Source organism: Perissodus microlepis, chromosome 6, assembly GCF_051167445.1.
Source record: "Perissodus microlepis isolate ML-2025 ecotype Zambia chromosome 6, ASM5116744v1, whole genome shotgun sequence".
In the NCBI taxonomy this organism is placed as follows: Eukaryota; Metazoa; Chordata; class Actinopteri; order Cichliformes; family Cichlidae; genus Perissodus; species Perissodus microlepis.
Genome location: NC_140466.1, coordinates 39,577,717 through 39,721,895, shown reverse-complemented (window position 1 = coordinate 39,721,895; position 144,179 = coordinate 39,577,717). Strand labels below are relative to the sequence as shown.

General features: G+C 41.4%; 1 protein-coding gene and 1 long non-coding RNA gene across 2 annotated transcripts; both read right to left on the bottom strand.

Moving 5' to 3' along the window:
- Positions 1–26,743: 26,743 nt before the first annotated feature.
- Positions 26,744–29,261, bottom strand: LOC146386242 (uncharacterized). The gene is made up of 2 exons (XR_014800413.1): positions 28,192–29,261; positions 26,744–28,038 (listed from the first exon to the last, which is right to left on the bottom strand). It is a non-coding gene; the product is annotated as an uncharacterized LOC146386242 (long non-coding RNA).
- A 6,187-nt stretch (positions 29,262–35,448) lies between these two features.
- vegfc (vascular endothelial growth factor c) lies at positions 35,449–122,788 on the bottom strand. The gene is made up of 7 exons (XM_084932340.1): positions 122,400–122,788; positions 88,558–88,798; positions 88,003–88,193; positions 73,349–73,488; positions 54,015–54,157; positions 46,770–47,085; positions 35,449–35,952 (listed from the first exon to the last, which is right to left on the bottom strand). Exons 1-7 carry the CDS (start codon positions 122,514–122,516, stop codon positions 35,844–35,846), a joined length of 1,257 nt encoding a protein of 418 aa, XP_084788466.1. The 5' UTR covers positions 122,517–122,788; the 3' UTR covers positions 35,449–35,843.
- Positions 122,789–144,179: the final 21,391 nt, after the last annotated feature.

The following is a 144,179-nucleotide window of genomic DNA, read 5'->3' as shown; positions in this document are numbered from 1 at the left end:
ATACTCAACCCACCTCTGGCCTTAACGCCCACTCACATCCTGGGCCATTTGACCTCAGGAAATCACATAATAGGGTGGGGCTGGGCTTCACAATGGGTCCACCCGAAACCTTGGCTGATTGTGACCCACACAGTTTTCACACCTTGGCTGGTGATTACGTAGAGAATCAATAGAGGGTCTGTTAGAGTTGATTCTTTTAAGATTGTCATTTGTGCGAAGTCACATGACCGTTGCTTTTATGTGTGCTGATAAAATGTTTTTCCATATTAGGTTTTAGCCTTTGCAAGCAGTGAGCAGTCTCTTTGCTCTAATTTTCTGTTGCACATTTTGAAACCACAAGTTGCTGTTTAGCAGGACTGCTCACTTCTGCTTTTGTACATGTGGGTTTGTTAAAAGGTCATGCCCTATACGGCGCATGAATCTCATGATTAGCCTCTGGCTATCAGGGTTCTTGGTTGTTGGCCCAGCATTTTGAGTTTGTTTTGTATTTATGATTCCTTTTGCTGCATTTTTGGAGATGTTTAAGATAAAACTTTTACAGTTAGTATAGTGTTTCGTCCTTTCTATGCCTTATTTGTATTTCTGGTTATTGATTTCTTGTCTCGGTCTCACCCTTGTGTCTCCCATGAGAGTCTGTCATGTCCTCTTTGTATGCTTCCTCAGTCATGTCTGTGTCTCCCCTGTCTGTAATGTGCATCCATATGTGTTCTCCCCAGCCTGTTTTGTCTCTCGCCCTATCTGTGTCCCTCGCTCACTCGCTCTCGCCATCTCTATAGTCTGTTCGTCCCACAGGGCTGAATCCTCAGCCCCATCCTCTACACCCTGTTTACCCACGACTGTGTCGCCTCCAGCAAAGAGAACATTATACAGGGAGTGCAGAATTATTAGGCAAGTTGTATTTTTGAGGAATAATTTTATTATTGAACAACAACCATGTTCTCAATGAACCCAAAAAACTCATTAATATCAAAGCTGAATGTTTTTGGAAGTAGTTTTTAGTTTGTTTTTAGTTTTAGCTATTTTAGGGGGATATCTGTGTGTGCAGGTGACTATTACTGTGCATAATTATTAGGCAACTTAACAAAAAACAAATATATACCCATTTCAATGATTTATTTTTACCAGTGACACCAATATAACATCTCCACATTCACAAATATACATTTCTGACATTCAAAAACAAAACAAAAACAAATCAGCGACCAATATAGCCACCTTTCTTTGCAAGGACACTCAAAAGCCTGCCATCCATGGATTCTGTCAGTGTTTTGATCTGTTCACCATCAACATTGCGTGCAGCAGCAACCACAGCCTCCCAGACACTGTTCAGAGAGGTGTACTGTTTTCCCTCCTTGTAAATCTCACATTTGATGATGGACCACAGGTTCTCAATGGGGTTCAGATCAGGTGAACAAGGAGGCCATGTCATTAGTTTTTCTTCTTTTATACCCTTTCTTGCCAGCCACGCTGTGGAGTACTTGGACGCGTGTGATGGAGCATTGTCCTGCATGAAAATCATGTTTTTCTTGAAGGATGCAGACTTCTTCCTGTACCACTGCTTGAAGAAAGTGTCTTCCAGAAACTGGCAGTAGGACTGGGAGTTGAGCTTGACTCCATCCTCAACCCGAAAAGGCCCCACAAGCTCATCTTTGATGATACCAGCCCAAACCAGTACTCCACCTCCACCTTGCTGGCGTCTGAGTCGGACTGGAGCTCTCTGCCCTTTACCAATCCAGCCACGGGCCCATCCATCTGGCCCATCAAGACTCACTCTCATTTCATCAGTCCATAAAACCTTAGAAAAACCAGTCTTGAGATATTTCTTGGCCCAGTCTTGACGTTTCAGCTTGTGTGTCTTGTTCAGTGGTGGTCGTCTTTCAGCCTTTCTTACCTTGGCCATGTCTCTGAGTATTGCACACCTTGTGCTTTTGGGCACTCCAGTGATGTTGCAGCTCTGAAATATGGCCAAACTGGTGGCAAGTGGCATCTTGGCAGCTGCACGCTTGACTTTTCTCAGTTCATGGGCAGTTATTTTGCGCCTTGGTTTTTCCACACGCTTCTTGCGACCCTGTTGACTATTTTGAATGAAACGCTTGATTGTTCGATGATCACGCTTCAGAAGCTTTGCAATTTTGAGACTGCTGCATCCCTCTGCAAGATATCTCACTATTTTTGACTTTTCTGTGCCTGTCAAGTCCTTCTTTTGACCCATTTTGCCAAAGGAAAGGACGTTGCCTAATAATTATGCACACCTGATATAGGGTGTTGATGTCATTAGACCACACCCCTTCTCATTACAGAGATGCACATCACCTAATATGCTTAATTGGTAGTAGGCTGTCGAGCCTATACAGCTTGGAGTAAGACAACATGCATGAAGAGGATGATGTGGACAAAATACTCATTTGCCTAATAATTCTGCACTCCCTGTACTGAAGTTCACGGACAACACTGCAGCAACTGGTCGCATGACTGGAGGAGACGAAGTGGCGTACAGGAGAGAGGTGGCTGGTCTGGTGTCATGGTGTGAGGACAACAACCTCCCCCTCAACACTGAGAAAACAAAGGAGATGATAGTGGACACGAGGAAGAAGAGGAGGCCTCACCAGCCGCTGTCTATCTGGGGCCTTTAAGTGAAGAGGGTGAGCAGCACCTTAGGTGGAACTATTATTTCAAGGCAGGTGCGCCCCAGTTGCTTTAGGGGGATGGACTTCCGCCCACTATTCAGATGCAATCTGAGAGGCAAACCGAGTGCATTGTGTCTTCGTTGCTCTTGAACTTTACCTGTATTTGCAGGTTAGTACTTGGTAAAAAACATGCTACCACTGTCTGTTACATAGCAATGTATCATCTCCATGCTAAGTTGTAAAGAAGTATGACAGTATCTGTAACACTTACGAGCAGCCGCACGTGGACCCGCATCAGTCTGAGACAGTGGGGTCAGGCCGCGCATGCCGCTAGCAGAAACGTCACAGTAATGTTTTGGTATTGTGGGACTTATACCCCAGAGCACTGTCTTCCAGGAAGGTCATGCGTATATATTTAGTTTATTTTCATTATGAAGGTTGGCACTCCCGCACACTTTACTATTTTATATAAAGTTTTTGATACAAAGATGTTTTATTGCTTAAGCATAATTGAGGTTTGAAAAGTATGAAACTATTTAATATGTGAGTGTTAATGACATGTGAAATAGAAGGAAGTTGCACATGTTATACAGAAGTAAGTTTCATCTTCAATGTGTGCTCTTAATGATGTGTTTATTTTTGCTTAATTTCAGTATTCAGAACAGGTACAGTTGTCTACTTTAATTTCAACCAGAGAAGAGTGTGGTTTGCTTTAAACACAGCTGAATATTGCTGTAAATTTACTGGAGACTACAGTGGCTTTTAATTGCTTAAGGAAGAGCATTTGTGTACTTTTTTTTTGCTTGCACTGAGCGATCACATGAAGTACATCTAAAATGGTGGGAAGTGTAGAGTGTGAGTCCATTTATTTTTCTGCCTGTGACTTGGGAAATGGACAGATGTAAACTGTAAGGACTCTGGGACTGAAAGAGTAATGCACACATGGATATGGATATTGATAATGCTGTATGATGATATAATTGACACTAGACAAAATACTTTACAACTCCACAACTTTATTAGTGCAAAAAAAAAACCCATCAATGCATTTTCACTTAAACAAGCAGCTGTTTTTTATGTGCATTAAAATTATATTAAAATTTTACAGTGCAAATGCAAATTCCTTGCTGACAGTTTAACCAAAATGTCACGGCCTGTGGAGACAGGCCATGCGGTGGTGTGTGTGGTGGACTCAGGTGCGAACACAAGTGAGTAGACGGGAGTGAACTTAAACTGAAAGCGAGCCTTTATTATGGCTGATGACACAGAGTTCAAACAAAGCAGAAATACCGTGACTAAACTATAACTAAACTGGGAAACTAATACGGTGATAAATTATGGAGACTCAGAGAACTATAATGATGACTGCAAAGACTGACCGTGAAAACATGGAGGGTGGGAACACAGACGACGCGACACAGACTGAATGAAACACAGAGGCTGTGTCCCAATTCAGGGTCTGCACGCTTGAAGTACGCATTTTAAGTGTGATTACGTCACCGCCACGCGACGACGGCTGTCCCAATTCGAAGTGTACTTCAAATGCATACTCCAAATGCGCCGTCGATTCCCCCAAATATCAAGCGTGGTCCGGTGCACGCTTCGTGGTCCAAAATATCCCACAATTCATAGCGCGGCGGTGGGTGTGGATAATTTTGCCGCAAAATACGGCAGAAGGGAGCGGCCAAAGAGTGAACTGTCAAAAGTAAGTACTGAATATGATGTCAGTCATTTATGTGCGAATGTTTAATAATGAAGAACATTAAAACATTACTGTTGGCCACATGTCGGCAAAGTTATGTGACATTAGTGATGTTTGTACTTCCAGCGTTAACTTGGTTTACTTTAAAATATACGCCGTTTAATAGTTGACCTTAATCTTACAGAGAATGTGATGATTTGATGGATTTGATGGCGGTGACGTAATCACACTTAAAATGCGTACTTCAAGCGTGCAGACCCTGATTTGATGGATAATTAAAGTCAGTCATATATCCACAAACACAACAAGCTGAAAGTCAGTGATGCTGCTTGGTTTGCAGTCCTGAATATCACGGCACAAGCAGGATTCACTGCACTGTTAATGTTAGCTATGTCATATTGCTGCCTCTGTTCGGTGGTGTCGAGCCAAACGGACTTTAACGTGTGTTTGAACGAGCTGACGGTTCACTCGTTAAGCTGAAAGAAACATGCTTTAATCACAGGAGTCACACATGTGTCCACTGTACCATCTGGGAACTCTTCTTGTTTAGCACTCGTAATAACACAAACACTAAATCCTCCTTCTCTGGTGCTGTTGTGTAGCAGTGTGTACACCTGAGACTGTCACCTGTCTGTCTGTCCTGCACTCTCTCTCTGTTTCTTTCTCTCTGATTGTGGAATAAAAGTATGAACATGTGTTTATAAGTTACACTTGTGTTTGAATCCTGCAGCTTATCACACATTTGATTTCCATGTGTGACGACTGCAAGTGTCCAGAGTGAGGACAGACTGAGGGACCTACTGCTGCACATCATCTGTGAGGCTTTGCACCCCTGATGATCCACCAGGACAAACTCAGCAGTGTGTGAGGAAGAGGAGGAGGAAGAGCCAGCAGCAGCTGACAGATGGAGAGAATAGACAGACTGTTCCCTGTTTGTGAAGGACTGCTAGAAAAGTTTAACATAACTAATTGTCTGTCCTGAATCAGTCTTATTAGGTAATGTTCAAATAATTTTATCATTCCAGTGTTTTCAGTGTGGGAGAAAGTACTCAGGGCCTTAAAGTTACACACTATGAAAGGCAGCAACAAGTTTAATATTCAGAAACCTAAAGTATGTATCAGCAGCAGAATGGAGCTAAAAATAAATGTTTGTTTCAGTTCTATGAAGCTTTGAGTATTTTGGATTAGTAGCACTGCTGTGTTTGTTGTATCATATTGCTGTAATTGTTTATATGCTTTATATATTCTGAGGTAAGTTGATCTATAGTGTTACATCATATTCTATAAGGATGTTATGTGTTTGTAGACTTTCTGCCCAGTTTGACCCATTTAGCAGAAGTCAGCCTGTTTAAGGCTCTGATATCTATTCTGTATGACTTAAAGCAGTTATGACATGGTCTGATTTTCTCACCCAATAAAGAAATATTTCATATATCAGTCGACTCTTCATTCTATCAGAAACAGTTTTCACAGCTCGTACATTTTGTTTTTACACACATATGTAAGCATTGAGCCAAATGTAATAATGCCAACATATTAAACGAACAATATTTGTCTCTTATGTATAACACATCTATATATACACTGTCACAGATACTTGTCTTTGAGTGAAGATTTAAGGTGATAGGGAATATAAATAACTGCAACTTGAATCTTTGACCCAGAGTTCAAGCTCACTGCTGTAATATAGATAGATAGATAGATAGATATCATGATAATCTGACAATACTATAATATTGGCCATATTATATTTACATTACCACAGTGAGATGATTTTAGTCTCATGAACAACATTAGCTAATTGTTATTTACTAACTACTCTTGAAATGACTGTTCAGTACAGAAGTGAAGCCCAACAATCATGTTTTACAGTCCCGTGGTCTCAGCCTCAGATACTCAACTAATCAAAGTGACGTCATGACAAAACATTTTTTCTCCTTCATTTCTGTCACACACTGCTGTATGTAACGTTTCTCGCGGTTAGTATCATGGTTGCTAGGCAACCTGAACAGCGCGACGAAGGCTAGACTGTCCCATTTCACAAGCCTCTCACTTCTGCGCTTCTCGTACTTACAGTACGCACCGTACGTAGTACGCGTAGTGCGCGTACTTCAAGCGTGCAGACCCTGAATTGGGACACAGCCAATGACTAAATACACTTAAGGGATGATCAAGGGAAGTGGAAACACATGAGGGGGAACAGCTGATACACATGAACCTAATGACAGGACAGGGAAAGTGTCTCTCTCTCTGCGACTATGTGTTTCCTGGGTGAGAGAGCGCCTTTTTGTTGTTGTTGTTGTTGTTGTTGTGCTAAGCTGAATGCTACAGGCATAGCCCTAAAGAATATAGCCTCATGGGCAGTGTAGTCCGTGCTGCAGGGAGAATGGACTGCCCCGTTATGTGTCTGTGAGCGCGAGGAGGGAGAAAAATGAGAGTGGAAAAGTACGAGTTGTCACCGAGCAGAAACGGGAGCTGGAAGCATGTAAATATAATAATAACCACTGCAGCCAAGAAGAGAGCCTGACGAGCCCAGTTGTAAGTAAGCTATTAAGACTCGACTGTACACTGTGTTCGTGTTTTCCTCCGAAACAATAAGTTTTGTTGCAGCAGCCTTTCAATGCCTCTCTCTGTCTCTCGCTAGCAAAGTTGACCCAGAGAACAAAGTAAAGCTAGTTTTCGGCTACGAGCCCGACACGAACCCGACGTATTAGCCAGAGGTCCCTTTACTACGGTTCGGAGCCGCGGACCTTCAGTAATAGTAATAAATCACACAGAAATAGTACAGTCATGTAGTTGTAAAAAGCATGATAATATATTAAGTAATCCAAAGTATTCAGAATACGTTACTCTCATTGAGTAACGTAACGGAATACGTTACAAAATACATTTTGGGGCATGTAATCTGTAATCTGTAGTGGAATACATTTTAAAAGTAACCTTCCCAACACTGATGACGCATGACAGGAAGACGCACGGACCAGGGAGACTGAATACAGGAGGAGATGACATAAACAACTAAGAAACAAAGGACTAAACAGCAACCTCGAAATTAACTAGATGAACTAAACTAGGGCACAAATGAATACCAAATTATATAAGAACTCAAACACTGGGTCACAGACCCAGCCCATGACAGAAAAGGCATTTCCAGTGGAAATTGGCCGACATATCCTCAGCCTAGCCATGTATAATATCCACAAAACTTAAAAAGAGGTTATACACACACAATACGGTAATATTATGTTGAACACAGTACGTATCACTCCGCGAGGCTCCTGCCTACGACAGCCGTAATGCTCCGACAATCCATCAAGCTGTGCGGCTTCGTAGCTTAGCAAAGTTGTACTAAAACATTTGACAGATTTTCGAGCGCCGTGCACATAAAATCGTTTCAAGGTCAGTAAACACAACCAGAATTCATACATAAGGCTCACGGGATTAAAAGGGGCTCTGTCGACTTTCAGAAAAATCAAAGGATTGATTTTAAGTGTGCCGTATTTTCCAAAAAACACAGTAATAACGACGGCCCGCTAGCATGCTCTACCAAAAATAGTGCTTTGTTGTGTATCTGACGGACGAAAGCTAAACCAGTTCCACACCAGTGAAGCTGCAGCATTTTTACAAACCAGTTCTGGTTCATCGTTTCATTCAACGATCCACCTTCGCCCTTCTCATTCTCCATCGCCGGCATGCTTTTTCCGCCATGCGCGTATGAAAACAAAGGCACTGCGGATGTGCGTTTTACGCATATTCTATCGCGATATTTAATTTTCTTATCGTTGCCCAACATTATACCGGTATTACTGTGAACGGTATGATATGACCCAGCCCTACTTGTCGCCCTTACAGGGTGAAGAGAAATCTGCCAAAATCTGGAGGTTGCGTTTAGTAATGAAAACATTATGGCCCACTCCGTTTTGCAGTAATTTCCTCTGCAGTCAGGAGAATGTATCTCTCTTTCTTTACAGCTTTGTTTAAATTATTCAAATCCACACAGATGCAAATCATTTTTCCGAGGAACCGGCACCATTACAGGGAGTGCAGAATTATTAGGCAAATGAGTATTTTGTCCACATCATCCTCTTCATGCATGTTGTCTTACTCCAAGCTGTATAGGCTCGAAAGCCTACTACCAATTAAGCATATTAGGTGATGTGCATCTCTGTAATGAGAAGGGGTGTGGTCTAATGACATCAACACCCTATATCAGGTGTGCATAATTATTAGGCGACTTCCTTTCCTTTGGCAAAATGGGTCAAAAGAAGGACTTGACAGGCTCAGAAAAGTCAAAAATAGTGAGATATCTTGCAGAGGGATGCAGCAGTCTCAAAATTGCAAAGCTTCTGAAGCGTGATCATCGAACAATCAAGCGTTTCATTCAAAATAGTCAACAGGGTCGCAAGAAGCGTGTGGAAAAACCAAGGCGCAAAATAACTGCCCATGAACTGAGAAAAGTCAAGCGTGCAGCTGCCAACATGCCACTTGCCACCAGTTTGGCCATATTTCAGAGCTGCAACATCACTGGAGTGCCCAAAAGCACAAGGTGTGCAATACTCAGAGACATGGCCAAGGTAAGAAAGGCTGAAAGACGACCACCACTGAACAAGACACACAAGCTGAAACGTCAAGACTGGGCCAAGAAATATCTCAAGACTGGTTTTTCTAAGGTTTTATGGACTGATGAAATGAGAGTGAGTCTTGATGGGCCAGATGGATGGGCCCGTGGCTGGATTGGTAAAGGGCAGAGAGCTCCAGTCCGACTCAGACGCCAGCAAGGTGGAGGTGGAGTACTGGTTTGGGCTGGTATCATCAAAGATGAGCTTGTGGGGCCTTTTCGGGTTGAGGATGGAGTCAAGCTCAACTCCCAGTCCTACTGCCAGTTTCTGGAAGACACCTTCTTCAAGCAGTGGTACAGGAAGAAGCCTGCATCCTTCAAGAAAAACATGATTTTCATGCAGGACAATGCTCCATCACACGCGTCCAAGTACTCCACAGCGTGGCTGGCAAGAAAGGGTATAAAAGAAGAAAAACTAATGACATGGCCTCCTTGTTCACCTGATCTGAACCCCATTGAGAACCTGTGGTCCATCATCAAATGTGAGATTTACAAGGAGGGAAAACAGTACACCTCTCTGAACAGTGTCTGGGAGGCTGTGGTTGCTGCTGCACGCAATGTTGATGGTGAACAGATCAAAACACTGACAGAATCCATGGATGGCAGGCTTTTGAGTGTCCTTGCAAAGAAAGGTGGCTATATTGGTCGCTGATTTGTTTTTGTTTTGTTTTTGAATGTCAGAAATGTATATTTGTGAATGTGGAGATGTTATATTGGTTTCACTGGTAAAAATAAATCATTGAAATGGGTATATATTTGTTTTTTGTTGAGTTGCCTAATAATTATGCACAGTAATAGTCACCTGCACACACAGATATCCCCCTAAAATAGCTAAAACTAAAAACAAACTAAAAACTACTTCCAAAAACATTCAGCTTTGATATTAATGAGTTTTGTGGGTTCATTGAGAACATGGTTGTTGTTCAATAATAAAATTATTCCTCAAAAATACAACTTGCCTAATAATTCTGCACTCCCTGTAGTGCGCACCAGTCTGAAGGATCAATCACAAATTCAATAATATAATTCTCTTCCATTAGCTTTAATTCCTCTTTTACTTTTTGCAAAAGAGGCAAGGGGAACACATGAGCAGTGTGCACTCTGCATGGCTGAGCTTTTTTTGTTTTTTTACTAGATTTTAACAGGTTCTGTTTTAAGTGTTCGCCAGCCCTGTCTTCATTGTTGTGTTTCTTCTGAGCACATTGTTTGTATTTTGGCCACTTCTGACATATACTAGAAATAACAACTTTTCTTTATATTTTATGCTGGCCTGAAACTTACCTAAATAGACCAAATGACCACCCGGGCTGCACATTGTAACATTAGGCTTTATTTCCATCTTGGGAGTTAATTTATTAAATGTCTCTTGTCCCATTATGTTTGCATCGGCACCTGTGTCTATTTTGAATTTCACTTGTATTGCTCCAATTGTAAACTGTATTGCCCATTGTTCATCAGCCCTGTTTCTTTTTGTGGCTGCACCCAGGAAATAAGGTGTCTGTGCAGCAGTCTCCCTTGTCACTTCTGTAAATATTTTGCTGTGACGTTTCCGTTCTCAATTACCCACCTTTTAAAACTTGTTGCATTTTGAATTCTTAGTGGGGCACTTTTCTGTGCCTTTGTGCTGTATTTTGAATCTCCATGCTCTTCTCTTTCTTTCCTTTTGGGTTTCCACTTGGCCTTTCCCCTGTCTGTTCTTTTCCTTGTACCTCTTGCACTGCGGTGTATGTCTCCCCCTGCTGGCACACATTGAGCATAACTTCACAGACTGCTGAACTGTTTGAATCTTCAGAATCAGAATACATTATTAATCCCTAATTATGTGATTACAGTGGCTCCAAAACAGTAACAGACTGCACTAAATTTAAAAAAAACACATAAGAAATATAGCTTATTATAAATTATAAATATCCAGAATATTATGATGATATATAATATATATATAATTGGCTTTTTACTCTAAACTAAACTTACTCTAAACTGTAAACTGTAAAGCTTTATTTGTTATTTTCAGTCTAGAAGATGTGAAAAAGGATGTATAAATGTGGCCGAATGTGCTCCTGTTACTGGCCAGCACGTCATGGAGTGGGTGGGAGATATTGTCCAACATTGGCCTTATCTTGAACAACATCTCTCCAACACCACCTCTCCGGCACCACCTTGAGAGAGTGCAGCTCCATCCCCATAACATTACTGGCCTTGCGGATCAGTTAATTGAGTCTGTTGGCATCTGCAACCCTCAACCTGCTGCCCCAGGATGCATGGGTAGGTAGATGATGGCGTCCTCAGCTCCAAGGTGGGGCTGGTAACCTAACTGAAGGGGATCCTGATGTGGCCTTGCAATAGCTCGGAGATAGTCAAGCATGACTTTTTAAGCAGACTTGCCTGAGTGGAGTCTTCTAGTTTGTCTCTGAACCTGGTCATGAGTGAGAGTGGTAGGTGGGGGAAGGATGTTAGGACTTTCATAGGTGCAATGTGGAGACAGAGGGAGAGCAGGCTGACTACAGGTGAGAGGTGAGAATTAACTGCAGTGCCAAATCTTTTGAAAACAAAATGCAACTCATTGACTCCTCTGCTGTTGAATGGCCTGTATCCAGTCTGCCGTAAAGTGACAGCAACACAAACGTAATCTCTTAAAGGTATCCTAACCCATGTAAATGTACACATAATACACAGGCACACGTAACCCTGAATCCTCAGTAAGTCATGCTGCAATAGGTCTAGGCTGACCCTTCACTTCAATTCCATTTTATTTATACAGTGCCAAATCACAAAAACAGTCGCCTCAAGGTGCCTTATTTTGTAAGGTAGACCCTACAATAATACATTCAGAGAAAAAGCCAACAATCATATGACCCCCTATGAGCAAGCACTTTGGCGACAATGGGAGGGAAAAACTCCCTTTTAACAGGAAGAAACCTCCAGCAGGACCAGGCTCAGGGAGGGGTGGGACCCACTAGGTTTTGGATAAAGTGTACACTCGCAAACTTGTCAAACCTGCATTTGAAGCGTTGGCTACCATAGCAGTATAGTATTGCAACATGGCATTTGGGTCTTCTAACTAAAATAGGAAAATAGGAACATAAATAGTGCATCATTGCCAGACCTGGCCCACATCTGGTTGACATACACCCTTCCATAACACCGGTGAAGTCAGAAGTGCCAGCTTGATGCCGGATCCCGGCCAGACCTGTTTTCTATGGGCCTTGGCCACATAAACCAAACCACAATCGAGCCAGATGTGGCATGCCATCACATAGACAGTGCCATCTATGCCAGGCCTGGCCCATATCTGGATGACATACATCTTATCATGCCAGAAGTCAGCCAGCAGTGCCGGCTTGATACCAGATCCGGGCCAGACCTGCTTGCTATGTGGGATGTCCATGGATGCCAGCTGCCGTTAAACCCAGAAGAAGAAGAAGCAGTGTCCAGTTTCATAGCTGTGTCCAAATTTAGCGGCCGCATCCTTCGGAGGCCGCATTTGTAGGCCAATTACATTACAGTGACACAGCGAAGCCTGTCCGAATTCGAAGACTCCCTCAAATGTGTCCTTCATTTCCCCAGATTTGAAGGATGGGTCGGGTGTATCCTTCGTGGCCCAGCCAATTGCAGTTTTCAACAATGGCGGCAGCTACTTAGTTTTAATATTACTCTTATTGCTCTTTCTGGGTCACAAAATAAACTTTTAACATATTTTCAAGCGATAATGTAGCTGGGTAAACTTCAAATATCTGCTTGGTTTATCAAGACCTCATATATTTGCAAAAGTGCTCCGATGTTTTTGACGTTTACCCACTAGCTAGAGGGTTTAAGGCTCACTAGAGCCAGCGAGAGCAGTGAACTCCCGGCACATCATTTTCAAACCCCCTTTGGTCTTTTCGCTACTCAGATTAAACATGATATATAAGTCACTTAGATAATTTAAAAATGTTGTTTGTTTTTTTTCCGGTGTTTTATTTGTTCCTCAGTACATTTGTTTGGCTGAGATTAAAGTTATAGTTTTTACACAGCTTAATAAATGTCAAATAGAGAACTGATTAAAAAGAAGTGTGAAATGGTAGAGAATTTACTCCAGTGTGCTGTTATATTTTACATAGAAAGAACAGATGGCTGAGTTTATCCACCGAGACAATTTGCAAATTTCATTAAAAGTTTAATAAACTATCATCTCGTCCTTATTTTTCATTAGCACATACCTTAAACACTTCAAGCTGTAAGCTAATGATAGTTATATAAGAGCAGAAGCATGCTGGTGCAATAAGCTGTATGTTTTACGTCCAATGGACGCATGATCTGATTAGTCGACTAATCGCAAAAATAGTCGGTGACTAGTCGACTATCAAAATAATCGTCTGTGGCAGCCCTAGTCAGTAACCTTGTTCACTCACTCTGCTTATACACCTCTCTATCAGGTTTTAGTTAATGGACTCATGTGCAGACCGGAGATCCCTGCAGAGTTAACAGTCTGTTTATTTATACAAACGACACCAGGTGAAACGATTGACAATGTGCTGGGGGGAGGGGAGGGGGGTCCAGGGCTCCGGGGCATGTGAGGGGAAGGACGGGAAACAGACACACTCCAAAGGCTCTCTTCCTTCTCCACAACGGGGTAACACAAATCCACTCACTCGTCCACACGGTAACAGGCAGGCAGGGAAACGTCCGGGGTAGATCTGTACACAGAAACTAGTGTTAACGGCGAACAGACGGAAACCACTTTACAGAGGTTAACTCACTAACAGTAGAGTGACTGACGCTGATAGCTCAACGATCCAGCGACGAGTAACACCGTGCCGCCGTCTTAAATAGAGAGAGAGAGAGAGAGCAAAAAAAACAACAAAACACATGTTGCCTAATACAGGATCAGCTGGTGAGGCACAGGGACCATGACACTCTCTGCATTTATTTATTTATTATTAATCTCTGTATTTCTTCCATAGCATGTCTTTGTCCTGTCTACATCCACCCACGGCAGATGGCCAGCCTTCCATGAGCGTGGTTCTACTGGAGGTTTCTTCCTGTTAAAAAGGAGTTTTTCCTTCCCACTGTTGCCAAAGTGTTTGCTCATAGTGGGTCATATGATTGTTGGGGTTTTCTCTGTTTTCTTTGTATTATTGTAGGGTCTTTACCTTCCAATATATAGTGCTTTGAGGCAGCTGTTGTTTTGATTTGGCATAAATAAAATTGAATTGAATTGAAAAGTGTGATATAGCAGATATGAGACAAACAGAGAAAACACCGGTCTATAGAGAGCCACTGATATTATTTATCAAATGATTTGGAAAACAGTGAGAAACATCTTTTAAAAAATTGGTGGGGGTGGGATCAAGAATAGAGATGGAATGTTTTAACTGCTCTTTTTCTTCCAGATATTTAGAATTTACGTCGATACGGTGCTTATGGCAGTAATTTATTAAGAATGTGTGGCAGATAAATTACTTAGAGACGCAGGGATGTTATTATAAACTTTGTTTTACAAGAAAGAACACATTATTTATTGAAAGATATTCAGCTGGTTAGAAGGATTATGTAGTTTATTGATGAATAAAAAATGAAAAAGCAGAATTGGACTGGTCATTGTTAATCAGCTGGGAGATATAGAATTGTCAGGTTGTTGTAACAGTCAAGTACACTTATATAGATTTCAAAATAGATTTTTAGTTTTTTGGGGTTTTTTTGTATTTTCTCTCAGCTCTCTGGCAGATTGTGCCACCTTTACCTTACCATCTCTTACCATGTTTCACTGTTTGTTCAGGGTGATTTTGGTGGACCGTGTTACGTAACTGTATATTTACAGTTCTGACATGGGCACTGTGATCAATAATTTGAGAAACTCGCTTCCTCACATGATCACAGTACTGGTAACTAGTATTTTGAAACTTGAATTGTGAATTGTATCAACTGTGAGGGCAGCCATATAAAGCTAATCTATAAATCAGTTGATATTTGTTTTGACAGGTAAACAATAAACTGAAATTATGCAATAATAATCAGAGACACCAACATCTAGAGCACGGGTGACTGTGATATTGAGACCTCTGGAAAAATTCAGATCAAGTGTGGGACCTTTTGTATGGGTGGATCCATCATCATTCTAATAAATCAATAAACTAAATAGATACAATATATTTGTTGCTGTTGAATGTTGCTTCTGTAACCCATATCTAAGGGTGGCTTGGATAATGTACCAAAATGAAAAAAAGATCATTAATCTCAGCAGTTACACTCGCTTTATAGTGAATAAGCCATAGGTGCAGCAGTTAAAGAGTTAACTGCTCTGGAGTAGACGTGAGTTGCTCTAAGCCAATGAGCTGCTGAAATGTGGTGCAGCGCCCCGCCCGCCATCTCCGTCTGAGAGAGCGCAGGCTTTTCCTCCTCTCTCGCGAATCCTCCATGACCACGCTAGCAAGAAAAAAAGACACGGAGATTCATTGAAACAAGGTACGGGAAAGAAAAGTTATACAAACGGAAGAGTTAATATTCACTGCTTATGAAAGATCATTTTATTGTATGTGTACTGCTAAGACAAGTAACTAGCTGGTTCCTTTTACATTGTTTGGTCGAGGAAGGTCTTGAATTAGAGACGATGCCATTTCATCGTTCCTGCGCCATCTCGCACTCTAGCACATTCTTTTTTGAGATCTGTGAGTAGTGTTTTAATTGTTCATTGTTTATCTGCACTTTTCATGAGTCCATTGTAGGCAAAATGTTCTAGTGTTTATTGGGCAATTGTTTACAAACACTTTGTGGAAAACTTTATTCAATCTATTGGGGAAAAAAGCATTTGAAGCTGATGCACAGATTGTTGTGTGTTTTACTGTTTATTTTCAATTTGTAACATGGGTAACGTTGCAAATAATACATTTTAGGTGATAGTGAACTGTGATTATATGAGAACTTAATATGTCCTATGACACTGTCGTTGACAGGTCAGGTTTTTTTGTTTCCCTTTGTGTCTTCCTTTTGATGCATTGCAACAAATCCTGTAATAAATGGCGAGCCAACCCCGTTGACGGACCAATTGACTTTGTTCTGTGCTGCACAGCAGAGTGTGGTAGGCCAGCTGCAACAAAAAAAAAAACAAAAAACTTGCTGTTCCCCTTCTTCACACACATCCCCCTGGATTTACGGACGGTTTATTTTAAGGACTTTTTATGGACTCTATACATCCCACGAACAGGAAGGGAAGTGGGTGTAGGCGGTTGGATCTATTTTTCCAGCTCAATGGTTGTTGCAATTTGTTAACAAAGTCTATAAAGTTGCAAATGAATGTTGCCATTTGGATTTTGGTAATTGAGATTGTGGTTCATTTTGAACGTGAACTTTGTACATTTAGAAGGGTGCACCCAGGTAAGGTTTTTTTTAAAGTGATTACTGTGATTGAACCACAGAGTTGTCACTGAGGAAAATACTGGTACCAAAAAGAGATACTTTTATTTGTAAAGTTTTTGTATGTTTGTCATTTTCTTTCTTTTGTTTTCTGGGTGAGTAAAATACAAAAGCCGGCATTTTCAAAAGTCACAGTTGCCTGAGTCTCATTCAGTTTGCCTCTCCTGTACGTAGTCAAACCTACTGGTCCAAAGCAGTGAGCTCTTTCACATCAAAATTGGGTGAAGTACATTTTTTGCTCACTCAGTTTTAATTGTTGTATCAAATCACTTTCATCAGTGCTATTTGTAGATGACTACTATTACAGCTTTCTAATGGGCAGACAAAGACAGCATATTTCTTTATATTGCCTCATTTGGAAAATGACAAACATCTAGGGAGTTAGCCTTCTTTTTTTGTCTTTGCTGTGTCCCTTACACCTTTTCAGACCTTTTATTTAATCTTTCAGAATATCAGAATAAATAGGTGCACCATTCATCTCTTCATTATGATGTTTAGCATACATCTGGAAATGGTGCTGAAAGCTATATCGCTCTATTACACACACAGTACTTTAATAAAGTGAATCAAGATGTCAGATATTTGATATGAAGACCTCTTTGAACCGAGACATTCTCCTGGGCTCCAATAGACCTATCTGAAAACATTCAATGATGTGAGAGGTGATCTGCCATAAATAAAGACCAGTTTTTATTAAATATTCCATGCTCCATGTGATTGACTGTTTCATTTCCATGTTTGGAAGTCAGATTAAATGACCTTATATAGAATAGTGTGGGTTTTTTTTGTTTTTTTTTTTAAGGATTTAATATTAGCTGGGCCAAGGATCTGCCAGTGCTGGCGGTTGCTGTGTTTTTATAACCAGAAGATTGGACTAGCAGTGCTGCCTCTTTGTTTTTGTCTCTCTGTCATATACACTCACTTTAGCCAGGAGGGCTTCAAATGTGTTACATAAAAACCATTTTGGCTGATAGGCACCCCATGTGATAAAAGCATGTTCAGGGTTAGTGGAAGGCCAGGTGGTGCAGAGGTTTCAGCGGTGTAACAGATTTAGATACACTTTATACTGAATTTTTACTGAAACTCCAACTGACCAAGCACATACCATACCTCACCTCTCTTTAACTTTGTACAAAAAATTGACTTGAAACGTTCCTTTTAAATATACTGTGGTTATGACTAGATCAGGCTGGATCTTGTTGAGAGGGTGTTTTTACTCCCCACTGTCACCAAGTGCTTGGTGAAAGGGCAAATCTAGTTGTTGGGGGTTTTCTCTGTGTTATTGTAGGATCTGTTAGGCCACATCAGCTACTTGCAGTTACCGGACTAAACCTGTTCACTGTAGAAACATTACATTTCCTGCATATTTAGTGTAAGTAATGTCATGGCTTGTTGTATGGTGCAGACCATTTAAGAAGTTTTAGCTTCTGTATTTGTGAGTTAAATTCTCCGTTTCACCGATTCTCCGTCAGTAGTTTGTGCTCTACTTTTTGAAGTTCACTAACACTCAGTGGTTAGTTAACAAGTGTTTGTGGACATTTATTCCAACTATGGGCAACTGCAGCAATCTGCTAGCAACCAAAGCAATCATCAGGAGGTTTTTTTGCAAGCAAGCAAAATGTTTAAATATGACAACAATGGTATAGATGGAAACTCCACAACAGTAACTATATTTTTCTTTTCCAGCTACCTAGGTCCGGATCAGCCTGAAGAAGCTCCATGGAGCTTCGTGAATCATGAACCTATTCAGACTCACCATGGAGCCATGGGATATATATTAAAAAAAAGAAATTACTCTGCAAGCTCAGGTCCAACCAGTCTTAACATAGGCAACTGGCCAGTCACATCTTCTCCAGGACAACAACAACAAAACAAATTACTATGATGGGCCTTAAAAAAGTTCTGCGGACAACTCAGGATTTTACATCATATTTTGTGTTTGGTTTGATTGTTGTTCTAATGCTTAGTGTTTGATTATTGCTCTGCAAAGTTTCAAATTCCTGTTTTGATTTCATAATTACTGTATTGTGAGCATCAGTTCAATCTGCATTTGAGGTTTTGGTAGTGTTTAGTGTTCAGCTTGAATACCTGTTAAGATGACTGCTCACTCTGGTATGTGTTCAGTGTTGGTTTTTTGTTTTGTGTGTGTTTTTTTTTTTTCTTTCAGGTTCAAGGTTGTATTTAATTCCCCTCAGTGTTTCTCTATTTGGTCCACCTTCTGACCTAAATTAAAGTAAATAAATGATAGTAATTCACTTAGAATAGTAATTGTTCACGCTTACTTCAAATCCGCTGAGTTATAATGTGTTATTGACTGTTTAAGTTGTAAAATGTGAAGCGCTATAATATGATTGAGGGGTGTATGGTACTCATTTGGTTCAGTCGGGGAAATATAAGGGATATAAACTGAATTTATTTTATTTGGATTGTGGTATGACATTTGGTCATGCAGAAAATTGCTAAAGAATGTAGTTTGTTTCACTATTTGTGACATGTTGAATGTTAGACATGAATGTAAAGATTTTACAGAGTGACAGTACTTGTGGTAATTGTGGGTAATGCAACACTGACCGGTTGGGAAGGGGGACATAATAGCTGTGTCCCAAAACGTAGGCTGCATCCTTCGGAGGACCAGGCCTTCGTGGTCTACGTGGGCCGGGTCCTTCGAAGACCGAGAAGGCCGGAAGTGCGAGGCTGTGAAATGGGACAGTCTAGCCTTCAGATTTGCGTCACCGCTGTCTCGGTGGAGTTAATAAACTCAGCCGTCTGCTCCTTGCTATCTAAAATATAACAGGACACTGGCGTAAATTCTCGACCGTCTCACACTTCTGTTTAATCTGGGGTTTTTTTTACGTTTATTCAGCTGTGTAAAAATCCTGGAGGAACCCACCCGATGGATTAATAAAGCTTTATTTAATCTAATCTAAACTAATAACTTTGATCTCAGCCAAACTGATTTACTCCGGAACAAATAAAACACCGAAAAAAGCCAAACAATTACATTTTTAAGTTATCCGAGTGACTTGTATATCATGTTTAACCTGAGTAGTGAAAGACAGCAGGATTCTGAAAATGATGAAGCCGGGAGTCCGCTGCTCTCGGCGGGTCGAGTGACCATTGAAACCCCCAGCTAGCTATCAAGCTGGTGGGTAACAGACGTCTCCGAAAACGTCGTAGCACTTTTGCAAATATGTGATGTCTTAATAAACTAAGGAGATATTTAAAGTTTACACGGCTACTTTCTCGCCTGAAAATATGTTAAAAGTTTATTTTGTGACCCAGAAAGTTTAATAAGAGTAATGTTAAAACTTAGTAGCAGCCGCCATTGTTGGAAACTGGAATTGGCTGGGCCGCGCTATGAATTCTGGGATATGGTGGGCCATGAAGGACACACCCGACCCATCCTTCAAATTCGGGGAAATGAAGGACGCATTTGTCGGCTGCATTTGAAGGAGTCGATGAATTGGGACAGCCTTCGTCGCCTGGCTGTGACATAATTGACCTTCAAATGCGGCCTCCGGAGGATGAAGCCTACGTTTTGGGACACAGCTTATGATAGTTAATATTAAATAAGCTACCCACAGGGGGTGCTCAGGAATGAATAAGAATATGGAAGAAGACAGGAGGTCAAGAAAATAAATAGCTAGCACAAGGAGCAATTCTTGATGTTTTATTGTTTGATGAATAAGAACATTACAGTTACTCCATGCGCATCACACCAAAAACATAACAGTTTCTTACTGACGATGACTGGAAATCCTAACATCCATCAGCATGTCAGTAGGAAACAAAAAAAAAAATCTTGTGACAGTCTCCTTTACTTTACATTTGCTTTTCCTCACTTCTAACATGAAGTAATCCAGTCAGTGAGATGATGTGAGGAAAAAACAAAAAAAAAGAGCCTTCGCACACATTGACCTACTTTCCCTGCAGATGTGCTGATGGGGTTCCCGCTTGTGCTTTGGTAAGAAACATAGTTATATTTGTTGTGTGATATGCATCTAGTGGTTTGTTATGTTGTAAACTGTTTGGATTTGCTTGAGAAGAGAAAGATTATTTCATTGAATAAAATAGCACTGATTGCATCAACTCATTTCGCCGCTCAGTGCACTCGGCCAGAGGAGGAAAATCTGTTTCTGTCGGTCCGATGAACCACCTGTCACCTAGTTCAAACAGGCTCTCCTCCACACATTCCTCATTTATAAAGTGCCTTGCAAACATGAACATTTTGGCTAACGACTGGACTTTGAGTGCAGCTAGCCAAACAGTGACGAGCCACTTACTGCTAAAGAGACAGACAGTGAAAGTGGGCAGTATATCCTCGGTTTCTTAACATAAAGGTCATTGTTGCAGCACTAAAGTGATCCCATTAAACTGATTTTAAGTGTCGTTATTTTCCTCTGAGTTATCCATTATGTCACTAGTTAGCTGACATAAACTAATGTAAGTTTGTTAGCCACAACCAACCAAGCAAATGACGCCACATTCTGTACTGACAGAAGATGGCGCTAAACATGTTTTTAAAGCTTTAATTTTAAGCACTCATTTCTTAAATCCGGCCTCACAGTCAGAGTTACATCTCAAATTCAAATTTTATTTGTCACACACACAATCATACACAGTACGACATGTAGTAAAATGCTTATTGCTGTGCAATGTCCAAACATTATACTACAGTAAAGAAATTTACAGACTTTACAAATTTTAAATTTTAGAAGTTTACAATAAAAAATAAATTACAGTTTGAAAAATTAAAGAGAAAGAGGTAATAGTGGGTGGCTGTAGCTCAGGTGGCAGAGCAGGTCAGCCACTAATCAGAAGGTCGGTGGTTCGATCCCAGGTTGCCTCCTGGCTGCATGCCAAATATCCTTGGGCAAGATACTAACCCCATGTTGCCTACTGGTGGTGGTCAGAGGGCCCGGTGGCGCCAGTGTCCGGCAGCCTCGCCTCTGTCAGTGCGCCCCAGGGCAGCTGTGGCTGCAATGTAGCTTGCCATTGCCAGTGTGTGTGTGAATGGGTGAATGACTGAATGTAGTGTAAAGCGCTTTGGGGTCCTTAGGGACTGAGTAAAGCGCTATACAAATGCAGGCCATTTACCATTAGTAAGAGTTGCATAATAGAAAAAAAAAGTCTAACAGATGTAAAGAATAAATAAAGAATTTAACCTAACAAGTAAAGACTAGAGTTACAGTTAAATTATAAGATAAGAAAGTAGAATGTGCAAATAGAAAATTTAAGAAAGAAATCATGAGAAGTGTGCAAATAAACAGTGTGCATGCAGTGACGTATAAGAGTCCAGACTACCCCTGGTTCAGGGCCTGAATAGCCTGGGGGAAGAAGCTCCTCCTCATTCTCTCTGTTTTCGCCTTAAGGGAGCGGAAGCACTTCCCAGAGCTCAACAGTGAGAAGAGTCCATTGCTGGAATGGGAGAGGTCCATCATGATCTTCCTGGCTTCGGTCTTGCACTGTTTAGTGATGATTCAACAGCTGGTCAGGAAGCTCAGAGTGAATGACGCGTTCGGTGGAGCGCACCACTCTTTGAAGAGCTCGTCTGTCCTGCTTGGTGTTCCAAACCAGGTGCAGATGTCTCCCATTAGGATGCTCTTGATGGTGCAGCAGTAGAAGTTCTTAAGCACCCTCAGCGGCAGATGGAAGCCCCTAAGTCTTCTGAGGAAGAAGAGACGCTGGCGGGCTTTCTTGACCAGGGTGTTGATGTGACAAGACCATGACAGGTCCTGAGTGATGTGGACACCCAGGTACTGGAAGCTGTCCACTCTCTCCACTGGTGCATCACTGATGATTAGGGGCTTGTAATTCCTCGCCTGCTTTGTACTTAAGTCCACGACCAGCTCCTTAGTCTTGCTGACGTTTAGGAAGAGGTTGTTCTCCTGGCACCAGTTCTCCAGGGAGGCCTTTTCGATGTTGTCAGAGATTGGGCCCAGAACAACAGTGTCGTCGGCAAACTTGACAATGGAGGTGGTGTCTGATGTGGCTACACAGTCATAAGTGTACAGTGAGTACAGCAGGGGGCTTAAGTGAGATGGAGGTACTGAGTGAGATAGAGGGAGAGACACGTTTTCCCACCCTCACTGATTGTAGTCTGTCTGTGAGGAAGTTGAGGCTCCACTGGCATAGTGATGAGCTGAGTCCTAGATCCTACAACTTGGTGAAAAGCTTTGAGGGAATTTCCATGAACAGCATCCTAACATAATTGCCAGTGTCCAGGTGAACCATCGTCTGTGGAACGATTAGTCCGGTATGCAAACTGAAGTGGGTCAATGGTGGCAGGAAGTGAAGAAGCGATGTGGTCTCTCACCAGTCTCTCAAAACACTTCATCACTGTTGAAGTCAGTGCTACTGGGCGGTAATCACTGTCGCAAGTGGGTTGTTGTTTCTTAGGAACAAGAACAATGATGGACTGTTTGAAGCACGTGGGAACTGCTGCTTGGGCCAGGGAGAGGTTGAAGATCTCCGTGAACACTGGTGCTATCTGGTCAGCGCAGGCTCTCAGGACCCGACCAGGGATTGCATCTGTGTCATTTTTTGAGAGCAGGGCTCAGTGGTTTAAATTAGCCTTTGTATGTGTAGCATTTCATGGCCCCTTTAAGTCCATTCTCATGATTACCTACAGCAATCATGATTTAATTAAAGACTTGTGCACTTCAGTTGAGTTTTAGAGCTGAGGGGTCTAGGATCTAGACTACTCATGTGATACATAGCTAATAAGGAGAAAATTATCTTTGTTAATTGAATTTGTCACTAAATCACTCAATCACAACAGATGTGATCGTGTCAAAGTTAGCATTAACTGCAAGGGTCTCCTCCTACATCACCTTCTTTGAGGAAAACATGATCCCCTCTAAAACTGTCACCATCTTCCCTAATAACAAACCCTGGGTAACAAAGGAGTTAAAGGGGATCATAAATAATAATAAGAAGTATCTTCTTCTCTGACTCTGAGCTTTAAAAGGAGGTCAACAGAGATTCCAAGAGAGCCATTAAGCTTGCCAAGCTTAACTACAGAAACACCCAGTGGAACCACCAATCAGCTTGACCTCATTACATGCATCACTCCAGCATTTCTTCATCAGGTTTGAGACCAACATATTTACTTAAATAGCCAATCAAGCTTGGCTATTCTCCAATCAGATTTCAAACCAACGTCGTGGTGAGGGCCCTCAAGAGGACCAAAGCTAATAGTGCACCTGGTGCAGACAACATTAGTGGCCAGGTCCTCAGACACTGCACTGACCCAAGACCCTGAAAAAAAACTTCACCCTGTGGTCCTCACTTCCCGTGTGATGAAAGCCATAGAGAGAATCATGAAAGAACACATCTTCTCTTTTGCCAACTCACAGCTCAGCTGGCTCCAATTTGCATGTCGGGCAGGTAGAGGTATCAATTGTGTCAAAGCCTTCATCATCGACACCTTTACCCTGGATGACCAGCTCATTCTCTGGAGCCTTGACTTTCTTACAGGCATCATAAAGAGAGTCTGGGTCAAAAAATAGACTCTCAAATGTCCTCACAACCTCTACAGGCTCCCCTGAGGGTCGTGTGCTCTCACCCCTGCTCTTCATCTGCAACACCAATGAGATGCAGGTCCAGTCAATCCAGTTGTCACCTGGTGAAGTTTGCTGATGACACAGCTCTCCTGTCTGGCCCCACCCAGCACCATTGACTAGGTCTGCAGCAATTTGTTGAGTGGTGCAACTCCTCCAAGCTGGAGCTAAACAGCAAGACCAATGAGATAGTGGTGACCTTCTCCAGGAGACAGCAAGAGCTGGCTATGGCTCTCTTCAACCCTATCCATGGGTCATCAGTAGAGATTGTAAAGGAGTTCAAGTACATGGAGACCATCTTCAACACCCACCTGGGGTTCTCCTCCAACGCTGAGGTGATCCTGAGAAAGTGCACCCAGGGGTTGTACCTCCTTAGAAAACTGCTTTCTCTGTCAGTAATAAAATTCTACTGACCTTCCACTACACTTTCATTGACAGTGTCATCATATTTTCTACTGTCTACTGGTGGATAAAAAAAAAAAAAAAAAACTTACACAAGAATGTAAAGCTGTGTTCTAAGATTACTGGACTTCCTCCCCGATTCCTGGCATCTATTTAAGAGTAGCAGGTTTGCGGCCTGGCTGTCCCAATTCTCAAGGACTCCTCCCATGCTCCTTTTCCTTCATTTGAGCAGCTGCCATCTGGTTACAGAGTCCACTGTCCAGCCTCCTGGACCAAGAGGAGGAGAGCGACCTTTGTTCCTCTTTCTGAGAACAGAATGAGTTAAAGCTGTTCACAAGGGTCAATAACAATAAATGGGTGGTTTTAGTGTTGTAGCTGGACAAAGTGTGTGACTTTTTTATTACTTGCCACATCTGTCTCTACTTTATGATTTAAAGTTACTTTTGTAGTTTAATTTTGGATTAAATTTCTGTTTAAATGTGTTTGAATCTAGTTGGTATTTTGTATTTTGTAATGTCAAATATGTATTTGTTTCCATGAACTTATAAATCCATTTAAGTGAATGTTGTAAAAGATCAATAGTATAATCTTGTGGTTTTATTTTATGTTTGATCTGCTTTTTGAAATGGAACAACAACAAAGAGTCCAGGCTCCATTGAAATTTTTGGTATATATGTTATGTAAGCATAAACTATAAGAGGTCATTCCCTTTTAAATGCGCATGTATATCATGGACATACATACTTGAAGTGTTTCATTCTATTGTTTATCTAAGCAACTGACACACCCAGTACCCCCATTTCCCTCTTACATGGTTGCACTCTCTCTCCCTGTCATTAACACACACTGACAAACACACAAATGTCATAAGTCAAAGAGGATTTTCAATGGCAGGAAGGGAGTGGGATTGTTAATACTGGACTTTACAGTAATATATGGTGTGAACAACTTTCTCTTCCACCAAGTACAGAAAGTCTAACTCCCCTCTACACACACACACAATCACAAATGCGCACGCACACGCGCGCGTACACACACACACACAATCACAAATGCACGCACAGAAGCACACACACAGACATACACAATCACAAATGCTGTGTGCCAACATCTTATCGCTTCATCAGCAGACCTGGGTAGTTCCATTAGCTTCCTTCCCTATTATGCTATTATGGAGAGTCATGTTTACGTTTGTGTATGAGTTGTGTGCACTGCGGCTGTTTGCTGGAGCCTCTACAATTGTCCCACCTTTACTTCCTGGAAACTACAACAAAAGCAAATTCATAAAAAAAAATACCAGAATCTAATCCCTAAGATATCCAAAAGAAAAACATAACATATAGACCACTTTTCACGTTTTAATTTATTATTTAATTTATTCATTGCTCAGAAGGCACTTTGAGACCTGTTCATAGTTTGGTGGGACAAATGCACACACCTTTTTCACACCAAAATTAGTGGATCTGTGCAGGTGTTTTGAGCACTGGTTACTGCTTTATTTGCTGTTTGATTTGTGATCACTTTAGCTAAGGGCAGGTCATTTACTAATCGGAAGGTTGGTGGTTTAATCCCTGGATGCTCCAGTGTCCAGTCTGGATGCCTAAGTGTCTAAGTGATAGTGACTTCCAAGTTGCTCTCTGATGCTTTCATTAGAGTATAAATGCGTGTGAATGTTAGAAAAACCTTAGGTGTAGAAAAAAGTGCTTATATGAATGGATGTGGATAAGGTATGTTGTATAAAGCACTTTGGATACTCAAGTAGAAAAGTGCTATATAAGAATCAGTCCATTTACCTTTTGATTTCACAAATTATCTGAAAAACAGGGTCTATCAATGAAAAAAATAGCAGTGAGACCAGAACAATAGTAGTCATTAAGAGATATTTTCAAAATGTATTTTATTTAAATCTTTTCTAACTTGTGATGATGCAAGTAAGTATAATATACATAAACTCCTAATAATATTTGGGTTCTCTGTTTATGTCTGTTTTTTGACTAAGATTTGGCTGTAAATAGAGTTGGTTTTTTTTTAATTTATCTAATGTTTTAGTTGCATACAAACACTAACAATTTTTGTTTGTGCAAGAAATACATCATTAGTACAAATACTTCGTTATTGTACTTAAATAGAATTTTCAGGTATCTGTACTTTCCTTTAGTCTTTTTTTGTCTGACAACTTTTTACTTTTACTCCCTACATTTTTAAACAGTGTGTGCCATAGTCAGGGGTTAAAGTGGGCCGGTATTTTTGTTTTGTTTTTTTCTTTGGCACAACACCGGCACTGGACTCCAACTGAAAGTTGCAGTTGCGGTACTTCAGCCTCTAGCCAGCCATATAGAAGATGAGCAAGCATAAAGGTGTAACATGATGTGGCAGGTGTTTTCAAATTTAAGGTTTTTATCAGGTCAACAAACATCAGCAAACACACAAACTGTCTGTGTGCAGTTTGATATACATTTTATTTTAATTTTATACATTGATTAATGACCTGCAGAATCTCATCATATTAAGTGATTCATAATTGTCACTTTATGCTTTCTTAATCTCTAAAGTGATGACATCCTTGCATTACATACTTTAGGTTCATTTTCTGCAGGCAGGTTTCTGACAGAGAACAGGCAGATTTACACTATAACATGCAGCGTTCTATAGATGGACACATAAAGAAATGAAAAATTACATGTATGTGCTAACTTTCTAAACACTTTGTTACATTTATGATAAAGTAGATTAAACACATTTATGTCGGCCTTGGCTCATAGTTCTTGTCTTTAAATGAACTTTGTGTGTGTTTCAGGTACTGCACTCTCAAAGACTGAATGAACCAGCATTGCAGCCATGGGTCACTGTGAGCATCACAGGGAAGGTTGAAGCCGCCCACTGCACCTGTATGGCCGGAGTCGCGGAGACCTGCACCCATGTCACTGCTCTTCTGTTTAATGTAGAAGCAACAGTGCGGATCCGTGGCACAAGGACTGTTACAGATGAACCTGCATACTGGGTTTTGCTGGGTAATATGACCAAGATACAGTCAGAGGTTGGCCATAAGATAGACTTCTCCTCTTCAGCTGCCCAAAAACAGGCTCTTGATCAAAACATAAACAGACCATCCGTACTGACAGGTAAAAGGAGCCGTCCTCAAAAAAGAAAAATCCCACCTGCTACTGTGGAGGAGTTGTCACTGCTATAATGCCATAATGTTTTATCTAGGGGTCTAGATTTATGCCTGTAGTCCACTGCCGTGTAAATAATTTGCATTTACTGAATATGTACTGACTGAGTCCCACTGTTCAAAAGTTGAATAAAGAAACAAACAAATGTTTGCCTCTTTTTTTTTTATTAAAACCATTTTATAGAACATCACATCAGTAACAGTGTAGAATCCATGTCGTTTATAGTCTACAAATGACAAAATGTTTACACAAAATCATGACAGTGTTTACATGATATCACCCACTACTAACATTACTTTATTTACTGTATCTTTTGAAAAAAAAAATACCGCTATTTATACAGCAAAAGACTTAAGAATATTTAACAGGAGCAGGTTTAATTTTTCCCTGGTTTTATTATCACACTGTTCACCGAACCTACACCATCTTATCCTGAAGGGTCACCTCTTCACCCTGACATGGAAGTAGTAATCTGATTGGCATGGTGGTATGTTTGAAGCAGGTCCCTTGTGTAGCGCTGGAACCCAGTCATGATGTTTCATCCATTTCTTTGGCTGGTTTGCTGCAATAATGCCAAATAATTAGCAACTAAATAGAAGGTAGTTCTGCAAAATCACTCAGTAGGATGTTTGTTCTAATTTGCTATGAGCTCAGAGCGCATCGAAAATAAAACTAACAGGCTATAAAGAGTGATATGAACATATTTAGAACTTACCGGAATGAAAATGTCTGGAGCACCAACAGATATTTGGAGATGGAAGAGAACTGGATATCAGCTCGTCTCACAGCTGCTATCCAGGCTAGACGCCTTCGTTTGGTAACATCGATACACGAGCTGCCTCATGTTGCTTCCAGGTTGGGAAACAATGAAAAGACAAACCCTTTTCAAGCTTATTCTCTTGCTGGTCGTGCGATCGAACATTGCAGCCGACCACACAGCAAATACAAACCATGGCTGTTGTGTGTCTTCGCTCCTTTTTCGCTTGCGCTTTGTTTAGATCCCCAAAATGGCGGATCGGGCCAAAATCGTTTCCACGCCCACCCCCGTGAAATCACACTCCGAAGCCCTATAATGTATGCAAATAGACCCTGTGCACGAGAAAATGCTAACTTCCTTGTTTGAGACCGGAAGTACACTTCCGGTAGCTTTACTTTGCGGTCAATCGCTACTGCGAAGATATACTCCAAAATCATGTCCAAAACTCGAAAACGGAAAGATCGCATTAAGTTACAAAGAGGAGAAGGTGGGAACACTCACCACTGCTGTGTCATAAAAAAATCTAATGATCAATTTTGATATTTAAAGAGTTTAGATCGATCAGTTGTTTACATCACTCAACACAAGCAGAACTGCATCACTGCAGCAGAAGACACATCGTCCACATTCAGAAGCACATCTCTGTATAGTGACTGGTCTCATGATTTAAACAGGCAAATGTTCAGCATTCAAACTACAGGTGAAGAATAGTCAAACCAGATGTTTCCCCGTTATGTCGATATCAGCTAGTCAAGTACACACCTACACAGCATGTTAACAAACCGTGAAAAAAAGCCACACAAAAAATGAACGATTGCTGGTAACGGTTTCTATACATTAGCATTTACGAAGGGTATGTTGTGACTTACCTTAAAAATTACAGTGGTCCCTCGCTATAACGCGGTTCACCTTTCACCTCGCTGTTTCGCGGATTTTTTAGTGCAAGTTTGCATGCTTATGTTTTTTTTACATCACATTGCGTCCTGCGTCCTGCGTCCTGATCACTGCAGACGATCTCCTCTGTGATGTCTCTCCTGTACAGTACAGAATCGCTGCATTGATCGCTAGCAGTGTGACTCTGAAGTGCAGTGCTGTATGTCGACGATGTCCACGAAACATTTTGCACCGTCAAAAAATAAAATTGGCTACTTGATTTCACCTATCGCTGGTTATTTTTAGAACATAACACCCACGATAAACGAGGGACCGCTGTTTACAGATACTGAGAAATATAACATTTGAATCCCTTTTCTCTTTTGCTCTGAGGTGCGGGGGAAAAAATATAGACAAGTCGATGAACATCATTTACAGAGATATTGGATAAATGCCCAAGACATCTAGAGAAATGTAAATCACCGCTTGATTCATTCATTTGCTTAACTTGTTTTGGACCGTAAACAGGGCACGAATAGGACACCGGAAACAAAGCTCCCCACAGGAGTTTCCGCACCGGAAGTAGCATATGCTAATGTGCACATAGTCTATACATGCGGGTCGGAATTCTCCCCCCCCCAGCGTGCCCCCGGACGCCAAAACAGTGCCAGCAGATTGAAACCGAAAAATGGTTTGAAATCGAAAAATGGATTGAAACCGAAAAATGGATTGAAACTGAAAAATGGTTTGAAACCGAAAAATGGATTGAAATCGAAAAAAAATGGATTGAAACTGAAAAAAAAAAAATTGTAAGCGAAAACAAAATAATTACAGTTTCAATTAATTGTTTTTCACTGTCATTTTTTTTTTTCAGTTTCAATACAAGATTTTTCAGTACATTTATTTCAGTTACAATATTTTTTTTCGGTTTCAATATTTTTTTCGGTTTCATTTCAAGGTGGCATCTTCGTTCTGATCCCATAGTAGGGTATGGGATCTGAAGGCGGCCCAGTTTGATGGTGAGGATGTGTGATATTATGATCTTGAAATCTGAGCTGTAGTCCACAAAAAGCATCCTCACATAGTTCTTCCTGCTCTCCAGATAGCTCAGCGCTCTGTGATGAGCCATTACCATCAGATAGCTATCTGAGCTATCTGATGGTAATGGCATCCTCCACCGATTTGCTCTGTAAGCAAACTGTTGTGGGTTAGGGGAGGAGGGTAGACAGTCTCTGATGGTGCTGACACACTATCTGCTCAAGGTACTTCATGACTAAAGACATGAGGGCTATAGGTCTGTAGTCATCAAGGCTGTCTATGCCAGTCTTTTTGGGAATGATGGTGAAGGCCTTCAGAGAGGTGGAGACCGTCTTCTTCCCTGCCAGTTGGTCTGCGTAGGCTTTTATCGCAGCCCCTGAGATTCCATCATGACTGGCCACTCTCCAGGGGTTCACTGGTCTCAGTGTCCTCCTGACCTCATGTTCCTGAAGGGAGAAGGGGTGTGAGCTGGGTGAGGGGCCTCAAACCGAGCAAAGAATGTACTGTGCTCCTCTGCGAGTTTGAGGCTGCTGTTGGGGGTTGGGGGGTTCTATCCTTTGTAGTTTGTGAAAGTTTGGATACCTCTCCACACCTGGCGGGGGGTTGTTGTCAGTGAGGAGTCCCTCTGGCCTCCTTGGCCTGTTTGATACTCTTACTCAGATTGGCTTTGGCAAAATGTTGTGCAGAGAACTTTTCCTCAGCCTGAAGGCTGAGTTGCGAGTTCTGATCACTGTCTGGACTTCACTCGTCATCCAAGGTTTTCGGTTAGGAAAAACCCAGATGGTTTTTGTCAGTGTTACATTTTCTACACAACACTTAATGTAGAAAAGGACAGACTGAGTGAATGTCTGCAGGTCCTGCTGTTCACAGATGGACCATTCTGTCAGATCGAAAGAGTCCTGTAGTTGGAGGAGAGCATCATCTGGCCATCTTTAATGACCCTGGTTCTTGGAGGAGTTTGTTTCCTGAGGGAGATGTAGGCAGGTATGAGGAGCAGAGAGAGGTGGTCAGATTGTCCCAGGTTGGGGAGGAGTGTCTCTCTGTAGCAACCAACATGTCACTTAACATGTTGGTGGAATTTGGGGAGTACAGGTTTTAACCATACCTTAATATATCCCCTGGAACAATATGGATGCCCTCTGGGTGCTCTCTTTGCTGTTTGCTGATGATAAGTTGGAAGTGATTGAGTCAGGTGAGCTTAAGTCAGGTGAGCAGTGACTGTCTATATTTCTTCTATTATGGCACCAGTCCTGAAGCACATAAGCACAGAGCCTACCACCCCTTCCCTTACCGGTTTCTTTGTTGCAGTCCTGGCAGTGTAATGTCCAGCCCAGTAACTCCACTAATGGCCTGCGGATGTTTGGATGGATTTAGAATTTAGTTACAATCAGTAGACTTCAAGACAAAGCACAAAGCGGTTGTACTAAATCTCTAATTGTAGCTCCTCGTTTTGTTTGCGAGGGTTCTGGCGTCGGTGAGGAAGATGGAGGCAGGGATTTGTGCTGTTATTTTTGCAGCTGGATGCAATAGCCAGCTCTGCATCCTCACTTTTGTTTCCTCTTCCTGCACCATCTGCGCTGCTTGCTGTTCCCGACAATAAACCACAGAGCAGTAGTTAAGAGCGCTGTGCAGCTGCATACGTCCATACAGAACCAAAATATGTGTGCCAAGAGAGCTGAAATCGGGATACTGACAAGATGATGGGACAATATGAAGCATTGCCCTGGTTATTGAAAAGCAGATTGTCCTGGATGATGTCTGTGACTTTCAAACTGTATTTGCCCTTTTGTTTGGACTCATCTATGCACTTAATGTGGATAAGTGCATAGATGGACTTTTGAAGTAATTCAAAGGGTGTTCATTGGTCTTGGTACCCATTGCTCTGCCTGGGTTAAGACGTTAAAGAATCATTTGCTGAAATACTGAAAAGTGCTCATGATAACAAAGCCTGTTCTCATGCTGGATTTTTTTCTTTTCTTTTTGTTTTACTGACCAAGTGATATGATTTGACTGTGACTTGGTCAATAAAGTAATGATGAAATCTTAGTGCATACACTGCAGTTATTTATTCTATGTTCATTCTAGAATGGAAAAAAGCAATATCTGACTAATATTTCAGAAATGTCCCATTTTGATATTGTAAAGATAAAACATATTGGTAGTGGCATTTTTATTTGGTATCTTAGCAGTTCTTGCTGAGGTAATATCTTTTTAACTTTGTTGCAGAGCTTTTCATGTGCACTACACTGAAGGGTAAAATATTAAAGTTTTATTCAGGAATGGTCAGTCACGCTACCTGTGGTCTTTGAGCAACTTCTTTTTGTTGTCAGATCATCCAGGGTTAGGATACAGTTAGATGCGATACCATTTCAATGGAATGTAGTTACTAGAGAACGAGTGTGAAATAAATCAGGAAGTCAAAAATAGTTACTGGGCCTGAATTATTATGTAATAAGTTGTTCATAATTGTCTCTTTCTTCTTAAATGTAATTCCAACACAGAAAAATACAGAAAAGTAACTGTTGACTTTGAAGTTATTATTGAAGTACTTATGAAAGATCCAACAACTATGAGGAGGTTCCTAATTCATACCCCTTCTTTAGTAGATGTGTATTTGCTTATTGTAACATGCTAGCCGATATGTCTGGTTCTGCGTTCAGGATGTATTAGAATTTAATGTTGGGTTTTTTTGTTGTTGTTTTGCTTTCATGTACTATCAAATAGGTGTTCTTAGGTTGTTGGGGGTTTTTTTATTCACTTTACATGGCAGAACTTTAGGGGTGACACAGGACTTTGTATTGCTAGAAAAACTCATTTTAAGGATGTATGTAGACCTAATAGAAATGGTATTTTTGGTTTACAGAAAAGTTTGCAAATTTTGATATTTAAAAGCCCATAGTGGAAAACTTTTCACGGTCCTTTTGTTTCAGCTTTTCCACAGCAAAACTGTACAGTTTCTAACTAAAAAATAAGGGCAACACTGCAAAAGATTTTTGAATATACTTAACTATCGAGCAGTGAAGCTAAACTAACAAAATACTTTAAGTTAAAAGTAATGTTCTCTTAACTAAAAATATGCAGTGCTGTTGTCGCATGTTGTCAATTTCTATACTATATATTAGTAGATAAATATTAGACATTCAAAGATTTTTAACTTAAGTACATGAGTTGATCTGAATAGAAATCTTAAGTTTAAAAAATGTGGCATAACACTATGACTGAACTTCTTAACCTAAGTCGACACAACATTATAGCCCTAACTGGAGTGAACTCAAAAATCCTTTGTTGCTTTGCTTTTTTAAGTTTATTCAAACTTTCTTCTACAGTGTTGTACAGTGTTGCTACAAAAGAATGGATCAGTGTTTAGGTTCGAGAGGTAGGCATTAAAGGTGTGAGATTACAAGGAAATAACTGGAGGCTTTGACAGTGTTTGTAACACTCACTATATTTTGCAATGCAGGAGCACAATAAACAACTTAGAAGACTACATTTACTGGGTAAAAATGAACGGTGATTCCAAACCAAATCAAATGTAAAAAATTTTTTAAATGCCACTACAAAGTAGGTATCGGTAGGATTTATACAAATAAAAACGTAATAACACAAGTTCTTTAAGTCTGTTCTCTCAAGTTCAAATTCGCTTCTTTACACTCAACTCCGGTCCAGTCAATACTTAGTCTGGCAACTTAGAAGAGGCCAGCATTGCGTTATTATCTTCTCCAAGATGCAGAGTATTCAGTATACCCAATGGTATTCGTCGTCAACGATGTGTAGGCTTCGTTTGCATGGCCGAGGAGAGGGAGGTCTGGGCTTCTCTGCTTAGGGTGCTCCCGGAACCCAGCCCCGGATAAGGGGAAGAAGATGGATGGATGGACGGATGGATAAATAAAATTGAATTGAACTGAATTGACTTCAACATTTAATATGCTAACTGAGGTCTGCGGTTTTTTTTTAAATGTAACTCTTGGGTTTTTGGAAGTTCTTTTGCTAATAGTAAATAATTTATACTTTATTTTTAATCAAAGATAAAATAAAAGTTAAATGAAAAATGAACTGAGTAATGAAAAGTATTCTTTCTGGATTTCGTGTGCATAGACATGATCCAGCAGTATTGTTATATAACTAGATTAAAAGGAGATTATGTAGAAATTGATTTTCATGTGAGAATGAACTGAGGATAGATCTAATTGAAGATAAATTGTATGAGCTTAATGAAACATGAAGTAAAATATAATATTATGTGACTGAACGTTCATATGTAACGGAATTTTCTATGTTAAGAAAAACATAGAAAAGAAGAAAATGTGATTAAGTGATTTTAAAATGTAAACTTTGTTTTAAATTATGCATGCGGAAAAGTCAGATAGTCAGATTATAAGGTGTGGCTGGAAATCAGGTGATTAGATGTGATTGGATGTCATCATAGGTGAGGTGTCAACTCAGAGGATGTGACATCCAGTTAGAAAGCAGGGAGAAAAGATGACCAGGTATAAAACTTTGTGCAGAAGAGATAAGTGGTTCTTCCCTTCATTTTCTGTAAAATGAGCATTTCAGACGATTGGATCTAATATGTTGACAGTTTGAAATGAAAGCCGAGCCCCAGAGGCAATCCCTGCCCAAACTGTGAACCTGCAAATTGGCTTTTTCTCTGCTCATTTTTTATAGAATCAAGAGGATTTGGATTTCTAAATAACAGAAAAGACAGAGATAAGTGTGATCCTCCTCACAAGATCTACTCAGAGTACGTTGATTAGATACGGGCAGAATAAATGCCATTGCCAGAGTATACAGTTTACATTTCATTTCTGTGTAAAAGGCTCAAACAACTTCTCTGTAAAATATCTACGTAATATCTATCAAACATGCCTTGCATCCTCAGAGTCACTAGCTGCAGACACTATTGTAATTGGAAAAACATGGTTCTTGATCATAATGTCTGTGTTTAGACATTGTAACAATAACACAGCGCTGCCACTATGGTTTGCCAGAGATCTTATTTGTGGAGTTTGAGTGTTCTCACTGGAACAGTGTGGACTTCTTCCGAGTATCCTCCCATGGGACATACATGCTATGTCATTTAAAATTACCAGTTACTATGAACATTTAAGGCTGTCTGTCTGTTTGTGTTAGCCCACCAATAAACTGGTGATCTGTTCTGTTGTGAAAGCTGAGATAACAGACTGGATAACAACCTAAATTAACAATATATAACATTCAGTATACTTTATTTCACACATATATTTTATATGATACAAAAATACTGATCGGTGTATTTTTATGAAAAATACAGAAATTGCAAGAAAGTTGAAAAATAACCTTTAATAAATTATATAATCAATATCTGACATAAGAATACTGCGACATAATTGATACAAAAACCCCTCAAATATTTTAAAAGAAATTACTTAGACAGTATCTTAGAAAAAGTGTCTTTCCTTCCAATGTTCATCTCAGATCAGTCTCCCATAAAAATATCTTTATATCAAAATCAGTGCATTTATCACCTTCAACTCATCAGTTTCCCATATCTTCATCCTAATCACTAAGGTTTCCCCACATTTTTTAAGGTCCACACACATAGCTGCCCCCACATCTAATAGGGATACTTATGACCAGCAGATCTGAGGAGAATGGGTGATAAATTGTTTTGGGTTTTTTTAAGTTTAATATAATCTTGTTAATGTCCCATAGCATGGAGGTTAGTCTAGCCTTCTCCAGTGGGATGGAACACAGCGACATACTTCATCGCTGAAGAAGAAACCTGGTTCACACCTTCGCCTTCTTACTTCACAGGAAGGCCTGAGGCAACTGCAATGAAAAAAAAAGAAGACAGGATTAGCTTCAAAACCACTAACAGTCCAGTGTAGGTCAGGATATGTATTGTACAGTTTTAGTTAGCTGTTTACATACACTCATAGGCATATATCATGCCTATATATACAGATACACACACACACATACATAAACATACACATACATACATATATATATATATATATATATATATATATATATATATATATATACATACATACATACATACATATATATATATACAACAGGGCTCGCAAAATCGCTAGCCTGACGTCCCGGGGCTAGCGATTTTTCCAGTCAGGCTACCAAAATCTATCTCTGCCCTGCCCGTCGGGCTGTCATAGGAAGGAAAAATATATGTCAATGATTTTGCATTCTTTCGGAAATGTAGCTGGGTAATTATGTCATTGGCATCGGTGAGCCACTGTCAATATGTGACATATTGAAATCGCGTTTGAATTTGCGCTTGTTTATTGCTTCCACTTTGCAATCGCACGAACTGTGTATAGAGAGCGACAGTACTGATTGGTGAGTGATGATAATTTGCGCACCAATTCCTCTGACATCGTCTTATCAATCGTTAGCTTACTATGCAAGCATGACAAGTGAAATCTCCCACAGCAAACTTAAACATGTGAGAGAATCGCGGAGAGAATCGCTGAGCGTTATGTGAGTGCCTGTGTAAAAGCAGCAGGATATATATTTTAGTTCTGCTGAGCCAAATAAGACAGGTCAGGGTGAAGAAGTGACAGCCAAAGAAAAGCCTACCACAAAACGGAAAAGTTATGACAAATCAGACTATAAGGCAAAAAGAAAGTGCAGCTTTATGGTTTCATGGACAAAAGAATTTCTGCGGCTGCAATATGACGAGCTAAATAACCAGGGCTGCACATAAGTGGTCCGCAGGTGCGCATTCGCTGTCAAAATAAAAAATGCGCACAAGATAAGAAGTTGCAGCGCGTGTTTAAGTAGGATAGGACATAGGATTTTCTGGAGGAGGACAGACATTTGTTTAGAACTCTTAAATATGTCGAAGAAGCAAGCTCCTTTAAGCAATTACTTTGGTTTTCCTCCACCTCCAAAGAAATGTCAGAAGGAGTCCGAACCGCAAAAGAAGCGCGTATTCTCGGAAAAGTGGTTGCAGGAGGTGAGCTGGCTTCAAACAAATGATGAACGCACAGAGATTTGGTGCAGAATGTGCCGTGAAAATCCCACTCTAGCGGACAAAAACACTGCCTTTTATATGGACGCAAACTCGCGTTGCAACTTCTTATCTGGTGCGCGTCTTTTATTTTGACAGCGAATGCGCACATGCGGACCACTTATGTGCACCCGTGTAAATAACATAATGTTCTGCCGGGTGTGTTGTTGGTTTTCCCTCGATTTCTCGATATTTCATTTTCTTATCGTTGCCCAACATTATACCGGTATTACCGTGAACTGTATGATATGGCCCAGCCCTACTGACTACGGATACTGACTACAGAATGGAGCAGTTGTCAGCCAGCTCCTCTACATGAATGACATCGAGCTGTATACCAAGAGTGAACATCGATTCAGTGATATAACCTACTAGGATCTACAGCAATAAAATTGGAATGTCGGACTGAAGAATTGTAGTCAGATGGTAACGAAGAGAGGGAACATAGTCTGAGGGGATTGCACTACCAGACTGAAGGATTGGAAACATCGAGGACAGCTACAAGTACCTGGGAATACCACAGGCAAATGGGAACCACAAAGAGGCTACTAAGAAAGCCACAACCACCAAGTACCTGCAGAGGGTTAGGCAAGTCCTGAGGAGTCAGTTGAACGGGAAGAAAAAGATCTGGGCAATCAACACCTGCGTCCTGCTGGTGATCAGGTACCCTGCTGGGATGATAGCCTGGCCGAAGGAGGAGATAGAAGCCACTGACATCAAGAGAAGGAAGTTCCTTACCACCCATGGAGAGTGTCACCCCATAGGAGATGGAAGGACTAGTGAGTCTCAGAACCACTGTTCAGGATGAGACACCAAACATCCATGAAGATCACCATAATTGGCTGTGTGCTTAGTAAATACCTCAGGCAGCAGAAACCTGAGAAATAAGAGAAGCAAGGAGAAGAATTATCATGGAAGGACAGGCTTCTGCACGGTATGTACCACCAGCCGATATAGGAAATGACTGACACCCAGAAATCCTACCAGTGGCTGAACAAAGCTGGACTGAAAGATAGCGCGTAGGGACTAATTATGGTAGAACAGGAACAAGCTCTGAGCACAAGATCCATCGTCACTGGGATCCACCCAGCAGGGCGCAAGATGCTTGCAGGCAGGGAATACATGGAACGCCATAACCAAGTGGCTGGCATAACATCTGTGCCGAATATGGCCTGGAAGCCCCGAGGTCAAAATGGGAGACGCCCCAACGGGTGGTCGAGAATGACCGTGCTAAGATCCTATGGGACTTCCAGATACAGATGGACAAAATGGTGATGGTTAACCAATCAGATGGGGAGATATGTGACACACAAAGTGGGTAAAATTAAATAACTGTATGGCATGCTCAAAGTAACTAATGAGCATGTCAACTTTTTTCTATTGACATGACATTTTTTCCTAATGTCAATAACAACCCATCCAATCCGCACGTAACAAAATCAAACCATAGATGTCCATAAATTCAGATGCCCATAAATTATGTGTAATAATGAGAAATGACATAGGGAAAAGGTACTGAACACACAAAGAAAGGGAGGTGCAAAAAAGCACAGAAAATCATGGCACCGGCTGAAATTTATTATCAGAACTAAAATCAGCTGGTTCTGTCTAATGGCCTCCAAATAATGGCCTATAAAAAGTGCCTCTTTACCAAGACACAAGAAACAGCTCATGATGGGTAAAATCAAAGCCATCTCTCAAGACCTTTTCAACCTTAGTTTTGCAAAGCATACTGATGGCAATGTTTACACAAGAATTTCTCTTTCTATAAAACTATTAAAAGAGCCATAATTCAGAAGTGGTAAGAACATAATTTTACTATAAACCGGCAACAACCAGGTACTCACTGCAAGATTTCAGACAAAGGGTTTAAAAGGAATTATCAGAACAGTTGTCCAAGAACTAAGGATCACTTGTGGTGAGCAACATAAAATCCTGGAATCAGCAGGTACAATTGTTTCAAAGAAAACAATAAGTAATATGCTAGTTGCTATGGCCTGTATGCACGCTCACTGTGCAAGGCTCCATTGCTAAAGAAGAAAAGGGATGTGGAAGGGGGTTTAAATTTAGCTGAACAACATTTAGATAGGCCTGTGAAATACTGGGAGAATACAGTCTGGTAGGATGTGACCAAAACTAAACTCTTTGGATGCCATAATACTCACCATGTTTGGAGTTCACAATATACTGCATATCTACAAATATACTTGGGCTCATACAGTCCCAATCAAAAGTTTAAGACCACTTGAAAAATGGCAAAAAAAATATCATATTTTGCATGGTTGCATCTTAACAAGGTTTTGAGTAGAGCTTCTTCATGCAACAAGAAGAAATGGGAGTGAGACAAAACATTTTTTAACAACCCCCCCAAAACAGAAATCAAAGTTCCAAACATGACCTCAGTAATGAGTAGCTCCACCGTTATTGTTGATCTCTTCAAAAATTTGTTGCAGCATGCTTGATGCAAGCGTTTCCATGAGGTGAGTGGGAACATTTCTCCAAGTGGTGAAGACAGTCACATGAAGGGCATTTACTGTCTGGAACTGTTGTCTATTTTTGCAAACTTCCATTGCCATCCATCTCCTAAGGTTCTCAATTGGATTTACATCAGGGGAACATGCAGAATGGTCCAAAAGAGTGATTATTCTCCTGGAAGAAGTCCCTTGTCCTGCAGGCATTGTGTACTGTAGCGTTGTCTTGTTTAAAAACCCAGTTGTTACCACACAGTCATGACGGATGCTCTCTGCAACATCTGGACATAGCCAGCAGCCGTTTGATGCTCCTGCACCTCCTGAAGCTCCATTGTTCCACTGAAAGAAAAAGCACCTCCACTGTGGTGTGTGGAAAACATCTCAGGTGGGATCTGCATGTCATGCCAGTAACACTGGAAACCATCAGTACCATCAAGGTTAAATTTTTTTCTCATCAGAGAATAAAACTTTCTTTCACCTTTCAGTGTCCCATGTTTGGTGCTCTCTTGCAAAGTCCAAACGGTCAGTTCAGTGGCACATTTTTGCACAGATTTGACATTTTAAAGGTATGTGGTCCTAAACTTTTGATCAGCTGTTAGACAGCCTGTTTCAGTTTAAGCGTTGTTTTCAATAAATTGCATGCTCAAAAAAATGTTTTGTCGCACTCCCATTTCTTCTTGTTGCAGGTTAAGATCCAACCATACGATTTTTTTTTTTTGCCTTTTTTCAAGTGGTCTTAAACTTTTGATTGGGACTGTATATATCCCTGTACATATGTGTAATAAGTGTTCTGTGTCCCAGAAGCCTGCAAGTTCTCACTTCAGCCAACACGGCTTTAAGACAAACACTTTCCTGTATGTTAAAAAGGTCAAAGGTTACAAATAGTAGCCCAAACTACTCCCTTTAGAGTTACCAAATGATTTATAGCCAATGCCAGATTTACCAGAGCTTTCAACACAACAGAACAATGTGAATGTTTAAATTTCTTACTTTCCATCTTGATGCAATTAATCTTCTTTGAAATTATCTGGAGTTTTTTAGCCTAATAAGAAAAAAGTCAAATAACTGACTACTTAGCTATTTTGGATATAAAAAAAAATGTTCATATCTCAGTCATAATTGGCAACAGAAAAAGAGCTTACATATCTTAAAATGATATGTCCTAGCTCATGTTTGGTTGACTATAACCTAAAACGTAGGCCTCATTGTCCAAACAGACATACAAGCCTTGTAGTCAAGGAAGTTTAAGGAACAAACAATGATCTAATCCTTTATTATACATACTTTATCATTATAAATTCTGCAATCGCCCATGCTTTTTCAGCTGCACAGGGTCTCACGTGGTGAATGACAGAATATTTAGTTGCTGTTACTTAATACGACCAATAAACCCCCTTTGAAATACACAGATGAGTTCAAATGGACAAGCATAATTTCTTTTAGACGCATGTTCATAGTTACATATGCATAATGATCAGATCCCAGACACTAGATTCCTACTGTTATGTTCTACTCATAAATCACACTCAGACAGGGTCACAGTGGGTTGAAAGTGGACCAGATGGAAGGATGTGTGTGTATGTGTGCACGTTTCCTCCTGTGCCATAGAGGAAATGGTTAACTGACAGCTAGGAGAAGTCATTAGCACACTAGGGTCTTGTGTTACACACCGTTGTACTGCAACAAACCCCTACATACTGGTGTGGGATCAGTGCCTTACACAGTGCCACTAACATCCTGAAGGTTTGAGTGTGTGCATTTATGTGTAGCTGTAGAGATCTTTTCCATGAAAGTGAAAAAAATGAATTGCAAAGTACATCATTAATTAAAAAATACTTGGTACATACAGTAAATTTGCTAAAATGTTTATACCAGCATGCTTCACCTACCAAATCAGTAAGCTAAGGAGTGAGGAGTCACAAAACACTGGCCAGAAAATAGAAAAGAAAGCTTTTATTATTGCATGTAGAGGTCTGGGCATTCCTCGCTACACTGTACAGCATACATTACATTGTTAAGTTTCTAAACACAAACTTAACAATGTAGACATAGAAGAGCCACCTCCACGGGACAAGACTCAGTCCATCTGCATCTAAAGGACAAAGGCCACTCTTTCGAGGATGTCAATATTCACATTTTGGACAGAGAGGACAGATGAGTTCGAAAGAGGAGTGAAAGAAGCCATTTACGTCCACTGTGAGCGACCATCTTTGAACAGAGGCGGTGGTTTACAACACCAGCTGTCTGCCATCTATAATCCAGTTTTGAGATCCTTCCCAGATGCCTTAATGCCCACTCACATCCTGGGCCATCTGACCTCAGGAAATCACATGATAGGGTGGGGCTAGGTTTCACAATGAGCTCACCTGAAACCTTGGCTGATTCTGACCTACACCCGTTTTTACACCTTGGCTCATGTGATTAGGTAGAGGATCATTAGGGGGTCCTTTTGTCCCTCTCAGGGGGATTATCCCACAGGGCTTAAATCTGGGACTCTACACCATTTGACCCTAGAACTGAAGAAGCTTCTCGGATGAGAGGTGAAACGTCTTCAAGCAACTTAAAGAAGTCCAGACGGTTTTCTTTCCAAGCTCCTTAGACAACAGGGTAACACAGCTGGGCCTAATCTGACATAACAAGACAGGGAAGAAGCAATACACTAACACAGGACACAGCTCTATCAAAATAAAACAGGAAACATGAGACACAGACTAAGACGCAAACTTGACACTGTGATCAGTGAAGAACAGACATGAGAACACAACTAACTTGACATGACACATGGAACACAGGGGAGGCACAGTAACAAAACTAACAAATATAACCGGGGCATAACTAAGGAACCTCGAAATACAAATGACCGTACCAAAAATGACACCAAATCAAAGATTATTCAAAATCAGAAACTGTCATAAACACTGGGTCCCCAGACTCAGGACCATGACACAGCCACTATAAAACTTATGATTTTATAAAATATGATGCAATGCTGTCGATTAAATCAAGTATTAAGTGCTTAAAATAAACTCAATCTAAACATCTGCAACAGTAATATTAATCCATATAACACTGATGGTAACACCTTGCTGCAAAATAATAAAGATAGAAAATAAGTACTTTTACTTTTGATCATTTATGGAAAATAAATTTATTGTAGCCATTATCTAACTCTCTATGAATAGTACTCATGGTCACTGATCAATGGTCATATTAATAATAATGAAAGTGAGCTTGAAACTCATTGTTAGCTAGTGATCTGATCCTAGTTTTAGTCATTGTGCATCTGGACCATGTATAAATCCAGGCATTTTTCCTACTGAAAATGCAAATGATTTTTTGTGATTTGGCACTATATAAATAAAACTGAATTAAATTGAACTGAAAACACTGCATCCAGAACAACAAAAACAACTTTCTAGGAAACCCTTCCCTAGTTTATTGACCATGAATCAAAACTAATAACCTGATGTTTTCTTTGAAGTTATTTTGGTCCCTGTTGGTTTCTTCTTCAGTGTGCATCACCCGTCCTTGAAGCAATAAATCATTCCAACTTATACTGCTACCTCAAGCCTCGACCATAGGTACAATATCCTATTTTTGGACATCTGTGTTTGGTTTATGCCTCATGTAAAAGAGCTTTCTGTCATACTGTTAGGTTATCTGAACATAAATCTTGTCCAAATGTATATAAAGTCTCTGAATGTTGATCTAGGAAAACCTGTAGGCTTATAATAACTTTACAAACCTTTCCAAAATGATCTATTTTCTATCTATTTTTGAATATTTTGCATCTGGTGATCTCTTTTAGTCAAATCTGTCATGATCCTGGGTCTTTTGACCCAGCATTTTTGAGTTTTAGTTTATGTTTAAGCCCTTCAGGTTTTCTAAGTTCATTTTTTATCATGCCTAGGTTGTTATAGTTCTTTGTTATTAGATTCCCCTTGTGTCTTCCACCCATGTTAAGTCTCCCTTGCCCTTCACGTGTTTCACGTCTGTGTCTTACGTTGTCTAGTTCAGGTTGTCATGTCTGCGTCTTATGTTTCCTGTTTTATTTTGAAGAGGTCTGGTGTTCCTGTGTTCATCGTGTTTAGTTTTACTCTTCCACTGTGACGTCGTTATGTTCATGTGTGTCAGCTGTCCCCCATGTGTTCCCACTTCTCTCATTAGCCTCCTGTGTGTATTTAGTCTGTGCGTTCTCATTCAGTCTTTGTCGGATCGTCTGTGTTGTTCCCATGCCAAGTCCTGCGTTCAGGTTTTCATATACAGGGAGTGCAGAATTATTAGGCAAATGAGTATTTTGTCCACACCATCCTCTGCATGCATGTTGTCTTACTCCAAGCTGTATAGGCTCGACAGCCTACTACCAATTAAGCATATTAGGTGATGTGCATCTCTGTAATGAGAAGGGGTGTGGTCTAATGACATCAACACCGTATATCAGGTGTGCATAATTATTAGGCAACGTCCTTTCCTTTGGCAAAATGGGTCAAAAGAAGGACTTGACAGGCTCAGAAAAGTCAAAAATAGTGAGATATCTTGCAGAGGGATGCAGCAATCTCGAAATTGCAAAGCTTCTGAAGCGTGATCATCGAACAATCAAGCGTTTCATTCAAAATAGTCAACAGGGTCGCAAGAAGCGTGTGGAAAAACCAAGGCGCAAAATAACTGCCCATGAACTGAGAAAAGTCAAGCGTGCAGTTGCCAAGATGCCACTTGCCACCAGTTTGGCCATATTTCAGAGCTGCAACATCACTGGAGTGTCCAAAAGCACAAGGTGTGCAATACTCAGAGACATGGCCAAGGTAAGAAAGGCTGAAAGACGACCACCACTGAACAAGACACACAAGCTGAAACGTCAAGACTGGGCCAAGAAATATCTCAAGACTGGTTTTTCTAAGGTTTTATGGACTGATGAAATGAGAGTGAGTCTTGATGGGCCAGATGGATGGGCCCGTGGCTGTTATTGGTAAAGGGCAGAGAGCTCCAGTCCGACTCAGACGCCAGCAAGGTGGAGGTGGAGTACTGGTTTGGGCTGGTATCATCAAAGATGAGCTTGCGGGGCCTTTTCGGGTTGAGGATGGAGTCAAGCTCAACTCCCAGTCCTACTGCCAGTTTCTGGAAGACACCTTCTTCAAGCAGTGGTACAGGAAGAAGTCTGCATCCTTCAAGAAAAACATGATTTTCATGCAGGACAATGCTCCATCACACGCGTCCAAGTACTCCACAGCGTGGCTGGCAAGAAAGGGTATAAAAGAAGAAAAACTAATGACATGGCCTCCTTGTTCACCTGATCTGAACCCCATTGAGAACCTGTGGTCCATCATCAAATGTGAGATTTACAAGGAGGGAAAACAGTACACCTCTCTGAACAGTGTCTGGGAGGCTGTGGTTGCTGCTGCACGCAATGTTGATGGTGAACAGATCAAAACACTGACAGAATCCATGGATGGCAGGCTTTTGAGTGTCCTTGCAAAGAAAGGTGGCTATATTGGTCGCTGATTTGTTTTTGTTTTGTTTTTGAATGTCAGAAATGTATATTTGTGAATGTGGAGATGTTATATTTGTTTCATAGGTAAAAATAAATCATTGAAATGGGTATATATTTGTTTTTTGTTGAGTTGCCTAATAATTATGCACAGTAATAGTCACCTGCACACACAGATATCCCCCTAAAATAGCTAAAACTAAAAACAAACTAAAAACTACTTCCAAAAACATTCAGCTTTGATATTAATGAGTTTTGTGGGTTCATTGAGAACATGGTTGTTGTTCAATAATAAAATTATTCCTCAAAAATACAACTTGCCTAATAATTCTGCACTCCCTGTATATATGCCCGCCCAGCAGTCCTCCCTGTGTTCCAGAGGCTCAGGAGAGTTCAGTCCACAGCCATCATCTCCACCATCACTACTGCATGCATTTTAGTCTATAGCTCAGTCATTAGCTCTGTTAGCAGCCCAGTCCATAGTTCATTTTCCTGTGTTTCCGTTAGCTCAGCCCTTTGCCCACTGTGCAGCTCAGCCATCTCCCCAGTGTTCAGCTCCGTCATTTGTTCCACCACCCGCTCAGCCTTCTGTTCAGCCAGTGATCTCTGCCCCTACTGGTCCTGCATCTGCGTCAGCTGGAGGGCCCGAGGAGCCCGTCCAGCCACCTGCAGGGCCCGAGGAGCCCGTCCAGCCACCTGCCACGTCAGCTGGAGGGCCCGAGGAGCCCGTCCAGCCACCTGCAGGGCCCGAGGAGCCCGTCCAGCCACCTGCCACGCCACCTGCGGCTCCGTCGCCTGGTCCAGCTTCTGCACCGCCTGGTCCAGCTACTGCACCTCGGAATAGCCGGCCACTTTCCGGGCCACCAGCTGGACGTCGCTGCCGTCCGCACGGTCGGCCACCAGAGCTGTTTCCACGCCGCTGCCGCCCGCACGGTCGGCCGCCAGAACTGTTTCCACGCCGCTGCCGTCCGCACGGTCGGCCGCCAGAACTGTTTAGACTCTGGTGCTGCTGTCCTCCAGGTTGGCCCACTGAATTGAGTTTTGGACTGTCCCCTGTGCTCCTGGTGGACATTTTGTTTTGGACTTTGTTTGGACTTTAGTCTGTGCGTTCTCATTCAGTCTTTGTCGGGTCGTCTGTGTTGTTCCCATGCCAAGTCCTGCGTTCAGGTTTTCATATATATATGCTCATCATCATTGCCATGTTTAGAGTTTTGTTTGTTTTTCTGTTTGCCAGGGTTTTTCATAGTTCGTGCTTCCTTTCTAGTTTACCCAGTTTAGGTTATTGCTTAGTTTGCATTGTTTTTGCCCTTTTATTTTGTACTGTTCTGTCTGCCTTAATAAACAGCTCATCATCAGTTAAGTTTGAGTTTTAGAATGTCTGTACCTGGGTCCACTCTTCACACTCCACGCAGTTTGCCTCGGCAAACTGTGACAAAATCTATGCGTCTAAAACTTTAAAAGACGTTGATTTAACGTGGCTGATAACAGTCTTTGGTGTATCTAATCGGTTATGTATAAGCTTAGACTTAATATTCACGCTGTTGATTGAAGACAAGGTTCTATCTATTCCAATCCCATTATTCTTGCCAACAATGTTATTTTAAATGAGTAAACGGCAGATGGAAGGTAGTGAACTTCTGACATCTTTCCTTACCTGCATGTGGCTTGGTGGAACCTCCTTCCTTTCAGGAAGCACTTATTTGGCGACTCATTGCATTCACAGGAGCACTTTGTCTTGTTGAGAGGCTGATGTCTTGGGCATGTCTTGCTGCATGTGCACTGACAGGTCTCCTTGTTGAATACATGGCTCTGTGGGCAGGATAGGCTAGGTGGCAAGTTGCAAACACACTGGCAGGTATTGCGATTCAAGTGATGGTTAGGACCACAGTCTTGAGTTTGGTGGCACACACACTGACAACTTTCCACGTCCAGTTTCTTATTGGGGCCACATAAATCTGCTGAGAATATGTCTGTAGAGTTGGAAGAAAGAGAGACACTGATGAAGTTGGTTACTTAAACTTAGCATGAACTACATAGATCAGCACAAACTGATGGCCAAACATTCTACTTCAGGATTTTCTGGTACAGAGCAGAATTACTTTCTCACACAGATCCAGTTGGAATAGAATAGATTGAACAGAATTTTTTTTCCATTAATAGATTTCCATTAAATACACTGCAGAGTCCTGGCCTGACGAGGTAGCTCTTCTGTGTTGTGCCATCCGCTTCGCCAGAGGTTGTTTGGTTTCCCCGCTGTATAAATCCTGGCAATCCTCCTGGCAATTAACAGTGATAATATAATATAATATATAATATAGTGTACTATATTACTCTGTTTGTGTCGGGGGACCCGATCCTTGGGGTGGACCAATTTTTGGCGCAGCGTGCTTTGGGGTTTAAAAGCCACAGAGACCCGGTGTTTAGAAAAAATGCGTCTCAACTGTTCCGATACTCCTGACACGTACGGGATCACTACAGGTTTTCTCTTAGGCAACGGTTGTCCATTTTTACATGAAAAGGGAAAAACCATCTCTGAATCGAGGAGGGGGCTTAAGGGTACATCTTTCTAGTGATGGGATTTCCGGCTCTTTTTAGAGAACCGGCTCTTTCGGCTCGGCTCCCAACCGGCTCTTCAGGTTGTTTTGTTGCTTTAATTAATTTATTATTAACAATAATATAAAATTATGCACAAAAGGAATTACTGATGTAAAAAAAAAGTGGTTTTATTTACATATGCTTAAATATAAATATATGCGGTGGCCCATAGAGACAAAGCACGTACAAACTCCAAAACACATTTCTAGCGTTAACTGAACTTCCAAAACAGAGCTACCTAGATCACTTAAATTATACAATTGAAAGCATATGTGTATTGTTTGTGTATTTATACACAAGCACTCATATATATATTCAAATGATTTAAAAAAAAAATGTTAATTTACCTGTTACTACCACACACCAAATCCGGTCATTGGTACTTCCTGGCTTGTGTAGCCACTAGGTAACAAATGCTCAACACTTCGCCTAGCATCCTGGAGCACTTCTGTTGTGTTTTGTACATGTTTTGGAGTTTTTACGTGTTTTGGAGTTTCTACCTGTTTTGGAGTTTGTACGTGCTTTGACTCTAGGGTACCGTAAATATACTTTTATTTATTCACTCCACATAAAATGTAATAAAGAAATCATATAATACAAAAACCAACTATTCACATTTCAACTTTTAAATATTTAAATTTTCAGCTTTTTCCTTTTAACAATTTAAAGTGAAACAACACAAAACACTGCAAACCACAACACAATTAAATAGAAATTACAATATGAAAACAAAAGGAAGATGCACATTCTCTGTCATATGGGCCTGCATGAATAAACTTTCTGAATCCTTTATCATCTGCAACTGAAAATAGTTGTGGATGATTACTATACCTTTCTAATGTAACGTTGTTGTCCCTGGCTCTCTTTCTCTCTCTCCCTCCCGCTCTGTTCCTGTGCTACTGCGAGTGTAACTACCGCCCCTCCCCCCTCTTCCCAGCGCAAAGCACAAGGCTCGCATGCGGAGTGAAATGTAAAAAAAGTGCAAGAGGGAGGGTGAGAGAAAGAAAAAAAAAAAAAACAACAACCCACGGCTCGCGATGAGGAGCCGGCTCGCGTCGTTCACGTCAAAGGTCCGGCTCTAAGAGCCATTTCGTTCTCGACCAACACATCACTACATCTTTCGCCATCTTACAATGCTGTGATTGCAGCCATTCCCCAACTCTCTGTGAATGGTACTCATGGCCATTGATCAGTGGTCTTTGATCAATGGTCATGAGAATTTGCATAATGATGATGGAACTGACTTCCCAGCCCATTGTTCCTTCAGTGGTGCTAGTTTCAGTCATAATGCAAATGTACTGTTTACAAGGTTGGGTGAAACCTGCAGTCAGCTGAGACTGAAGAAGTCACTTGGATGAGTGACGAAATGTTTCTCCCACTGAAAACGCTACGTTCAGATGAACAGAATCAACTTTTGGAGATTTACTTACCTGGATGATTGAGCATGCATCAAATAATAAATTGTGTTTAATGATGATTTAAATGTGATATATATGCAAAAAAAAAAAAGAAGAAAGAAGAAAAAAAACTATCAAATCAGAAATGGGACAAAAGCTTTTACATCACATGGGACAACACAGTGAAGAGCAACTACCTGAACTGTGCTCCCATCGAGGTCGATTATTTTGTTAATAGTATTACATGTCATTGCGTATGACTCTGAATACTGTGACACCTCTTAAAAAATCAAAAGAACTTGACTCTCTAGTATAACTCTCAAACATACACCTTAAAGCAGATGAACTATAAGCTAGAGAGGAAAGGGTGTCTCACTAATTTAGAAAATCTTCATTTAACCTGGAAAATGAGTTTGCTACTCCACAAGAAAAAAAGCTGCAGTAATTAAACCATTGCTTAAAAACCATCTAAGCTAATTATAGGTCAACATATAGACTCTAAAACAGCTAACTCATTATCTGCAGAAAAGTGGTTTATTTGCAGTTTCAGTCAGGTTTCAGAACTCATCACAGTACAGAGACAGCGTTAGTGAAAGTTACAAATGATCTGTTTATGGCCTCTGTGAACTCATCTCTGTGCTTCACCTGACCTCAGTGCAGTGTTCTATACTGCTGACCATAATATTTTATTACAAAGATTAGAGCATACACTAGGAATTAAAGGTACTGAGCTGCGGTGGTTTGAATCACATCTATTCTAATAGACTCCAATTTGTTCATGTAAATGGTGAGTCCTCCTCACAGACTGAAGTTAATTATTTAACAAATTTATCATTCTGCTCCTCACATACAAGGTCTTAAAACAATCAGGCCCCTTAACCTTGTACCATACCATCCTATTAGAGCACTTTACTATACAGTATAAAGCACCTTGAGATGACTGTTGTTGTGATTTAGCACTATATAATTTTTTTTTTATTTGAACTGAATTACACTGTGTATGTATCTGACTGAAGATAGATGGTAGATATTAATAACAATGACAACATATTTAAGGCAATAATAAAATAATTCAAAACGAACTGATTATCTGATTGTACAAATTTCAAATCATATAAGGGAAATAATTTTTTGAGAAGAATAAGTCAGCTAGGAGTGGCATGGTGGTTAGGACTGTTTCCTCACCAGAGATGGGCAGTAACGCGTTACTGTAATCTGATTACTTTTTTCAAGTAACGAGTAAAGTAAGGGATTACTATTGCAAAAACTGTAATTAGATTACCGTTACTTTCCCGTAGGAACGCTGCGTTACTGTGTTACTAAAACCGTGATTTTTTGAGAGAATGTCTCATGACAGTGACGTAAGCGAGTGCGACGTTAGTGACAACAGCTGTGTGCAGATCAACAATCGAGTGCAGGAGAGAGTATGAGCGTGCAGCGTTTAAAGTGTGGAAGTACTGATCTTACTTTGAGTTTGATTCCACAAAAAGTGACAAAAAATATTAGCGTCCGCTGTGCGTGGGAAGAAAACTTCTTTTTACAGCGAAAAAAAGCCCTAAACAAGCACCGAGTGCGCAACGACGTGATGGGAAATTCACAGAGAAACTTGCGGATTCTTCGACTGACCGCTGCACACACCTGCACCAGGGCAAACCTCCGCCTCCCCCACTCCTGCTTTATAGGTGAAAATAGAGCAACAGGACCGCTGAGTCTTTGATTTTATTTATTTTCTGCTGTGTTTTACTTGCATCTATTTGAAAGACTGAGTGTAAATCGTGTTTTTAAAAAGTAACTAAGTAACTAAGTAATTAATTACTTTTGAAAACAAGTAATCAGAAAAGTAACGGGATTACTTTTTTGGGGAAGTAATCAGTAATTAGTTACTGATTACTTTTTTCAAGTAACTTGACCAACACTGTTCCTCACAGCAAAAAGGTCATTGGTTTAAATCCACCATCTGGTTGGGGCCTTTCAGTGTGGGCTTTCTCCCTGTGTTTGCATGGGTTGTCCAGCTTCCTCCTGAAGCCATGTGCTTTTAGTGGGGAAGGGTAATTGGTGATTCTAAACTTGCCTCTAGGTGTGAGTATGAATGGTTGTCTATCTATATATATTTCACAATTCTAAACAAGAATAACACGTGAACTCTTGATATAGACCCTGCAGCTTTTTCAAAATTCATAAATGTACAGTACAGCCCACTGCTTCATATGTTGTGACTTAGCAAACTAACTTTGTCAAGAAGCAGTTGGAAACTGTTCCAGAACACTGGTTTACAAAGTTAAACCATTAATATATTACAAAAAAGAGCCAAGAGAGGGTGTTTGATTTGGGTTGGGGGATTTTATTTAATACTGAAAGAGGCTTGTAAAGTATTTGCATAATATTTCTAAAGAAACATGTAAAAACATGTTATTACGCATAATCACATTATGCTGCTGCATTGTGGTTTGGCTGACAGTCTTAGTTTTAATTCATTGTGACAGTCACTGGCAAATACACTCTGCACACATACATAAAAAAGACATCCTCATTATTATGAGTGAATAGTGTTATCATGTAAGGTTACTCTGAATTTCCTCTAATAGTTTTATCTAATCTAATTGAATCTCTCTACTCTAACCTTAAATACCAACAATAATATTTCACAGCCCACAGGCTTCATTATAGTCATTAGATTTCTAAACAAGGCTACAATACAGTCAACTCACAATAACTTACATGACATGAAAGAGGTTGTATAGGAATTTTGATGTTATAGTTTACCTGCACTATAAAGCCTAGCTTTCTGCCATGAACCTGGCTGCAGATGAAAATGAAACTTGTCTTTTCGATTCTAGAACTTTGCAACTGGTCTCATAGAAACTGCTAATTTGTCCTTTTTTCAGTTTATTGACTTTGTTGAATTTTTTGGTCTCAGTTGAATTTGCTTGTGTTGTTGTACATGTAGTGTTTTGTCAGTGACACCACTTTTGTAATTTTGCTCTGTACCCTGTGTCCAATTATTATGTGATTAAAATACATGCTTTCAATAGGTATTTTTAAAAGTACTGCATGAACTGTTTAGATATTACAGCTGTATTTACATATTGTTCCCATTTTTAAAGGTTCAACAGTCACTGCACAACATATTGTTCAATGTCAGGATTGTTATTGATGCTTGGATGAAAATCTATTTCACTTATTGTTTGGCTGAAGTCTACAACCCTGTGCCATCACAAATGCAGTATCTCCTCCATTGAGACACTGCCAGGCCTTTGCAGTCTGCCATAGTGTCAAGTACTACCCAGTGGGGTCCAAACCCTTTTCTAGGTCTCCGCAAAATAAACTGGACAAGCTGAGAGCCAGGATTACAACACAACGAGAAATAAGAGAGCTCTAATTTTCACTGAGACCTGGCTTTCAGAAAAAGTTCCAAGACTGCCGTTCAGATACAAATTCACTCCGTAACTTAAGTACATGCCACACAGAAACAACTATTGTCACAGCTGTGGCAGCAGTCGTGTGGTGTAGTGAAGGAAGGACCCAAACTGCTGGCACTGGCTGTGATGCGAGTAAGCTTTATTGCAGAAGGTGAACACAACAAAAGTGAGGGCAAAACTAAAACATAACCTAAACTGGAAACAGCTAAAGAACAAACCTAAAATCATACAAACACGGGATGAAGAGCAGAAATGGCACAGAGGATGTTGGGCAGAGAGACACAGAAATTACACTAGGCTACACAGACGACTTGGCTGAGGTGTCCTGTGGGAGCAACACCAGAGCTGGTGATACCACAAAGTAAACAAACTGATCAGGAAGACTTTGTTGTTGGCTGCAAACTGGAAACCTTTGGAGATGTTTCCAAAGGTTCTGGCTCTGTTTCCTCAAGGACAGATTCTTTTAGATCATGTTCAATAGTTTTTTACAATATATTTATCATATAATGCTTCATCATATATATATCGTATATATATATCATATGTCATATATATATGTTATATATCATATAACACTTTTGTTATTGTGACGAAAGAATTTCCCAAATATTTGATAAATGAATTATTTTCTATCTCATCTTAAAGTCCTGGCAGAGTATCTCAACGGAGGAGATACGCATTTGTGATAGCACAGGGTTGTAGACTTCAGTCAAACAATGAATGAAAAAGATTTTCATCCAAGAATCAATAACCTTTAAAAACCTTTAAAATGGGAACAATGTGTAAATAACTGTAATTCCTAAACACTTCATGCTGTTGTAGCCTTTTGAAAAAGGCTAGCCTTGTTGTAGCCTTTTGAAAAAGGCTACAAGGCTAACAAGGCTTTATCTATCCATGATGCCAGATGACTCACAACAATTAGTTTTACTGTAGGTACATGTTAAAGACATAAATTCTAAATTCAGATAAAAATTAGGTTGTTGTACTTGGTACTAAACATTTTAAAAACATGGTATCTAACTAGATCCTTACTCTGGATGGCATTCCGGCCTTTTTTGACCAGCATATGTCCTTCAATGTACACAACAAATATGCATATCTCTAAAATTAGAAACATTTTCTTCAGAGCCATAATGAAAAACTAGTTTATGCATTTATTACTTCTAGGCTGGACTGTTGAACAGTAGCTGATTTAATTAGAGTACTTTAATTTCACATGAATTAGGTGATGAGGTTTGATTTTAAGTAGTGCAACGACATGCAAAAGTAAGAACAACACAGTACCATTAACACTGCTTAGTACTGCAGATTTAACTTTGTGGAAGCAGATGATAATCTCTTGCTCTTATGCCTACTGCATGCCTGTCACCAGCTATAATTGTTGTTTTTCTTACTCTCTTTTTTTTTTTTTTCAAAATTGTTTGGGTAAAATAACCAACTGTAACTTTGCAGTATTTTCTTAAAAAATGAAAAAAAAGATACACTCACCAGTGTGCTGCTGGGAGGGCTTTGTAGGGAACACTAGTGGAGGAAGAGGATTGACATGCATACTGGCAGTGATACTGATGCACCTACATTGCCTGTTGCTCCAGGTCTGACCAAGAGGACACGTCCTGTTGGCTAATGGACACCTTCAATAGACGGAGACAAAAAGATTGATAATACTTAGTTAATCCACATGTTCTGAAATTTTGTTTCCTTTTTTCTGTGTTAGGCAATATAGATGTGCTCACTGGTTCACTCAGAATGCAGCAAAATGCAGCATCAAGAGAAAAGCCCATCACACAAACCATTGTGCAAGGTCTTTCTGCACCTTTGTGTTAGCAATATGCAAGAAAATCCTGAATTTAATTTTCCTGAATATATTAAATGATTTCATTCAACCTTATGTATTTTATATGATCATCAGTGATGAGCAGTCCTAAAACATTTGTAATGAGAGTGCCTTTGTTTATTTGTTCTCCCAAGTCTAGCCTTGGCACAGAGCCTTGGTAATTGGTCAAGAGGAAAATAATAATTTGGACACGCATTATGTGTATATATGGACAGAGAAGAGACAGATTATGATGGAAACGTCATGGATTTAATTATTATAACAAATACATTCCTCCTAATAGATCGTTTATGCTTTTTCAGTGCTGGGAAAAAGTATTTGTATATTTATCACTCTAATAAATGTGTAAGATCACCAAAAACATCTTACTATTAGATTGAGATAACCCAAGTAAATATGAAATACAGTTTGTAAATGATGAATTGATTTATGAAGGAAAAAATCTATACAAACCTACCTGAACCTATGTAAAAAAGTCAAATATTGTGCCAGTAGTCTAATGATCTGGGGCTGCTTTGGTGCTTCAGGACCTGTACGACTTGCTGTAATAAATGGAACCATGAATTCTGCTCTTTACCAGAAAATCCTGAAGGAGAATGTCAGGCCATCAGTTTGTGGCCTGTAGTCAGCCAGCTGTAATTAATCTGTGTCGTGGTCCAGGGTTTTAGACAGTGATTTGATAAGGTTTATAAATAAATAAATACTTTCTCGTCACTGCATGCAAAAAAAAAAAATACAACAAAATTTACTAAGCTGCCCTCACACCTAAGTTTACCCTAAAACTGATAACATAACAAAAATTAGCCAACTCATAGTCCAAAAAGACCAAGCAAAACTGTATGTACAGTGCAGGCATAAAAGACAACATTTTTTTCTTTTATGGACTTTCACTTCTTGCTATTATTTAACATTCTTTTTGGTTCTTCATTTGATCAATATTGTTTACTCTTGTTTATCATCGTTTACCAGATTTAAGTATCTTGATTCTTACTTCAGTTGTTTCATTTGTTTCAGTTTCTAGCTATGTTCATGAGCATTCTGCCTTTGGTTTATTTTGTAGACTTTCTTGGTCAAAGGAGCTTGCAAAGAAAAGCGTCTGGACTTCTTTAAGTTTACTTGAAGACGTTTCACCTCTCATCCGAGAAGCTTCTTCAGTTCTAAGGTCAAATGGTGGAGAGTCCCAGATATAAACCTAGTGGGAGTATCCCCCCACAGAGGGACAAAAGGACCCCCTGATGATCTTCTAATCGCCTGAGCCAAGGTGTGAAACTGGGTGTGGGTCCCAATCAGCCAGAGTTTCGGGTGTGTTCATTGTGAAACCTGGCCCCACCTTATCATGCGAATTCCTGAGGTCAGATGGCCCAGGATGTGAGTGGGCGTTAAGGCGTCTGGGAAGGGATCTCAAAACTGGATTATAGATGGCAGAGAGTTGGTGTCGTAAACCCCCGCCTCTGTTCAAAGATGGTCGCTCACAGTGGACATAGATGGCTTCTTTCACTCCTCTTTCAAACCATCTGTCCTCTCTGTCCAAAATGTGAACATTGGCATCCTCGAAAGAGTGTCCTTTATCCTTAAGATGCAGATGGACTGCTGAGTCTTGTCCAATCCATCTGCATCTTAAGGATAAAGGACACTCTTTCGAGGATGCCAATGTTCACATTTTGGACAGAGAGGACAGATGGTTTGAAAGAGGAGTGAAAGAAGCCATCTATGTCCACTGTGAGCGACCATCTTTGAACAGAGGCGGGGGTTTATGACACCAGCTCTCTGCCATCTATAATCCAGTTTTGAGATCCCTTCCCAGACGCCTTAACGCCCACTCACATCCTGGGCCATCTGACCTCAGGAATTCGCATGATAAGGTGGGGCCAGGTTTCACAATGAACACACCCGAAACTCTGGCTGATTGGGACCCACACCCAGTTTCACACCTTGGCTCAGGCGATTAGAAGATCATCAGGGGGTCCTTTTGTCCCTCTGTGGGGGGATACTCCCACTAGGTTTATATCTGGGACTCTCCACCATTTGACCTTAGAACTGAAGAAGCTTCTCGGATGAGAGGTGAAACGTCTTCAAGTAAACTTAAAGAAGTCCAGACGCTTTTCTTTGCAAGCTCCTTTGACTACGATGACCTGGATGACTGAGAACCTTCACAGACATATAGACTTTCTTGCTTTTTTAATCTTCCTGTTGTGCCTCTTTGTGTCGCGTTTACATGGTTAAGCTTGCCATCTCTGTATGTTAGTTCCTGTGTTTGTTTGTGTGTGTCTTTTCATCTGTGTTTTATATTGTGTTCTACTTCCCTTGTCTCATCATTTGTATTGTGTTTTCATTGTGTTCCTTACTTATTTTCCCTGGCTTCATTACTTTTTGTATTTATTGTCTGAGTCTCCCCTTCTCCATTGTGAAGTTGCCCCACATTGCTATGTGCTTTCTAGTGTTTCCTAGTGATGTTTTCCTGGCTTTGCTTTCTGTTTTTGGACCATGTATTCTGTTGAACAACTTAGCAGTAAATGTCCTGAGTTATGCATTTGGATCTGCAAATAACTAACCACATTCCACAATGGACCCAGGGTTACGGTTAAGAAAACAAGCAGTTTTAGTGTTCTAGGCTTAAAGTCATCTCCCAAAGAAACAGAAACTACTGATGTGAGGGCTTTGGAAGTTCTCTAGATCTAAAGCAATAATATTTAACAAAAACCCCACCAGTCATTTCCACTGCTCACACCCAGATACTTTGGAATAAAGGACCATTATATTTTTTGGATCAAGCTATCACATCAGATTCTGAGCCAGCTTCCCCACAGTCATAGATTGCCTTTTTCTTACCTGGTCCTCCTTCCATTATGGCATGATTGTCGCTGAAAATTTGTGCTGAGTATCTTGTGATCCCTGAAGCTAGGCATCCAGATCACCAGAAAACACTAAACCTGCATGCCCTGTCATGCAAGCCCAGATGCATGACCATGAAGATGCAACGCCCCCTGAGCCTGAGGATCCCGCGCTGCCTGAGCTTCATGCTCTCTGTGGAGCCTGCGGTGGCAGGGTTTCTGTTAAAGCCAGGGTTGGCCACCTGCCAAGAGGTGCATGGGTTTCTTTTAAGCTGCTGACGGCCTCCTTAGCCACCAGAAAGTCTCCATCTTTGCCAACCCCCTGGACAGTTTCGGTGTCTGCACCTACTTTACCTCTTGAAGGGTCTTATCTCATCTGCTGGTCACCCACTGTCAAGCCACCTGATGGGTTCCATCTCCACCTAGTACCCAGAGTTAAATTCTTTTTGAAAATATGAACACCATCTCTTCCGGAATAATGAGGAGAGTGCAGCTTGGCATTCAGTTCAAAATCCTGCAACTCTGATGGTATTGCAGTACATCCATGCCTATTGAATTGGCAGCTTACACATCTGAGGAGGTTTAATCATTGCATCCTTACAGTATTCACAGTGCTTCACTTGTTCCAGATGTTGTCATGTTATTGTGTAGGCATCCACACTATTGAGTTCCTGTTTCTCTTTATTCTTTCGCTTACGAACAAAGGACATCTCATCCAGGATCTCCTAACAGACCCTAAGTTTGACATTTTCTGCTTGACTGAGACATGGCAACAGCCCAATGACTTTTCGCAACTCAACGACTCCTTTATCCTGCTTTGATAGCTTCAGCCTTAAACAATACATAAACTTCCCTACCCACACTAAGGGCCATACTTTGGACCTAGTCTGTTGTTCTGGACTTACCCCCTCCAACTGCACAGCTGACGAGCTGCTAATTTCGGATCATCTACTTCTCTCCTTTAATGTTCACATGACTTTCTCTATAATTAACAATCCTCGTATTATTTCTTTCCGGAATATCAAGAATATAAATCTTGATATCCTTTCTTCTGCTCTCTCTAGCTGCTTGTCTCTTAACAATTTGGCTATTCAAGACGATCCAGTATTTTATTATAATCATAGCCTCAATAGTATTTAGAATTCTCTTGCTCCACAAAAAAACAGAACTGTACTCTTTTCTCTCTGCACCCTGGTACACACCAGAACTCCGACTATTGAAAGCTAAAGGCCAACGGCTTGAACGTCTTTATAAGAAAACTGGCCTTACTATTCATAAGGGTATGTTTAATAACCATGTTCTGTTTTATCAGGAATGTATCAGGTCAAACCAAATCTAGCTATTATTTTACCATTGTCTGTTCAAGTGAGAACTCCACCAAGACCCTATTCTCATTATTCAACTCCTTTAACAGGCCACCTGATTCTCTGCCCGCTCATCTCTATTCATCTAACTTCTGTGACTCTCTAATGCTATTCTTCACTGAAAAAATTCATAAAATACACCTTGACTTGGTCCCTAATGCTCAATGTAGCTCCTCTGTCGTAATTCCACCCCCTTCTCACTTCCTCTCTGTTTTTCAACTTCTGTCTTTAACTGATATTGCTGATCTCATCCACAAATCAAAGCCTTCTACCTGCCAGCTTGATCCTATCCCCACTGTCCTTGTCAAAGCCTGTCAAAGCCTCTCCTTCCCCTCATATCTGCTATTATTCACTCTTCACTCACCACTAGAACTGTTCCTGCTTCTTTCAAAGTTGCCGCCATTACCCCAATCCTGAAAAAAACAGGTCTAGATCCCAACAACTTTAACAATTTTTGTCCTATCTCCAATCTACCATTCCTCTCAAAAATTCTTGAAAAAATAGTTGCTTCACAAGTCCATCTACACCTAACTGATAATAACCTTTACGAACAGTTCCAGTCTGGTTTCCGTCCTCTGCATAGCACCGAAACTGCTCTTATAAAAATAACAAATGATCTTCTTATGGCAGCTGATTCTGGTCTCCTCTCCATCCTTATTGTCCTTGATCTGAGTGCAGCCTTTGAAACCATCTCTCATCCCATTCTTCTTAGCAGATTAGCTTCTATTGGTCTCTCTCATACTCCATTAGCCTGCTTTAAATCATACTTGTCTGACCGCACTCAGTTCATTCAATTAAAATCCTTCACTTCTCAGCCTTCTCCTCTATCTACTGGGGTGCCCCAGGGATCTGTCCTCGGGCCCCTCCTTTTCATCCTTTACCTTCTTCCACTCGGACACATTTTTCGTAAATATAACATTCAGTTCCACTGCTATGCCGATGACACCCAGATTTACCTCTCTAAGTTTCGCATCCATTTTAAAGTAATCCTTTATACATTTAAGGCTATTCATTCTCTCTCTCCACCATACCTCTCTGATTTAGTACAGATGAACTTCACATCCCGGTGCCTCACATCTTCATCTTCTCTTTCTCTCTCTGTTCCTTCCGCTCATCTGATTACAATGAGGGGCAGGGCTTTTAGTTGCTCTGCCCCTCGACTTTGGAATTCCTTACCCCCTGACCTCAGAAATATTAGTTCATTCCCTCTTTTTAAGTCCACCCTCAAAACTCATCTGTTTAAAATTGCTTATGTTTAAACCTCTGTATGCTCTTAACTTTTATCTGTTATTCTTATTATTGTGTATATTTCCAGTTTTTGTGTTTTTATTTGTTGTGCAGTGTCCTTGGGTGCTTTGAAAGGCGCTATTTTTAAATAAAATGTATTATTATTATTATTATTGTTGTTGTGTGGATGCTTTAAGGCATCCACACAACAACATGGATGCTTTAAGGCATCCACACTATTGAGTTCCTGTTTCTCTTTATTCTTTATCCTTTATTCTTCAAGTTGCTGCTTTCTTTGCCGCTTAACTACTCCCTCAGTTTTCAGCCGTTTTTCACCGTTCGAACTCTCAACTGTTCTGCTCTTTCTGCTAATGCTTGCTATGACTTTTGGTACTTATTACTATTATACTTTTTTAACTTTTTAACTTCCAAAATTCTGCTAAAACTTGCTTGATTTTGAAACTTAACTACATCCTCATACTTTCACGTAGAAACGCCATTCAAACTTTAAAACGTTCTCAAATTATTGGGCTATCCATGTACGATTCAGCTTTTTCATATCTGTTACCGTTTTAATTTAATGCCTCTTCAAGTTTTCAGTTGCAGCTTTGTGATTTTTCAGAAAATACATGCGTCGTTATGGTTGCTATGCAATTAACTTAGAGTGGACACTTGAGCTTTTTGAATTTTCTCTTCATGTCCGAACAACCTCTTGCTACTCACTCAATTTCCACTCAACCCCCACAAATTATACATCAAAACGTAGGTATTTTTCCTGGCTTTCAGAAAATGTCACTATCATTGTTGTGGGAGTTACAGGTTTTTGCAAATCTCCTCAGAGCAACACAAAGTCTGAATACTCTCCATAGACGGTCAATGGAGAGCTTGTTCAAAATCAGCGCTGGAATTCTCTAATGAGACGCATTTTCAAATCGTCATATCTCCTTAACGAAGCAAAGTTAAGACATGAGGCTTGTCTTGTGCCAATATATCTTCAGACACTCCTGACGCTCACAATTCAAGAATTTTTCATTAACCTTTTATCATTTGGCCATGAACTCTCTCTGTGCCTGTGTGTGTGTAAAGGGCTGCACCAGGTGCAGCTGTTTAGGCGGGAAACAGGCAGCCTCTCTGATCGGTGGATTCAAATTGAGCAGCTCCAGGCTGTTTGACTGACCTGGAAACGTAGGTCGTGTCCAAATTCATGGGCTGCATCCTCCTGAGGACCCGGCCTTCGCGGTCTACGTGGGCCGGGTCCTCAGAAGGTTGGGTAGGCCGGAAGTAAACGGCTGGCGAAATTGGACGGTCTAGCCTTCTGATTAGCGTCACCGCTGTCTCGGTGGAGTTTAATAAACTCGGTCGTCTGCTCCTTGCTATCTAAAATATAACAGGACACTGGCATAAATTCTCGACCGTCTCATACTTCTGTTTAATCAGTTTTCTGTTTGACGTTTAGTCAGCTGTGTAAAAACCAAGGAGGAACCCACCCGGGGGATTAATAAAGTTTTATTTCATCTAATCTAATCTAATAACTTTAATCGCAGCCAAACCGATTTACTCACGAACAAACAAAACACTGAAAAAAGCCCAACAATAATTTTTTTAGGTTGTCTAAGTGACTTATATATTACGTTTAACCCGAGTAGCGAAAGTCTGCAGTGATCTGAAAATGATGTGCCGGGAGTTGTGCCGTTCTCGGCGGCTTCAGTGACTCTCGGGCTCCCAGCTAGCTATCGAGCTGGTGGGTAGCAGACGTCTCCGAAAACGTCGAAGCACTTTTGCTAATATGCGATATCTTGATAAACCGAGCAGATATTTGATGTTTACACAGCTACTTTCTTCTTATTTTGTGACCCACAAAGATTAGTATGAGTAATTTTAAAATTTAGTAGTGGCCGCCATTGTTGGAAACTGGAGTTTGGCTGGGCCGCGCTATGAATTCTGGGATATGGTAGGCCACGAAGGACACACCCGACCCATCCTTCAAATTCGGGGAAAAGGAGGACGCATTTGTTGGCTGCATTCGGAGGAGTCTACGAATTTGGACAGCCTTTGGCGCGTCGCTGTGACGTCGGTTTACAAATGCGGCCTCAGGAGGATGCAGCCCATGAATTTGGACACGACATTAGAAGAAACACTATTAACAGCCCCTGTTCACTTCCAGCTCTCTCTCTGTGTTTGTGTGTGTGTGTGTGAGAGTGAGAGAGAGAGAGACCGTTTTTAGGCCGCATCTCATTAGTGGATTCAAATTAAATATATTCAGACTGGTTGACTGGCATAGATCCTGTATGTGTGTGTGTCTCTCTGTACATTTTTTTCCATATGTGCCCATAGCTCTAATTTTGCGTATCTGCTGGCTGTTCTTTCCTGTTTTTCTAAAGTTTGTGAAAATTTGTTTTAGTTAAACAATAAGTAGTTTTGAGGAAAATTCACCTTGTTAAGCTGGTAATATTTGTTTTCCAATATTTCTATTTAAGTTATTAATATTCTGCTAAATCATAGTATTTCTGCTATCACATAGTATTTTGGGTATTTTTTAGTATTTATGGTAAATCATAGTGTTTTTTCTAAATCATAGTATTTCTGCTACTTTATAGTATTTGTGCTAAATCATAGTATTTCTGCTAAATATAGTATTTCTACTAAATATAGTATTTCTGCCAAATCATAGTATTTCTGCCAAATTATAGTTTTTCTGTTAAAATATCATGTCTCTCTTAAGTCACAATATTTTTGCTAAGATGTTATGTTAATGCTCCATGTCAGAAATATTTTGCAGAAAGCCCATGTCTCTGTCTATGTTAGCAAGGGGTGCAGCTGTATTGACAGGAACAACTACACAGCCTGACAAAGCAGACAGAAGCAGCATCTCTGATTGGTGGATTCAAATTGGGCAGATCCAGGCTGTTTGACTGTCATAGATACAGTTGAAAATATAAAGCTGAAAAAAGCTGATGTCAATATTTGAAAAAGGTTTTGAACTTGTAATAACTTCACAGAAGCACTGTGTGTGTGTGTGTGTGTGTGTGTGTGTGTGTGTGTGTGTGTGTGTGTGTGTGTGTGTGAGAGAGAGAGACCCTTTCTTGGCAAAATCTCATTGTAGGATTCAAATTGAATATATTCAGACTGGTTGACTGGCAGAGATCCTGTGTGTGTGTGTCTCTCTGTGCACTTGCTTTTCCATATGTGTCCATATTTGTAATTGTGTGTATTTGTTGGCTGTTCTTTCTTGTTTTTGTTTTTTTGTTTTTTTTATTTCTGCCCATTTCTCACAGGTGAACAACAATTAGTTTTGAGGGAACTTAACCATGTTCAGCTTTTTTCAGCTGGTCATTTTGCTTTTCCAATATTTCCAAGTGAGTTATTACTATTCTGCTAAATCATAGTATTTGTTCTAAATCATATTAATTCAGCTATATCATAGTATTTCTGCCAAATCATAGTGTTTCTACTAAATTATAGTTGTTGTTTTTTTTACTAAATATAGTATTTCTGCTAAATCATGGTATGTTATAATATTTGTGCCAAATCATAGTTTGTCTGCCACATTGCAGCATTTCTGCTAAATCACAGTATTTCTGCTGAATCAGAGTATTTCAGCTATGTTGTAGTATTTTCCTAAATCATAGTATTTCTGTAATGTTTAAGTATTTTTGCTAAATATAGTATTTCTGTTATCTTATAGTATTTCTCCTAAATTCTTGTATTTCTGAGAAGTTACCATGTTCCTGCTAAGTTACAATATTTACAATATAAGTTGTGCTCTTTTATTGTATATCTGCCAAGAATCATGTTTCTTTTAAGTTATTGCAGTTCTGCTAAGTAATTACATTTTTTGCAAAGTTCTTATGCTTCTGCAGTTTTTACACTTTTTGCAACTTTTCAGCTTTTTCAGCTAGTTTTAGCAAACGGCTTCAGCTTTACAGCATCCACACAGCATTTTCACAGGAAATGCCAATTTTTCTATTTTTTAATTCAATATTCTACACAGAATACTCCATAATGACAATGTGGAAAAAGCTTGCTTGAATTTCTTTCAAATTTATTACAAATAAAAACAAAATATATCATAAATAGGTAACAGTCTTTGCCATGACCCTCAAAATTGAGCATTATGTTTCCGCAGATCATCTACAACTTGATTTCAGTCTACCTGTGCTAAATTCAGTTAATTAGACATGATTTGGAAAGGCACACACCTGTCTTTAAAAGGTCCCATAGTTGACAGTGGATGTCAGAGCATAACCCAAACCATCAAGCTCAAAGACTTGTCAAAACACAATCTGAGATAACATTTTATAAAGCTCTTCTTTCAGCCCTTGGTACTTCTCGAGCTCCTTGCTTTCCTTTTTTCTCATGTTGCTTTCACTTGGTATAGCTACATCTATTACTGTGGCTATCTTCTTCTGCTTATCCAACACTAGGTTAGCCATCACCACTTTGCCCATGTGTATCTGGAAGTCCCACTGGATCTTAGCTCAGTCATTCTACACCACTCTGGGGGGCATGTCCCACCTTGGCCTTGGGACTTCCAGGCCATACTCGACATAAATGTTCCTGTATACTATGGCGGCCACTTGATTATGGCATTCCATGTATGCCCTGGTTTCTTGCACCTTACTGTTATCTGCTGGATTGTCTCAGAGGCATCTTTACACAATCTGCACCTTCATCTTATTATCCCATCTGATCACTGGGAGGGCGTAGGTGTTGATTGCCCAGATCTCGTTCTTCCCGTTCAGCTGACTCTTCAGGACTTGCCTTACTCTTTGCAAGTATTTGGTGGTTGCAGCTTTCCTATCAGCCTTGCCATGGTTCTCATTTGCCTGTGGGATTCCCAGGTACTTGTAGCTGTCCTCGAAGTCGTACAATCCCCTAAGTTCTGACTACTTTCCCTCTCTTTGTTACCAGTCGACTACACTTCAACAGTCTGAATGACATTCCAATGTCATTGCTATAGATCCTAGTGGTTTGAATCAGTGAATCAATGTCTCATCCACGACTGGCATACAGTTTGAGGTCATCCATGTACAGGAGGTGGCTAACGCATGCTCAATTCCATAGTCAGTATCTGTAGCCAGTCTTGTCAATGATCTCACTTAAGGGGGTTCATCCCTATGCGTATGGACAGAACACCTCCTTGGTAAATCCAGCACTTGATGGTGACTTGTGCAGTTGGCATGAAGTTGGCCTTGAGTGTTGTTCGCCACATCCCTATTGAGTTCTTGAGTAAGGTTCTTAATGTCCTGTTGATCTTGTGTAGTTCTAGGCATTCCAGGATCCATGGGTGGGGCATTGAGCCATAGGCCTTCTTCTAGTCAATGCAGGTGATGCACAGGTTGGTGAGCCCGGTCTTGCAGTCTTAGGCGACTGCTCTGTCTACCGGGAGCTGGTGGCCCCTTCTGGTGTTCCTGCCAGTTCCTTTCTGTGGCCTGCTCATGTATTGAGCCATGTCCCTGTTCATCTTAGCTGCTATGATGCCTGATCATGTGGTACTGAGGCAGGTTATTGGCTGCTAGTGGGATGCGACCGGTCCCTTCTGGGGATCCTTGGGTATTAGGACTGTCTGGCCTTCAGTTAGCTATTCCAGGTGTGTCTCATCTACTAGCAGCTGTTCCATTTGGCACAGTCTGCCACTGTGATGGTTACTGAATCCTGTTCAGGGAGGTTGCTGTAGTCAGCTCTCAGAACCACTAGCCACTGAACACTGTTGTTATGGGTTGCATCCTTGTCCCATATGCTCTTCCAGTATTGCTCTGTCTCCAGTCTTGCTAGGACTGATCTCACATTATTCCCCTGCCAATCCAGACTCCACCAGATTATCAGCTCACCTTGTGTGGTAAACAGGCCAGTTTGTTTGCTCTTTCCTTGCTACTTGTTCCCGTGTGATACCATACCTTTTTTGTCTCCAGTGTTAACCCTGCCTGCCTCAGAAACTATTTCCATGTGCATTCACCAACCTCTGCTGGCTGCCATTTATCTCCTGTTGCCTGGCATCCCAACTAAACTGTATGTTTAGTTAGGAGCCACTCCACACAGCCTTCCTGCTCTCACAGGAAGCCTGTGGAAAATGTTGCTAAACTCACCTCCCTCTCCTCCCTCCCAGATCTTGCCCAGCTTCTCACTGCCAGTTTCCATTTTCCCTGCTAGCATAGTCTCTCGTTCTAGTTAATGTAATCCTTGTGTTAAGTCAATCTCTGACTCTTGCCTAAGTAAGAGTCAGAGCTCTTACTTAGGCAAAGCTCATTCATGAGTTTTTGTTTGTTTGTTCATCTCTGTAAACATTTGTATCATTGTTTGTAAACATATCATGATTGAATAAAGTCTTTAACTGATTCATGTGCCTAATTTTTTTGCCTGGGTTCTGCATTTGTTTGCAATACCACAGTAATAAACATTACCCTGTATCACAGTATTTCATCAAATTCAAAATAATAATTAAAATAAATTGTACTTCTTCTCAGTTTGACTGTTGGATATGTTTTCTGTGTTCTATTGTGAATAAAACATTTGTTCGTGACATTCACAACTCTATGCATTCTGTTTTTATTTACATTTTAACACAGCATCCCAATTTCTTTGGGATTGGGGTTGTAAATTATTGTATAATAAGAGACTAAATGGCAAACAGATGCAGAGGCGTTAAGACTGGTGGCAAAGGTAACCTTTTTCTGGCTGTAAGGGAAGGTATCAATTTATAATGATGCTACTCCTACATATAATGTAGAACACTTGTAAACCATTATGTTATAAGTAACTACATATTGTTATTAATCTTTTAATATTTATGTAACTGAAAATAAACTGAAATGTGAATTACTCTGGAAATCAGATACCTAGTTTGGATTTTTAGAAAATGCCAACAAAAAAATATATTACCCTTGAAAATATTGTACATAGAAACACACATGATCAATTATATAAACCACCTGAATGTAAAAATTGTTGATCTGAAATGCCATATTTAGGGGAACCATTGACTTAGACACAGAGATGGACAACAGTTGGTGTGTTTGCAGACAGAGAAATTGTTTGAAGTCATGAAAGCGTCTGGCAGTGAAAAAAGACCCAACATGGTTTCAATTAGAGCTGCAGTGGTTTGGATACACAAGCACACATACAAAGTATTAGAGGGTGAAGTGGAAAGGGAAAGGAAAAGTTAAAGAGAGTGATAGAAAGAGAGCGATAGCTTTCTGGCGTGACCAGAGGGGAATGGCTCGGGTGCATTCTTGCACTTCACCTAATGTGAAACATATCTGTGTGCTTCATGTTGATGCATGAGTTTTTGCAGCTATAACCTGTTTAACTTCACTGTCTGCGTTTGTGCACATATATGTGTCTCCATATTTGTACAGAAGAGTTACAACAACCTCCAGACATGAAAACAAATTCACCATCTACTGTTCAAATATTTATGGACTAAATGTAAAAAGTTGGTTAATGGGTTTGAAGTCTAAATATATGTGATTTATATTTTGTTAGTAGATCTTTGGGCAGATCATCATATTATACACTTACTACTTTTTACCTACAAACATAATCTTAACTGTCTTACTTTCCCGAATTTAAATCTAGTCTTGAGGTCTAGGAGACATATAACTTCGCCTTCCATATCTGAGCAAGTCATTACTCTCCAATTTGTAGTGTATTACTGTATTTCAAGCAGACACACACCTGAAGAGGGCTTCTTCCATTTCCTATTTCGATTTCATTCTCACAAGTCCGAGGAAAACTGTTGGCCATCACAAAATGTGTACGCAAGCCAGTTCTGTTCCTATGACCTCATAAATATAAGTGAACAATAATCATTCTAATTCAAAAAATTGAAGGAAAAAAGAAAGAAAAAGAAACATTAAAGTTAAAGTGAAAGAAGAACAGGTTTTCAGACCATTAGAGCAAATATTAGGATCCATCCACCCAATCCAGGCTTGGGTTGGGATAGAGGTACCTAGACCTTTGCCACGCCTGCAGTTGTTCTGGAGGGATACTGAGGCACTCCCAAGCCAGCCAAGAGATTTAATCCCTCTTTGCTGGGTCTCCTCCTCCTCCAGAGCATATCTGAAACACCTCACCTACTAGGTGCTCAGGAGTAGTGATATGCGAATCATATCGTTCAATACTCGAGAATCACTTTACTGACTCGTGAATCATGATTCACAAGCCCAACTGACTCATTCACTGACTCATCCCTGTTGCTGTTAGCAAACTAATTTCAATAGTAGAAATATATCTAGCTTGTAATTAAAATTGTGCGTAAAAAACAACAGCCAGTTTCTTAACAGAAACATTTCTGCTCTGAACTGGAAGAAAAAACTCTGAGTAGAAAGCTCACATCAAGACAATAGCTCCTCAGTTCACAGTAGCATCGCTCTGCTAACAGCACATTTGAGTTACTCACCCCCTCCTTTCCTGTGCTGAATTGTAGCATAAGCGAATCCCTCACTCACTCACTCACCCCCTCCCTTGCTGTGCTGAATCGTAGCATGAAAGAATCACTCAGTCACTCACTCACTCACCCCCTCCTTAGGAGTTTGAGTGAAAATGTAAATTTTTTGCACTCTCTGGGCAACTGACTCAGTGACTCAAATGACTCAAAAAACACGATTCATTTTGGTGAGTGACTTATTCAAACTTGTTTCAGTAAAAAGAATCGAATTTATCATCACTACTCAGGAGGTCTCCAGGAGGTCTCAAATGCCTAAACCACCTCAACTGGCTCCTGTTTGACATTGAGGAGTAGCGGCTTTACTGAGTATCTTTTCTTATTTTTTTTCAACAAAAATAAGCACATTATAACAAGAATTAGGCAAGACAAAGAAACAGTCAAGATAGTCATTTACCAGCTCATATTTTAAAAAGCCTCGTAAGGCTATGTTAATGCAATTGGGTGATTTTCTCTCATTTCTGCATTGTAATTTGGAATCAAATGGATTTAAGGAAATGGCATTTCTTTATTTCTAAGCCAGAGCTGCTGAAAGTTCATCAAATTTTTTCACGCCAATGGACCATTGTTTTTACAGCAATGGTGGATCATGGAGCTTAACAATATTTTTTATAAGCCAAGCTTTCCGGTTGGCTGTCTTGAGCCAATCTCTCTTTCGGCTTTGTCATGTGACAAAGTAAAAATACCGATTCAAACGGATGAAGAAAGACACAGGTGAAATGACCATGGAATGTACCAAAAACTGATCCTACACTATCTTTTGGTCTTTAGATAGAGATAAACAATGGCTTAGGTTTTGTCTGAAAATATACCCCTAATTTCCTTCGGGATTAATAAAGTATTCTGATTCTGATTCTGATTTTCCTGATTATGAGAGTGATCTTGTTTTTATGGGGTTGTAAAAGAAACATAGTCCACCAATCTCCACTGTTTGGGCTGTTTGAATGGGTGCAAATACATTGAGATTTTTGCACATTACATGTAGCACATTAGAGCCTCTGTTGTGGTGGTTCATTGTCTTAGATTCTGGCATTAACACAATTACTATTTATTCCTTCTAAATAAACTACTTTGTAAGTATTGTTTGAGCACAGGAAATGTGGTTGCAGGATATGGAATTCAAGAGGCTAGAGTTCATATTTTGAGGCAGGAGGTAGTCAGTGGGGCAAACTTTTGTCCAAAGGCTTCCTAGCAGGTAAATTGTCATGCTGGTTTCTGTCATCTAGTCACTTCTATGACTAGAAGTGACTGTCTTTTAAAAAACATACACATGACAATCATAGATACATTTTTTTGTTACTGTAGCAGGATAAAGAATAAAAATGGTACAGTGTACAATAAATAAACGCCATATTCCAAGTGCTATAGGCCTTATACTATGAGAATTTTTTCCTGAGTGATGAGTAAAAGGTAGAAGTGCAACCGAGCAGTGCAAATTGCATTAACACGTAATATGTATACCATAAAGAAGAAACAACTGCAAAAGGGTATAATGCAGAAATACATGGGGGCAGGGATACCTCAGTAGGTAGAGTGGTCGCCCCATGATCGGAAGGTTGGGGGTTCAAATCCACTGAACAGCTACCCTGAGGGACCCCTGAGCAAGGTACCGTCCCTACATACTGCGCCCTGGGTGCCTGCTTAGTGGCTGCCCACTGCTTCACTGAATGAATGGGTCAAATCCAGAGAAAAACAAGTAATTTCCCCATGGGGATCAATAAAGTATACATTATTATTATTATTATTATTATTACATGTATGAAAAAGTATGTGTGAAAACATTTGCCTAACAGGTGTGTTCTGTCGGGCATACGTTTCTGTGGCATGCCTGTCACAGAAAGAAGAATTATGTTACAGCTTTACAGAGAATGGTGGGAATGATTTCCTGAGGTGTTCTTTTTAGTAGCAGGGTTAAATCACAAGTGGGAAGGATTTCTGATGGCTCAGTAGTGTTGAATGGAGTGGTTGAGATGGATTGTCCATGAGGGAGAGCAGTTTGTTCAGTGAACAATGATAGTTTGCATGTGACTGGACATATGCAGACTGCACAAGTAACTTACCCCACCTTTTAGTGGTCATAATTTTGGCTTATATGTGTGCATTTAGCCAATTTATTATATAATATGTAAACAAATAACAACATGTAATGAACATTAAATAAAAAGTTCTGATATAATGTTCTCCAGGAGAACTTTAAAATGATTTTAAGGGAGGCTGGGGACATTGAGTCCAAATGACCTCTGTTTGAGGCTGCTGCGAAGGAGTTGGGGCTACAAGGTGGTTGGTGCCTGTCGTGGTGGTAATTCCTAAATGAGATGTGGACCAGCAGGCCAAGCGGAATGCAGCTAAAGTAATAGTTTAACCAAACCCCAGGTGAGGGAGGAGTTTGGTGAGACAAGGAAAAAGACTTTCAGCCTGCCTCAAAACAATTTTGGGCAAACCATCAGGAGACTCAGGATGGGAAAGAGGTATTCTACTCACATGGTGTATAGTGTAGGTGGGATGTTGCTGACTTCAACTGACAAGACAGTCGGGCGGTGGAAGGGAGTATCGGGATGAGGGGGAAGACTTGCCCATCACTAGGGCAAAATCATTGAGGCAGTTAAACAACTCATTGGTGTTTGGGTTTCTGGGGTGAATGAGGTTTCTGTCAATACAGTTTCTGAAGGCCCAGAATGTTGCAGGGTTGTCCTGGTTGACGCAACTCTACTCCATCATGTGGCACTCTGGAGTGGTTCCTCTGGATTATCAGACTGCTGTGGTCGTCACCATCTTTAGGATGGGGTATCAGAGGGTTAACTACAGGGAAATTATACTCTTCAGCCTCCCTGGGACGGTCTATGGCAGGGTACTGGAGAGGAATGTTAATCCATCTTTCGAACCTCAAATAAAGGGGGAACAATGCGATTTTTGTTCGCTGGTTGCTGAACATTTGATTAGTTCTTTATCCTCTCAAGGATATATAAGACTGTGTGTGAATTTGCCCAACCACTCTACATGTGTTTTGTTGATTTGGAGAAGGCACTCAACTTGGTCCCATGGAGTATCCTGTGGGAGGAGCATGGGAAGCATGGGGTGTCTGGCCTGTTGCTATTAGCCATTTGAGCTCTGTAATTGTTGCAGGAGCTTGGTCCACATTGTCAGCAATAACTCATTCCTGGTGGGTGTTGGACCGAGTGAGGGCTGCGCTTTGACACCAGTTCTGTTCATAGAGAATTTCTAGGCATATCCAGGTAGATGGCCAAGTGGCTTCAGAATATTGTCTTTGATTTTGCAGATAATGTGGTTCTGCTGGGCTCATCAGCTGGTGGCCTCCAGCTCGCACTGATTAAGGGGAGAAAGGAAGAGGAGATTGACAGGTGGATTGGGGCCACGGCTGCAGTGATGAGGACATTGCATCAGGTTATTGTAATTAAGGGAAGAGATGAGTGTAAAAAAGCAAAACCCTACCCTAGCCTAGCTTATTATCACAAGATCTGAGTACTGAGATCTGGTGAACACAATAAATGAGATCCTGGATACAAGCGGTGGTAAATAAGCTATCTCCGAAGGGTGGCTCTCCCTTAAAGAGGGTGAGGAATTCAGCCATCCAAGAGTGGTTTAGAGCAAATTCACAACTCCTACACATGGAAAGGTGCCAGTCAAGGTGGTTCAGGGATCTGACTAGAATCCCTCCTGGATGAGGTGCTTCGGGCATGCCCCACCAAAGGAGGCCATGGGACAGACCCACGACACGCTGAAGAGATTACCTTTCTCAGCTGGCCTGGGAATGCCTGGAGGTGTCTGGGGAGAGGGAGGTCCTTGCTTAGGCTGCTGCCCCCACGACCCAGCCCTGGATAAGCAGCAGAAAATAGATGGATGGATTGATGGAAGAAATCTTGGTTCTCACCGTCAATCGTTTCCAATATGAAAAGTACACCTCTGTTTCAGGTAATGCTCCACAGCGTAAGCCACTTTGTCTGCACCTAAGTAGATCACATTTGGCTGAACAAAGTAAAAAACATTTGTCACTGTAAATATGCGGATTTGTGTTAAATTATTTGCCATTTTATTCCATTCTATAACAGCAGTGTTTTCAAAAGACACAAACTGGCAAGAAGAACTTGCTAAGAGAATTCCAAGGGTCAGCTGGTCATAAATCCCAGCATGCATCATGCAGGTATAAGCACAGGAACATACAAATGCCATAGTTAACCTAGAAAAGGTTAAAGGTCTTAAATAATCAGGCCCCATCTTATCTTAATGACCTTGTAGTACCATATCACCCTATTAGAGCACTTCGCTCTCACACTGCAGGCCTACTTGTTGTTCCTAGAGTATTTAAAAGTAGAATGGGAGGGAGAGCCTTCAGTTTTCAGGAACCAGTGGAACCAGCTTCCAGTTTGGATTCGGGAGACAGACACTATCTCTACTTTCAAGATTAGGCTTAAAACTTTCCTTTTTGCTAAAGCATATAGTTAGGGCTGGACCAGGTGACCCTGAATCCTCCCTTAGTTATGCTGCAATAGACGTAGGCTGCCGGGGATTCCCATGATGCATTGAGTTTTTCCTTTCCCGTCACCTTTCTCACTCAGTATGTGTTAGTAGACCTCTCTGCATTGAATCATATCTGTTATTAACCTCTGTTTCTCTTCCACAGCATGTCTTTCATCCTGTTTTCCTTCTCTCACCCCAACCGGTCGCAGCAGATGGCCCCGCCCCTTCCTGAGCCTGGTTCTGCCGGAGGTTTCTTCCTGTTATAAGGGAGTTTTTCCTTCCCAATGTCGCCAAAGTGCTTGCTCATAGGGGGTCATATGATTGTTGGGTTTTTCTCTGTACCTATGAAGCGCCTTGAGGCGACTTTTGTTGTGATTTGGCGCTATATAAATAAAGTTGAATTGAATTGAATTGAAAAATTTGCAATGTGTTGAATTGCAACACCTGCTGTAGATACACACAGTCCAGGAACCAACCATCGTCATAATAGAATGAAACCACCACTGGAAAAGCAAAGGCTGTTTTATTCCTTTTCACACACAAACACACACACACACACATATGCGCGCGCGCTGGGTTATTAAGTCAGATCTTGTAATAATTAGCACATACAGCTAATCTGTGTATGTACATTGACAGAGACTTACTCAGGCAATGCTCTTCTGATGATGCTGTGAACTTGCTTGTAGATATCCAGTTTGGACAGACAGCTGCACTGGGTGTGGTTGGCCACACTGATGGTCACTGGTTTCGTCCCTTGGGTGATTGGCACTCTGATCTCAAACAGCTGCAAAGAGTTGTAAAGAAGCAACGTGAATTAAAAGAATGTATATTGATGTGCACTGTAAAGAATAGCAATGCACATCCTATCAATTTGTCAAGGAGAGTATCTCAAAAAACTCAATACAATGGTACATTACAATGTGAAATAGCTACTACGGTAATGGTCTATACTCATTCAGAAGATAAGGGCCTTCTCTAAACAACTATTCAGGAATGGAAACATAGTCTAAGGCCTAAAACCTATTGGCTTTATTTTTCTTTTACTAGTTTGGGGATCACAATATAACTAGAGAATAACTAGCCTGTGTTACATGTGGTTTATGTGTTTTGAAAATGAATTAAAAGAAAGAGAAAAAGTCTAAAGCCCCATACACTTATAAAATAATTTGCTTGCCAGACATCACTTGGTAGCTAGTGAACATTCAAGGCTCCAGTGGCGTAGGTAACCCTCAAATGGATTTACCACCCAGTCAAATGTCAATCAGTGCCATCCTTCACTCCCAAATATAGTCTGTTCAGCTGCTCCATCACACTTAAACTTGCACATCAAAGGTTCAGTGTGTAAAATATCACAGCTAGATCCTAGTAGGTTGCAGATCACAGTTAACTGAATTCTTTTTTCATACACCTCAGATTTCAAGTGCAATAATGCTGAGCACATTGGGCACTGTAAGACAAACACATTTCAGTCAGCCAAGAGAGATCAAGAACATTACATTTAGACTGTAACACCTGCGGTTGGCCACTTTGGATTTCCCCATAGCAGTGCTTCTACTGCTTCTACAAAGATCACCAAAAAAAATTTGGCTTCAATTCATTACCAGTACTTTGGTTTGGATCACTTTTTTCTCAGTATATAGTAGTATATCATATATATCATGTATCAAATCACAGAGTACAAATGAGTAGAACTGTCCAAACTTTGACTGGTACTGCATTTGCATCACCTTATCCCCAATCTCCTCTAAACTTCCTTTCATTGTGGCATTGTGTGATTCTGAGTGAGGCAGTTTAGCCAGCTTTACTTTGCTAAACAGTCAATCTGGTGAGCATTCTGGTACAGCATACCCAGGTACCAGTAAGTACTTTTCTACACTGCCAGTTGTAGTGTTGTAAAAAAAATAAAAAATATGATTCAGTGAATACAGTGAAGTATCTGTATAACATCTTTTGCCTGGTCAATGCACAAAGTTGCAATTTGACCGAGAGAGGACAACAGCAATAAGATGTTAGTTTTCACTGGCTGAAAGAGGGGCCAAGTGCAAATTATACTGCCATTTTAAAATAAGATTTGCTCTGATTATGCAGTATGAAAGCTCAATGTGTGGAGAAGGGCATAGTGGACAATTTTAAGATACCAATTCCACAGCCACAATTTGTACAGCGGGAATGGCTTCTTAATTTTTTACAAGAGAGCAAAAAAGAGCAAAAAAATGTTTTCTGTAAAGGAAACATTTTGTTCTCTCAGCTTTTGAACAATGACATTTTTTATTAAATTGTGCCTTTTGTATCAAAACAGTGGATTTTAATCCAATCAAAGATGTGCAGATTCTGCAAACAAGTGCAGCATTTCAGCTTTAGTTCAAAGGTTTAACAAAGCATTTGCATTATTTAGAAATTTTTATACATCTTTAATCACAAAAAAAAGTATTTTTGATTGCAGACTCTGACAATGTAAACAAGGAATCTGAATCTGTGTTATTTCAGTTATTACATTATATATAGTATAGTCTGATGATGTCTAAGGCAGGAGAAGGAAGGGAAAAGAGGGATAGGGGTACAATAAAATGATAGAGTGCAAATAGAAATACACAATATATTGCCAACTGGTCCTGTAAGAAAAGAAAACAAAGAAAGATACAGCACCAGGACCACAGAAATTAGAAAATACACAGATACATAAATCAAGAGTGTTGTAGTGTGAGTGGGAGAGAGTTTGTGTTAGAATGCCTGTCTTTGTCACAAATGTACTTAATAACAAGGGTGGGAAGCCTCAACAATGCCCCCCAGAAGCCAGAGGCAGACAGACATGGAACCAGGACAACTGCACCATCCGCAGCCTCCAAGAGTACTGAAGACTCAAGGCCACACATCTTGGCGACAACCGCACACCCATTCCAGCAGAAGGAGGGAGGCCCCGATGGGCTTCCCACGGCCAAAGGGTGAGAATCCCAGAGAGTCAGGGGCAACGGGCAGTCAACCCTGCTAGAGCCTAGCCACCCTGGTACGAGTCGGAAAGGACCACCCAGCACCCGGCAGCGTCAGAAGGTGATTTTTTTCAGGGGCTCCTCCATTGCGTTTCCCTGTGTAGACCTGCAAGTTACATGCATAAGATGAACCAGCATCACAGGCGCCCAAATCTTTATACCATGCTTGGCAGGCTTAGATGGTATATACTGGGCAGCAGCCCTGAAATGGCATCAGCTGCTCATCAACGATGACATTGGGGCCAGGGTTGTAAAACAGTTGAGACCGGCCGCTCATTTGCCCCACACCATCCTGATGGCAGCTAGCTTGTCTCTCTGCCGTCAAGCTGGTCTATGATCATGGTCATCAAAACGGATGGTCCTGGAAATTATTTTGAAAGTTTTCAGAGACATCCTGGTCCAAAAAAGATCTCTGCCAGTTTCTTCATCCTGCAGGGATTCTGTGGTCTCCCATTTGGACCTGAAAACACCAGCAAGGATAAGAACCCCAAAGTAAGCATCCAAATCGGTTTTGTCCAAGACTTTCCATGTCTTTCCAAAAACTCTGCTTCCTTTAAATTGGTGCAATCCAGGATGATTTTCTTGATAGGGTATTGCATGCAAAGGTCAAAAGAAGACTTGATGTCTTTTGCATGACTGCCCAGCGTGTAGGTTCTGGTATCATTCGAATCACATTGGCTCACATTGGTTCATTTTTTAAGCAGGAAGACCATTCAATTTTGCCATCTTTTACCATCCATACGGTGTTATTTGCAAGCTGCTGACAGTGTGCTCACTGGTCTTGGGGCTGGCTGCTCCCTGCTGGTCTTGGGGCTGGCTGCTTGCAGGCTGGTCCTGAGGTTTGAAGCTTGCTAAACTTTAGAGCTGGCTGATGCTCATCGTCCTCTTCAATCCTCACATTCTTAAACTTTTTCCTCTGCATCGCCATCAAAACCCTCTGTCTCTTCGAATAGCAACTGTAAGGCAGTCTGAACAGAGAATCGCTTTGCCATCTTGATCAGGTGTGGAACCACAATGAGATATTTATAGTGTCAGGTCCCCAGTATTCATTCCTGCAAGACAAAGGGTGAAACGTGTGGGAATGTGTGTGCAGACAGTGTTGGGTGCTCCAATTTTGCAACTTTGTGCGGGAACAGCACTGGTGGGTCACACCTGGGTCAATTCACAATGCTTTACTTTCTCCTTCTCTCTCTCTTTCACACACACACACACACACACACACACACACACACACACACAAGCCCAGAGAGGAGGAAGGAGAAATGAGGGTACACAGGACCTATGATTTCCACACTTCCACTAGCCACGGGTCCAGTGGACCTGAAGACCTTGCCTGTTTCTTTCTGACTGCCCAGACTCATTCATGGCCAGTTTACAGTACCATGCATCAGCTGCACATGCTCGCAGGTGCTGGAGCTCAAGCAGATATCAAAGACGTTTAACAGGAACGACTACTCGGTCACTGAATCCCCAGGTGTCCGTGTCCATGTCTGAGTATAATCTAGGGTTAAGTGTTTTAAAGTATGTGTGCTCTTATGTGATGCATCAGAAACTACAACACAGTTTCTCTATATGGTTAGTGGTAATGTCTTGAATGAGTTTTAAAAACCTGCCAGTGTAGATTCTGTGTCACATTTTAAATCAAATTGTGTTTACAGGTTCTGAAAAAACAAGTCTTGTTTGAAGCATAGGGATTCTAATTAGCACTTTTAATTCTTATTCTTATTTTTATTTTCATGTCTATTTAAGCGTAATTTATGACAGTATGTTTGCACTGAAGCACCGCAGCAATTTCCTAATGTTGTAAACCTGCTCAACATTTGGCAATAAAACCCTTTCTGATTCTGATTCTTTGAAATATCTTCTAGTGATTTATGACAGCATTAAATTTAGCACACTGGCAGCACCGTGGCACGGTGGTTAGCACTGTTGCCTCAGAGCAACAAGGTCCTGACTTTGACTCCACCATCTGGCTGCGGCCTTTCTGCGTGGAGTTTGCATGTTTTCCTCGTGTGTGTGTGTGTGTGGGTTCTCTTTGGGTACTCTAGCTTTCTCCCACAGTCCAAAGACATGCAATTCAATCCATCAATCAGTCTTTATTAACAGACCTTATGTCCATAGTTAAAGCCATAATATACATAAAATTAATTTTGGTTTAATCAATTTAACCAAAAATCTATTTCAATATAACCTAACCCCAATTTTAAAAAAAAATGGGGTTAGGTTAAATGATGATTCTAAATTGCCCATAGATGTGAATGTGAGTGCAAACTGTTATCTGTTTCTATGTGCTAGACCTGTTCAGGGTGTACCCCCCTCCCTCTCGCCCTATGACAGCTGGGATAGGCTCCACCCCACTCCACCTCTCAGACCCTGATAAGTAAAAGCGGAAGAGAATGAATAAATGATTTATGTCAACATGAAATTTATCATACTTGCAGTGAAAACAGAGAAGCAATTTACTTTCATATTTATGACAACTATTCATTAATCTGGGCTTAAAATAAACTAATGAAAAGTTGCATGAAAAAATGGCATACAATATACACCCAAATACAGTGAGCAACAGTTACATTCACATTCTTCTGTGGCATAGTTAACTTCCTGTGCTGAGTGAATCCACTAAAACAGTTCATCTGACAAAAACCTATCACCTCAGAATGCTACCCCCCGTTCATTCAAGCAGTTATAGGAAATGAATAACACAGCTGACTTAAAACAATAAGCCATCCTACAATTCATAACTGAGTCCATAAAAACAGCTATGTGACAATTAGAAGGTGGGGGAATATACTCTTTGTTTCAAGGTGAGTGAAAATCCAATGAACCACTTGGTGCCTCTGCTTTAACACAAACTGACTTTTGATCAGGTGCAAGCCCTCTGTTTTATTTGGGTTTTTTTGCACTTTCATGTCTGCATACAAACCCACTGCACCCACTTTGCTATGGTTAAGGAGAAACAAGTTCAGGTAAACTTTTGCAATTCTGGCACATTTTTTAAATATAAAACTCTTCTTGACTTTTCAGAATCTTAGATTCTGAAGGAAGGAACGCCTCAAAATTACAAGTAGAAAACATCAGAAACATATTTATGCTATGCTTCTTTCGGTTTGCAAAGTGCAATTAATCAATGGACATTTAAGTATCATACAAAAGTCCAATTTTTGTTGTGATTAATTCAGTCCCAACGGAGGAACAACAGAAGTCCTAAATAAGTTGATTGAATACATCAGTTAGAATGATATGTGCAATGTTTCATTTAAGAAATACTAAACATGTGCTTATACCAGATGTTTGTCTTAATCAGTTCGTTTTTAAATAAAACTTAGGTAAAAGTTTACAAGCAACTTAGTTATTTCTTATTCATCACTAGTATGTTGGAGGCAGATACCATGAATATGAATATGAGTATAACTTTATAAAACAAAATGCATTTGAAACAAAATGTCTCTTGTGGCTAAAAACTCCAGTGAACTAAAATGTCAGCTAATCTTGCATTTAGGTCATTTTGAAACCTACACTCAAGATTATGTTTTTCTACTGCTGCTGTTGTTATGATGATAACCTCTCCAACTGTGCTCATTGCCACATAGTTTCTAATAGAAATATGAAACCAAAAATCAAAGCCTGGCTACAGTGTTTATTAGGGATGGGTACCGGTATCCGGTGCCATGATGGCACCGGTTCTGACATAAACGGTAGTAACCAGACCGAAAAGCAGCGCACATTTCGGTGCTTTATTTCGGTGCTTTTTTTTCCTGAGCTGTGATACACTTTAGAATCTAGCCAATCATTTTACGTTTCCGAGGATAGTAGGCGGGTCCAGGTACGTACGTTCTTTTAGAGCAGAGCTACAGATTAAAAATGCCCAAGGAGGACCGGTCAAATGTATGGCTGTACTTCACGGCAAAATATGCAAACTCAGCAGCCTGCAACAAGTGCTTTAAGCTGATACTGTGATACTGTCAAAGGAGGTAACACCTCAAATCCGATGAAACACCTGGCGACGCATAGCGTTTTTTTTAAAAGCCGAGAAATGCGCCGTATTTGATAGCTTGCTGCGAGACCTCACTCCGTGCACATCTACTGCGGGTGGGTTGCCAGTTATCGGACCCGGAACAACATCCCCCAAAAACCCGAAGAATAGAGTCCTGGCCCCTAGCCCTGCCAGTGTAGCAGAAATGATGACGGATGATGATGCAGCAGCAGCCGTTCTTGTCTGCGTGAGTAGCGTAATGTTGTTCGTGTGTAATTTACGTTGAGTAGGCTAACCACGTTATTACATTAATGCATGTAAGGTGAACTAGCAAACATCATCATAGCTACATGCGGCTGTCTTCTTGTTTGATGGCAGATGCTCCCTTCACCCTGGCCAAAAAGGCTAAAATGACCAAAGAAAAAGTGGAAAACAGTTAAACATGAGAGGTTTTTGGATAAAGTTTGTGTTTTTTCCATTGTTTAAGCACTGCTTCCAGCCAAGAGTGATGCCATATATGCCCCATAGCTGCAGAAAAGGCTAACATTGTTATCTTTTTACAAAAAAACAGCTGAACATGAGAGGTTTTTGGACAAAGTTGGTGTTCTCCATTCGCTAAGCACCGGTTTGAGTACCGTTTAAGCACCGGCACCGTTTCAAAAGTACCGGTTTGGCACCGGTATCGGATAAAACCTAAACGATACCCATCCCTAGTGTTTATTGCATCCCACAAAATGAAAAGGCTACAATAAAAAAGAAAAAATATATTATTTGTGATTTTGTAGGAATTGAAGTACAGAGCAGCAGTCTTAAAATCACTGAACATCTAAGAAATGTGTCTAATTAGATACAACATGCATATATAAGTAAAAATGTAGTGAAAGCTGGGCCGCTAATGATGCCTGCTGAAAGCTTTAGGATAACAAACTCAACAACACAGTGCTATATACAACATTTGAATGTACATTTTGTGTTCTGTGCTAGTTCAGTGGTGACGTCTGATTCAGTAGTTTGTGGCGTTGTTGTTATTTAAACAAGTTTAACTTTTGTTGCATGAGGTACACAAATAGAACACAACAAAATACCCTGTTAAGAAATATTATCCACTATGATATTTGAGACCTATTAGCAATGTAGTGTAGTGACTTCAGCAAGATAAATAGGAGAACCTCAAAGTGGCTTTGTACTAAATAATGGCCAATTATGCTCATTTAATAATGTCAATTAGAATAAAAATCCTAATTCTAATAAAGGTCTGCTACCTCCTCCAGTTAAAGTATAAAGATACAGCAATATGTATTTAAAGAAACAGAGTAGAATTTCCCCTGAGAGGCATTGCAGAGTGTGAACGTGAAAAAAAATCATCATACTTTAACACAAAATGTGTCATACAGGGTGGGCCATTTATATGGATACACCATAATAACATGGGAATGGTTGGTGATATTAAAGTCCTGTTTGTGGCACATTAGTATATGTGAGGGGGCAAACTCCTCAAGATGGGTGGTGACCATGGTGGCCATTTAGAAGTCGGCCATCTTGGTTACAACTTTTGTTTTTTCAATAGGAAGAGGGCCATGTGACACATCAAACTTATTGGTAATGTCACAAGAAAAACAATGGTGTGCTTGGTTTCAACGTAACTTTATTCTTTCATGAATTATTTACAAGTTTCTGACCACTTATAAAATGTGTTTAATGTGCTGCCCATTGTGTTGTATTGTCAATGCAACCCTCTTCTCCCACTCTTCACACACTGATAGCAACACCGCAGGAGAAATGCCAGCACAGGCATCCAGTATCTGTAGTTTCAGGTGCTGCACATCTCGTATCTTCACACCATAGACAATTGCCTTCAGATTACCCCAAAGATGAAAGTCTAAGGGGGTCAGATCGGGAGACCTTGGGGGCCATTCAACTGGCCCACGACAACCAATCCACTTTCCAGGAAACTGTTCATCTAGGAATGCTCGGACCTGGCACCCATAATGTGGTGGTGCACCATCTTGCTGGAAAAACTCAGGGAATGTGCCAGCTTCAGTGCATAAAGAGGGAAACACATCATCATGTAGCAATTTCAAATATCCAGTGGCCTTGAGGTTACCATAATGAAGAATGGACCCACATCCATTGACATGTCAATGGCTGTGAACAAAGAGAAACTTGTAAATAACTCATGAAAGAATAAAGTTACGTTGAAACCAAGCACACCATTGTTTTTCTTGTGACATTACCAATAAGTTTGATGTGTCACATGACCCTCTTCCTATTGAAAAAACAAAAGTTGTATCCAAGATGGCCGACTTCTAAATGGCCACCATGGTCACCACCCAGTTTGCCCCCTCACATATACTAATGTGCCACAAACAGGACTTTAATATCACCAACCATTCCCATGTTATTATGGTGTATCCATATAAGTGGCCCACCCTGTACAGTCTCATCATGTGCTTAGCTGTGCATGTCCTCATGGTGTTCTAATGTTTTGCACTCTGCTCCTTGTCCAGCTGCTAGAGAACTACATACTGCATGATCTGCCTCTTCAGGAAATGTTTAAAGACAACATAATCTAATCTGTACAACTTCCACATTTTTGAAACACTGGCCTGGATCAGCAGCAAGCAGTACCATCTACTTTACTCCAAATGAAACATTATCATGTTATATGAGACATCAGCCTCGAACGACTGCTTGCATGTCTCGGCTCCTTGTGTGCATTCTCCATGCGAAACATCATTGTTATCTGTCACAGCTGTCTGTGTTCTGAGCAGTGTCGGTCAAGTTACTTGAAAATAGTAATTAGTTACTAATTACTGATTTCTTATTTTCAAAAGTAACTAGTTACTTAGTTAGTTTTAAAAAGCATGATACACAACCTGAATACATAATAAAGCAATAGACCTTTCAACCCAGTTCTATTTTTTCTGCATATTCGAGTATATAAAACTGAATCAAAAGAAAAAGCCTCTTTAAAAAAAAAATTGTTAATTTGAATCTTTTAACTTTGCATCAAGGAAAAAAATAAATTATATGCAACAGTCTCTGACTTGAAGAAATGTGTTTAACGTTTAAACCTATGTTCTGCATATTCCAGCATATAAAATAAAATAATGTTTTTGTGTTTACACTCACTCTTTCAAATAGATGCAAGTAAAACACAGCAAAAAAATAAATAAAATCAAAGACTCAGCGGCACTGAGTCCTGTCACTCTTAAATCTATTGTCACCTGTTTAGCAGGAGTGGGGCCGGTGGAGGTTTGCCCGGTGTGGTCATGTCAGTGGGGGGATCCGGGGGTTTCTCTGTGAACGTCACATTCCCGTGGCAGCGTGCAGGGTGCTCGCTCAGATTTGAAGTTTAATTTTTCACTTTAGAAACAAGTTTTCTTCCCACGCAGAGTGTACAGCAGACACTAATGTTTTTGTCACTTTTTACAGACTAAAACTCAGTAACCCGTTGCTGCCCATATCTGGTCCTGAGTGTCTTTTAATTTAACAGTGGTACTGAATAATTAAGCAAGTCACTTTGTAAATGTCCCAAAAGGCTGGTTGACATCTTCCACCTACCCTACCATAATCAATGCATAATCGATTTCTATAATAATCAATAAGAACAGGTTAATCTGAGAAAATATCTTATGCTGACCCAAGCCACTCTGGATGTCATTCTAAGAAGATGGAAGAAATGAGATCCACAGGTTTATTGCCCTCGACGGGGAAATGCAGAATAGAAAACATTTGTCTGCTACGCACAAGAGATAGAGAGAGAGATGCAACAGCTGGCTATGAAAGCTTGTTTCCTACACACTCCTGGCATATGCAATGAAAACAGTTCTCCAGTCTTTTTGAGGGACATTTGAAAGCTCTTCTTTGGATGTTGGCTGACTTTTGGTTTCGATCCCTGTCAGGATGATCCTGCACTGCTTAAATAATGTTAAGGTCCATCAATATGCTATTAATGTATTGGCAGTATGTTTGGGATCACTGTCACGTTACAAAAGAACAAAAAAAAACAAATCACACACTTTCCAGATGGAAGTGGATCCAAATATGACAATACTCAGTTTTGACAAGATCCCCAACACTGCTGGCTGAAATACAGCCCTAAACCACAAGTGAGTGGCTGGAATATTTTTCAGTCATTACTCCATACAACCTGCTGCCACTGATTTTAAGTCCAGTTCTTCTTTGGCATACCTCAGTTTCTTCTCCCTTTTGTTTTCCTGTAAATATGAGATTCTCGGTTTCAGTTTCCCAGATTTCTCCGTTCCTATGTAAGGTTTTTGCTGGAGTTTTTCCTTTTTACTAAGACCATGACTTTCAGATACTATTCATCTACTTTAGATATTTTTTAGGCCTACCACGTTTTTGCATTTTTTCAATTTCCTCACTATTTTTAAATTCACACCTTATACCATGCTGGCAAGGTTTGGGGTAACAGCGCTTTGAATATGACTATTTTATGCCTATCAAGCTGTGTTATGTTTTGCATTTTTCCAAGATTCAATTAAAGAAATGGGAACAAATGTGTTTTAGTGAGAGGCCCTTAGTAGCAAATTGGCTAAAAATGTTTTTTTGCCTACTTGTCTTTCATGTATAGACACAACACTGGTTTATCCCTTGAATCAGGTACTTTTTTATGCCTGAATGATTCATAGATCATTCTTAAGTGGGGTTAGGATGACTGAAAATGGAAAAGCAGCCAATATCAAAAGAAAACATTTTAAAGGTCCAGAAAACCTGGAGAACTACTGCTTAAAAGCAAGAGATTACAAAAAAGTTGGGGTGGCTGTAGCTCAGGAAATGATTGGTTCAATCCAGGGCTGCTCCTAATCTGGGTGTGCAAGATACTAACCCCAGGTTGCTCTCTGATACATCCACTGGAGTATGAACATGTGCTAATGTTAGATGGAAAGGACTTACTTAAAAAAATTATCAAGGCAAGTTTTATAAAGCTTGTGCTCAAGTAGAGCAGAAAAGCGCTATATAAGAATCAGTCTAACTTCATCTGGTCCCTCAGTCTCTGTGCTGGCTTACCTCCTCTTAAAGCTCTCTCCTCTCCTCTATGTGTGTGTGTGTGCATGTATTGGTTTTTGCGCAGGGGTGGGACTCATGCCAGGTTCCCCCCCTCGATCTACACACAGCTTGGAGTGATCACACACCTGTTCCTGATAACCTTGCTTGGCTGCCACTACTTAAGGGATTCTACCATCTTTGCAGAATCATTGGAGAACTAACAGTTAGTGAGGCCCCCGTTCTGTCATCTGTGATCACTCTGGTCGTCTTTTTCTCTAAAATAAATACCCCTGTCTACCTGTGCACAGATTCCTGTGGCAAAAACTGTTAGTGAGAGTGGTGAGTGGATCTGTTTTTGTGAGAGAGATTCTGTGGAGAGACTGGACCCTTGGAGAACCTTGCCCTGTGGAATCAGGACCATCCCTGATATTGCTCTTGTGTTTTGGATTGTGCTTTACCTTCACCTTGTAAATAAACATTCTGCAATTGAGTCCTGCTGACCTAGTGGTCCCTTGATAGAACAAATCAGCAATTAACATGGACTCAGAGTTAGTTTGTAGGATCCTCTCAATTCACAAAGCTTAGCTCAGAAAACATGAAAATGCGCTGTACACAAAGATTAAAATAAAAAGTACAATCAATAGACATTATGCACAATGTAAAAGGTCAAATATAAGTTAAATAATGTGAAGAATATAAAATACGTAGATCAACAAAAGGCTTGTTTGAATAGAAAAGTTTTTAACTGCTTTTTAAAAGAATCCACAGAGTTAACCAAACGTAACTGTGGTGGTAGACTGTTCCACAGCCTTGGTGCAACAGACTGAAAGGCTCTATCCCCTTTTGTCTTCAGTCGTGTTCGGGAACAACCAACAGACTCTGAGTCTGTGAGCGGGGACGACGAGCAGCAGTGTATTTTGTAGGAAGCTTGGATAAATAATCTGGGGCCGTTTAATGCTCTGTATGATAAAACAAGAATTTTAAAACAAATTCTAAACTCTATTGGTAGCCAGTGTAAAGAATATAAGATGGGAGTAATGTGAGCACGCTTGCTAGAACGAGTTAGTAGTCTGGCTGCTGCGTTTTGTATTGCCTGGAGGAGAGAGAGAGATGATTTATCCAAGCTGGTAAACAGGGAATTACAGTAATCTAAACGCGATGACACAAATGCATGAATGAGTTTTTCCAGTTCAGCTGACGAGACCATATGTCGCAGTTTAGAGATGTTTGTTAAGTGAAAGAAACACTGCCCACTTGCTCACTGATCATGTACTCTGGCTATACGACATCCCCTTGGACATAATCTTTGACTGTTGGCCCTGGTTCACCTCGCAGGTATAGAAACAACACTGTTCAGCAATTGCAGCCAGGTCAGTCTTTCATCCTCAGAGTAAGTGTCAAACTGAGTGAGTAAATCAGGAGCTGGAAGCCAGCTTTTGCTGTGTCACTTCGGCTACTGGACGGTCCCCATTTGAATCATCACTTGGGCATCAACTTCCACTATTCCCCACTACAAAAGGTGAGCTCTCTGTCCCTTCCATGCAGCACCACCTTCACCACAGTCGCACCTTCATATCCTCCAGGTCAGAAATTGGTTTTCTACCAAAAAATGTTTCATTGCATACTGAGTCAAAGAAATGATCTCTCAACTTCGTTGGATCTTTTGAAATTAAATCCATGACCAACCCAGTGTCTGCTCACCTGAAACTGCCTTGTAACATGACGATTCATAAATTTTTCCATGCCTCTCAGTAAAAACCACTCTGTTATGTCTAGGCCCCCCACGAGCCCAGTTCAATGACAGCCAGCCAGCCTTCCCTGTAACATGAATCCCAGACACTGTGGGAGAGGCTTCCAATATGTAGTTGACTGGGAAGGTTATGGTCCAAAAGAACACTCCTGGGTGTCGCAGATAGTCAGGGAATTCCACCGTAGGCATCCCGACAAGGTTGGAGTGTCGCCATGAGGCCCTGTGGAATCAGGACTTTTGCTATATTATTATTGTGTTTGAATTATTGGTTTATCTTCACTCTGTCCTCAGTAAACCTTTCGATTGAGTGCCTCCTGCCTAGTTGCCCCTTGACAATACACAAACATAGAACATAGAAGCAGGTTAAGATGTACCTGATGTTAACACAGAAATGCCACCAAATAACGAACCAGTTAAAACTGGATTCACCAGGCTTTATTTCTTCATTATGAAAGCAGGTTTAAAGTAAAAAACCAAAAATGCAGCGACAAACTACAATACGGGATAATCTGTGATTTATTATAAAATTTGTATAATAAAACCTTAACTTTCAGTTATTTTTGTATGAAAGAAAACTGTCATTATACAAGCAGCTCAAAGGATTTGGGTTTTGTTTTTGTCTATTTCCACACTTGTACTTCCATACCTTTGTTGTTCTCCGCAGGCAGAGTCATGGCTGAAGCTGTCATCTCAGCCTGCCCTGTGACCGCACTGATGACTTTTGCACTTCTGCTGAATCTGAGTACAGTACTTTACTGGGTAGATGGCAGAATTCCATCAGATCATTTAACCTCCTTTGGCACTATGTGGATCCCGATGAAAACCTGTTATCACTTCACAGCTTTCCTTAACTCCTTGTTTCAGTCTGTTCCACAGCTCCTCGTTTCCTGAAATCAAGCTCATCTGCTGTTCTGATTTACCTGCTTGTCTGAAGAGCTCAGTAGCCATCATCAACCTCCCTCACCTGACTGCCCACTGTCTGGCACTACATGCTTTGCCATTCATCCATTCTCTTCTGCTTATCCTTGGGGGTGCTCTAGTCTATCACAGGGTGAGAGGCAGAGTAATCCACCAGCCAACCAGACTCCCCCATTGACTCAAACCTGGACCTCCCCGAGGATAACTCCATTCCTTTGTCCTCTGACAACATTTTCATTCCAACGTTGACCTGGAGTAATCTTGCCTCTTTTCTCTCACAGATAGCACTTCCATGCTGCCCACCGGTTCCCAAGGCCATTAACTTAGTGCTCAATAAAGCTTTTAAATCACTATCAGTGTCCTGAATCTGTCTATTGTGTCCAAACATTGTAGACAGTCTTAAATGGTAAATGGCCTGTATTTGTATAGCACTTTACTTGGTCCATAAGGACCCCAAAGCGCTTTACACATTCAGTCATCCACCCATTCACACACACATTCACACACTGGTGATGGCAAGCTACATTGTAGCCACAGCCACCCTGGGCTGCACTGACAAAGTGGTCTTAAGGTGTGTTGACTGGGGACTACTAATGCTTATCAATAATAATAATAGAAGGAAACATTTTAAAAGATATAAAACAATGTGCTTACATTTTTGCTGAGGTAACCAGTGGAGATATTCCTGCATTGTTTGTCCTCAGAGTGGCAGCATCCTCCACATCTGTAGACGGACACACATGGTGGCTTATAGAAGACGTTGGTAGGAGCACCAAACTCTCTCCCCACATCAATACACACTTCTCTGGGAGAACACTGAGTCTTCCTCCATTCTGACTCTATACCTGCACACAGAGAGACAGTCAGACCACTGTTACAGTGACTTGTTGTTCTTCCTAATGTAGTATTTATCATGTATATTGTGGAGAGAAAAGCAGACCTAATAACAATCATTTGAATAGTTACATTTTAGTTTTATTACAGTGGCTATGATTTCTGTGCAAGATGTCAAATCCTAGTTGACTCATTCAATCTCAAATGAGCACGGGCCTTGGATTACATTTAGAACTGGATACATTCACTAAAGCTTAATTATAGTAATTCTAGATGATCCAAAATCAAAGAAGACTCACTCTCCTCTTTATGAAACTGAAAGAATTAAGAAGTAGAATTTGAAGAAAGAACATAATAAACAAAACATAAACATACTTTTCAGGATATCCAAGTTGAGGTAGACAGCAGCAAATGTTGGCTCTTCTGTATCACCCAGTGGCCTAAGCTGACGGACCTGTGACTGCTGGGAGAGTTTGGAGGATGAAGATGCAGCAGCAGAAAGTTTGGATTTACACTTCACAGCAGCCCAGTATGAAGGATAGATGAGACTCATCAGCTCATCTACACTGGAGGCTGAACGCAAACTCTGTTCCAAGTCTGGCGTTGGTGAAGTATCCTAAAAGTGAAAACAGACACCTTTACTCAGAACACTGCTTTCACTGAGAATTATTACATATTTTATAATAGTCAAATGAAGAGGGCTAGAAACACTTTTCTACCTAAATGACTGATCGTAAAATTGTATTTTTGCAAGCTAGAAATTTCAATGAGGTAACAGTCAAGGCCAAAGACTGGTTTCAAGTTTGGATCAACACAGTTCAAATCAATATTGGAGTTAAGGCAAACATCCCAAACTAATTCATTTCAAATTGTCCAAAGCATGCCCTAAAACTTAAAGGTTATTTTCTTAAACGCAAATAAAAATTTCCTACTTTTTAATGTCAATGTTAAATACCCCTAAATTCTTCACAACAAAATCTTTAATCAAAGTCTCAGAAATATGACTCTGACAAGACTATCAGCCTAATGACTCAAAGCCTTTTCCTATGTAACCTATGTATACTGGGGACCTTTATTCATTTTGTATATCACCTGTTTTTGTGGGAGCACTTTAAATGGCTTTGACTTTATGACTTTTATGAATATAGAAAAGGATTCTTCAGCATTCTTCAGCACTACAGCTTTCTTACTGCTGCCAGTTGGAAGACTCGAGGGTGAAACCACAGGAACACTGGGAAAAAAAACTTTTCTTTTCTACTACAAAAGTATCTGAAGTAACAAGACATTTTTGTTGCATCAACAACAAATAAAGTTTGTGCAAGATCAGTGAGGCAGTTCATCTTATTGGTTTACCATGAGCAAACACTTGCTTTGGATATCACAAATGAAGAACACGTGCTAGTGGTTACTCACTGCCAAATGTCTGTCAGTATGACGATGATCTTAACCAAAGGGCAGGAGGGTGGGAAGAATTACAGTATGCATCACTTATAAGGTTTCCAGTCTGATGGAGTTGTTGAATAGATAAAGCAATTTACTGCTGTGAACGTAGGCAGCCATACAACATATTTAAAACACCTTAAAAAAGCCCACTGAAAAAAGAAACAATACAAAACAAAATGCAAAAAAAAAAAAAAAGAAACGGAGAACTGGAACATCAATTCTACCTCAAATAACACTGAAGCTGCTAGTCCACTACTCCGTCAGTCAGTTTGTGCGTTTTGGGTGACTTTGACATATCAATGCATTAGTCCACAGGTGAGCCCATTTTAAATGGCTAAACTCCATTTAGCTTTTCAGAAGTGTTTGGTTAACTCATTCTCTTGGCTGCTTCTCCAAGCTTGGGTGTCTGTGCAGATCCCATCTTCTACTGCAGATAATATGCTGTTTATGGATGACATATTTTGATTTTTCATTTACTCTGTGGGGTACTAAAGACTTCCAGTCTGTTGGTGGAAACAAACTGGAAACAGTCTTTAGTCTTTTTTATTTTTTATTTTTTTTCCTGTCCCGTTTCGTTCTTTTGCCATCAGAATTGTTGTCTAAAGGCAAAAAAAGATGCCCAACGGATTTACTTTACCAAATGGACCATCCCAGCCTTGCCGTATTGGTCTATTTGATTCACCTTTGTTTTTATTGTTTATTTTATTTTCATTTGCTGAACATGGGACAGACTTGACTGGGGAAAAGAAAAGGGAGAAAGAAAGAGGGAAAGAAAAAGAGAGGGGAAAAGGGACGGTGATAAAGGGCAAAAACCAAAAACCAACAAAACAAACAGACAAAAAATACATATATCAATCACCTGGATCACCTGTTGAGAAAGAAAAAAGAGAAAACAAGCAAAAAAAGAGAGCAATATAATAAACAACATCATCGCAATGATCTATGTGAATATAACAGTAAATACTAAATATTAAATATTATTGTGCAGCACGTAAGATCGACAGCGCACAGTGTGCATTGAGGTAAGAGCCAAAAAGGGTGCAGTTTGTGTCTGTGAGAACCCGTCTGTACACCTGTGAGCGTGAGCGAGCTTGTATTTAAAAGGTTCCTTCATGTAATGATCTGCTAGAGGGTGTGGGGAGCCATAGCCCCGTCCTTCTGGGCATGAAGCAGGTGTGGAGGAGATCAAGGCCACCAGAGGCCCCAAGAGCAAAGGAGACCAAGGAAGACCAACAGAGGGGCAACCGCGCCACTATCCCGGAAAGAACTGAGCAGAGCCCCAGATGAGGGGTCGCTCAGCAGCTGCGGAGCAGAAGCCAGGGGGGGTTGCAGTGACGTGCCCGTGAGCTCCGCCGGCAGCCAGCTGTGCCAGAGTGACCGAGCCCCAGGCCGAGAGGCTGAGGGTACCCCACGCCCGAAGGAGCCCGAGCGAGCCCCAGGCTCCAGGCCCCGACAAGCAGCCACCAGGAGTGAGACGGTGGGTACCTGGACGCCCGTCCCCGGACACAAAGAACCACCAATGCACCGATGTCTGAGGGCGTCTGCCACTGGCAGGGGGAGTGGTGGGGGGGAGATAGGCCTCCATACCATTGAGGGCCTGAGATGTCCCCAGAGAGGTGGCGTCTGATACCCAACCTGACATATACACACAAACAAACAGGCACACACAGATACAAACATCCATTCCCACCATGCTCTCATATGCAATTACTCAGCACTCACCCAACATGGAGACAGACATAAATAGACACTGTACACACAATCACACTCCCCAAGCGTGCTCTATACCCCAGGTCTAGCTACCATTGCCCCTGGAGGGGGAAACTGCACCAGACCCAGGTAGTGTTACCCTCTTCCCTGGGGTGGAGAGAAGCAGACGGCCCCGACTCCGCAGCAGCAGGGAGGCCCCACATTCCAGACCCCAATTGGATGACCAACTCCTCCTCCCAGCCCCCCCCGCCCCAACAGGCAACAGAGAACGGGGGTGTGTGAAGACTCCAAACCTCCCTCCGCCCGCTCATATGTAGTGTTGATGCATGTGTGTCCTAAGGTGCATTAAAAACCCAGGGGGGCATGGAGCTACCTGCCAGAGAGCAGCAGGTAAGCGCATAGCCCCTCCTGATAGCCCTCAATCTATACGTGTATTTAAAATTGAGAGGTGGGCAACGATGCCAGGAGTGAGGTGTACACCCTGATGGTCTTCTGGACGACGTGTAGCGTGCCCACCCCCAAGGTCCGATATGTATGTGTTATGAGAGTGTGAGTAATGTGAATGTCTAAGTTGTGGGATAAAATTGAGGCACAGGCAGCCAGAAGGGGACAGAGGGGGGGGGGTGTCTCCCCTGCACCCTGGTGACACACCTTTGCCCTAAGGCCCTGCATGTGTGGGTGATTGTGGTGGAGCGGGAAGAGGGAGGCAGCTGGAGATGGGGAGGGAAGGAAGGGAGGGGCAAGTGGCCCCTCCCTGGGGCCAGCTCCGCCGCTGACCCCAGTAGGCACCCCCACACTCTGCAACCCACCAGGGAAAGGGGGCCCAGGCCCATCCGGACTGGGGGCCCAGTTCAGCAGCGCCGCCCGGCCCCACAGAGCCCGGGGCAGCCCACCCGACCCCACCACAGAGAAAACTGCACCCACCCCATCATCCACTTATCTTCCAGACTACACAAGACAATAGACACCCAGGCTGAGTTCTTCCTCCACCTCTCCTATATCTCTCTCCACCTGCAGAGTCAGTTCCTGGAGAGAGGAGACCTCCTGCAAGATGTAACAGCCTCCCCCACTACTTGAAGAGCCCACCAGGTGGCTCGATGCACCGGTGGCATCCTGCGCCAGGGCTGAGCCCCCATACACCCACCCGCCCACAACCCCGGTGACACACCAACCAAGATCCAAGCTCCCAAGGCCCTAAGGCCCAGCCAGGGCCCCAGCCCGGAGACGGAGCACCCCCAGAACCCCCCGCCTGCCCCGGACCCACCCAGGGACAGCCAGGCTCCCAGGTCAGTAACCCATGTCCGTCAGCACAGACCATCCCCTAGCCCCGCTGCACGCAGCCACGAGGAAACCATCACCTAAGAGCCAGCAGAGCCCTTAACAGGCCATGACTGCAACCCCGGGTTGAGCCCTCCAAGGAAGACGCTTCTGGGGAATCCCCCGACACCCCAAGCCTGTCCTCACCCTCACACCAATCACAACAATGAAGGTGGGACCAAACTATGACCCCCTACCCCAATAGGTGATGGAGCTGATCAAAGGAGCCCAGAGCAATTGATCTGATGTGGTGGCAGAGGCTGTATCAAGACTAATGTAATCTATTAGATAATTTCTATATTGGTTAGAATTAAGATTATTTTTATTTTTCCAGTTCATGAGGACTGTTTTCTTGGCTATGCATAGGGCAGTGAAAACCATATGGGCTATATTCTTTTCTGTAGTGACATAATCTAAGCTGCCCAACAAACACACTAAAGGGGAAGTTGGAACGTTACATTTCAGACACTTTGATAAGTCTTCACATATCTCGCGCCAAAACTTCTGAACTGGTGGACAGAACCAAAGAGCGTGGATATAATTGTCTGGTGTATTGGTTTGACAGTGTGAGCAGTTGTTGGTAAACGTAAAGCCCATCTTGAACATCCGATGACCTGTATATGTCTGTGAAGGTTCTCAGTCATCCAGGTCATCGTAGTCAAAGGAGCTTGCAAAGAAAAGCGTCTGGACTTCTTTAAGTTTACTTGAAGACGTTTCACCTCTCATCCGAGAAGCTTCTTCAGTTCTAAGGTCAAATGGTGGAGAGTCCCAGATATAAACCTAGTGGGAGTATCCCCCCACAGAGGGACAAAAGGACCCCCTGATGATCTTCTAATCGCCTGAGCCAAGGTGTGAAACTGGGTGTGGGTCCCAATCAGCCAGAGTTTCGGGTGTGTTCATTGTGAAACCTGGCCCCACCTTATCATGCGAATTCCTGAGGTCAGATGGCCCAGGATGTGAGTGGGCGTTAAGGCGTCTGGGAAGGGATCTCAAAACTGGATTATAGATGGCAGAGAGTTGGTGTCGTAAACCCCCGCCTCTGTTCAAAGATGGTCGCTCACAGTGGACATAGATGGCTTCTTTCACTCCTCTTTCAAACCATCTGTCCTCTCTGTCCAAAATGTGAACATTGGCATCCTCGAAAGAGTGTCCTTTATCCTTAAGAAGCAGATGGACTGCTGAGTCTTGTCCTGTGGAGGTGGCTCTTCTGTGTTGTGCCATGCGCTTGTGAAGTGGCTGTTTGGTCTCTCCAATGTAGAGGTCTGGGCATTCCTCGCTGCACTGTACAGCATACACCACATTGTTAAGTCTGTGTTTTGGCGTTTTGTCTTTCGGGTGAACCAGTTTTTGTCTGAGCGTGTTGCTGGGTCTGAAATGCACCGGGATGTCATGCTTGGAGAAAACTCTCCTAAGTTTTTCTGATACACCGGCTACATAGGGGATGACAATGTTGTTGCGTCTGTCCTTCTTATCCTCCCTCGTTGGTGTCTGGTCTTCTTTTCTGTGCCTCTTTGCTGACTTTAAGAACGCCCATTTAGGATAGCCGCACGTTTTGAGTGCTTCCTTTACATGTGTGTGTTCCTTCTTTTTTCCTTCAGGCTTAGAGGGAACATGTTCTGCCCGGTGGTGTAGGGTCCTAATTACTCCAAGTTTGTGTTCCAAAGGGTGATGGGAGTCAAAGAGGAGGTACTGGTCCGTGTGTGTGGGCTTCCGGTAAACTTCGATGTTGAGTTTGCCGTTCTCTTCAATGTGCACAGCGCAGTCCAGGAAAGGCAGACAGTTGTCCTTTGTGTCTTCCCTGGTGAACTTGATGTTTTTATCCACAGCGTTACTGTGCGCAGTGAAGGATTCCACTTCTTGTGTCTTGATTTTGACCCAGGTGTCGTCCACATATCTGTACCAGTGGCTGGGTACTCTTCCTTTGAAAGAGCCAAGAGCCTTCCTTTCCACTTCCTCCATGTAAAGGTTGGCTACAATAGGTGACACGGGGGAGCCCATGGCACAGCCATGTTTTTGTCTGTAAAAGCCTTCGTTGTATTTGAAATATGTCGTGGTGAGGCAGAGGTCTAACAGTGTGCAAATCTGATCGGGTGTGAAGTTGGTCCTGTCCTCCAAGGAGCTGTCTTCTTGTAGTCGTTTTCTGACAGTCTCCACAGCCTCCGTGGTGGGTATGCAAGTGAAGAGAGAGACTACATCAAAGGACACCATGGTTTCATCTGGATCCAGGGTAAGTTTCTGGACCTTGTCGGTGAAGTCGGTGGAGTTCTTGATGTGGTGTGGGGTGTTCCCCACAAGAGGAGCAAGGATGGTAGCAAGGTGTTTAGCAATGTTATAAGTGGCTGAGTTTATGCTACTGACTATGGGTCTGAGTGGGACAGCTTCCTTGTGGATTTTAGGAAGTCCGTAGATGCAGGGTATGGCATCCCCTGGGTAAAGGCGGTGATATGTTACATATCACCGCCTTTACCCAGGGGATGCCATACCCTGCATCTACGGACTTCCTAAAATCCACAAGGAAGCTGTCCCACTCAGACCCATAGTCAGTAGCATAAACTCAGCCACTTATAACATTGCTAAACACCTTGCTACCATCCTTGCTCCTCTTGTGGGGAACACCCCACACCACATCAAGAACTCCACCGACTTCACCGACAAGGTCCAGAAACTTACCCTGGATCCAGATGAAACCATGGTGTCCTTTGATGTAGTCTCTCTCTTCACTTGCATACCCACCACGGAGGCTGTGGAGACTGTCAGAAAACGACTACAAGAAGACAGCTCCTTGGAGGACAGGACCAACTTCACACCCGATCAGATTTGCACACTGTTAGACCTCTGCCTCACCACGACATATTTCAAATACAACGAAGGCTTTTACAGACAAAAACATGGCTGTGCCATGGGCTCCCCAGTGTCACCTATTGTAGCCAACCTTTACATGGAGGAAGTGGAAAGGAAGGCTCTTGGCTCTTTCAAAGGAAGAGTACCCAGCCACTGGTACAGATATGTGGACGACACCTGGGTCAAAATCAAGACACAAGAAGTGGAATCCTTCACTGCGCACATTAACGCTGTGGATAAAAACATCAAGTTCACCAGGGAAGACACAAAGGACAACTGTCTGCCTTTCCTGGACTGCGCTGTGCACATTGAAGAGAACGGCAAACTCAACATCGAAGTTTACCGGAAGCCCACACACACGGACCAGTACCTCCTCTTTGACTCCCATCACCCTTTGGAACACAAACTTGGAGTAATTAGGACCCTACACCACCGGGCAGAACATGTTCCCTCTAAGCCTGAAGGAAAAAAGAAGGAACACACACATGTAAAGGAAGCACTCAAAACGTGCGGCTATCCTAAATGGGCGTTCTTAAAGTCAGCAAAGAGGCACAGAAAAGAAGACCAGACACCAACGAGGGAGGATAAGAAGGACAGACGCAACAACATTGTCATCCCCTATGTAGCCGGTGTATCAGAAAAACTTAGGAGAGTTTTCTCCAAGCATGACATCCCGGTGCATTTCAGACCCAGCAACACGCTCAGACAAAAACTGGTTCACCCGAAAGACAAAACGCCAAAACACAGACTTAACAATGTGGTGTATGCTGTACAGTGCAGCGAGGAATGCCCAGATCTCTACATTGGAGAGACCAAACAGCCACTTCACAAGCGCATGGCACAACACAGAAGAGCCACCTCCACAGGACAAGACTCAGCAGTCCATCTGCATCTTAAGGATAAAGGACACTCTTTCGAGGATGCCAATGTTCACATTTTGGACAGAGAGGACAGATGGTTTGAAAGAGGAGTGAAAGAAGCCATCTATGTCCACTGTGAGCGACCATCTTTGAACAGAGGCGGGGGTTTACGACACCAACTCTCTGCCATCTATAATCCAGTTTTGAGATCCCTTCCCAGACGCCTTAACGCCCACTCACATCCTGGGCCATCTGACCTCAGGAATTCGCATGATAAGGTGGGGCCAGGTTTCACAATGAACACACCCGAAACTCTGGCTGATTGGGACCCACACCCAGTTTCACACCTTGGCTCAGGCGATTAGAAGATCATCAGGGGGTCCTTTTGTCCCTCTGTGGGGGGATACTCCCACTAGGTTTATATCTGGGACTCTCCACCATTTGACCTTAGAACTGAAGAAGCTTCTCGGATGAGAGGTGAAACGTCTTCAAGTAAACTTAAAGAAGTCCAGACGCTTTTCTTTGCAAGCTCCTTTGACTGACGATGACCTGTATAGTGCACTCTATGTAGTATTTTGTATTGAATTACTTGAAGACTGGGATTTCTAAATAAATGAAAGGTTTTTAAGCATATCTGAGACCAGAAGTTTTGGTCTAAGTAACTGATAAATCCGCTTCCCATTTTGCAATAGGAAGTGATATTGATTCATCTGTTTTAGAAAATATTCTGTATATTTTGGATAGTAATTTGGGGGTTTTAAGAGTAAGAAATTGTACCACACTTGATGGTGTTTGTAGTTCAGCTTGACCGGGTTTAAATTTCTTTTTTACTATGGATTTAATTTGATGATATTCTAAAAATCTTTCCTTTTTGATCCCATATTGTGTAACTAGTCTGTCAAATGGAATAAATTCTGTTCCTTCTAATATATGTTCTAAGTATTTGATTCCTTTACCACTCCAATCTGGAAAGTTTATCATATTATTGTTTTGGAATATGTTAGGGTTGTTCCAGATAGGTGTACATTTGCCTGGGATTCAATTTTAGAAACTCCCACCATGCTGCCAGAGAAGAGCTGATGTTGACGCTTTGAAGCATTCATGTCGTTGGATGTTTGAGCTGATAAATGGTAGGTCTGAAATATCTAGATTATTGCAAAGTGCTTGTTCTACATCTAGCCAAGGTTCGTCTAAGAAGGTATGTTTTAACCATCCTGAGATAAATTGAAGCCTGTTGGCTAAGAAGTAGTGCTGAAAGTTAGGTAGTTCTAATCCTCCTTTATCCTTGGTCTTTTGTAGTGTTTTTAAGCTTATATGTGGGGGTTTATCTTTCCAAAGGAATTTGGACATATATGAATCTAGAGATCTGAACCAATCTTGTGGTGGTTTAGTTGGGATCATTGAGAATAAATAATTTATTTTTGGTAAGACCATCATTTTTATAGTGGCAACCCTTCCCATGAGTGATATGGGTAGACATTTCCATCTAGCCAGATCACCTTCTACTTTCTTTAAAAGTGGGATATAGTTTAATTTAGTTAGATCTGCAAGCTTGCGAGAAACATTAATACCTAAATATTTTATATTTCCCGATTGCAGTGTTGTAGAAGAAGAATTATGGAAGGAGCAATTATTCGGAAGGACTGTAGATTTTGACCAGTTAATTGAATAATCTGATATTCTTGCAAAAGAGTTTATCAATGCAATTACCCCAGAGATATTGGTTTGTGAGTTTTGGAGAAAAAGTAACACATCACCCCGCATAAAGGCTGATTTTATGTTCCACATTCTTGCATTTTATGCCCTTAATTACTGTATTCTGTCTAATTGCTGCTTCTAGTGGCTCAATAAAAATTGCAAACAGTGAAGGGGAGAGTGGGCATCCCTGTCTGGTGCCCCTCAGGAGACAGAAGCTGGAGGATATTTGGTCATTTGTTTTGACACAAGCTGTTGGGGAATTATATAATATTTTTAACCAGTTAATGAAAGAGGATCCAAAATCAAATTTGTATAAAGTTGCAAATAGAAATGTCCAGTAACTCTGTCAAACGCTTTTTCTGCATCTAAAGAAAATATTGTAGTTTTGATGTTTTTACTGTATGAGTAGTCTATCAAATTAAGTAGTCTACGTGTATTTGTTGATGAGTGCCTACCTTTTATGAAACCAGTTTGGTCAGGATGAATTAAGAGGGGGGTTATTTTCTCTAGTCTCTTTGAGAGAGCTTTGCAGATTATTTTAAGGTCTACATTTATAAGGGATGTTGGACGATAGCTTGAGGGTCTTTGCCTGGTTTTAGCCTGGTCTGTTCAGTGAAAGGTTGCTTCTCCCAAAGTCAAGGACCAGTAGACTTAAAAAGTCCTTTGTCCCACACGCCATCAAAGTGTTTAACTCCTCGCTGGAGGGGAGAGGGAGGGGAAACAGGGACAAAGGAGGGGGGAACAAGTAAGCTGTAGTGCCTTTTCACTGTGCAATAGTTTTTGTTCATATCCAACAGTTTCAATACTTGAAATGTGCCGTTCCCTTGTATTCTTATTCCTATTTATTCCATTTATCCCTTTTGTATTCTCTGTATTTATATATGTGTACATATGGTATATTTCTGCTCACATTCTGCAACTTCTGTCGGTGCTGTGCTACTGGAAACTGAATTTCCCGGAGGAACCCACCCGAGAGATAAATAAAGTTTCATCTAATCTAATGTAATCTATAGGGCAGTACAGGGCTTTGTATCTACCACTCCGCTGTGATATAACGAGCGGTCACAGTCACGTGGCTTTCCGTTGCCCTGGAGGTCCATCCATCTGTAGTTTGATCAACAGAAGATGCCTGGGACAGTTCAGCCATAACTTTAAACTTCTCCTGCTTATACATGCTTGGAACGATCTTGTCACACTGAAGTGGACGCGCAACGAGATATCATAGCGTGGCTCAAGCACGCTCATCACAGTTTAAACCCCTTGTTTTGCACAACGGAATACGGCCTCCCGTCTGCAGCTAAACACCCCATTAGCTTTTGTAATAGCTTTAGCCCGGTCGGATTGGGCGGCAAAGGGCTGCTTAAATCCTGCAAACTCCTCTGCTCCGCCACTTGGACCGCTAGCGCTGGCCATAACTACCGCTTGACAGACTGACCACGCGCACCATACACATACTTTTTTTTTCTTTTTCGAATCTTCGGATCACGTGCGTACCGAACCGTGGAGTGGGATCAGTTCAGATTTCGGATCAACCGTGATCCGTTGCACCACTAATATGTACTGCATATATATGCACACAGATTGGTACTCAGTTATCAATCAATACTAAAAATTCCTATGAAATAACTAATTTGTAACCCCATCAATACCAACAGTGCTGTCTTCGCCTCCTCCAGCTGAAGCACTGTTGCAGACAGAGACAAAGCCCCTCTCTTCACTTCTCTTCACTATGTGCTGAACCCATGAACAGGAGTTGATAAAACAACACTTTATTGCACTTTATGAGGAATTTCAAGGGTCAAGTTCCTATTTCAACAACAGACATTAATGTTATCCATTAAAGTATTACCAATTACCCCATAGCTACATTAGCTGTCCAACACATTCTCACTAACAAAGCTTACCATTTTACGCCAGGTGACAAATCGTCATCATATTATGCTTTCGGCCACCCAACACGTCCCTATATTACGAGTTCGGAAAAATGAGGAAACATTAGAACCGTACGTTTATTTTACTTAATACGCTTTAGAAAACACTATCGAACACGATTAAGGTGGTGGTTATCCTTAGGGATAAGGTTATGGTTAGGGCTGGAATACATGGGTGGAACCTGTGTTACCGCGGGAGCATCATTCTATTCGATTTCATGCGAAATCCGGCGTGTAGCATAGGACACCTTTCGCATTCCCAGGGAACGCCTCAGGACGTGACAAATCGTCAGTACATTACGCGTCGGGAGTGAGACTGGACTGAGCTGTCTGTTAAGCTATTAAGTTATTGGCTTGCAGCTAATGGCTAATAATAAAAAAATAAGTTTAATATGGGAGCTAGGCAGCAAGCATCATCAGTCCTTCTTGGTTGTAAAATTAAAAGACCAATTTAAATTAACAAGTTAATTACATTACTGGTGTCTAAAACGTGTTATTTTTCTACAATGAAGCCGAGAAAAGTGAGTAACTAGACAGAAATGGTGGCTGTTTACCTTGTAAACTATATTTGATCAGCAACAAAAATATGAAGTCAACTATGGGGTCTTGATGACCTTATAGTACCATATCACCCTATTAGAGCACTTCGCTATCACACTGCAGGCTTACTTGTTGTTCCTAGAGTATTTAAAAGTAGAATGGGAGGGAGAGCCTTCAGTTTTCAGGCCCCTCTTCTGTGGAACCAGCTTCCAGTTGGATTCAGGAGACAGACACTATCTCTACTTTTAAGATTAGGCTTCAAACTTTCCTTTTTGCTAAAGCATATAGTTAGGGTGGGATCAGGTGACCCTGAATCCTCCCTTAGTTATGCTGCAGTAGGTGTAGGCTGCTGGGAGATTCCCATGATGCACTGGGTGTTTCTTCTTCAGCCGCATTTTTCACTCACTATGTGTTCATACACCACTCTAGGGCTATGCGATATGACCAAAATCTCATATCCCGATATAAGAATTCTATCGTCCCGATAACGATATAAATCACAAAAATGTAACATTTTCTGTAAATTCTGTGAATCTCGGGCAGCTCGACTTGCGGGAAGTGTTTCCAGCTGCACGTCGTGTACTTGGAGTCGAGTGTTTTAACCGATGCATGAAACGATAAATTTTTAGACATAAGTTGTAACGGCCGCCGTTTTCTTTGTGAGTATTTATTACACGGCGTGCTGCGGGGAAAAGCCTGTTCTAACGTTTGAGTCTAAGGTTTATTTTTTAGCACCTGGCGGCTCTTTTTTACTTCTCATCAGTAAATAATCTGCTCTTTCACGTGATTCAGTTTATTTTGAAAAGTCTCAACAGGATCTTGAGCTTTATTGTGAAAGGTTTATGTGGTACATAGACAAGCGGACACGCGATGGTGTTACCGTCATTGTTGCTAATGACAACGCATAAAAACAGGCGCTTGTCCGTCTGTAGTGTGGTTATATTAAATATAAGAGAAAGAGAGAACTTTAAGAAATTAATATAGCCACTACAGTGACCATCAAAACCATGACAAAATATTGCCGTAAACAGTTTATTTTGCGACACCACAAAACAAACGATAGCATAAAATGAAACGATAGACTTTTTTATATTGTCAGCCGATATATATCGTTATATCGAACAGCCCTACACCACTCTACATTTAATTATTATGAATCTCCAGCTCTCTTCCACAACGTGTAGCTCCTGGTGCTCCAGGTGGGACACGGTAGGCGTCTGGTGATTCCCACCTATAATATACAGATATAATAGAGTCTCTGGTAGAGGACCTGAGCTTAAAGGATAGACTGCCCACAGGGGCAAGAGGGGTATTCTTCTGATGTGTGTGTGTGTGTGTGTGTTTAGAATAATATTTATGAATGATCACCATGTAAAGAATCAGACTGACAGTAACAATACAACTGTTTTGTGCAAGCAACACTGTACACACAGACATGCATGCATTTATACATGTTGTCATTTAATAATTAGAAGGAACACACAGCAGAAAGTGGAGCACACACTTTCCTACTAGAAAAATGTAGTAATGTTATCTTACATGTCTCTATATACTCACTGGAGTTTCTCCGTACAGATTTTTTTTCCTTTCTCCTAATGTTTATGTCTCCATATGTCTGACTTTTGTTTTGTTTTTGTCTAAATCCCCACACCGCCCACCCTCTGCACACACACACAAACACACACACACACTCTGACCCTTTACGTGGGAAAAACTTTTCCCAGCTGTCGCATGAATTCCATCCATCCATCTATTTTCCTACTTTTACCCAGTTCAGGGTTGCAGGACTGGAAGCCAAAACAATTGAGAACAAAATACTCCTAAATAAGACTTGTTTGTCACCTGATAAAGGGCACAGTTTCCTGCTCTGACTTCAGAGCAGGAATCACAAAGCTGACTGGGAACTCAATAGAACTGACATCAAATCAGCCACCATTTTGGCCTTTCCTGCTATTTACTGTTTCTAGAAGATTTAAACATCTGATGGTTAGAAACTACTTTGGAAAATCAACAAAGACACTGCCATACTCAGCCAAACATTTTAATATGGTTGGCATTATATTAAAGCACCCTATTGATCATTTTACTTGTGTTAGCCTATTAACTTCTAAATGTGCATGTAGTAAACTGCTGTAATTTTCCCGAGTGTGGAATACATTCTTAGACGGATATCAAAACACAACCATTCATATCTGACTGGATCCTTGAGGTTAATTATCCAGCAAAGTGAACAGCTCACAACATGGATTTTTGTTACAGATAGGGGCTCTTTAGCTTTTACCAGCAAGCTTTTTCAAATTTTCTAAAAGTTCCAAATTTCTGTTACACCAGATGGCCTTCAAGTATCACACTCCACTTTGTTGACCTAAAGCTGAACCAAGAGTTCAATGCAGTTTCCAAGTTTTTAAGCAAACCAACTACCCTGGGGAAAATAAGTAAAAGAACTTGTGTGATTGACTGTGTTTAGTACGCACATGTCTTATGAATAAGCTGTAGTTTTTCAAATTAATGACCTCGAAATGCATTTCAGTGTAGTTTATTCACAACAAGAGTTCATTCACAAGATCCAATTTATGGCAAAAGTCATAAATTGGCAGAACAAGGAGACAATCTAGAAGAGAGCCAAAGACTAATAATACCTAACGATAATAACTGATAATAACTAGTAGAGTGTCTCTGTCTTCTGAATCCAAACTATTTGAGACTTGTTTGTGATGAGAATGATTTTAAATTCAATTTTGGTTCTCAACAAGGAGTCAATAGAGCCAATACAGGAGAAATACGCCCTTGCTAGTCTCTGTGAGTTTTCTAAGGTAATGCCATCCAGAGTAAGAATCTGGTTAGATACCATATTTCTAAGATTTTCAGGGCCTTGTTCAATAACCTCAGTTTGATCTGAATTAAGAAGTTAGCGGCCATCCAGGTCTTTATGTCTTCAAGACATTCCTGCAATTTAACTAATTGGTGTGTGTTATCTGGCTTCATGGACAGATAGAGCTGGGTGTCATCTGCATAGCAGTGAAAATGTATACTATGTCTTCTGATGATACTGCCTAAGGGAAGCATGTATAATGTAAACAGAATTGGTCCTAGCACTGAACCCTGTGGAACAGAAACAGAAGACAGCAGGAGCTTTGATACGAATGGAAACACAGAAGAATCAGTTGAGAAGCCAGACGCCTACATGCGTGTCAGAGACCTGAGGTAATATTTGTAATTATGAGACTCAGAGAATTCAGAGAATTGAAAACTGTACAATTAGAAATCCCAAATGAAATAACAGGAAATGTCTTTTTGTATATGCATTTAGTTGTGTCAAATATTCCAACTCAACAATCCCAAATAGACTTGAGTACATGTGCATGTAGTAAAACAAAGGACAGCAAGCTATGGAAACTAATTGATGATTTACTTAAACAAAAAAGTGCAAAGTTCATTTAAAATAAAGAAAGTCAGTTTATATTTTCTCATCCTCTGGTAAATATCATCATTTTATGGCCTTTCTTGGCCTCCTGTAACACTTTGAGTCATTTTTGATGAGAACATATCCTAAAATGTGATTATTTCACAAATATGTAGGACTGCTTTCTTTCTTTCACATGGTGATTTGCATGTGCACAATTTACCCAAAGAGAATACCTTTGGGTAAATTGTGCCATTGATTATGAAAGTAAAACTGTAGATTTTGATCTCAGAAACTGTCTAGCTATATAAAAGTTAGACAAATTCAACACAAAATTACTTATTTATTTAAAGTTATTTTACAACATCAAAGGCCAACTGTGTCACGTGAGCACATCAAAAGTCAATTTTCTTAAACAAGGCCTAGCACCACATGAACACATGTTCAGAACAAAATGAAATTCAAATGAAGACAAAATTAACTGGAATTCTCTTCACACATCTGGCCTACTCCATAGCATCCCACTTGTTGATGCTACCCACTGCTCCCTTCTGGGTGTACTGCAAAGTTTTTGTGGTGTGGTTTTTTTTTTGTTTGTAAATGGTAAATGGACCGATTCTTATATAGCGCTTTTCCACTCTCCCGGAGTACTCAAAGCGCTGTATACAACATGCCTCATTCACCCATTCACACCCACTTCTAAACACAAGTGCAAACTAATCTACATTCACACTACGATGAACGTATCGGAGGGCAACTTGGGGTTAGTATCTTGCTCAAGGATATTTGACATGCAGACCGGGGAAGCCAACGATTGAACCACCAACCTTCCAATCAGTAGCTGATCTGCTCTACCACCTGAGCCACAGCCACCTATGTTTGTTTATTTTTTGTTTTGTTTTTTTTATGCACATCTTCTCTTGGGATGACTCCATCACTTTCTTTGAAAGTGAAAATGGGCTTTCCATTCACAAACCTATTACTACTTCACCTTAAAAACTTTGCACCAGTGTCGGCACCATCAACCTTCTCAACTAATCCAACGCGGTTGTAGGATTTGGTTTTGCCTGCAAAGTTCACAATGACAATCACAATTACTTTCAGATTTAGAAAAGTTGAAGCTCTACGCTCCAAGTACCCAATTTTGCTTCTCTGTGAACTATCTGCATTTTGATAACTGATAATGAGCATTTCCTGGGTAAATAATTATTAATGTTCTCTATTACTTTTTCTTAAATGCACACTTAACCCAACCTGATTTTGCCTCTGATATCTCTGCCAGCTGGATCAAAATATCATTTCTTTGTGCATACTCAATTACTGTGAACTGGCTTTTGAGAATGCACAAAGTGAAGAACACATAAAAGCTGCTAATGCTTTTAAATGATCTGCCAGCTCTTTCTTCATATTTTTGTCAAAGACTTGATTGGCAAGTCCAGTACTTTTAGTTTTGCTAGTTGGAAAAGAAATAAGGCTATATTCTTTTTAGCCTTATTTCTTTTCCAACTAGCTTTTTCTTCTCCATGTATCGTTTTAATGTCATCCTGAATATGTTCATTTTCCTTGCCACCTGATGAATGGACTTCCCCTTCTCCACCTCATTCACTGCTCTCCATGTGCTCTAAAGGAGTGGAAGCCCTGCCTGTCCTCCCAATTAGAACTCTGATCTATTTTTATTTTCATTATTTTTCTATTCATATTATTACATTAAAATGTGTTTAAAATATTCATAAGTTGGGGTGAGTTGTGCCACTGCCACACTTGCCTTACTCTGAAAGGCAAAAATCAGTTTTTGAACTTAAGTGTGCTTAATTCTCAAAGAGGCTGACTGGCTGACTCTTCAAAAATGTGCAGTCACATGACCAATTTCTTCTTTGGTTCCCTAGAAATAGTGGGTGGCACCCCACTTTCCCCTACTGTCTTATGGATTACTGACTACGTAAGTCAGGTAGTACGTGAGACTTGGCAGTGCTCTGATTTGCTCTTGTGCAGTGTGTGGACTGTGCTGTCTCCATTCCTGTTCACCTTATAAGCCACAGACTTTTAGTATAACTCTGGGTCATGCCACTTACAAAAATGCTCTGATTCTGTAGGGCTTGGATGCATCAGTCACAGACAGGAGGAGGGGTACAGAGCATTGAGTGTATGATTTTTGTTGAGTGGATTGGGAAGGGAAAATTCTCAATATAAATAAGACCAGAGAGATGGTGATTGACTTCAGCCTGCGTCTATTCTGAGAAAGGATTCTCATGTGGTATGGGAGTACGAGTAACTTGGCATCCTCAATGACAACAGGAGGACAAACACAGGGGATAAGCAGGCTTTATTTCTCTAGGAAGCCAGTATCCTTCAATGTGTGCAGCAAAAAGATGAAGATCTTTTCTCAGTCACTAATCCTGAGCACAAAGTACTTTGCTGTGGTGTGCCAGGGAGCAGCTTGGGAGCTGGTAACATCAACAGACTAAATAAATTGGGTAGGAAAGCTGGCTCACAGGAGGAGGCCACACAACAAATTTCTGTCCAACATGGACAATCCTGACCACACACAACACTGAAATCTTAATAGTTTTTTCCCCACCCTGCACACTAAGACATGTTATTGCACTTTTTTGATATTCAGCAGGGGATCACTACAAGTTAGACTTAAATTTACACACTTAAGTTTGTTCACTTTAATTTAGTAAGCCATTTTAAATTGTGTTTTTATACATTTAAGCTTACTTACACTATTTGTCTATTTATTCTTAACCCTTAGATGCACACGTGGGGTCAAAAATGACCCCATGGGTTGTTTTTCTTCAAAATCTTTAAAATGCAAAGTTGTAATATATTCATATTCCAGGTATTCCTCATAAAATATGTTTGTAACATGAGGCCATTTGCATTTTTATTTATTTTTTCATTCATTTATAAAAAATGCAGTTTTTGTATCACTACCCCACTCTTCCACAAGTGGGGTCAAAAATGACCCCAAGCAGTTCTTATGGAATCTTCTATGGAACTTTCTTAGCAACTCTGACTGTCCCACTTACACTTCTGATGGATCAGGAATTAATTTTTACACAGTAACATACATGATTTATAGTCAGGGCTGCACATAAGTGGTCCGCTGGTGTGCATTCGCTGTCAAAATAAAAGTATTCCCAGAAATTCAGAGAATACGTGCCTCTTTTGTGGTGGAGGAACACCTAAGTAATTGCTTACGGAGCTTGCTTTTTCGACATCTTTAAGAGTTCTGAACAAATGTCTGTCCTCCTCCAAAACATCTAATGTACACAAACGAGCGTCCCAACTTCTTATCTGGTACGCGTCTTTTATTTTGACAGCAAATGTGCACCTGCGGACCATTTATGTGCAGCCCTGTTTATAGTTTCCTGTGCATTTCAAACATTGTCCTTTCTGATTTTTTTTTTTTTAATATTTAAAGTAACATGGCTGCTATGAGGCCAGCTGTGGACCTTGCCCTACAAATGATCCAGGACGGATGGGAAGAAGAGCCCATCGGAGGCACTGACTCAGAATCTGACATCTCAGATATAGAGGACCCAGACTACTATCCCCCCCACTGAACAAGGCCAGTCAGATACAGAGGAGTCCTCTGATGAGTCCTCTGAAGAGGAAATGGATATTGAGTCTAACAGAATGAGCCCATCTTACTGCTCTAGCCACAATGTTCTGAATTAGACGGCCAGGGCTTGCACCTGGGTCTAGTACTGTCTCCCCAATAGATGCATGGAAGATGTTCATGTCTGATAATATAATAGAAGAGGTGCTGACATGCACAAACATGGAGGCACAAAGAGTAGCCACAGACAGGGGAAAAGAGCGGAAAAATGTAATCAAACTTAAGCTCCTGGCCTTCATTTGATTGACCATTCTTGCAGAAAGTGAGAAGAACTGGGATGTACCAGTTGGTGTGTTTTTTGGGAGGCCTGTGCATAACCCATTGTACAAGGCCACTATGTCAATTCAAAGATTTAAAGATATTCACAGTTTCTTGCACTTTGATGACAAGAGGACCAGAGCCTATGGACTGAAAACAAACCACATGGCAGCTTTCTGCTACATATGGGACCTGTTCCTGGTCAACTGCAGGCAGAAATTCATCCTCAGTGATTGTGTTACAGTCGATGAACAACTTGTGCCTTTCAGAGGGAAGACCCAGCTTCTGCAGTATATGCAGAGCAAGCATACAAAAGTGATACAAGTGATACAAAAACTGCAATTTCTTAAAATTAATGAAAAAAATAAATAAAAATGCAAAGGGCCTCATGTCACAATCATGTTTTATGAGGAATACCTCAAATATGAAAATATTACAACTCTTTGTTTTAAAGATTTTGAAGACTAACAACCGAGTTTATAGCAAAATGCATTGTTTCTATTTGGGGTCATTTTTGACCCCACTCATGGAAGAGTGTAGGTACTGGTAGGTTGTGCATCCAAGGGTTAAGTGTGCTTAATTCTCAAATTTATTCTTTGTGTTTAATTGAATTATTTAATTGTTTAATTTATCTTGAACAGCTGTAACAGAACAGTTTCCCTAATCTCATAGTTACTTTAACAATCATGTAATTTCTCTTCCCAAACATAAAAATATGTCACATTTAAAAGTCTGTCACACTATTTTTTTTTTTCTTTTTAAAAAGATAAATCAGATAACATCTGCTTTCCAAAACTCATCAACCCACACAGTGGCTACAGATTTCTGCTCAAGATTTTCTAGCTAAAAAAAGAAAAAAGAAAAGAGAGAATACAACACAGCAGCCACAGTTTTAGTAAAGTATAGGTTAAATCTGAATATATCACAGGCAGTCAAAAAGAGCTCATCAGTGTTACTTTTAACCACATTTGCATTTGAATGTCATTAAAGTCTGGAGTGTGGGCTTTATGTGAACCTTCCAGTGACTGTAGAAATAAAGCAGGTGAGTGGCAGTTTATGTGGTGCTTTCTTAGCGGGTAGTAGCTGTGAAACAGCAGCAACAATGTGTGACACATGTAATGCTGAGCTGCTGAAAGCTGTACTCACAGGCAGACAAAGGCCTGTCTTAGTTTTTATGTGTATCAGAATGGATGACAACGTGCGGAAGCATAGAAGACGAAGAGACTGTAACTACCATGGATCATCAGGTCAAGCCATTTTAAGAACTGAATGGGTTGCCCCCAGAGAACATGGCCTTAGAGGAAGTGAGTCAGAGGAATGCAACAAGCGGCTTATGCAGCACCAGCCTATCAACCTGTACTTGGAGGAAACAGCTGCTGCTGGTGTGTTTTCTATAAAATTGCCTTACCATTGACCAACTTGTTTTTCATTGGAACAACTCTGCCTCCAAAAGCGTTTGACAGCTTCAAACTGTGTTTTGCCTCATTCAACTTGAACTGATGACGCTGTTCATAGGGGAGGTGGATGTCTCCGACTCCAGTTTGTTAAGATCTCTTTGATGCCTAATCTTCAAAGTCCCGTAGCATTGTGTCTGCTGCTATTGCTTTATGTCTATCTGCCATTGCTTTATTAATTACTAATTTGCAGTCTCAAGAAACCTTGAAGCTGGAACTTTTACTGACAGAACAAGTTCCAGATACTTTTCAGGGAAAATCACCTAAGAATAATAATATTTATAATGCAGAGATCACAGAGAAGTTACTCTGGTATTCGGTTAGTAAAGACTTCTGTTGTTCCAGACAGTTATTCACAGAGTGACTAAACCATGTCCAGCACACAATTCTGATATTGTTCAAGTTGTGTCAGATGTCATACACTCGTACACTTTCTGTACTATGAAACTCAAATAGCCACAGAGAGTTGCACGCAGCATGTTATATAGTACTAGAAAATGCCCTGACTGCATTCTTTAAGATAAGGCTGTTTTTTGGGTTGTTTTTTTTTTTATTTCTTAATGTCACCAAATCCCATTGAAACACCAAAAGCAGTATCTAACAAATATTTTGTATAACTAACACCTGTTAACTTTCATCTGAAGGATCAACATTGTTATTGAGCACACTAAGCATTTCACTGCATATTGTACTGTGTATGACTGTGTACGTGACAAATAAAATTTGAATTTGAATTTGATTTACTCTGGATAGTTTGTTGGTATGAAGAATATGAGCAATTTAATTCGATAATAATTATCTTCATGTCTACAATGATTGTCTAGTGACATTATGTTTTTTATGTTGTGTTAATGGGATTTTTCAGATGTTTAATTAATATGTGCTAAAAGTAAATACTAAAGAAAAGGGTTTACAATCAAAACTTGCTTGCTTGATAGAAGTGTGTATACCTAAATATTAGCCATTATTAGGGCTGCCACGATTACGTCGACTATCAAAATCGTCGACGACTGATTTAATAGTCGACACGTCATTTGAAGCTTTGTAAGATCACAAAAGACGCAGGAATAAGTAGTAGGATTTAAGAGTGTAATAATGGACTGAAACAGAACATGGCAGCACCGCATGTACAAGGATGCCAGCTGCCGTTAAACCCCGAAGAAGAAGAAGAAGCTCTGTCCCAGAATTCATAGCGCAGCCCAGCTCAGTTTCCAACAATGGCGGCAGCTACTTAGTTTTAATATTACTCTTATTATTCTTTCTGGGTCACAAAATAAACCTTTAACATATTTTCAAGCGAGAATGTAGCTGTGTAAACCTCAAATATCTGCTCAGTTTATCAAGACACCACATATTTTCAAAAGCGCTCCGACGTTTTCAGAGACGTCTGTTACCCACTAGCTCGATAGCTAGCCGGGGGCAAGGCTCACTAGAGCCCGTGAGAACACCGGACTCCCGGCAAATCGTTTTCAAACCCACCGCCGTCTTTCGCTACTCAGGTTAAATATATATAAGTCACGTAGATAACTTAAAAATGTTACTGTTTGGCTTTTTTTAGTATTTTATTTGTTCCTGAGTAAATCGGTTTGGCTGAGATTAAAGTTATAGTTTGAATAAACATCAAGCAGACAACTGGTTATCAGAAGTGTGAGATGCTCGAGAATATACTCCAGTGTCCTGTTATATTTTAGATAGCAAGGAGTTTATTAAACTTCACCGAAACAATCTGCAAATTTTATTAAAATTTAATAAACTATCATCTTGTCTTTATTTTTAGTTAGCACGTACCTTAAACACTTAAAGTTGTAAGCTAATGATAGTTATATAAGAGCAGATGCATGCTGGTGCAATAAGCTGTACGTTTTACGTCCAATGGATGATGATCTGATTAGTCGACTAATCGCAAAAATAATCGGTGACTAGTCGACTATCAAAATAATCGTTTGTGGCAGCCCTAGCCATTATTTGTATTCCCGACTTTCCACTCAAAGCAACACTTTCTCACTGTCACCATTTCTGTCACCTCTTAACAAACTGGAACTTTGTTAAGAGTTGACAGAAATCTCTTGTCATGTTTTAACTCAAGGATACTCCTTGGCCACACTGGCATACACTGATTTCCAACATGATGAACAACATAAACTTACAGAGGTCCACATTATGAGGCAGTCTCACAACCTTGATATGAATTTGCATGCTATCTAGGACCCCTTTTTTTTGTTTTTTCACTGCCTATCTTAGCTGGCATGGGGTAAGAACTGTGCTTAGGGTAACTAGCTCAGTGTACTATGTAGTATAATGAAAGATGGACCCAGTGTGTCATAGCATGTGATAGTGTGACGTCCCTGAATGCTGCCTAGAGTCACTATGTGATATGGTGGGACAGAGTGGGTGTCTCAAGAGTATTTGGTTTAGCATAATGCCTACTTCTTTTACACCATTTTTCTATGTGACATAGGACTGACATTTCAGCTGTTGTGATTTGGTGCTATATAAATTTAAAAAAAAAATGTATTCCCTCCATGAATCGAAACCTTGGTGGAGGGGTTTGTGTGCCCCAGGGTTCCCAGGAGCTATGTTGTCGGGGGGCTTTTGCACCCTGGTAGGGTCACCCATGGCAAACTGATCCTGGGTGAGGGACCAGACAAAGACTAATTCAAAATACCCCTATGAGTAGAACATTGACGGAACAGTTCACGCTGCCAGGATAGAGTTACCAGGGCCTTGCCCTGGAGCCAGGACAGGAGAGGGTGGCAAAGGGTATGCGTGTGGTGCTGGTGGGCACAGCCCTAAAAAGGGACATGGGTCCCATCCTGAAGGCCCACCACCCACAGGGGGGTCAGGTGCAATGTTTGTTGAGCAGAGGCCCTGGCGAACATCCCCGACTACCAAAACTAGTGATTGGGACATGGTGAGTTGGATCAGGTGGCGTGGGAGGATGCTGGACAGACCTGGCACACCTAAGTATATAGTGACACTACTCTAGGAATGCCTGGCAGAGGCCCCAGTCTCCAAGATCTTTTCTAGGTGTAGAATTGGAAAGGAGGTTTACCCCAATTGGAGAAGTTTAAGTATCTCAAAGTATTGTTTATGACTACATCTGACTACAATGTCTTCTGGGTGTTTTTTTAAATCGACCACAGTCATTTTATTTTTTCACAGTGGTAAGGTTATGTATATTTTCAGCAGGTAGTACGTGGAACCAAAGGGTACATATCTCTGTACTGAGGCAGAGTAGTAAGCCTAAGCTGGATAAATCACAAAACACTCCTTCAAAATGGTTGTTAATTACACACTACATTCTTCTGCAGACTCCAGGGGTTTGTGAAATATGAGTGAGAGATACAGACAGACAGCAGTGGGGGGGGGGGATTGGTAGAGGCTAGACAGAAACTAAGAGATGAAAGAGAAACTTTGTGGTAACTGGTTCAAGATAAAAGCTTACAATCTATCCTTAGTCCTCTAAGATGAAGTAAGTGATGGACCAACATAAACCCACATACAGGATGATACTGAGACAGATTCAGTGAGAGAGTGAGGGAAATACACTGTTAATTCACCACATCTATTTCAGAATTTAGGGTCATTTACAGTTTCTATGTTACAGATCAGTGTAAACCATAAACTCATTTAAAAGATAACAGAAACAGCAATATTTGACTTGCTTTTTCATCCCTACTTCTATTCTCAATTTGTCAAGATTTAAGATTGAAAATTAATACCAGAAACACAACTTGCACTGTTTCTGTTCAGTCAGATGGAAAATCTAGTGCTCAGCATGAACAAGTGTAGTAATATGAGCATGAGATGTTGTGTAATGACCTCTGCAGGAAACATACTCTAAACCCACTCCTGAGTAAGACCACTTTGTTATGTAAAAAACTGGCATGTTAACACAGCTTTAGACTTTGGTTGGAAAATTAAAATTTCAAAACCTCCACTCATCAGTCTATTGGTGAAGAAAATACTAATGAAAATAGCAGGATGTGCATTAGTGTTCATTTCAAGTTTTATACTTCTACCTAATTAACAGAAATGTTCACGTTTCATTAAACAAACCAATTTTTAAACCATGTGTCAACTTTAATAACTCTTTTTCACTTACTGCAACCGATAAGTTATTACCTCTAGTATAGACATCAAACAATTGGTCAACTGTCCACACAGAAGGTCAAAAATACATAATTAAAGAAAATGTTTCTTGAGCACATGAGGAGACAGAAGATAAACATTACTAATTGAAGACATCAGATTTAAAAACAAGCGTTATTGTGATGTGGACTTTTCAAAGCTCCACCATGCCAACATCTGAGGTCTAAAGAGGCAAATACAGGCCAAGAAACGGAAAAATAAAGTTGTTCAAAGAGGAAAGATAAGAACAGCGTAGAAAAATTTGACAGCATATGCCAAAAATGCTCGGGCAAACATGTGCAAACATGTGCCAGTAGCAAATGTAAGGCCAAATGCGGGGTGGTAGCTAAAATATGTTTTTTTGAATAAAACCACACAGAATTCTCATTCTCAATCTCCTTTTCAGCTCAGCTCTACAGTGTTTCAGCATCTTTCAGCTCACTCCTTTTCACTTTTAACACAAACTAGAGATGGCACGATGCCACTTTTTTTAATGTCCGATACCAATACCGATATCATAAATTTGGATATCTGCCGATACTGACATGAATCCGATATAGTGTATTTTTTAATCAATAAAACTGTTTTTTTTTTATATCTTGCTGCATTTTGTATAAGTTCATACTCAAGTTTAAAAAAAAAAAAAGCAAACAAACACTAAGCTATTCTGTTAAATCTGTATGCAAAAAATATACTGCACCCAAAATATTTCATAGTTCAGCAAGCAAGCTAGTTTGCATCTCTTTCGTCCACTTTTGTCTGTACGCAACGTTACTCTCCACCTCGCCTCTCTCTTGCACTGAACACAACTCCCCCTCCCCCATCGCTTCACCTGCAGGCAACGACAAGATGGACACGGCAGCTATCAAAGAGGAGCTGGTCGGTAAAAAGAAAACATTTGGAGGTTACTATTTTAGTGCTGTTAGCGTTAATCTCGTTAAAATGACGTTAATGCCATAATGCGGCGAATCGCCGTTAACGAGTTACCACGGATCGCCCCGTGCCTGCGGCTGGATGGCGTCACTCGAGGCTGTCAGTCACACAGTAGAACTTGGGAGCAGAGCAGCTGCGAAATCTGTCTTTGTTATTATGCTCAGCGTCTTTAGCTTACATTTTGACTGCACAATTGTGAGCTTTTTGTTATGCACAAAAACAACATTTTTTTTATTTTATTTATGGATCATTATTTTAATAAATGCTGATAATTTATTTCTGAGTAATCTTTCATGTACATCTACACTGTATGTTACTACAGAGATGTGTGAGATCTGGGACACAGCTTTGATAAGAACTCTCTTTTTGTTCTTACTTTATGGCTTAAAAAAAAAAATCTAGATATATATCGTATATCACCATCCAGCTAAAGAATATTGAGATATGAATTTTGGGCCATATCGCCCAGCCCTAATACGGAGCTAATAAACTTAAACCCTACACCTTAATCCCTATTCTGGTATTTTAAAGAATAAAGAAGTATTAAACAACCTAACTAATAGGGTTGCCAACTCCCAGCAAAAAAAAAATAGGGAACCACCCTCCGCCTCGTGATGCTTAATCGACGTAGTCAACTTTAATTTAATGCACGTGTAAAAATAAATAAATAAATAAATAAATAAAAATGCACAGAAATCAATTATTTTTCTACAATAATTAAATAGATTCAACATCTTTCTTCAACAGAATTGCAGACTGCACAGATGGTTCCCAAAGGAAAAAGTACTATAGCTGACTAGGGTATATTAGACTTAATAGTTACTATATACAGTAATGGACACACATTTTACATCAGATTAAAACTTTGGGTGTAAGATTCAGATAATTATTTATTAAAAGCTGGACATTTTAAATGAGAATAAGAAAGAAAAGTATTTCTTTGTGCCCCCCTTTCCCTGTTAATGCCCTACCCTGCCCCCCTGGCAAAACTTTGCTAGATCCGCCCCTGCACAGTTACCAGCTATCAGCTACGTAGAAAAGGATCCTGGTGTAGAATTTATTTAATATTACTTTCTAACAACAGCTTATCAAGCTTAAACGTGCCGCTGTTGTTTAGCCGCTGGCTTCCTCTTTCAGGCGCAAAGTGGGCAATAAACAAACAAAAGACACGGAGTCATGACAGAAAAGCCGATCAGCTGATCATTGATCAGTTTCATGATTGAAGTAGCAACAGGGGAGGGAGGGAGAGAGAAGAGGCAGTCGCTCCATATATCAGTTGTTGAGCTTAACGCTGGAATGCTTTACAAACATTCAGAGATGAATTTACACACTTGCTTTACTTCTCTCTGGGATCACTTTCTCTGAGATGAAATGCCAGTTTGGTAGCGAGGCTCCAAAATGCTCAATTAGACAGGTCTCGCACGCCACAGCCACTCTATCACGTGACGCATACTGCTCCGACGTGCTAAGGTTATGAGCTGAGTTACACCATGTCGCAAGTTTTCTGAGGTGCTTTTGTGATATTTAATGGATCGGATTAATTTTTTTATTTCTCTCCTATATCCGATCCAGTAATTTAGGTCAGTATCGGACAGATACCAATACGTAATATCGGATCGGCCCATCTCTAACACAAACATATGACTTTGACACTCACAATGCCATTGTCAGGGCTCATCCTGTGGTTACTTTTTCAATATTTAACAAAAAAATCTTTTTATTTATTGATATATTAGCCAAAGTTGTCAGCATTTATAGTGGCAGTATGAATAGCCATTCATGTAAACTTACAACTGCATTACTACAACGTCTATGAAAACACTGATCTTTCCAACTTCAAGAGTTGCGCACAATCTGTGGCCCTGCTCATAATAGTCAGCTCTTCGATGATGACTGACTTGTACCTTAGCAATGCTGCCAAACCAGCAGTCTTTCACCTTCTTTCAAAACACAGAAATAAAGGAGAGGATCTTCAGACACCCACCAGATTTAGATTTAATGTGAATTCAAAAAAGGCAAACAAGCATGAGTGTGCCCACATGTCAAAGCCTTTTCAGTTAGAATGATTTGAATTACAAATCTCTTCACAAATTTAGCTCAACTTCTGACGACGTGATTAATTGTACATATGAATACAAAGCATTTTACTGTATCTTAAAAATCTCCGCATCTTAGTTTGGCTCTGATTTTTTGCTTACCTGTATTATTAAATCTTCACTGGAAGTTAACCTGTGGCTCTGACTGTCACACATGTCTGGGGTTGTCCCGTATTGTTGCTATAACAATGATATCACAATGACACTTAAAATAGTTTATCAGTATTATCGTGGACAATATGGTATAGCACAGCTCTAGCCTCTACCAGGCAGAGCAGCAACTATTATAAGATGTTGGAACAGAGGTGGCAACTGACTGAAACTCTGTCTGATTTACGGTAACAATAACTAAACCTCAAGACAATCGAAGAGCTTTTGCCAGTTCCTCTGGTAGGATCCACTGAGTCTTTGAATGTGCCACTGTCTACTTGAGTGGTTGAAGTTGTAACAGTCTCTGGCCTGCCTCCTCTTATCAGAGGGCCTTTGAAGTCCACTGTGGCAGTGGGTTCAGGGTGTGGTGTCAGGGGAGGCTAATACACATAGTTGACCTTTATCATCTGCTCACATCTCCCCATTTGAGCATCTGCAACAGGTTTCCAGCTGTCTTCTCAGCTGCTGCAGAAACTGTTCAAAACAATAACAAAAAAAAAACAAAAAAAAAACCCTCAACATGTAATAAAGGACCCATGTGTGCATGGGTAATTTATTGACACATTGGTGCCAAAACCCAAGCTGCAGTGTGGTGGACCTGCAATCAGCCAGCTGAGGCGCTGGCCCAGATGGTGGCCGAGCTGACATGCAGCAGGAGCAGGCTGCAGTGGTTTGCCACCAGTTTGAACAGCTGCAGGAGTATGAGCCCTGAACAAAGGTGTTGGACAGTCTGGTTGCTTAGGCTGGTCGCTGGCACCACTGCAGTTCACACCGGGCCCACCAGTATGCCTCGGCGGAAGGAGATGACCTCCAAAAAATGAAAGTCAACACTTTCTGGACCTAATCACCGTCTCACTGACCAGTCAGAAAAATAATTGACAGATTAGTTGACTACCAAGATAATCTTTAATTGCACCCTTACTTAATATAAAAGCAACTGAATGCCTTCTAGCCAGAACCACACGGTGAGAGTAGTTCCACTGAAAGTCTCAGTAAAAACTAATTTCAATGTGCTAACATTTAGCACGCTGTAAATTAATGCCCAGTATGCTGCCAGTAACAACAAATTTGGCCTTTAATGTGTTTGTTAAAAGTCCCTAGCACATGCAGTATTTCCATTTGTGGTTAAAAAAAACAAACAAAAAACAAACGTTCATCTGTTACTCCAGGAGTGGGTTTGTGTAATGTGTTATTATTACCCTGCAACACTATTTACATTCTGAAATTGTTTTTGTGATCAGTAGGTTGATAGGATTTAACTTAAAAAATATATATAAAGCTATCAAGCAAAAAAAAAATAAAGTTAAAATCTTGTGGGCCAATGAAAACGTGGAGGAGAGGTAAAAACAAAGAGGAGCTAACAGGAAACTGGTAAAGATAAATGACAACAAGATTCACTGGAGAGGCTGACTGGAAATCCTTCCTTCAAGACCAAGCCAAATGTAGTAAGTCAAATGAATCAGGGAAGGATGATACACAAGTGTGCATTATAATGTCTCACACACACACACACACACACATTCCTTGCAAGGAGTTAAACATGTTTTTTCTTCTAGATCACATCTTAGAACACGTGTCAAACTTAAGGCCCGCCAGCAAAATGTGGCCCCCAACATGTCATTTTATGTGGCCCATGAGAGCATGTGCATGATTGTCTTAAAACAAGTTTACTATATGGTGTTTAAAAGCGCACACTGACTATAAACTACATCTCCCAAAATGCATTTGGATTGTTTGAACCCCAATGCCCCCGGTAGTAGGGGCAAGAGGGAGAACTTCTAGTTTGACGTGATGTACCGCCAGATCTGATTTTTAAATACAGATGTGTATGGTATCCACAGAAACATCAGAATCTCAGCTAAAAGCTCATAAAGCCATTTCAACGACCACCAAACAGCAAAAACAGCAAACAATTAAAGAGCAGGTAAACAGATTCTGCAAAAAGATCTTACTTTGGCTGTCTTGCTGCCACCACGATAAAATTGCACTTCCTTCACAGCTCTACCTCTCAGGAAAGTTTATATTTTTCACTTTCTACAACAGAAATCTGTTTGTTTTATGACTACAGCTAAAAAAGAACAATATCAACAAAAAAATTGAAAGTTTGAGCAATGACCTACCAGAAGTTTAAGAGCTTTTTCTTTAACATGTAGAAAAACAGTTAAATAGGCCATTTGTTTACACTCACATAAGAGGAGTTTCACTTGTCTGGTCTGCTTAAGATCAAAGCGGGCTGTATGTGGCCCACAGTGTAAAATGAGTTTGACACCCCTGTCTTAGAAGAAAAGATACCTTAGTAGGGAGTGCTCCAATAGAGGCTCCAATATTCATTACGCTTCACAGCTTAATATATAAATCCCATGGATGAGCTCCAAAGCAATGTGTAAAACTGTAGGAAACAACAGCAGTCCTTCTTCTGTAGGCTCAGTGGGCACTGCAAAGTTGTGCACGTGAACGTGAACTAGTTCTCCATCTGGTGAAGGTTCAACTTAAAGTAACCCATGGCATGTTTCCAGAAAATAATAAGAAATAGCAGTGCCAGCTGCAGTCCAGCACTGTGGAGTTGGAGTTTGCCTCACTGACAACAGCTGAATGACTTTAAGGACTGCCACCCGAGCAGCATTGTCAGCCTCAAGGAAACAGAAGAAAGGAAGAGCTTGGGGTAATTTACTTGGACAACATTGCTCAGTTAAAGTCTGAGCAATCAAAAATCTGATTATGTTAAATTTGGTGCTTAGCAGCAACTAGCAAGGGAAAGAAAACGCTAGAAGCCAGTCTGTCTTGAAAAGGTTGACAGCAGGGATGACTTGGTGAAACTTCTCAGAGTAACAGCCAGAGCTACAAGAGAAACTCATCATTACAGTTAACAATACCCTGAGATCACATGACTTCATGCCACTGCTCAGCATTTATCTCTGCCACCTCACCCTCATCAGACACAGTGAAAGGCCCCCCACCCAGACCCACACACACAAACACCCTTGACCCCTGTGACACCTGCCTCCATTGGCTCTTTTCTGTGGCTAATTTGAAAATACCTCTTCCTAATCCCTACTGCTACCCACCCCTGCTGCCCTGAAAAATGTTCCCTTCCTCTCCTCCAGTTCCTCTGTTCATTCAGTTCAATCGGTGTTGCTGGCAGCTTTTTGGTGGTGTATTAGTCCAACTATTGCTGTAACACTCAACAGGTATGTATGTATGATCAAGGGCGATCGTGGCTCAAGAGTTGGCAGTTCGTCTTGTAATCGGAAGGTTGCCGGTTCGAGCCCCGGCTCGGACAGTTTCGGTCGGTGTGTCCTTGGACAAGACACTTCACCTGCCGCCTACTGGTGATGGTCAGAGGGGCCGATGGCACGATATGGCAGTCTGGCTTCTGTCAGTCTGCCCCAGGGTAGCTGTGGCTACAACTGTAGCTTGCCTCCACCAGTGAGTGAATGAATAGTGGAATTGTAAAAGCGCTTTAAGGGTTTCGAAAAGCGCTATATAAATGCAATCCATTATTATGATAGCAATTTAACAAAAGCCAGTTAAGATCCTCTATGTAAAAAAAAAAAAAGATGCTGGTTTATGAACCAATGCATGAAATCAGCATTTCTGTGTTCCTTGACCTCTCAGATCCAGACTTTTTCTGCCAAGACGCTTGGCAGGAAAAGACTAAATCAAACTGAGGAGCCAGGCTTCTCATTCTGATCACTATTACTAACACCTTTTGTTTTCTCTTGTCTTTATCCAAAGACTGAAACTTGGAATGAAAACAGAGATAACTGAGAAAATAAAAAAATGGATACTTTTACTGTTTGTCAGGATTTTGTGGAACTGAAAAACATTTGGAAGAATGTACACCGGTAACAAATGAAAGACATCCAGGCTTTTATCTGCTAATGGACCCTACTCATCCCAGAATGTAATTAAGTGTTTTTTTATTAGCCCTGCCTGTCTAACTGTCTGACTACCAATTTTAAAACTAAGAACCTGTTCCATGATAACCAATGGTACTGAGATGAGGGGAAAAAGTGTTGAATCAAGATGGAATGAACTATATATACTGATCACGCACATTATGACCACCTGCCTAATACTGTGTTGGTCCCCGTTTTGCTGGCAAAATCTCTCTGACCCATTAAGGTATGGACTCCACAAGACATCTGAAGGTGTGCTGTGGTACCTGGGACCAAGATGTTAGCAACAGATCATTGAACTCCTGCCAGGTGGGGCCCCCATTGATCGGACTTGTTTCTCCAGCACATCCCACGGATGCTCGATTAAATGTCTATGGGATCCAATCGATATCTGTGGAATCTGGGGAATTTTTGGTTTGTGGCAGGACACGCTATCCTGATGAAAGAGGCCATAGCCATCGGAAAATACTGTTTTCATGAAAGGGTGTCCATGGTGTGGAACAATGCTTAGGTAGGTGGTACATTTCAAAGTAACAGCCACAAAACCCAAGATTTCTCAGCTGAACGTAGCCCAAAACATCACACTGCCTCCACTGTTGCTTTCGGTTGTGGACAGAGGTCAGCATGGGACCAGTCTGCCACTGTGCGGTCCCATACGCAACAAACTACAATTTGGTTGCTTTGGTTGGTATTCTGACACCTTTCTATCAGAACCAGCATGAAGTTTGTGAAATCAATTGGACTGGCCCACACAAGCCAGCCTTCACCCCCACATGAAATCAATGAGCCTTGGCCGCCTATGTCCCTGTCGCTGGTTCACTACTGTTCGCCACTGTCCCTTCCTGTTAATATAGCCCACCCACAAATAGATGAAGAGATCATTTGTGTTTCAAAAAAACTTGAATATTCTTGTCCATTCAGTTACTTGTGCAAATAAATTCTCTGCAATATGCAAAGACTTCAACTTGATTTAAAAATAAAAGTGAACTTTTAGGCTAAACAAACAATATCCCACATACCGTAGAAGAGAAGAAGCTACTTTTGGCTGCTCACAAGAGGTCACCACAGTGGGTTGCTCCCTGAGTTTGGGATTTGGCAGAAGTTTATGTTGGATATAGATAGTTGTCAACAGAAAAACAGCTGTACCAGCGTGAACAGCTGGGATAGTTAGTACTGGTGTTAACTCTTATGATGAGCAGTTATTTCCTTTAAGAGACCAGTAAATAAAGTTACATGTGAGACTTACATTATTGACTCCTCTAAGCTTTCACTTAATATTCTAGGTCTCTTAAATACTAATACTAAACTAGTCAAAGTCTGAATGGCTGCAAATCATAAACTTGTTTTCTCCTGATTTTTGGTCCCAGAATCTTTAAGAAAACAGGGGCAAGAGAAGACAGAGAGAGATCACCAGTCCATCTTTCATCCATACTAACTTTCAGTTGGACAACAGCGGGATTATTTCATAGTCTTTGGAAGTCCACTCCCACCCTAGCTTAAAACACAGTTAAAGAATGCAACAACAAGGTTTTCTTTCTATATTTACTCTCGATTTTACTTTTTAGATATTGCTGTGTTGTTCAGATACACATCTTCATGCATGAGTGACACATGTGTAGAGTTCTGTCTATTCTAAACTAACAAAATATCAGTGAAGACAACTGTCTGCATTCTTAAGCAACAGGAACCAGAGTCACATAGGGAACCCTGCACCTCATTCCTGATCCCTTCATGAACGCAAAATGAATGAGATATTCAGCTGATCACATGTTAATCCCTAAATATCCACAGCGTGAACAAAGTTGATAATATACTGTGATTCAGTGGGAACGCCACCTCTGAGTCACTGGACGTCCTCAGTGACTGCATCAGCTGAAACTTTACTGTAGGCAGAGACATGCGCTCCTCTCAAACAGCTTCACACTCACCGGCTCATCCAGCTGCTCCTGCTCGTAGTATTCATAATAGTCGTTGTGACTCAATGCGCTGCCAAGCGTGGTGTTGAGAAGGTATGCCAGTAAAAGAGAAAATCCTTGTAAGTGCATGTTTATATGAGCAACTCCTGAAGTGTTTATGATCCGAAAATCATAAAAAATGTGGAATTTAAAAAAAAAAGAAAGCTCCCCAGTATCTGCGCTCCCCTCTTTCTGTCGCTGAAAACACACGCTCGCTCTCTCTCGCTCTCCTTTGTCTTCTTGGCAAGGTCCAGTACTTTCTCCTTGGAGGGCCTGTGTGTGTGTGTATGTGTGTGTGTGTGTGTGTGTGTGTGAACCCCGCTGTGGATGAAAGCCCGGTCACATGGAAACTGATAAATCCGGAGGGTCAACAGAGGCTGTCCCGGCAATTAAGAACGCCAAGGCGCACAATTACAGGAAAATAGGCTGCCTTCAAAATAAGAGCATACAAGTAACCACGTCTCTGGAAAAACAGCTCAGAGGATGGCAACAGTAATCGATCATTTCTACTGACCTCTGTCACCAGGTGACAGAAACTGCATCAACAGTTTGTTTTTGTTTTTGTTTGGTTTTTAGTTCTTTTGTAGAATGCTATATAATACAAATAAGTTACATGTGTAGAATAGAACTGAAGAACGGAAGAACAGCCCTTTATTGTTATTGTACGTGTACGACGAAATTATGGACAGAGTCACAGCTGAAACTCTTACTCCAAAAATAAAACATTAGTATATTCATTCTTTCATGGTTGTTGTGGTTCTATCACGGTTAAACTCAATTATGATTTGATGGGAAAAAAGTTGTTTTGCAACTAATTTAGTCTCAAGATTTGACAATATTTACTATAATTTAAGCATGGGTTTCTGCAGTAATGCAGTATTTTGCAGTTGTTCGTGGGAAAATCAAAATGACACCAAAAAAGTAAGATGCATTTATGGTAATTTCACTGCATTCAATAACAGTGAGATAGCACAGGTTTGAATGTATTTTACAAGTTGGGTTTTGAATAACCTAACTTCAGCAATCAGGTATGTGGTCAACACAAAGTAGGAATGTTTCTATGGTATGTTTCTATCCCCAGTAGGGATATAAATAATTTAGCAGAGGCAGGGATCAAATTTTTTAATGTTTCATTTTCAGGGCTATTCATTTTTAATGCTCTTAACTTGTACTTTCTGCCTTGACCAAAAAATTTCCCACGTCTAGGAGTTAATAAAGGTTCATCTTATCTCTTATTAACCATTTTGCCCTTAAATTGAAAGAAAACAAAGGAAAAATATCTGCCATAACTTATTAATGCTACAACACATTTTGATGAGGAACTGAAACTGAAGGTCACATAAACATTATATACTGTTGGACTGCAGGTCATTGACCCTGGTGGCCTGTCAAACTAACCAGCTACCTTTTAAACTGGCTCATTCACCATCACACTTTTTCTCATTTTTTTGTAAATGACATATTACATTAATATGTCATTTATGTCATCAATTATGTTGATGCAATATATGTTTTCAATCCTACATCACCCACGTCTGAACAAAACAGAGTATCATTGTTCCGGGCATTCTAGAGTGAATTCATGCATGCGTTGCATTTAATGAAACCATTTACAATTGTACACCTCAGCATTCTGTTGGTACTTATAAAGATGCAATTATTATTCCTTGTGTGTGTTGAGCTTGGCAGAGCCTCAGTGCTATCACAGCTGCATGCAAAACCTACAAAATCATTCATCTGCAAACTTTTTAATAGCCTGTAGGTCCATGGTAAGACTACTGCCACAAAAACCTAGCAGGACAAAGACGTCTCTGCTTAATGTCAATGATGGACACCAAATGATTTAGGAAGCAAGTCGATATATCGTATATCATTTAATATTGTATAATGACTTCAAAAATGTGCCTTGAGTGGTCAACAGTCCCATTATATTAAACTGGTTGCTGGTGTTTATGCTGGTCTGTGGTCTCCTTTGCTGCTGTTGTGGTGTGGCTGGTGGCCCTTGAAGACTGGTTTTCTGTGTATCTTTAACTGTGTGTCTTTAACAACGCACTGGCCCCACCCCTGAGTGGGATCTTCTGTGGGTGTCATCCTTCCTACACCTGCTTCATATTTCTCAATCGAGTATATCGAACATTGAGCTCCAGTCATTCAGTCAAGACTGTAAATGTTTGACTGAATCCAAACTTTGCACGCTCTCAAAGTAAGCACTCACCTGTTCCCTGACCTGCCCACTCTTACTCTGGATCATTCATAGATTTGTGTTCAGTCAAAAGCTGCACAAGTACTCTCTCCATGCCTTTGTAAGCCGGCTATTTAAGAAAGACCAACTCAGTAAATTCCCCCCGCCTCTGTCTGCACCTTATCACCGCTGGATATTTGCTAACTCTCTGCTCCACTGCTTTCTGAGTCTGGTCACTGGGTGTGTAATTAGCTTCATTATAATAGATGCAGATCTACCTTTTAATAGATTGGTGCATTATCAATTTAGTGGTTGATATTTTTTCCTCATTTATGGCCACAAGCGGTGAGTAGCTATTTTCAAAGCGTTGATAATAAGATTTTCCCGAACGGTTTCTGGATTAAGGCTTAAAAAAAGCTCATAACAGAACCACTGCTCCTCAGCATCAAAAAGACATAGCTGTGGTGGGTCAGGTGTCTGAATAGGGTGCCTCTTAGGTGAGTAGGTATTTAGAGTTTATGGGGCAAATAGAGCCAGGATTTGTTGTTTTGATGTACTGTTTTTCAAAAAGCACTTATCAACCAACTCAAACTCTTCAGGTGGCTGGGTCATTATGGAAAAAATAATTTATAACCTTAGTTGTTAGTTATGTTAAAAGTAATGCAGTGAATTACTTAATTTAAAAAATAATTGATTATATCTGCAGAAGTGTAGAGTCCACAGTGAACAAAATGAGCTGCTTCAAATTTGGCGAATAGCATTGACAGATAGAGTGACACTTATTATACAGGCCTCAGGCTCTAGGCCCAAAAATGACATATACACAGAGACACAGAAGCACATATACACACATACTTAAAACTCTGGTGAAGGGTAAAGGCAGTACTGTGCAGGAGGTCTGTCTCCATGTTGAAGTCTAGCCAAGATTCTTTTATAGTGTGTGTGTGTGTGTGTGTGTGTGTGTGTGTGTGTGTGTGTGTGTGTGTGAGAGAGAGAGAGAGAGAGGCCACTCTACAGACATTTAGGGGATATGAAATTCTTCAGCATGGCCAGCATTCCAAAGTATTGCGAGACACACCACAGACTAGAGTCATACGAAGCAACAGTGAGCTGGGGTCAAAACTGAGACAGAAATACAGACTCCTTCATATGCATATTTATAAGTACGCTTTGTTTTAGATCAATGCATGCAAAACTTTCTCCACCGAGGTCCAGGGTCACGTTCCTTCTCACCAGGTGGACGAAGTCTCACAGATACCGGGGTAAGCGAGGTGGGTGGGTAGTGAAACTAAAGGCCTGGTTGTCCCACTCTCCCAAAGATTCCCTGTCCCAAAAGGAATTGGTTTCTCACATCTGTCTCTGTGGACTCCTGGTTGGTACCTGTCATTGGCTTGGATCAAGGCCCACTACATGTGCGCCAGCAAGGAGCAAATCTCCCAAACCTGCAGCCTTTGACATTGTGACAGTGTGTGGTTTGTATCTCCCCATTTAAGTTGGATGCTGGAGCCTGATGGGAGAGCCGTGTGTTGTGAGGGGTTGATGAGGGCAGCTGAAAAGCTGGGCAAACTCGAAGTCCAAGCAACACTGTGAATAAAAAAACACTCGGCTTGCAACACTGTGCTTCTCTGGCTATTCCAGTCTGCATGCCAAATATTCTTGGGCAAGATGGTAACCCCAAATTGCTCTCTGCTGCATTCATTAGAGTATGAATGTGTGTGAATGTTAGATAGAGAGCACTTGCCTAGAAAAAAAAAAGCTTTTATGACCGAGTGTGAATGGGTGAATGAAGCATGTGTGCTTAGGTAGCGTAGAAAGCACTATATACACTGAACAAAATTATAAACGCAACACTTTTGTTTTTGCTCCCGTTTTTCATGAGCTGAACTTAAAGATCTGAAACATTTTCTACATATACAAAGGACCCATTACTATCAAATATTGTTCACAAATCTGTCTAAATCTGTGTTAGTGAGAACTTCTCGTTTGCCGAGATAATCCATCTCACCTCACAGGTGTGGCATGTCAAGGTGCTGATTAGACAGCATGAATATTGCACAGGTGTGCCTTAGACTGCCACAATAAAAGGCCACTCTGAAATATGTAGTTTGATCACACAGCACAATGCTATAGATGTCGCAGTTTTTGAGGGAGCGTGCAATTGGCATGCTGACTGCAGGAATGTCTACCAGAGCTGTTGCCTGTGAAATAAATGTTTATTTCTCTGCCATAAGCCATCTTCAAAGGCGTTTCAGAGAATTTGGCAGTACATCCAACTGGCCTCACAATCGCAGACCACATGTAACCACACCAGCCCAAGACCGCCACATCCAGCATGTTCACCTCCAGGATGGTCGACCAGGTGGAGACCAGCCACCTGGACAGCTGCAGCAACAATCAGTTTGCATGGTAAATGGTAAATGGCCTGTATTTGTATGGCGCTTTTACTAGTCCCTCCTAGGGACCCCAAAGCGCTTTACACACCCAGTCATCCACCCATTCACACACACATTCACACACTGGTGGAGGCAAGCTACAGTTGTAGCCACAGCTGCCCTGGCCTGGGGCAGACTGACAAAAGCGAGGCTGCAATATCGCGCCATCGGCCCTTCTGGCCATCACCAGTAGGCGGTAGGTGAAGTGTCTTGCCCAAGGACACAACGACCTAGACTGTCCAAGCCGGGGCTCGAACCGGCAACCTTCCGATTACAAGGTGAACTCCCAACTCTTGAGCCACGACCTTGAGCCACGAGGTATTCTGTTGACAGATGTTTTAAATGTTCAGGGCAGATGGCAGACAGTGCGTCGTGTGGACGAGCAGTTCGCTGACATCAACGTTGTGGATTGAGTGGCCCATGGTGGCGGTGGGGTTATGGACATTGAACACGAGTGCATTTTATTGTTGGCCTTTTGAATGCACAGAATTGCTGAGATGTTGAGATCCTGAGGTCCATTGTTGTGCCATTTATCCATGACCATAACCTCATGTTCCAGCATGATAATGCATGGCCCCATATTGCAAGGATCTGTACACAATTCCTTGGAAGCTGAAAACATCCCAGTTCTTGTATGGCCAGCATACCCACCAGGCATGTCACCCATTGACCATGTTTGGGACACTTGGCGTATATGACAGCAAGTTCCAGTTCCTGCTAATATTCAGCAACTTTGCACAAGTATTGAAGACGAGTGGACCAACATTCTACTGCACACAATCAACAACCTGATCAACTCTATGCCCATTGCACACCATTTGCCTCACAAGGTGCAACACAGGGGGGGTACTGTCATGGTCCCCATGTCTCTCCAGCTGGCTCACGTTGGGCCACAGTGTTGTTTTTGTTGTTTCTCCATACCTCTCTCTCCTCCTCTCTTTCCTTCACTCTTCTCTGTCTGCCTGGGCAGAACTCAGGTGATCTGCACCTGCCGTTAATTAGTTCCTGTTTTCCCTGGCCGCTATTTAAGGTCCTCTCCGTGAATCACTACCTTATTGTGGTGGAGGGGTTTGTGTGTCCCAGGGATCCCAGGGGTTATGTTGTCCGGGGGCTTTTGCCCCCTGGTAGGGTCTCCAATGGGAAATTGGTCCTGGGTAAGGGACCAGACAAAGAGCGATTCAGAAGACCCTTATGAGGAAAACATCAAGGGAACAGTTTACCCTGCCTGGGATAGGGTTACCGGGGCCCTGCCCTGGAGCCAGGCCCGGCGAGGGTGCCCAAGGGTGAGCGTCTGTTGGCCGGGCCTTAGTCCATGGGGCCCGGCCGGGCACAGCCCGAAAAGGGGACATTGGCCCACCACGCGCAGGAGGCGCTGTAGGGGTCGAGTGCATTGTGTGCTGGGCAGCGGCCAGGAGCGGAGGCCCTGGCGGACTGATCCCCGGCTACCAAGACTGGCAACTGGAACATGGAATGTCACCACTCTCATCGGGAAGGAGCCTAAGTTAGTGCGTGAGGTTGAGAGGTACCGGCTAGATATAGTCAGGCTCACCTCTACGCATGGCTTGGGCTCTGGAACCAGTCTCCTGGAGAGGGGCTGGACTTTTTCTCAGTCTGGAGTTGCCCCTGGTGACAGGGGGCGGGCTGGGGTGGGTATTCTAATATCCCCTCGGCTTGCTGCCTGTACTTTGGGGTTCTTCCTGGTGGATGAGAGGTGTTTTGTTATTGGACTTCTGTGCAAAATCACAGTTTGGCCATAACATGCCACAGAGTGTCCATAAGTGCAGGTGGCACCAGGATGCTCTAGGCCGCAGGCCGATGATCGATTTTGTAATCGTATCACTGGACCTGCGACCATGTGTTCTGGACACTCGGGTAAAGAGAGGGGCTGAGCTGTCAACTGATCACCACCTGGTGGTGAGTTGGATCAGGTGGCGGGGGAAGACGCTGGACAGACCCGGTGCACCTAAACGCGTAGTGAGGGTGTGCTGGGAACGCCTAGCAGAGGCCCCAGTCCGTGAGATCTTCAATGCACACCTCCGGCAGAGCTTCAACAGCATTCCGAGGGAGACTGGGGACATTGAGTCCGAATGGACCATGTTCAGCATCTCCATTGCCGAAGCTGCTGCATTGAGCTGTGGCCGCAAGGTGGTTGGTGTCTGTCGTGGTGGTAATCCCCGAACCAAATGGTGGACACCAGAGGTGAAGGGAACCACCAGGCTGAAGAAGGAATCCTATTGGGCTTGGTTAGCCTGTGGGACTTCGGAGGCAGCTGACAGGTACCAACAGGCCAAGCGGAATGCGGCTCGGGCAGTGGCTGAAGCAAAAACTCGGGTGTGGGAGGAGTTTGGAGAGGCCATGGAAAAAGACTTTCGGACTGCCTCGAAGAGATTCTGGTAAACCGTTAGGCGTCTCAGGAGGGGAAAGCGGTGCTCCGCCTGCACTGTGTATAGTGCTGGTGGAGCACTGCTGACTTCAACTGAGAAAATTGTCAGGTGGTGGAAGGAATACTTCGAGGACCTCCTTAATCCCACTGACACGTCTTCTGAGGAGGAAGCAGAGTCTGGGGATGAGGGGAATGACCAGCCAATTTCCAGGGGCGAGGTCACTGAGGCAGTTAAACAACTCCTTGGTGGCAGAGCCCTTGGTATGGATGAGGTCCACCCTGAGTTCCTGAAGGCTCTGGACATTGTAGGGCTGTCCTGGTTGACACGCCTCTACAATGTTGCGTGGAGATCAGGGGCGGTACCCTTGGACTGGCAGACCGGGGTGGTGGTCCCTATCTTTAAGAAGGGGGACCGGAGGGTGTGTTCCAACTACAGGGGGATTACACTCCTCAGCCTCCCTGGGAAAGTCTATGCCAGGGTGCTGGAAAGGAGAGTTCGTCCGCTAGTCAAACCTCAGATACAGGAGGAACAATGCGGTTTTCGTCCTGGTTGCGGAACACTGGACCAGCTCTTTATCCTCTCAAGGATACTTGAGGGTGCATGGGAGTTTGCCCAACCAGTCTACATGTGTTTTGTGGACTTGGAGAAGGCATTCAACTGTGTCACTCGGGGTGTCCTGTGGGAGGTGCTATGGGAGTATGGGGTGTCTGGCCCATTGCTATGGGCCATTCGATCCCTATACAACCGTTGCATTGCCGGCAATAAGTCGGACTCATTCCCGGTGGGTGTTGGGCTCCGCAAGGGCTGCCCTTTGTCACCGATTCTGTTCATAATTTTTATGGACAGGATTTCTAAGCGCAGCCAAGTGGCGGAGGGCTTTCACTTCGGTGGCCTCAGAATCTCATCTCTGCTTTTCGTGGATGATGTGGTTCTGTTGGCTTCATCGGGTGATGACCTCCAGCTTGCACTGGAACGGTTCGCAGCCGAATGTGAAGCAGCAGGAATGAGGATGAGCATCTCCAAATCTGAGCACATGGTTCTCAGCCGGAAAAGGGTGGAGTGCCCACTCCGGGTCGGGGTTGAGTTCCTGCCCCAAGTGGAGGAGTTCAAGTATCTCGGGATCTTGTTCACGAGTGATGGGAGAAGGGAGGGATCGACAGACGGATTGGTGCTGCAGCCGCAGTGATGCGGACACTGCACCGGTCCGTCGTGGTGAAGAGAGAGCTGAGTGTAAAAGTGAAGCTCTCAATTTACGTGCATTGTAAAACAGCAACATGAAGTTCTGAATTTTCTGGATCTAAAGTTCTCGTGTAACATATGTACACACCGAACAGATTGTGGTTTTGCAAAAAATTTGTTCCCAAAAAACGAGCTGGAAAAAAAAATAAAGTTGATATCAAGCAATGATGAGATGGTCCTGCTGTTCTGTTTAAACAAGAAAGGAAGAAACTGAGAGTCTGAGTTCATCTGAATCTCAGGAGAAGGCAGCAGCTGGGAGAATTTCATGGTTTGAGACAAGCTGTATCACAACCACTTTCATACATATTTTACGATGTCAGAGGGCACTTTGAACTCTTCTTGGAAGTGCTGGGACCACATCTGAGGACACAGAGAAATAATTTCAGAGCCACACTGACCCAGAGCTGTGTTTAGCTGTGCGTCTGAGGTATGTGTATTGAGTACCGGAGTGCGTTTTGAGCTACAAGTGCAAGTGTTGCCAAATACAGCCGTCTGTGTAGTCAGATCTGTTTACACAGATCTGAAAAATCAGGCTAGGTTAAAAAATAAATAAATGCTACAAATTCATCCAGTGAAATCAAAGCTGCATTAAAAACAGTTGACTCTGAAAATTATTTTTTAACACATGAAATATTTGCACAGATTTTAGGCTCCTGGTGTGCAAAGAATGGAAGCCTCCTTCCTGGTTCATCCATCCATCCAATCTCTTCCACTTATCATTGTCGCATACTGGGGGATTTAATAAATTTGGCCAGATTTCTAGAAATGAATGCTGCTCTAGCTAAAGGTCAAGGTCAAGGTCAAGGTCAAATTTATTTATATAGCACATTTCAAACAGCCGATGCTGCACAAAGTGCTTAACAATATAAAAATGGTATTAAAAAGCAACAATGTAATACAATAATAACAATAAAAAACAATAAAAGGACAATAAAAGAATTAAAACAATAACTAAACTAATTCAAATAAGACCAAAATGCTTGGGTCATAGTGTGTTAAAAGCCAGGGCATAGAAATGTGTCTTTAGTAATGATTTAAATTGCTCAAGTGTTTGTGCATATCTAATATTTAAGGGGAGACTATTCCAAAGTCTGGGACCTGCCACAGAGAAGGATCTATCACCACGGAATTTGAGATTAGTCCGTGGGATGGACAGCATTAGTTTTGAGCTAGACCTCGTGGTTTTTCCTGGAGCATAGGCAGAGAGGAGCTCAGACAGGTAAGGAGGGGCTCGGGCATTAAGTGACTTAAAAACAAAAAGTAAAAGTTTAAATTGGATCCTGTAGGAGACAGGAAGCCAGTGTAAAGAAGCTAAAACTGGGGTTATATGCTCTCTCCGTTTGGTACCAGTTAGCAGGCGAGCAGCTGCATTTTGAACCATCTGAAGACGATGGATGGTGGCCTGATCTAGACCATAATACAATGAATTGCAGTAGTCTAATCTGCAAGTAAGAAAAAGGTGAATAACACGCTCAAAGACGTTGGCCGTGAGGTATGGCTTTACCTTGGCTAGCTGTCTTAACTGAAAAAAATAGGACTGAACTACTGCACTCACCTGCTTATTCAATTTAAAAGAACCATCAATGTAGACACCGAGGTTTTTTACATGTGTTTTACAATACGAGGAAAGGGCGCCCAGAGTGCTGTCGATATGATTAAAGTTGCCAAAAATGACAACCTCAGTTTTATTTTCATTTAGCTTTAAAAAATTTAATGACAACCACTGTTTGACATCATCAAGGCAAGCGTAATAAGAGCTGCAGATGGTCTGACCCTGCTTTTAAAGGTAGATAAATCTGCAAATCATCAGCAAAACAGTGAAATGAAATGCTGTACCGCGAGAAGATGGAGCCCAATGGCAACAAATAGAGTGCGAACAGGGCAGGACCCAAAATAGAGCCTTGAGGTACACTGTATTTAAGAGGGGCTATTTTGGAGTTGTGGGGACATGGACATGACATGACATTGACATGGAAAACCTTTCTGACAAATAGGACCGAAACCACTGTAGGGCAGATCCTTTTAGGCCAGCATGAAATTCTAGCCGTGATAACAGGATGTCATGGTCGACCGTGTCAAAAGCTGCTAACAAGTCCAACAATAAAAGAGCAGCAGGGCTGCCAGAGTCCAGAGTTAAAAGAATATCGTTAAAAATCCTTAAAAGTGCCGTCTCAGTGCTATGTAGTGATTTAAAACCAGATTGAAATTTTTCAGAGATCATATTAAAATCAAGGTGGGCCTGCAACTGTAGGTAGACCACTTTCTCTAAGACTTTAGATAGAAAAGGAAGCTTTGAGATAGGCCTGTAGTTGGACAGAACAGTTGGGTCCAGGTTTTGTTTTTTAAGAAGAGGCTGAACTATTGCTTGTTTAAAGCATGATGGGACGCAGCCTGTAGCAAGGGACGTATTAATTAATCTCAGGATGAAAGGCCCAACAGTATTAAAAGTGCTTTTAAGCAAGCTTGGGGGACTTCGCCTGCAAAATTATGAACACGGTACCAAATCCGGACAATTTCTTGCTAACCAGTTAAAAATCAATAAAGAAAAAACAACTATATGTGCTGTTAAAGATTTTTCTGGGAATACAATATATGATCCTAAAAAAATAAACAAAATTTTTAGGGATTTCTATGAAACTTTATATACACCACAAATAAACCCATCTAAAAACGAAATTGATCAATTTCTCGACAACATAACTCTTCCAAAATTATTAGACACCCAAGCAATGGCACTGGATTCGCCACTGACGCCAGGTGAACTCCAGGAAGCTCTGATAAGTATGCCCAATAATAAGGCTCCAGGTCCAGACGGTTTTCCAACAGATTTTTACAAAGAATTCTGGACAATTCTGGCACCAGTTTTTCACAGGATGTTGCAGGAAATCAAAGAAAATGGTAGACTACCACCAAATATGAACTCTGCAAATATCAGTCTCTTACAAACACCAGGCAAAGACCCTGTATTTCCTTCAAGCTATCGTCCAATATCCCTTATTAATGTAGACCTTAAAATAATCTGCAAAGCTCTCTCAAAGAGATTAGAGAAAATAACCCCCCTTTTAATTCATCCTGACCAAACTGGTTTTATAAAAGGTAGGCACTCATCAACAAATACACGTAGATTACTTAATTTAATAGACTACTCATGCAGTAAAAACATTGAAACCATAATATTTTCTTTAGATGCAGAAAAAGCATTTGACAGAGTTAACTGGAAATTTCTATTTGCAACTTTACATAAATTTGGTTTTGGACCCTCTTTCATTAACTGGTTAAAAATATTATATAACTCCCCAACAGCTTGTGTCAGAACAAATGACCAAACATCCTCCAGCTTCTCTCTTCTGAGGGGCACCAGGCAGGGATGCCCACTCTCCCCTTCACTGTTTGCAATTTTTATTGAGCCACTAGCAGCAGCAATTAGACAGGCTACAACAATTAAGGGCATAAAATGCAAGAATGTAGAACATAAAATCAGCCTTTATGCGGATGATGTGTTACTTTTTCTCCAAAACTCACAGACCAATATCTCTGGGGTAATTGCATTGATAAATTCTTTCTCAAGTGTCTCAGATTATTCAATTAACTGGTCGAAATCAACAGTTCTTCCGATTAATTGCTCCTTCCATAATTCTTCTCCTTCCCCACTGCAATGTGGAAATATAAAATATTTAGGTATTAATGTCTCTCCTAAACTTTCAGAATTAACTAAATTAAACCACACCCCACTTTTAAAGACAGTAGAAGGCGACCTGGCTAGATGGAAATCTTTACCCATATCACTCATGGGAAAGGTCGCCGCTATAAAAATGATGGTCTTGCCAAAAATAAACTATTTATTTTCAATGATCCCAAATAAGCCATCACAAGATTGGTTCAGATCTCTAGACTCGTATATTTCTAAATTCCTTTGGAAAGATAAACCCCCACGTATCAGCTTAAAAACACTACAAAGGACCAAGGATAAAGGAGGATTAGATCTGCCTAACTTTAATCACTATTTTTTAGCCAACAGGCTTCAGTTCATCTCTAGATGGTTTAAACACACCCTCTTAGATGAACCTTGGATAGATGTAGAACAGGCACTATGTAATAACCTAGAAATTTCAGACCTACCATTTATCAGCTCAAACGACATGAATGCTTTAAAAGCATCAATATTAGCTCTTCTCTGACAGCATGGTGGGAGTTTCTAAAAATGACAGAGTCTTCATTAATCCCATGCAAACGTACACCTATCTGGAACAATCCGGACATATTACAAAACAATAATATGATAAACTTTCCAGATTGGAGTTGCAAAGGAATTAAATACTTGGAACATATGTTGGAAGGAACAGACTTTATTTCGTTTGACAGACTAGTTACACAATATGGGATCAACAAGAAACTATTTTTGGAAATTCAACAAATTAAATCCATAGTAAAAAAGAAATTTAATCCCAGTGAAGCTGAATTACAAACACCACCAAGCGTGGTACAATTTTTTAGTCTAAAACCCCCCAAATTATTGTCTAAAATATACAGAACACTTTCTAAAATAGATGAATCAATATCCCTTCCTATTGCAAAATGGGAAGCAGATTTATCAATCAACTTAGACCCAAACCTTTGGTCTCAGATATGCTTAAAAACCTTTCAATGGATCAGAAATCCCAGTTTGCAATTAATACAATACAAAATATTACACAGAGTGCACTATACTGGTCATAGGATGTTCAAGATGGGCTATACGCCCTCCAACAACTGCTCATACTGCACAGCAAATACACCGGACAATTACATCCACGCTCTTTGGTGCCTGTTCGTCTGTGTCTATATGTCAGGTTGGGTCTTAGACTCAACCTCTCTGGGTACATCTCAGGCCCTCCAAAGTACGGAGGCCTATCTCCCCTCACCACACTCCCTGCCGGTGGCTGATGCCCTCAGACGTTGGTGTGTTGGTGGTCCTTGTCGTCTGGGGCTGGGCGCTCATGTATGTACCGGCTCACTCCTGGTGGCCGATTGGCGGGGCCGGGCGCCTGCGGCCCGGCTGGGCTCCTTCCGGGGGGTGGGATGCCCTCAGGCCTCTGGCCTCTGGGCCTGAAGCTCGGTCCTCTCTGGCACAGCTGGCTGCCGGCAGAGCCTGCAGGCACGCCACTGCAACCCCCTCTGGCCTCTGCTCCGTAGCTGCGGGGTGACCTCTCGTTTGGGGCTCTACTCAGCTCTTCCCAGGAGGGTGGCACGGTACCCCCCCCTTTGGTGGCCCTCCTCGGGTCCTTGTACTCTGGGGCCTCTGGATATCTGGGGCCTGGATCTCCTCCATACCTGCTTCATACCCTGGTGGACGGGGCTATGGCTCCCCACACTCCCTAGCAGATCGTTACATGGAGAAACCTTTGGAATACAAGCATGCTGATCCACACAGGTGGTGTACACACGGGTGTTCACAGACGCGGACTACACCTTTCTTGGCTGCTCAAAGCACATTGTGCCCTGTCTATCTTGCGTGCTGCACAATATCGTTTATTATTTAGTATCTATTCAATTCAATTCAATTCAATTTTATTTATATAGCGCCAAATCACAACAAAAGTCGCCTCAAGGCGCTTCATAGATACAGAGAAAAACCCAACAATCATATGACCCCCTATGAGCAAGCACTTTGGCGACAGTGGGAAGGAAAAACTCCCTTTTAACAGGAAGAAACCTCCGGCAGAACCAGGCTCAGGGAGGGGCGGCCATCTGCTGCGACCGGTTGGGGTGAGAGAAGGAAGACAGGATAAAAGACATGCTGTGGAAGAGAGACAGAGGTTAATAACAGATATGATTCAATGCAGAGAGGTCTATTAATACATAGTGAGTGAGAAAGGTGACTGGAAAGGAAAAACTCAATGCATCATGGAAATCCCCCGGCAGCCTACGTCTATTGCAGCATAACTAAGGGAGGATTCAGGGTCACCTGGTCCAGCCCTAACTATATGCTTTAGCAAAGAGGAAAGTTTTAAGGCTAATCTTAAAAGTAGAGATAGTTTCTGTCTCCCGAATCCAAACTGGAAGCTGGTTCCACAGAAGAGGGGCCTGAAAACTGAAGGCTCTGCCTCCCATTCTACTTTTAAATACTCTAGGAACAACAAGTAGGCCTGCAGAGCGAGAGCGAAGTGCTCTAATAGGGTGATATGGTACTACAAGGTCATTAAGATAAGATGGGGCCTGATTATTTAAGACCTTGTATGTGAGGAGCAGGATTTTGAATTCAATTCTGGACTTAACAGGAAGCCAATGAAGGGAAGCCAAAACAGGAGAAATATGCTCTCTCCTTCTAGTCCCTGTCAGGACTCTTGCTGCAGCATTTTGGATTAGCTGAAGGCTTTTCAGTGAGTTTTTTGGACATCCTGATAATAATGAATTACAGTAGTCCAGCCTGGAAGTAATAAATGCATGAACTAGTTTTTCAGCGTCACTCTGAGACAGGATATTTCTAATTTTAGAGATGTTGCGCAAATGGAAGAAAGCAGTCTTACATATTTGTTTAATATGTGTGTTGAAGGACATGTCCTGGTCAAAAATGACTCCAAGGTTCCTCACAGCGTTACTGGAGGCCAAGGTAATGCCATCCAGAGTATGAATCTGGTTAGATACCATATTTCTAAGATTTTCAGGGCCGAGTACAATAACCTCAGTTTTATCTGAATTAAGAAGCAGAAAGTTAGTGGCCATCCAGGTCTTTATGTCTTTAAGACATTCCTGCAGTTTAACTAATTGGTGTGTGTTATCTGGCTTCATGGACAGATAGAGCTGGGTGTCATCTGCATAGCAGTGAAAATGTATGCTATGTCTTCTAATGATGCTGCCTAAGGGAAGCATGTATAATGTAAACAGAATTGGTCCTAGCACTGAACCCTGTGGAACTCCATAATTAACCTCAGTGTGTGAAGAGGACTCTCCATTTACATGCACAAATTGGAGTCTATTAGATAGATATGATACAAACCACTGCAGTGCAGTACCTGTAATACCTACAGCATGTTCTAATCGCTCTAATAGGATATTATGGTCAACAGTATCGAACGCTGCACTGAGGTCTAGCAGGACAAGCACAGAGATGAGTCCACTGTCAGAGGCCATAAGAAGATAATTTGTAACCTTCACTAAAGCTGTTTCTGTGCTGTGCTGAGCTCTGAAACCTGACTGAAACTCTTCAAATAAACCATTCCTCTGCAGATGATCTGTTAGCTGTTTGACAACTACTCTTTCAAGGATTTTTGATATGAAAGGAAGGTTGGAGATTGGCCTATAATTAGCTAAGACTGCTGGGTCTAGAGATGGCTTTTTGAGTAAAGGTTTAACTACAGCCAGCTTGAAGGCCTGTGGTACATAGCCGATTATTAGAGATAGGTTGATCATATTTAAGATCGAAGAATTAATTAATGGCAGGACTTCTTTGAGCAGTTTTGTAGGAATGGGGTCTAGAAGACACGTTGATGGTTTGGAGGAAGTAATTATTGAAGTTAACTCAGAAAGATCAATTGGAGAAAAAGAGTCTAACTTAACATCAATGGTACTAAGAGTAGCTGTAGATAATATTACATCTGTGGGATGATTACTGGTAATTTTTTCTCTAATGATAAAAATTTTATTTGTGAAGAAGTTCATGAAGTCATTACTAGTTAACGTTAAAGGGATGGTTGGCTCAACAGAGCTCTGACTGGTTGTCAGCCTGGCTACAGAGCTGAAGAGAAACCTGGGGTTGTTCTTATTTTCTTCAATCAGTGATGAATAGTAAGATGTTCTGGCTTTGCGGAGGGCTTTCTTATAAAGCAGCAAACTATTTCTCCAGGCTAAATGATGATCCTCTAAATTTGTGACACGCCATTTCCTCTCCAGATTACGAGTCATCTGCTTTAGGGTACGTGTTTGAGAATTATACCACGGAGTCAGGTACTCCTGATTAGAGACCTTAGTTTTCACTGGAGCTACAGTATCCAGAGTGGTACATAGTGAGGAGGTGAAATTATTAACAAGATAATCGACCTCTGTTGGGGTAGCGTTCAGATAGCTGCTCTGCTCTGTGTTGGTACAGGGCATTGAAGATGATAACAGCTACTGTTATCTACTGCTAGCTAGTTTATTGTGATGGTGCTGTTTTTTTTATTATGTTGCTCTTTGTTGTTTGCTTTCTCTTCTGGTTTTTTTTCTCCATACAGGTGATCCAGGTGTTTTGTTTGTTTGTTTGTTTTTTGTTTCTCACCGTCACCTTCTCACCGTCTCTTCTCCCCTTTGGTTTTCTTTCTCTCCCTCTCTTTCTTTCATTCTGTCTCCCTGTCCTATCCCCCAGTCATGTCTGTCCCGTTTGTAGCAACCGAAAATAAAATAAATTCATAATTATAATAAAGGTCAATCAAATGGACCAATATGGCAAGGCCATGATGATCCACTTGGTAAAATAAATCCACTTGGCATCTTTCTTGGCCTTAAGACAACAATTCTGATGGCTAAAGATCCAAACGGGACACAAAAAAAAAAAGCAAGCTTGGGGGGAGACAATCAGAGGGGCAGTGTGATGATCTTAGGTTACTAACTACCCCAGTCAAGTCATTAAGTGAGACGGGATCAAACTGCTCTAAGACAGCTGAGCACACAGGAGAAAGACTCGGATCTGAGGCAGCAGACAACGAGACAAGGGCCCTAATCGATAGGATCTTGTCATTAAAAAATGCTAAAAAATCATCGCACATACTTGGTGAAGAAATGACTCCAGCATTATCACGTGAACTAAGAACGCGATTAAGAACATTAAAAAGTACCTGAGGCCTGTGACTGTTTACTGACACTAAGTTTGAGACAAACTGTGTCTTTGCAGTTTTTAAAGCTTCTTGGTAAGCAGAAAGACGAGTCCTTAAAATCTGTAGGGAAACGTGCAATCTGTCCTTTTTCCATCTCCTTTCGGCGCGTCTGTAGTCACGTCTGAGGGAGCGCGTATGTTCATTCAACCACGGCTCTGATAAATGCTTAGTATCAGTCCTGAGCGGAGCAATAGAGTCCAAGATATCAGTGCAGGTAGAATGAAGAATGTCCGAAAGGTCCTCAACACTTTTACAGTTGGAGTTCATTATTCCAGAATCCATAAAGGCAGCAGAAAAAGCGGCGCTGTTAGAGCATTAAGCGCTCGCTTTTTGCGCGCTGGGACGTACGGCTTATCTACCGAGCAGCGCAGCGTTAGAGTGAACAACACAGGAAGGTGATCGGAGATGCGCAACTCGGATATTTCCGTGATGCACACATTCCAGCCCTTGGGAGAGCACCAAGTCCAGTGTGTGACCTTTTTCATGCGTGGGACTGGTAACCCACTGGGTCAAGTTAAAAGAGTCAATAATATTTAAAAAGTCCTTGACCAAAAGTTTAGAGTCACAGCAGACATGGATGTTAAAATCACCAAGGATTAAAAAACTGTCGAATTTAAGAACGATTCCAGCCATAAAACCTGAAAACTCTTTGATAAAATCCTTATTAAACTTGGGAGGGCGGTATATGAGGGCACACAGCAAAGGCGCAGCAGAGTTCAGGTGTAACTCAAACAGCTGGAGTTCAAAACTAGAAAATGAGTCGTGCTGTAATGTTTGATGGCAATAAAATCGAGCGTTGAACACGGTGGCTAAGCCTCCCCCCCTACCAGAGGACCGGGGGAGGCTGAAGAATGAGAAATTAGGAGGAACCAGTTCCGACAAAGCTACAGACTCACCGGGTTGAAACCATGCTTCTGTCAGAAACAGAAAGTCCAACTGTTGTGACTTTAGGAAGTCATTTAATACAAACGTCTTGTTTGCTAATGATCTTACATTTAGTAGAGCCATTTGATGTGTGTAGATCCTGTTCCAGCTCGGTTAAGTGTGCGAAGATTTCTGTGGTCCACACCGCATCCACGGGTCCGAGGCCACTTAGGGAAATAGAATGCTGAGAGCGGGGGATCAAGTGTCGTGGGAGCTCCAGGGACAACAGGCAGGATCCATCTAAAGATGCACTCTGCTGGTCCAGTAGTTCCACGAGAAGCACGGAGAAGAGCTCGGACTTTGATGAGTGTACCAGCCCGCTTTCCTCGTTTCCTCGGGCGCTTCTTCCAGGAAGTGGTGTAGGAGTGTTGGCACAGATAAACCGGGATACAGGGCTCAAAAAGTGGTGGAGGGGGCCCATAATCATCTCCTGTCTCCGTTTGTTTAGGAGCCAGGTCATACGATGCTTTGATTTCTAAGAGTAACTGGCGATTATACACACGCAGAGCGAGGGCATTTTGGGATAAAATAGAAAAGGATAAGGCTAGCGAAAGCCAAAGCAAAGCTAGCAGAGTTGACAGACGTGTCGCCGTGCATACTGCTGGCGCCATCTTCAGTGCCTGTTTTAAAGTGCGATGGATGCCAGCTCTCCTAACATGACCACAATTTTGGTAGAAATTTTCTACCACATATTTTCTTGGATACTACTGGTATAGCCAGCAATGTAAGGAGAACATGCAGCGATACATTTCACTATGAGTTAGTAGTGGGTTTCAATAATTGATTTATTGATTAAAATCGATTTTAGCTTTAATAAGGTGATATCGATTCATTAAAATCCTGAATTGATTTTTAAATATACATGTATTTTCCCAGAAACACCAGAATCTCAATTTAAACCTCTCAAAAATATTTAAACAACCACCAAACAGGTGGCTTAGAAACCACTACTTTAGAAGCCTCAGCTAATAGCTAAGGTTATAGCTATGCTAGCGAAGCACAGTGGAAGACATTTCTTGTTCAAAAAATGCTCCAAGTGACTCACACTATTACTAAAGCCAAGGTAATGCTGTGTGAAGTAAGCATCTGGTTGGATATACTGCTTCTAAGATTTTTAGAGCTGAGTACTTTAACCTTGTTTTTATCTAAATTTAGAAACAGGAAAATAGAGGTCATTCCTGCAGTTTAAGTAACTGGTGTGAGTCCTCATGGGTATCATCTGCAAGTATCATTGAACAATACTTACTAAAGAAACTACTGTATGTATAAGCATGTATATAATGGTCCCAGCACAGAACTACTTAGAACTCCAGTATTAACTTTTATGTGTGAAGAAGACTACATATTTACATGAACAAGTTGGAGTCTGTTAGACAAATGACATCACAACATACTCTGATCTCTGAAATAAAATATTATGATAAAAAGTACTGAACATTGCACTTGGGTCTTGCAGGACAAGCACAGAGTTGAGTCCACTGTCCACAATTTGTAAGCTTCACTAGCACTGTACTATGATGAATTCTGAAACATAACTTAAATTCTTTTTGTTTTCTTTTTCTTTTTTTGTTGTTTTCCCGTTTGGATCTTTAGCCATCCGAATTGTTGTCTTAAGGCCAAGAAAGATGCCAAGCGGATTTATTTTACCAAGTGCATCATCATGGCCTTGCCATATTGACAGACATGACTGGGGGATAGGACAGGGTTAAAGAATGAAAGAAAGAGAGGGAGAGAAAGAAAAACAGAGGGGAGAAGAGACGGTGAGAAAGGGGGGAAGAAAGAAAGAAAAACAAACAAAACACCTGGATCACCTGTATGGAGAAAAAAAAACCAGAAGAGAAAGCAAACAAAAAAAGAGCAACATAATAAATACAGCACCATCACAATAAACTAGCTAGCAGTAGATAACAGTAGATACTAAATATTAAACGCTATTGTGCAGCACGCAAGATAGACAGGGCACAATGTGCTTTGAGGCAGCAGCCAAGAAAGGTGTAGTCCGCGTCTGTGAACACCTGTGTGTACACCTGTGTGCACACCTGTGTGGATCAGCATGCTTGTATTCCAAAGGTTTCTCCATGTAACGATCTGCTAGGGAGTGTGGGGAGCCATAGCCCCGTCCCCCAGGGCATGAAGCAGGTATGGAGGAGATCCAGGCCCCAGACATCCAGAGGCCCCAGAGTACAAGGACCCGAGGAGGACCACCAAAGGGGGGGAACCGTGCCACTCTCCTGGGAAGAGCTGAGTAGAGCCCCAAACGAGAGGTCACCCAGCAGCTACGGAGCAGAGGCCAGAGGGGGTTGCAGTGGCGTGCCCGCGGGCTCTGCCGGCAGCCAGCTGTGCCAGAGAGGACCGAGCTTCAGGCCCAGAGGCCAGAGGCCTGAGGGCACCCCACCCCCCAGAAGGGGCCCAGCTGGGCCACAGGCGCCAGGCCCCGCCAAACGGCCACCAGGAGTGAGCCGGTAGATACATGAGCGCCCAGCCCCAGACGACAAGAACCACCAACACACCAACGTCTGAGGGCATCAGCCACTGGCAGGGAGTGTGGTGAGGGGAGATAGGCCTCCGTACTTTGGAGGGCCTGAGATGTACCCAGAGAGGTTGAGTCTAAGACCCAACCTGACATATAGACACAGACGAACAGGCGCACGCGGACACAAACGTGCATTCCCACCCCCATATACACAACCAAATACTCGGCACTCACCCAACGTGTAGACCAGGGGTCCCCAATCCCAGTCCACGAGGGCCGGTGTTCCTGCAGGTTTTAGATCTCATCCTGGGTCAACACACCTGAATCACACGATTAGTTCATTACCAGGCCTCTGGAGAACTTCAAGACATGTTGAGAAGGTCATTTATCCATTTAAATCAGCTGTGATGGATCAAGGACACATCTAAAACCTACAGGGACACCGGCCCTCGTGGACTGGGATTGGGGACCCCTGGTGTAGACAGACACACTCTATATCCCAGGTCCAGGTACCCCCGCCCCCAGAGGGGCAAGCCGCACCTAGACCCAGGAGATGTAACCCTTCTCTTTGGGGTGGAGGCAAGCGGACCACCTCCTTATCTGCAGTAGCAGGGAGGCCCCGCATCCCAGACCCCAATCTGACGGCCAGCACCTCCTCCCAGCCCCCCAGCCCTGACGGCTAACAGAACCGGGGTGAGTGAAGACCCCAAACCTCCCTACGCCCGCTCATATGTAGTGTTGCTGTGTGCTGTTCTAAAGTGCATTTAAAACACAGGAGAGCATGGTTCCTGCTTCCCATCAGAGAGCAGCACGGCTCCTCCCGAAAACCCTTAGTGTCTATATGCATTTAAAATTGAGGGTAGGGCACCAGCGCCAGTGGTGGGTTGGAATACACCGACCATCCTCTGGATGCTGTAAAACGTGCCCACCCCCAAGGCCCTATATGTATGTGTTATGTGAGAGTGTGAGTAATGTGGATGTCTAGGTTGCAGAATAAAATTGAGGCACAGGCGGCCAGAAGGGGACAGAGGGGGAGTGCCTCCCCTGCACCCTGGTGACATACCTGCACCCCAAGCCCTGCGTGTGTGGGTGGGTGTGGTAGAGCGGGAATAGGGAGGCAGCTGAGGATGGGGAGGGAAGAAAGGGAGGGGCAAGCGGCTCCCCCGCTGACCCCAGTAGGCACCCCCACACTCTGGAACCCAACAAAACTTAAATTCTTAAAATACACCATTCCATTGGCTCAGTTAGCTGTCTTACAACTACTTTTTCAAGAATAACTGAACTTAATTAA

Bases quoted from the DNA above. Each gene is read 5' to 3' on its own strand.
- vegfc (XM_084932340.1), bottom strand. From the start codon at position 122,516: ATGCACTTACAAGGATTTTCTCTTTTACTGGCATACCTTCTCAACACC. The intron at 88,194-88,557 runs GTATGTTTATGT...CTCTGTGTGCAG, and splicing joins CAACTTGGATATCCTGAAAA to GTATAGAGTCAGAATGGAGG. The intron at 35,953-46,769 runs GTAAGGAAAGAT...TTTTCATTGCAG, and splicing joins TTCCACCAAGCCACATGCAG to TTGCCTCAGGCCTTCCTGTG.